This window comes from Pongo pygmaeus, chromosome 12, assembly GCF_028885625.2.
Source record: "Pongo pygmaeus isolate AG05252 chromosome 12, NHGRI_mPonPyg2-v2.0_pri, whole genome shotgun sequence".
In the NCBI taxonomy this organism is placed as follows: Eukaryota; Metazoa; Chordata; class Mammalia; order Primates; family Hominidae; genus Pongo; species Pongo pygmaeus.
In genome coordinates, this window is record NC_072385.2 from 111630515 (window position 1) to 111774693 (window position 144179).

Below are 144179 nucleotides of genomic sequence, written 5' to 3' on the forward strand. Positions count from 1 at the left end.
AAAGAAGTGTGAACTATCCCCACTTCTAGTTAACTTTACACTGGCAATCCTAGCCAGGCTTGTAAAGCATGATAAATGTAGAAATAAATGAATTAATAAATAAGTCAAGTAATCGATAATGATTTAAATGAAATAAGAAAATTATCTATATTTGCAGATGATTCAGTTAGCTATAAAAATAGGAAAGATATACATATGTAATAGAATTAATAAAATAATTTAGTATGATTGCTATAAAGGATCAATATATTTTAAAAGGAATTGGCTTTTTATAGAATGAAAGAAATAATTAGCTAAAATAATTTAAGTGGTATAACTTAATAAACCACCAAAAAATACAAATACCTGGAAACAAATATAGTCCAAGGGTTATAAGTCATCTAATAAAAATATAATTTTTTATTAAATATAAAATATATTTTATAAAAATATAGTTTTTGATATTTTTTGATATTTTGATTTTTTTTGATTTTTTTGATAAAAAATATAAATTTTTATCAAATGATATTCAGGAAAAGCTAACTAAATAGATTATCTATGTTAATGGATACAAAGACTCAATATTCAAAACATATCAATTCTCCCCCGAAGTAATCTATAATCTAGTGTAATTATAATCAAATGTCAAGTAATTACTTCGTAGATTTTGGTAAAATAAATCTAAAATTTATGGAAGAACAGAGGACCGAAATTGGCAGGCGTAGCTAAAATAAGAATGAGATTAGGATACTCACCTTATTAGATAGCAAGAATTATTAATATGCTATTGTAATTCAAAGATTTTTGTATAAGTGGAAGGGTAAATATATTGCTCTATGGAACAGAAAATGTCAAATAGAAAAATCTGATTTATGAGAAAGCTAGCAATACAGATGAATAGAATAAGGAAAGAATTTTAAATTATTTGTGTTGGCAGTTATTTGACCATATTAAAAAAGAAATTGTATTTCAGTTATCATTTTGACTTAAATCTTTGTATAAAAAACTATATTAAAATTATAAGATAAAATAAAAGATGTTTTTGACCTCAAAATATGAAAAAGTATTTTGATTTTGTTTTCGTTTTTAACAAGACAAAAGCACTAACTGTAAGTTTTAACTATTAATATTTTTAAATTTATACTTTTTCTCCATTACTAAACACCATTAAGAGTATTAACAGTAAATTTATGTTAGAAGAATATATTTTTATTGTGTAAAGCCATGATGAATATTTGGAATATGCAAAGTCATGTTACGTTTCAAATAAAATAGAAGCAATAGAAGAATAAGTCAATAGCAGTTCACAGAATAGAAAATATGAATGTCCAATAAAGATATAACAAGGTGCTCAATCTAATCGGTTATCAGAAAAACACACATTATTGCTTTAAGATACTATGTCATACCCACAAAACTAACAATAGAAAAATAATCTGAAAATATAAATTGTTGGAGAAGGTCTTAAACATAGCTACTGGAGGTTTAAATGGGTATAACTATATGGAAATTAGTTTGGCTTCATCTAATAAAGTTAAAGAATCTAGATTAAGCCTAGTGGGATTCTTGCACAGTGGCTCTGAGGATAAATGTAGAAATACATATTGGAGCCTTACGTGCTATTGCAACAAATAGATTAACTACTGATTTTAAAAAGAATAAATACATGACATGTTTATATAATGGGGCACCTGCATATAATGGGGCACCTGCTTCACCACCAAAAGTTTTTACATTAGTAAAAATGAATAAACTGCTGCTATACCAAACATAAATTACTATCAGGAACATAACGCTAAACATGGAAGTTGCAGAATACATATAATGTGATTATATTTGTGTAGGTGAAAACAAGTAGTCTTAGTACACTTGTGCTGCCATAACTATAAATCTGATACTGGGTAATTTTAAAAGAACAGATAGTTATTCCTCACCATTCTGAAGGGTGGGAAGTCCAAGATCAAGGTGCTGGCAGTTTTGGTGTCTGGTGAAGGCTGCTTTCTGCTTTGAAGATGGTGCCTTGTTGCTGCACTCTCTAGAGGAGATGAGTGCTGTGTCTGCACGTGGGAGAAGAGATGGAAGGGGAAAAAGGGAAAGGAAGCAGCTTCCACACACTTCTTTTCTTTCTATTCTTTCTACTTTCAATTTTCAAAATTAACACAAAACATTTGTATGTATTTATAGGGTACCTAGTGATGTTACATATTATGTATTATAGTGATGAAATCAGGATAATTACCTTATCCATATCAGACATTCATCATTTTTTTGTGTTAGGAACATTCGACATCCTCCTGCTAGCGATCTGAAAGTATATAATATATTATTGTTAAGTATAGTTATCCTATAGAGCTATAGAACACTAGAATGTATTCCTCCTATCTAGCTGTAATTTTGTTTTCTTTAACAAATCTCTCCCTTATTCTCCTCTTACTTCTACCCTTCCTATCCTCTAGTATCCTTTGTTCTACTTTTTACTTCTATGTGATAAACTTTTTATCTTCCACATATGAGTGAGAACATTCAGTGTTTAACTTTCTTTCCCGGCTTATTTCACTTGACGTAATGTCCTCCAGTTCTATTCATGTTGCCATGAATGACAAGATTTTATTCTTTTTTATGGCTCGGTATTATTCTATTGTGTATGTAGAGATACCACATTTCATTCATCTGTTGTTGGACACGTAAGTTGATTCCATATCCTGGCTATTGTGAATAGCCTAGCACGTTATTTGTAAGGCCACTAATTCCATTCATGAGAGCTCTGCCCTGGTGACCCAGTTACCTCCTAAAGGTCCCACTTCTTAATACTATCACATTAGTGATTAAGTTTCAACATATAAATGTGGGAAGACATATTCAGACCATAGCACATCTCAACCGCAATATGTATTTAATAATTCAAATATGTTTGGAAAGATTATGAAAGAGAAACAAAGGATGATAAACACAAAATTCAGAACATATCCCATAAATATATATACCTACTATATGCTCATAAAATTAAAAATACAGAATTTTAAAAATAGCACAAAATTCAGAATACTGATTACTGCTGAGGAGGGAGAGAAGGAAATAACACTGAGAAAGTATTACTTGGAGCTTCCAAGATAATGGTAACTTTCAGTCTAAGTTTCAATAAAAGTAGAAGCAAAATAGGTGTTCATTTTAGTTGCTCTATATATTTCACATATATTTATAAACATTTGTTTGTTTTTAGTGCTTAATCAAACAATACAAACCAAATCTTGGGAAAAACTTCAGGAAGATATCAAATATTAATCTACAAAATAAAGTTGGCCCTTTGTTTTATGTTGTTGTTTGCCACTGGTAACTTTTTTTATTTTTTTATTTTAATTTTTTATTTCCATAAGTTTTGGGGGAACAGGTTGCATGAGTAAGTTCTGTAGTGGTGATTTGTGAGATTTTGGTGCACCCATCACCTGAGCAGTATATACTGAACCCAATTTGTAGTTGAGGAAAAGAAGTCATTATACAAAAGAGATACTTGCGTATGCATGTTTACAGCAGCACAATTTGCAATTGCAAAAATATGGAGCCAGCCCAAATGCCCATAATGAGTGAATAAAGTTGGTCCTTTGTATTCACGGGTTCCACATGTGCAAATTCAACTGACCACGGATCAAAAATTAAAAAAAAACAAAAACAATAAAAAAATACAACAATAAAATACTATAAATAAAAATACAGTATAATAACTATGTATCATTAGCATTGTACTTAGTAAGTAAAGATGATTTAAAATATGTGGGATGATATGTGTGGGTTACATGCAAACATAGATTAGCATGCCTTATGAAAAATGCTTGGGACCAGAAGTGTTTTCAATTTGGGATATTTTTGGATTTTGGAATATTTTCATATACTTAATGAGGTATCTTGGGGATGGGACCTAAGTGTAAATATAAAATTCATTTATGTTTTCTACACAGCTTATACACATTGTTTGAAAGTAATTTTATACAATATTTTTAATAATTTTGTGTATCGTGTTAAGTACTTGTGTGTGGAACTTTCCACTTGTGACATCCTGTTGGTACTCAAGTTTCAAATTTTGGAGGATTCTGGGTTTCAGATTTTCAGATTAGGAATACTCAACCTATACTATGCCAGTTTATATAAGGGACTTGAACATACAGAAATTTTGGTATCTGCAGGGGTTCCTGGAACCAGTCTTCTCTGGATGCTGAGGAATGACTGTATATTATTTTTATACAGTGTAGAGACGAAGACATTTAGGACATATTTGAAAATCTTTTTAAAATGGGATAAGCGTCAAGCTAGTATCAACTCAAACTAGCATTATCTGACTTTCAGTCCACGGGTGTTTATTATATAGAAAGACTTTATCATTTGTTTGAATAATTAAATTAAGCTTAGCCATTCTTAGAAAATAAGTGCTATTTTAAGGGAAGACATAGGATTTGTTACACATTCGAAAAAATGAATTACAAAATTGATAAAGTGGGGTTAATTTATTTTACACAGTCTTTAGTATTGGCATAATTGGTTCATTCTTTGAACCTTAGTTTTTTATACATAAAATGAGTAGGGTGATGATGTGTTAGATAATTTTAATATAATTTTCACATAGGAGTTTACAAGTCTATGAAAATAGAAAGTTTGAAGAAATTCTTTTAAGTTTTCTAGAAAAAAAAGAAGGTATTGAAAAAATTGATTTCTGCCTCTACAGTATATTTAAATATGCTATTTTGGACATAAACACAGTTTTGGTATTCAATAAGAAGTGTTAAATTCAGGAAGGCTGATTCCTCCCATTTTCCTTTTATTTCACTTCCTTTCATTCCTCTCATTTTCTTTCCAGAATTGTTTTAGTTCTACTAGTTGTTTTGCCCTTAGATTGATCTTATCTATATCTACAAAGAGTCTTACTGAAATTCTTATAGGGATTGTGTTAAGCCTGAATATCAATTTGAGGAAAATTTGCATCTTTCTGTATTGAGCCTTCCAATCTGTGTACAAGGTAATGCCTCTTTATTTGCATTTTTTGTTATATTTACATTTAAGTATATCATTTTTGAGTGAGTGTAAGCGATGTTGTGTTTTTAGTATCAGTGTCCCTGTGCTCATTGCTATTATATAGAAATGCAATTGACTTTTGTATGGTTGTCTTATATCCTGTGACCTTGCTAAACTCCCTTAGTAGTTGTAGAAGTTTTTATGGTAGATTTCTTGGGGTGTTCTACATAGAAAACTACATCATCTTCAAATAGGGACCGTTTTATTTTATTTTATTTTTTCCTTTCTGATCTGTGTGCCTTTTCTTTTCTTGCCTTATTGCACTGGCTAGAACTTCCAATATTATGCTGAATTGTAGAGGTGATGGCAGACATTCACTTGCCTTGTTCCTAATCTTAGGGGGAAACTGTTCATTAAGTATAACAGTAGCTCAGGGTTTTTTGTAGATGTCTTATCAAATTGAGAAAGTGACTGTATACTCCTATTTTTAGGAGAAGTTTTCCATTAATGAGTGTTGAATTTTGTGAAATGTTTTTTCTGTGTTTATTGATAAAAATGTGATTTTTTCTTTGTTTTTATAGTGAAATACATTGATTGATTTTTGAATATTCCAAGAGTGTTGCATATCTATAATAAATCCCAAATGTTCAAGGGTCATTTTTATTTTTCATGTTTTCCTGAATATTCTACTTGCCAATATTTTGTTAAGGATTTTTGCATCTATATTCATGATATATATTGGTCATGTAGTTTTCTTTCATTGCACCATATGTTTCTGGTTTTAAAATGAGGGTAATAATAGCTTCATAAAATGCATTGGGAAGTGCTCCCTTCTCTTTCATTTTTGTGGAAGAGATTGCATCAAATTGGTTGTACTTCCTTAAACATTTGATAGAATTTTCCTGTGAAACCATCTGGGTGTGGAGATTTCTTTTTTGGAATTCTATTTGAATTGAAAATTCTAGTTCCCTAATATTTATAAGAATATTCAACTTATCTATTTCATATTGAGCAAGTTGTGATAGTTGGTGTTTTTTGAATAATTGGTTCATTTAATCTTAGTTGAATTTATTTGTATAGAGCTGTTCATAGTATTTCCTTATTAACCTCTCGAAGTCTGCAGAGTCTGCAAGGCTGTTTAAAAAACAGACTTAGCAAAGTCCTTATTATGCTAATACTAAGAGTTTAGTGTCCTCCTAATGTATATGCATATACGTATATGTCCTCTTTTTGTATATAAATATAATGGTATATATGAGTTTCTTCAAAAGTAATAGCATATACATCATTTCTTGAAATTAGTTTTTTTTTTTTACTATTGGAATTTATTTTTCTGCAGAATCCATTGTAAAATGCCTTCTAGAAAGAACCCTCTTAAGAGTTTTTTCTGATCTCTTCTTCTATCAAACATCATTGAGATGCCAGCCTAGAATGGTTATGTTGTCATCAATATCTCTAGAACAAAACTCACTATCTTGAGATCTGCCCAGGAGGACAAATTTGCCACTTTACCTTTTTTTAAAAAGTGTCACTTCATTTGTTATAAAATTGGCATAAAGGGTTGTAGGATTCTAATTGATTGGGAATCAGGCTTCCTAAAGGCAGGGAAAAATTTGCTTGTTACTCACATTTACATCCTTAGGGTCTTCAATTACTGTGCCTGGAGATAGCAGATGGTAATCAAATGTCTTTGAATGTACGAAGGATGAAATAAATGAATGAGTTGATCCCATCATTTTTTGTGTTGGAGACAGGTACCTAGAGGATTATCTGTTATCTGAGTTCTCCTTGTTTTCTTCGGCATTGTAGACAATCAGAAGGATATCTCAAATCACTTTTAGAAAATTGTCTCAGGTTGGTGGTATCAATCAGGGGCAATTTTGGCCTCCAGGGGACAGTTGGCAAAGTCTGGTGACATGTTTGTTACAAGTAGGGGTGTGTTACCAGGATCTAGTGGGAATAAGCCAGGCATACTGCTTAACTTCCTACAATGCAAAGAGAAGCTTCCAACAACAAGAAATTATATAGCCCAAATGTCAATAGTGTTGGGATTGAAAAGCCCTAAAAGGGTAAATGGATACAGCACATAGTTCATGATCCTCACCACATCTCTTCATATACCCCTAGTATCAGGTTCATGCTAGCACCTCCCTTTTAGCCCATATATTTTTGTTTTCTTGCCTCATGAATTTATTTTCCGAAGGCTTAGGAACTTTGTTAGTCCAAAATCATATATTCCAGGCAAACTGAAAGTGGGAGGAAATCAGTGGTCTTGGAGGATGACAACCTTAAACAATGTGGGATAGAAGTTGGTTGATACAGAGCTGAGACTCCTAATATTTCAGGAAACAATTATTCACATATTTTCTGCATGGCCATTCAGAGGATTTTCTGTGGGATAAAGCCCCAGTTGTCTGCAGTGGTAACCTGGACACTTTATTATAGTTTTCTCCTTTTCTCTCTTGTTCTTCTTGCTCTATCATTCCCACTTTCAAATAAACTACTGTGCCCAAGTCCCTGTTTCAGGTTTTATTTTAGATGAACCCAAACTTGAGCAATGGCTCTTTCTTAAAAAACAAGTAGCAACTCCAAGATGCAATGAATAGGAAAGGGATAGGATAGTTTAGCTATTCCAAATCTAGTGTGGGACACATTGGAAATATAATAATGAAATTAAATAGCCAAAATGTATAACAGGCTACTGTGAGTCACTTTCACTGATCCCAGTCATTTTTATGAGTATGTTGTGAGAAATGAAGGTTCAGGTGCCGTGAGCACTGAGGCAGAACTGGGACAGTTACTAATTTAGAAGTAGCATCTTCCGTCCTTACTTACTCCTTGTCTTACTTTTCTTTGCCTTAAGTAGACTGTGAGATATGGGGTACAGAAGAAGAACTAGCTATTATAATAATTGGGAAAAGGAGATGAGAAAATCAGTATTCATTTAGGGTATTTCCTCCTGTTCAGATGTCATAGATGTTCTTTAAATCACTGTACAAATTTATAGTGTCTGTCATTCTGTGAAAAGCATTAATGAAACCCTGTTGAAGGCATTATATTATGAAAAATAATGCAGAGCAGTGAGGAAGACATACAAGTTCCCTACATCGAGACAGATTCTACACTTGAAGTCTCATGCTATAAATGTATGCATAATTGTTCTGAGGGTTGATAAGAGTTGCCTTAGCAGGTGAAATTAGCTGGGGACCTGGCAAAATCGTGATCAGGACATTCAAAAGCTTTCAAGGCTCAATGCAATCAGTCATATGAGTGACTACATACAATATTATTCTGCTTAGATTTCTTCATGCATTATATATAGGTTAAAAAAGGTTGCCGTAAATAGCAGGTTCATAGAAAGGACAGACTGAACGTTTGAACTCCGCAAAAGAAAAATTAAGTGTGAGAGAGAAAGACCGTTTTTCACTTCTTTCCCAGACTCCCTATCACCCCTGTGATGCAGGTGACTGCAGAAGCAGCATTAGTTCAACATTAAAATTCGATAAGCCTTTTTCTTGATTTCAATCTGACAGGTCTCCTGCATGGAAGAGAAGCCACAAGGCTGAATGAATGAGTTTCTAAACAAACTGGGTCAGATTTTGCTTTTGCCTGGCTTACTTAAGATTGATTGGTAATTAAGTGGTTTAAAATTGGTCCTTTCCTAGTGAGGAAAACTTGGTGCAGGGCTTTTCAGGTTTTTTCAGATCTTTAGAGAATTGGAAAAAAAGAATGAGAACGAGAAACAGGCATTTTGGAGGGTCTTGGTTTCCAAAAGAAGAATGGGATGTGGTTTCCCCTGTTGAATCTCATTTAATGATGGAGTCACTCAGTGTCAGAATTACAGGGGATAACAAGTGGTCTCTCTTCTGGAGAGCACAGAAGAGTGTATACATCCATCTACCTTCTCAAATCAAAATCAGTGTATGCATATGTAACTAACCTGCACGTGGTGCACATGTACCCTAAAACTTAAAGTATAATAATAAAAAAAAAATCAGTGATTTATGAACTGACCAGCATGCATGGAATTGGATTGACTCTGGTGGACTAGATACTATTTGGTAAATGAGTGCAGAGACCAAAATGGAAGAAATGGAATCTGAGAAGAAGCCGACATGACAGCCCAGGCTGGGTAGGTCAGCTCAGGGTGAGACAAAATAGGACATTGGAGAAGATACTCCAGCAGCACTTACTCAAGACCAAGTAGGGTACAACTAAGCACTACTGAAATCCCAGTTAAATCAAAATCACCACGTCTATGCTCCTGTGGAAATGGAAAAATGTAAAAAATGTATACATTAGCATCTTGTATTAAGTAATAAATTAAATGAATGAATAAAATGAATGAATTCAATATAATGAATGAAAATTATATATATTATAAAATACATGTTTACTTGTTTATCTCAATCCCTAACACATTTACCCTGATATTCTGATGATATGCATTCTAAGGTAAACTATTTCTTCTTGTTTTGTTACAATCAGAGGTAACTTTTAGAGAACTTTGTGCAAGCTTAATGAATACTTCAGAAATTTGCAGGAGCAGGCAGAAGACACAGGACATATTTTGTTGTCGTTGGTTGAGGGGATAAGTAGTATAGGTAATTTTGTATGGTTTTATATTTTGAATTTCCTGTCAAAGGTATGTTAACTCATATATTAATTCAATAAAGGTTTCTGGGGAATAAATAATGGCAAGATGCTGAAGGAAATAAGACAACCAGTGAAACAGAAATTCTATCCTTAAAGGGTTTATATATTCTATAACTAATAAGATAACACAATAAAAAGTTATGGGGCATAAAAGTACAAATGATTATAATAATTGGATTGATTAAGTAGAGACTTTTAAATGGGAGAGGGGTCAGGGAAAGCTCAGGAAAATAAACAAAATTTGAGTTGAAATCGGAGGGTGGGTGGGATTTGAATATGTATAAGTTGGATAAGGCACTCTGTTAAGAAGTTTTTTAAAAAGCACATATGTGGGGAAAAATAGGGATAAGTACACAGAGCACCAAGAGGCTTGGCTGAAATATTGAATGTATGAAGGAAAATTTAAAAAGAAACTGGTAGAGATTATCTAGTATCACATATTCAAGGTCCTTAAGTGACAGTTGGAGGATCTGGGGAAATTTGGCCAGTGATCAGTGAGGACCTACTGAAGGCTGATCAACATGGTTTTGCCCTAAGTAGATAAATTTGGTAATGGAATTCAGGATAGATTTAAATGAGAGAGTAGATTTTAGGAGTCCAAATGAGTATTACAGTGTGCCAGAAGTGAAGTATACTGGGTGAGAGGCACCAACTCGGTAGTGGAGGTGAAAGATGAGAGAGCAATTGATTTCAGACATGCTGAACTCAAGTGCCACAAACATGTAGTCAAATGGAGGAGATAACCTGATTTTCAGAGCCTTTGTTTGCCCATAGTTATGCCAAAGATAGTGTACATATAATGACATTATGTAAAAATGTGTGTCTCCTAATTCACTAAGCTTTTTGTTGACCTTAAAAATGACTTTTATGCTCTAAGCAAGTGTTTTTCCTCTTGGGCTATGCAGGCAAATCTTCTGATGAGTTCTTAAAGCTAGGAAAGCCTTGAGTACCATTCCCAGCTCCCTTGGGCTGGGGTCCAGCAATTTGTATTTATAATATTCCAGAGCTGATTCAGATGTGTAACGTAGCAAGGTTGATAAACAGTGCCCACTTTGTAATTTTACAATCCCAGATGGAAAGCAGTCCTATATGTGGCCTCATGACTGAAAAAAATGAGACAATTGGTAATTAGTGCAATCATAGCTACTTAAGTTGGGTGATTCATAGGACATTTTTGAATTTTATGAGATTCTTACCACACCTTATACTTCTGTATTTTGAGAAGTTTTTTTTTTTCTTTACTACTTGGGACCAAGGATTATTCTTGAAAATTCATTATTGAAAGTTGATTTTTAAAAAGGTCATAATCACTTGATTGGGATTAGAGGTTGCTTCTCAGTGTCCATCTGAAGCCACTTGTTTCACTTCCAGTAATAGTAAGCAGTACTTTAAGAAGGGGAACAGAGATTGCCCTGAATAAGGCTGTCACACTATGGGAATCAATCTCAGTCAATTTTATCTGAAAATATTGTATTTTAAAATACAGTTTAAAAAAACAAAATAATTCATTCCAAAGAAAAATTCCAACAAAGGATTCACATTCAACCATTTTCATATCCCCGGGGTATGTGGGCTATTGCATTTTGCCTGACAGTTCCTGTTCATGTTGTATATTTTTGCGTAGTTCTAAGGTAGATATTTGGAAATTTTCTTTTTTCTTATGAATTAGATTAATTACCATTTTCCTAAGACTCTTCAATATTTCAGTATATGTGATTTCAAAATAGTATTTTAATGAGGATATAATGCTTCATTAGATACACTGTAATTAACAGATTATTCCCCCATTAGTGGACATTACTATTTTGGAATTTTTGTTAAGATAAGGAATGTTGTTGTTAACATGGAGTCTGTTGGGCTTTCACTTAAGAAATATACATTAAACAATGATTTACAATACTTGCTGTGGGTGAGAGATCCAGATGTGAATAAGCCTTTACCTGGTTGCATGAAGCTGACAATCTCATAATAAATTGTATGACTATATAATAGTGCCATAATTGATGACTATACAAATGTGGAAATACAACAAAGGGACACAACCATTATATGTGGATCAAGAACAGTTGAGACAGAGAAATAATGCCTGCATTGAGTCTGAAGGATGCAGAAGGATTTAGTAGGAAGGCAAAGTAGGGAAGGAGCCTATTCTGAAGAAATGAAGTAAGGATTTGCAGAGCCTCAAAGCTTATGAAAAGGCGCAGAGATCAAATCAGAAGGACCAGGTTGTTTGGTGTTAAATAGCTTAAAGTGTTTAAGTTAGAGTGCTGGAAAATGAATTTGGAAAGAGAGGCAATAACTTAATCTTCTTTATTTTTTCTTTATAATAAAATGCAAGTAGTAATATTATGGGGTCAAAAGGAAAGAATATTTTTATAGCTCTGAATATGTATTGCTAAGTACTTTGCAAAAGGGTATGTGCCAATTTACAATCCTAACAGCTATGTATCAGCATACCAGATTCACCAGCTCATTACTGGCTATATAAATATAATGAACAACTTAGGTGTTTAATTATTTGGTTAAAATTTTTATTGTGAAATATATTAAAAATGCTAAAAATTATACAATGTACTCAGTAAAGTAAAATGATGTTTACATAACATGTATCTTACATTGTGCTTAATAAATAACTGATTTCCAGTGACCTAGAAGCCTTCCTAACTTATCTTATCCTCTTTATCCACACCATCATAGGGATAGTTTCTCCCTTAAATGTTGTATTGTTCTTTATTTTTCTGTAGAAATTTAGTATGTATATATCCTAATAATACTTGGTGAAATTTTGCCCACTTTGAACTTTACATAAACAGAAACATTATGTATTCTTTTGACCAACTATTTTTAGTTAATATTTTATTCTTAAGATCCAAGTTGCGACTGATTTGGTAGGTTCAGTTATTTTCACTGCTTTAGTGCTGTATTGTATGAATGGGTTATATAGCACAGTTTATTTATCGACTCATCTTGCCAACTGTGGATGAACTTTTTCATCGTTGCTGTTATGAACAATTTTGTACATGACTCCTAGTGGCAAATTCTTGTAGAATATGTACATTGAACATCAAAGGGCAGGGTGTAGATATGTGCATTTTCAGCCTTCCTAGGTAATACTGAATGCTTTCCAACGTGACTGACAATTTACACTCCCACTAGCAAATATGAAATTCCATTGTCCCGTTACCTCATGTCCTTGCCCCCACTTTTTTAAAATTTCGCTACCCCAGTGCATATGGAATAGAATCATTATCATTTTATTTTGGATTTTCTTTTTTTTTTTTTTTCCGAGATGGAGTCTCACTCTGTTGCCCAGGGGAGTGCAGTAGCACAATCTCGGCTCACTGCAACCTCTGCCTCCCAGGTTCAAGTGATTCTCCTGCCCCAGCCTCCTGAGTAGCTGGGATTACAGGCACCTGCCACCACACCCAGCTAATTTTTTATATTTTTGGTAGAGATGGGAATTCACCATGTTGGCCAGGCTGGTCTCCAACTCCTGACCCGAGGTGATCTGCCCGCCTCAGCCTCCCTAAGTGTTGGGATTACAGGCATGAGCCACCATGCCCAGCCTGTATGCTCATCTCTCTGCTCCCCTTTAGGGCCACACCTTTCAAAACAGTTTCCTCTACACAGTTTCCAGCTCCTCACTTACTAGTCTTGCCTCCAGTGCAGTTTCAGTTCTCATTGCTCCACTGAAAGTGCTCTTGTCTGTGGACACGTTTTTGTCCTTGCCTTACCCAATCTCTGCTGTTTCTCCTTTATGGACGATATATCTCTGTTGGCCTATTTGACACCATACCTTCCTCCTCACTTTCAATTGGCTCTTTTCATTTCTCACCTTGACTAATTTCTCCTCATCTTATTTGCATGAATCAGAGATGGCTCCACAGTACAATAGAAGACCCTCTTGTCTCTACTTTTAGCCCTAAGGTGGTCCATTCCTCACCGTGGCTTTGCCCAGCATCTGTGTGATAACAACTGCAAAATTTGTCCAGCTGAGGCTTCTCCACTAGGCTAAAATCATATACTTCAAACTTGTTGACTATATTTGTGTATTTGGGTGCCTCAAAGCCGTTTCAAATTAAACATGGATGAAACTTATTTTAATATTTCCAAAAACTCTTTCTACCTTATTCTTCTTCATCTCTTTAAGAGTACAATTATCACTCACTTGTTCAAATCAGAAACCTTAAATGTATGCTTAATTATTCTCTTTATCTCAATCACAAAATCTAACATTTATTGACAACTCATTACTGTTTCTACAGAATATGCCTTGAACCCATGCTTTCCCTTTGATAATGACTTCCATGACCATATTCTCAAAAACAATCATATCTCACTGAGACTATTCCTACGGCTTCCTAATGGGTCTTTCACATTTACTCCACCATCATCCAGATTTTTCATAACAACCAGACTGATGTTTTTTCCAATGTGAGTAAAATCATGTCATTTCCCCAGCTTAAAACCCATAAGTGGCTTTCCACTCATCTTAGAAGAAATCTTAAACTCTCTTCTTTGGCCGCCTACTTGACCTGGTGTAACTTGCTCTCTTTTCTCTCCAATCTCATGTTATGAATGTCCTTTTGCCATGTCCTCTCTCACTTCAGAAGCTTTGCATTTTCTAGCTGTTTTGTCTGAATGGTGGTACACTACTCTGTGCTTCTAGATTCTTATAGGGCTACTCCTTCTCATTCTTCAGGTCTCACTTGAACCCACCATCACCTTATCTTAGTTCACTCCAACGTGTGACTTTTTCTATCACCTTATTTTCTCATCTTACTTGTAGCACTTTCCACAAATCTGGAATTATTCATATGCTTCCCTATTTGTTTTCTGTTTCCTAGCACATTGTAGACACACGATAAATATTTGTTGAATGAATAAATGGTAATGATTTCTAAGGACTGAAAAAAAGATCTATGGTAGTTATCAATCTCACATTAACATGAATTGTTTCACAAAACTGTGACTTCTCTTCCCTGAAACTGTTTACTTAGTCAATACATAATAACATGGCAGGGGTGCTGTGAAGTTCTCTCCTCTATTTTCTAGAAGGTTGGACTAGTTTGCCAATAAGGTTAAAGTTTGGATGAACTAAGGTGCATAATTAAAATGCTAACAGAAAAGTTTAAACGACAAATCATGTTGCTCAACAAATAAATCAACAAAAAATAAATAAGCAAAGTTTTATTTGTCAATATTTTCGCACCTGCTATGAACCTCTGAATTCTCATTCGGCTCTCTGGAAACTAACTGGTACTGGTATGCCAGTGTTTACAAGCTAGGGTAACCAGTTGTTACTCTTCAGTCAAGAGGCTAACTAGTATTTACAGAGGTTAAGGTGTGTCTTCCGAAATTTTTCTTATTTCTTCAAATTTTGCCTCCAGAAAATTTTGCTAATATACCTTAGAATCTGATTACTATGGCTGCAATTTTCCTGACATCTGGCTGTTATTTAAGCCTTTTACATTTGTGTGTATTTTTTTCTTTTAATTTGCTCCCATTCCTCAAACAAGAAAGTGAAATTCAAAATTATATAACATTATGCTCTGATAAGAGTAAATGGAAGTGTTTATGAGCTGTTGAGGTTATTTTGATTCTACATCTGGTGTAAGTCTGGAAATGTGTATAGTTAAAAGCTAATTTGGAGAATGTTGGAAAGTAGTAAAAAATGATCCATGGATCCCCAAACTTGAATTAGCATTTTATAAATCACAGTGCTTCTCACCTGGACAAAGTGCTGAATGGACCAAGAATTCATTTTTATGAGTCAACACAAACTTGGAGAAGCCCCGTATAGGAATCATGGGACTACATTATAAGGAAACAAACTAAGGACATCATAGGCAACAATTATATTGATGTAAAATAAGGATTGGGGCAAATTAGGTAAATACAATACCTGAGAAAGATAAATATTCAAAGTTATTTATTGTACCAGGAAGTTCCAAGTTCAAAATTTAAGTTATTTCCTCTGGTTCTTTAAGCCCCACTAGATTTTGAGCTGCATAAAGAATATAAACATAAAAAATATAAATACACCATAAAGAATACGCTGTATTTATATTTATATCACCATTATATGACAAAGATTTTTTGGCACCTAATTGCCATTTCTGAAATTAATGAAACAACATTATTTGTCCAACCTTTATTTTTTGTTAAATAATAGAATGTTATTGTCACCTCTTTGGGCTTGAATAAGAAGGGTTGTTATTTGGACTCTTTATTTGGTTTTGAATTTTTGTCCTTTTAGAAAGAAGGTGTGTGTATTACTGTAAAAAAACTGAGGACTTATTTGACAGCCACCTTTCTTGCCCTAAATATACTTTTATTTATATGGCACATATGCTGGTCTTTATCTCTATTTGTTTTTATGGAATCGATAAAGTGCTAAAAGTACACTGTATGCATATTTAAACATAGTTTTGTTTTAGTAAGTATTTTTATAACTTTCAGACAAAGAAAAAGTACATATCTCAAGAAATTTCAAATGAAAAAGCTTTTAAGCAGGTTTTAAACTCTTAACTAATTAGCCAAATTTAGAAGTTTTTCACTCTTATTGACTTCTCAGATAATGTTGGAAATGAGAATAAGAGGATAGAACAATAGTATCTCAAATTGTGATTTACTTCCTATGAGTGTACATAAATTAGATGGGAAGAAGAAATAAACAACAGCCACAAGAAAGCTATTTTTTTTTTTTTTTTTTTGAGACAGAGTCTCGCTCTGTTGCCCAGGCTGGAGTGCAGTGGCGTGATCTCAGCTGATTGCCACCTCCGCCTCCCAGGTTCAAGCAATTCTCCTGCCTCAGCCTCCTGAGTAGCTGGGATTACAGGTACCCACCACCATGCCTGGGTAATTTTTGTATTTTTAGTAGAGACAGGTTTTCACCATGTTGGACCAGGCTGGTCTCAAACTCCTGACCTCAGGTGATCTGCCCCCCCCTTGGCCTCCCAAAGTGCTGTGATGATAGGCATGAGCCACCACGCATGGCCAAAGAAAGCTATTTTTTAAAAAGATTTACCTCTGGAAGCAAAAGAACAATATGGCGATTGTAAGAATGCAAATCCTCATTGAAAAGTTAAGCTGCCATTGAAAGACAGCATCTGGTCCACTTATAGTATTTTTTGTTATTTTGTTTTTTACTTTTTCTACAATAGAACAATATTTTCTCTGTCCATGCTTATCACTGAAATGAAGGAAGATTAGAAGGCTTCTAAACTCAAAAAGAGCTGGGGGAAATTTGTTATTTAAATCAGGGAGATATAATCAGATTTACATTATTGAGTAATAGATAACAGCTGAAATTGACTGCACCATTGCAAATTATAGCCAGGTGTTTCTACTTTAAAAGTTATTTTAGATTTTATCTTAAATGTGGTATGCAAATATTGGTAGGGATTTGTTATTACTACTATGATCATAACAGAGATATTGGTGTGGACTAATTTATGTAACTGTGATGCGTGCTATTCAGTGACCCCACAGATATTTTTGCTCATTGGAAACCTAACTGCTTTCAACCAGCACTAACACTTTGTGTCTCTCTTCACCCACTGGCAGTGAGTGGAACAATTTCCACAGTTCAGAAAAATGACATAGGTTTTAGGAAGCTCATGTTATTCAAGAAAGCATAATAAATATTTGCCATTTTAAACAATGCTTTAAGATTTTTTTTTGTTTTTCAGTGTGTAGAAAACAATTTAATCAATGCAATTTTAAAAGATATTATAAGTGGTATCCTATAGGGAGGAGATGGTGGTATCTTCATAAGAAACCATTGTTAGCTCTTAGTGATATGTCACTGACCTCCTGGGCATCTGATACTGCTCACAAGTTCGACCTAGGTACAGGTTAAGCATGTGGTTTGGTCCCATCCTTAAGGATTCTGATTCAGTAGTTCTAGGTGGAATCCAGAAATCTATACAAGTACTTGAGTAGTTTTTGATTTTGGTTCTTGAAGGAAAACAAATTGAGAAACACAGATCTAAATACCCTTCCACCAGCAAAGGCCTGGGAACTGCCTCCATATGCACTTCCCCTTCTCTACTGAATGCTTTCCTTTTTCCCACTGGTTCATTTTGACTCATTGTGAAATCTTCGCAGAACACCCTCAGCAGAATACATGGTCCTTCCCAATGCTCACTACCCATCCCACAGAGCAACATTGCTTTAGTACATTGAACTATACTTATTTCATTTTACATTTTCCCCAACTAGCTTCTCAGCCCTTTGAGGGCAGGGACTGGGGCTCTTTTTTCATTTTACTCTGTGTTTTTATTTTTAAATTCCTAGTGCAAGGGGTAGTGCCTCATACACAGGAATCACTCAATACATATTTAAATAAATGAATATATTAAAATAAATTGATGGAAATAAAACATCAACCAAGGCTGTTTCTGTATAAACATGGCTCGGGCTTGGAGGGAATTTGAAATACATGCAAAATATAATTTGGTGGGATTTGTGTACTTCCTTTGTCTATGCCCTGCTTTGTGATCATTTTGCATTCTCTGCATAATTTTAAAGAAGTTCGTGGAAGATATCTTGGTTTCTGACTTAAGTAACAGGTGTCTGGAGAGTCCAGAGTCATTAGTATCTATAGTATAAATCTATATTTATATCATAAAATCTAATAGAATCCCAAATTACTGATCATAAGAAATAGTGATTTTTAAATACTGAAAGTAAAGCATCATGCTAAGTGCTTTAATTATTTTTTCCTGGGAACTGATAATTTTATTATACCTGACACAGTTAAGAAAAATGAATTCTTTGGGGAACTAGAATCTGACAAGGCTTCACATTTTAAGTGTTTTCTCTTCGGGTGAAGATTTATTTTATTTTAATAGGGGACCACTTAGTGAGTGAGAAGGTTGTAAAAGACTTTTGTGTGCACATTAAAATTTTACACGCTCTGTGTTCTTAGTATTTTACAATGTATATTATACATTTCCTGAAAAAGCAGATGATTCCTCAGAATGAAAATCATATTCTTAAGATAGCCATTTGTTTGTACCTACTTATGTGACCCACACTTAGCTGCCTACTTTAGGTATATAAATAGGAAATTTGGATCAGTTCAATGAGATATGGATACTTCTTGGGGAGTGGTTTTCATGTTGACCAAGAAACTCAAAAGTTTGGATAGACATTCTAAATAACATCTACTCAGTTCTTTAATTAATATTCTTTAAGGGGATACACTTAGGTTCATTTAATTTTTAAGGAAGTCCTGATCCTGAGGAACATGTTGTATTACACATATAATATGACAATGGGGCATAAGCTGTGAAATTGGAACTGTTTTGAACAATCTGGGGAAAGTGGCCATCACAGCTAATAGCCTGAACTTTCTGCTTGATGTTCTGAAGCTATGTGCATATTTAATCCCGTGTGCATTCTTGGATCTAAAGATATTGCCCTATCAACTAGGACATGCTTAGGCAACACTAAAAATGCTGCTGATTAGTAGAAACATAATGCCAACATGACTTATGAAAAACTTTTTTGAGGGAGACCTTGCTATGAAAAAAATGATACATTTTGAATCAGACTTTATATTTAATAGATGACTATGCTATTTCCACTTTTTCTAGTGGGCTCAAGGCAGATGATACATTTTAATAAATCAAATATAGTCTAGTTTGCAATAATTTCTTTTGTATTCAGAATATAATTGGTCTTTTCTTGTATCACTTGAACTAAGATAATAATTCAAAGATGCAGCTTCTCTCAAAATTTCACCTACACATTTCTTTCTCACTTTAAAAACAAAGGAGTTTCTCCTCCATGATTTTGTTTTTTGTTATCAAAATGAGTAACTCTTGCAAGTAGCCATTGGAAAAAATTAAAAGATTTGGATAAAAGATTTTACTTGCAAAAAAGTTGATTAAATTAAGAAAATGTACGTTGGGAGATGCATATTATTATTAAAAGCACATTCTAACAGAGCATTCAATTCTGAAACAAAAATTATCTGTACAAAGTATGTATTTTGGAGTAAAAGCTTAGGTTCAAATATTAATTTGCACTGGTAGCTGGATGACTTGATCACAAATATTGCTCTGAGACTCAATTTCGTGATTTGTAATATTTGTAAAATAAAATATATACCTCAAAGGGTTGCTATAAATATAAAATGAGTGAAGAATTTTAAGCATATATTCTGGTATCTGTCACACATTATCAACCCTCAATGTGTTAGTTTGCATCCCCACACAGCTTAGGCTGAGAGACTTACTGGCACTTGCACTGAGAAAAGACCACAAAGTCAACATTGGGTCAAATACAAACAGACCTCCTGCTATTTAAAGCTTTAATATGTGTGTATAATCAGTTAAATAGAGCAGCTCAGTAACCAGTCACACAAAAGATGCATTTCATACAGTACATTATCATCATAAATACGCTGCAAATTTCCTCCACATACAATTGCTAGGGTTTTGTTTGTTTATTTGTTTTCACTGCAGCAGCAAAACTGAAGGGTGTGGAAGGAACATCTTCATTAGAATTATGGAATTCAGCAGGATATCCTCAAGAACCAGATACATGTGTTTTAAATGTATATACACATTTTAAAGAGACTTTGTTGCTTGAGAATGTTTGAGAAAGTGATTGGAGAAATATATACTATTTAACAATATTATATAGATAATATAAATTATATATTCAGGCATCTATTCTTAATTTTTATCAGATATTCTACTGAGATTCAAATTTTAGGTCTTGTGTTCCCCAAACATGATATCTATGTCTTGTAGGAAACTTGGAGAAGAAATTATCCAGACAAAAAGCCACATAGAATGGCTGAAACCTATGAAGCCTTGGGAAGCAAAGTGCAACTCTGCCTTGCAGTGATTCCTCCACTGTCCACAGCACACAAGGAGGGTTGGATGGGGGCCAATACTAAAAATGAGCTCTCAGCCAAAAATGACAAATGTGCATTTATTTAACTTAGTAATTAAGTATATCTTTCAATTCTAGAAACTTTATTTAGTTATTGCCTTTTCATCCTTTCTCTTTTATCTCTTTGAGCATTATAATTATACCCATTTTAAAGTTTGTTTCAGGTTTTTAATTTTTAATTTATATTCTGTCTGGAGGAAATAAGTCACCATAGTGAAGAGTCAGCAACCTGAACAAAGAAAAGTTTTGGGCATGGTTATGGACTTAATTGTGTCTCCCCCAAATTCATATACTGAAGGCCTAATCCCCAATGTGACTGTATTTGGAGACAGGGCCTTTAAGGACATAATCAAAATTAACATTTTTCATAAGGGTGGGCCCTACTCCAATAGGACTGGTGTCCTTTTAAGAAGAGGAAGAAACATGGATTGGTTTTCTCTCCCTCCCTCCCTCTCTCTGTCCCTCTCTACCCCCTTTTCCTTCCTCCCTCCCTTCTTTTTCTCATTCTCTCTCCTTTTTCTCTCCCTCTCCCTCTGTCTCCATATGCACAGTAGAAATGCTATGTGAAGACACAGCAAGAAGGCAGCTGTCTGTAAGCCAGGAAGAAAGGTTTCACCAGAGACCATTTTGCTAGCACCTTGAACTCTGTGATTCTAGCTTGCAGCCTGTGAGAAAATAAATGTATCTTGATTAAATCACCCAGTTTATGGTATCTTGTTATGGAAGCCCAAGGTGATTAATAGAAACACCAAGGATTATAAATTACAAATGATCTGAAATAAACTTTAAAAATAGTTATGAATACTATTGAATTATGAATGGTTAAATAAATATATAATAAATATAAATATATATAATATATATTAAATATAATAAATATAAAAAAACACCAAAAGGCAATAACCAATTAGAAATGCAAGAAATAGAAAGTATATAGTTATTAATTTACATAAATGCTCATTAATTATCAGAGTAAAAGTAGATCTGATAGCAGGGCAGAAAACATTGCAAACCTGACCCCCACCTGGCAGAGTCTCAATATGAACACATACAAGTGCTGGACAGTATATAACAAAAATGTCCTTTAAAAATTAATAGAATCATTCACATGGAAGAGTGAACTCACTAGTTGGCAAAAATAAAGGGGGGTTTTAAAGTCATGTTCTTATGTTACATATGATGCCTACCTAGGAATGTGGTATAAAGAATCTGCTAAGCCCTTCCGCAAACGAGGTAGTTGTGTGTCCAGGGAATGGGATAAGGGGCCAGAAGGCTTTGTTTAAACTTCGAATTGACAGTGTCCTACTAAAGCATGGAGTTTTAAGTGTTGGTTTATGAAAGCAGAACTTCTACAAATGGTACCAAAGTGGTGGGAGAGACAGAGTAGTTATTACTGGTTGCTTGAGTTTCCAAGGAGGGTTATTAGAGGCTTTAGAACAGTTTTCCGCAAGCTAGGTTGGCATTATGTTACTACTGATCAGCAGCCTTTTAGTGTTGCCTACTCATGTTCCAGTTGATGAGGCAACATCTTTAGAGCCAAGCATGCACATGGGATTAAGTGGGTGCATAGCTTCAGGACATCAAGAGGAAAGCTCAGGCTGCTAGTTGTGATAGCCACTATCCCCAGATTGTTCAAAACAGTTCCTATTTCACAACTTATGTCCCACTGTCATGTGTTTAATCAAACATGTTCCTCAGGATCAGGCTTTTCTTAAAAATTTGATGAACACTGACTTAAATCAGACACTGACCTCAATTCTTTTCTAATACTCAGCTACTCCCCAGAAAAGAGTTCAGAGTTTCTGAGCTCACTAAATATCGTAAACTACATGTACATTTGTAAACTCAGGTGTTACAATGTTCAGTTGAAAAACTCTGGACATACATGCTGCTCTATTTGAAAGAAAGAAGAAAGAGGGGCTGTGCTTTATTTCCTTCTTTCTGTCTGTGTCATCATGAAGGAAATAGCAGCAGCTGAACCATATCTGCCCCAGGCCACTGGGAAGTGATTCTCTCTTCCTAGGGCTTGTCTTCCTACAGAGGGCCAGCTTCCTCTCACTGTGTCCTGAGGTTTGGTGCAACTTAGAAAGCAAGGTTTTTCTCCTTTAGTCTTTCAAGAATATTGGTAATAAAAATTTATTTCCAGAAGAGCAAAATGAGACTAAGTAAAGTTTTCTCTGTTAGGGCCCCTGCTTTATCTGTGGTTATAGATATTAGCTTTCCTGAATTCCATTTCTTCAAAGAAAATTTGACAGCAATCCTGGGTTATGAATATTCTATGTGATAGCCATTTGAGATGAACTCTTTGCATCAGTTTCTAAAATAAAAATAATAATAATTGCTTTTGCTTGTTGCCATAAATTTAAATAATGTTTGAGCATCATTTTTCTACTCAAGGTGACATTAGTGATAAACCTGTGTTGGGTGCTCTGTAAATATTAATAACATACCAAAACGTGTGATTTGTCAGTCAATATTGCTACAAAATTGGCCTGAATAATGGAATATGAGGCATCAGTGACCATCAGAACAAACTCAAAACGTGCCCAGATTGATTAAAGAAACTGGAGAAAAAAAATAGAAGAAAATTTTTAATATACAATTGCTCTTTAAATGTCTTTGCATTATTTGGTTGGATGATCATTGCTGGCATCATAGCATCCCATTTTAATGTCATTAAAAGTCCTTTATTTTCTAGGAAACATTTTAAGAAAATCTAATTCAGTAATGTTTTAATTTTTATAAATAGCATTCAGTACATTTATAAGTAAGGAATAATACACATTAAAATAATAATGGTTCAGGGATGTTGCTTTTTAAAATTAAAAAAATGAAAATTACAAAACGGAATTGTAAATATATGTAAAATATAATCATCCGTCTATAACACAGAGACATGATAAAATACATTTTAAAAATTTAAAGTATCTGTGTCTATAGATATAATTTATATCCAAAATCATGAGTGAAAATTTATGAGCAGTAGAGAGAGAATCTGGAGCCAAAGTAACTATGGGAAGTCAGGACCATATATAGATGATCTGGTCCAATTTTTAATGCCAACCAAGAAACAGATGCCAAATGCTTGTTACGCTTGGTATAGAATAAAAACCCTGTTCTTCATGTGTAAATAAGAACTAAACCATGCATCTTTTTGGTATATGGTGAATAAAAGAGTACCATCCATCTAGGGCATTGACCGTAACCAGATTGTCATTCCTATAAGGAAAAGACGCTCAGAATGACAGGCGATTTCTCACCATCAATACCATCTGTTAGAAGCTAAGGGCACAATAACTTCAAAGGGTTGAGGGAAATAACTGTTTATATTCCTTAAATTAGTACTTGAGACTGAGGCTTATATAAAGACATTACCAAGGTTATCAAGACTACACAGAGACTGAAGAAATAAAGAGAGCACAAAGGGAGCACTGAGTGCTGAACTCTGGGGAGCATTCACAGTCAGGAGAGAGGGGAGTTAGAGGAAAGCTCAGGAACGATTCGATAATTGACCTGGTGAGGCAGACAGACAGACTTGCCAAAGAAATAATTACCAATTATTTTGAAGACGCTCACAGGAGAAACCGAGCAGATGAGGGAGATAGATGTGTGATTAAGAGCAGCAGAAGTCAGGTTTGTCTTTGTAGGGTTGACACGGGTCATACAGGTCTTGAAACCAGGCGAAAACTTCAGATCAGGAGCCACAGACCTCTGAGCATGGGAGTGAGGACAGTTGCACCTTGGTTGGAGGGGTCAAATCCATAACTTTCAGTGACTGGAGACTGATCATTTTCAAGGGTGTGTCCCAGGTAGAACTGCCAATTTGTGGCTCAAGAATAAGTTTAAGAATTGCAACTGACAGCCACAGTAGTCAGGTGAGCTACGATTCTTCAATAAAAGATGGTGTCCAAAAAACAGAGATTCAAGAAAGTCCCTTCCCTGACTGAATGTGAATTCAGCAACTTTTTTTATTTTTCCTGGCTATGGGCCTGGTTAAGGAAGAAAAGTTGTGTATGGAAAGCTTCCACTATCTGCCAAACAAGAGTACACACCATTTGAGTGACTCCTCACAACTCCACAAGTGAGCATTGCGATTGCCACGTAACACCAGATGCTGCTGGGGTGCAGAGAAGGTAGGCCACACGGTGGATACGTGTTCAAGCCTGAATTCAAACTCCAGTTTGAGGGCCTTTGAACTCACTGTTCTTTCCACTGCCACTGCCTGCCGGGGAGCCAAGTGCTACTGTTCTCAGTAGCTGTAAATACAGTCTCATAACAATAGTTATGCAGCTAAAATAGGATTCTAGCCACAAGTTCCGGTGTCTAGTTCCTTGTCACTTGAGAGATGAGAGTCTGCTCTACTCTTTTTGTAAAGGAAGCATAAAGACAGTGATTTGGAAGATGAAATGGGCAGGATTTCGGGAAAGAAAAAAAAGGAAAGAAAGCACAATTTGACTAAAGACAAGCATGGCTGTATCTGGAAATGGAGGCTGTGCGTCAGTGCCTCCTGACTCTCTGCAGAGAGTCCCCTGGGAACACACAGGGGACCATTACATACAGTACTTAGATTATCAGTAAGTGCTGGGTACAGCTCTGTGGTGGGCGTCTCTCTGAGTTGCTGAGGCAAGAGATAAGCTTGAGGCTCATTCAATTGTGAAATTGGTTAAAGGGGAGAAAACAAATACCACCCCTCATCCCATACACACGTGCGTACTCAATGGCAGCAATGTCAGCAGGAAAAAGCGATTCTCCCGATATTGAAATTAACTCTTTTGTTACTGCTGTCTGCTTCTCCCTGTATTTGAGATATGCTTAAATAACTTTTGGAGAGATCAAGGTATTTCTAAAAGCAAATGCTTAATGGAGAGCCAAAGTACACAAAAGAGAATTTTAAAAATTATAATTAATACAAAGTCTGTAATTTAGTGAGCAATAGTAATACACCAATGTTTACTTCATAGTTTTGGCAAATGTGCTGTGGCTATGTAAGATGTTTACATTTACAAAAAATAACAGACCATTTGGAGTATACCTTTGAAGTACACCTTTCATGAAGTAGCCCTACTATGGATTTCAGAATCTTAGAACTCAGGTTTAGAAAAGTGCTCTTAATACCTAATGAGCTAAGGTCTAAACTGGATGCACTACTTAATCAGAAAGTTACCACAAAATTCAACTTACTTCCTAACATAGAATTTTATGCAACAGGAAACTGTTGTGGTAGCAAAGCACAGAGCATCCAAATCAATGCACTGATGCAACAGCTTCTCTAATCTACCTAGGACTTTGGCATTGTACTAATGACCTTAATTCTCAGGGATGGGCCACTATATATTCATACACACACATACACACAGACACACACACACTTTCTATTTAAAAGTACTCTGAAACCCTCTTGAATAAGATGGCTATTCATAGCTTTATACATTTCCTGCAATTCTTCTGATTATTATTTTTTAGATAGTCGACTTTTTCCTCTGTTGCAGTTAGTTATTATTTTTAGCCTGGCACTATGCATTAAGGAAGGAACTAGTTAAAGGGTTCTAAAAGAAGATAAGGATGGTAATGAGAGTGAAGTTAGTCTGTGTTGAATAGGACTTTAAAACCATATCTAAACATCATAGTTTCCTTAAATACTTGGCATTAGAAAGAGGGCCATATATTTCAGTTTGCCTGAAATACTCCTGATATAGCCCTGCTATCCCAGTGTCCACTTACCCCCTCAAAACTGTTTCTCTTCGGATGATTAACTATATTAGCACCTAATTAAGGACTCAGTAATGACAATTCTTTATTTTACACTAAGGAAAAAGTGATCCAATAGGATTAAAAGATTTACCTGAGGCTACCCAGATATCTTAATGTTCAAGTCAGGTCCTAGAATCATCTCTGTAGAGGGTTAGGAAGCACTCTTAATAGTGGATGAGGAGAGATGATAGACATCAACTTTTAGGTGAGCACTTTGCGAAGATGCAAGCATGAGCTGCTCATCTTGGCTTGAAGGACACTCAACCAAGAAATTCAAACGGCTCCTCAATCAAGCCTAGAGGTGCTCTTAATACAATTGATGTCATCTTAAAAGTATCTGAATTGGAAGTACTTGCCAAATGCTACCTTAACTTGGCACTTATAAACAATTTTTAAAATATCAATTATGTAAAACTTAAAAGGGGTTTATTTCATGAGAGTAGGGGGAAGTAGTTACTCCTAATAGTGAATTAATTAGAAATTGCTTCCTCAAAAGCAGCTGTGTTTGCAGCTACAGAACCCCGCTCCCCACTCTGTTCTCCTCCTCTGCTGCAAGTGATGTGAGTTGAGGAACATATGCCCAGTAAACGCACACAGACACAGAGCAATCTAGTCCTAGGGCTGGCTGAGTTCCAGTTCTTAGGAACTATCCACAGCAAGGCTGCCGTGTTAAATACGACTAAGCTCCTCCATATACAGCAGCCGTGATTGCAGAGAGCCCTTTGCAGCTGACCTTTAGATGAACTTAGCTACAATCAGCAAGAGAAAAATGCTAGGCCTTTCATACAACAGAATGAAGTTTCTCTAATTTGTTTACTAGCAGTGCCCAGCAAGTACCTTCTCCCTACAGAAGGCTTTGGTGTGCAGAAATGAATCCAGGCAACTGCGTATACTAGATTAGGATGCAAGATGTGCATATTGCAATGGGAGCAAGAGTCCTGGAAGACAAATCCCTCTTGTACTCTGCTGTCACTTTTGGGGTTATTGTCTAACTGGAAGTTATTAATTCATTCTGCACTATGTATTAAACCACTAACACTGATAGCAATAGGAAACAAAAGTTTATGACTACTGGGCTTTTGGAGGGAGTTTGAGTGACTGCTAAGTAATTTTTAGGCTCACAGAATCAACATTTCTTATCTTGCAAATTGTTAAGATTGTTTTTTAAACTTAAAGAGAAGAGTAGCACCTTTTTCTGTTTAATATCCACTGGTCTAAAATCAAGTTCCAGCATGAAATCAATGCATATTAATAAAGAGGCCAATGACCGGAAATTCTATGAGTCATAGGCTCTTATTTCTCCATTGATACCCTCTAAGGTTAAGTCACACACACACACACACACACACACACACACACTAAACTACAGAACTCAGGTGCAAGTGCAAGATGAATTACAGTAGATTCCATGTGTTTTTTAAGTTTAGTTGTCTTTTTGTTGTTGTTGTTGTTTTTCAAATTTCCCCTTTGGAACTTACCTAAATAAAACAGCATACATGGTCACTGTGAGGTTTACTGATGTTATGACGAAGGGTTAAGATGACTGAATGCTGAGATAAATGCTTTCTCAGGTACTAAAAGACAGAAGTATTGACGTATTCCAGATTACATTTTTTTTTCAGGAAAATGCCACACCATGGGCCTTTTGCACTGGTAAATTCTGGCCCAGTTGATGGATGACTTTGGCTGCCTATGCTCCAGGGTGGTGTTTCTCAAACTATTTCTTGTGAAAAATATATTTTTTTAAATTTTCATTTCTTAATGCATTGGTGCAAAAAAAACAAATGGCAAAGGAAGGATTACTAAAACATGAAAAATGGTACAATGAAATGCAAAATACGAGCCAAATATCTTAATTATTATAGATTCAACAGACATTAAAATACTTTGTCACATTGCTACAGACGTTTTTAAATTTTTACTCTTAATTTCTGTGTTTATTGCATCACATGAGGACACCTTTCCACAGACCACACTTTGAGTAGCACTGCCCCTTAACTAACAATGTTAAGTTTAAAAGCCACCTATTTTTCCACTTTTTAGACCAGTGATTAGCATGCTTTTTCTGACAGGGTCTAGATAGCAAATATTTCTGGCTTTGCAGGCCATATGGTCTGTTACAACTGTAGCATGAAAGCATCCATAGACAATATGTAAATGCATGAGCATGGCTGTGTTCCAATAGAACTTTATTTACAAAAGCAAGCTGTGAGTCAGATTTGATCTATGGACTGTGAGTTTGCTGACCCCTACTTTAGCCTTAGGTGGTCTGAGCTATATTTCCCTATGTTCTAAATATTTGTGTTTTGTGCTTTTAAAAAACGATGTTTAGAATAGATTAAAACTGCTGCTGTGTATTTTAAACACATGTGATGCTTTGATTTTCTCACCTTTTGGAGTTACTGTCAATAAAAATAAGTCCTACCATTTTAAAGATTAAAATATTTTGAAGGGAAGTCCACCACAATCAAGTGGCAGAGAGAAAACCCCAAACTAGAATCTCTGTACATGTAGACTTTCTTTCCTAAGGCAGCTGGGAATTTTAAGTGTTAGCTAAGGGTCTTTGATTTTTCCTTGGAGATTCAACTCAAATATCACAACCTCTTTTATTCTGGCAACATTCTTCAGAATGTTTCTAAGTGGAACATTTTATGTGGGAGGTCCACTGCAAGGCCTATTAGACCCAGCAATCCCACTACCAGGTATCTACCCAAAGGAAAAGAAACCTTTATATAAATAGGACAACCACACTTGTATGTTTATCACAGCTCTGTTCACAATAGCAAAGTCATGGAATCAATCTAAGTGTCCATCAGCAGCTGATTGGATAAAGAAAATCTAGTACATATACACCATGGAATACTATGCAGCCATACAAGAATCATGTCCTTTGTAGCAACTTGGATGCAGCTGGAGGCCATTATCCTAAGTGAAATAATTCAGAAACAGAAATCAATTACTGCATGTTCTCATTTATAAGTGGGAGCTAAGCAATGGGTACACATGGACAAAGATGGAAATAATAGACGCTGAGGCTTCAAAAGAGGGGAGGATTGAAGGGGGGTTGAGGGTTGAAAAATTACCTATTGGGTACAATGTTCACTCTTTGGGTGATAGGTTCACTAGAAGCCCAAACCCCATCATTATTCAACATAGTCACGTAACAAACCTGCAAATGTATTCCCTGAATCTAAAATAATAATAATAATATAGTGTCAACTTTTACCTCCCCAAGAACCCCTACCACTTATCAAATCAGAGTTGTCTGTTCAGATGTCCCCCAATCCTCACAGATCATGAGATCTTCAGGATAGATTTAAATCTCTTAAAAGGCTCTTTGTTATTCCTAATGTCTAATGTAGAACTGATAGAACTGGAAATACATGGAAGAAGATTTTACATATATAACTAATATGTGTGTGTGTGTGTGTGTGTGTGCGTGTATGTGTGCCTTTATGGCTCAGACTAAAATGTGAAGACAGACATGAACTGAATCACCTCCAGGATAATTGCAAAACACCACTGACATTACATGCACAAAAATGTTTATCATTTATAACAAATTATGCAGATGTGCTATTATTATGTCCTATTATGTACTTGTGGGAAGAAGATGGATTCAGATAAAATTAAAAGCAAAAATGAAAAGATGTGCACTATATGAATTATGGTATGAACTATATAACTGCTGTGGAGGCCAGAGTACAGGACTCAGGACAGTTGAGAGGCACCATGGTAAGTATTGCCAGATAAGTCAGAGAAATTCAACATGGAATGTTGTGATCTGTGATAGAAACCAACCAGCCTTGTAAATATCCAAAAGGACAGGCTCTGGTGTTATACAGAATTATATCAGGATCGAGGCTTAATCCATTGCCTGTTTTATGACCTTAGGTAAGTCACTTAACCTTCCTGAGTCAGTCAGAATTACTAGAATTAAATAAAATAACAGGAATCAGTATACACTTAACAAATATTAATTTCATTATTAATGGAATATTATGATTAATAGAATGAATTATCACTAACAATGATGGTTACACTGTTATTAGAAGTATTAATAATAGTAAAAGGGGATGCACATGATGGTTGGTGTCCTAGTTCCTTCTCTAAATCACAGAAGTCCATACTTGCTGGTCTGCATGGTCATGTGTCCTTATTTTCTAGCCTGTTTGTCATGAGTGGGTTTCTGTCATTAACGAGATTCATAAGTGCCTCATCCATGAACTTACGTGCTTGTGTCAGGAGACACAGGAGAGTCTACAAGCAGCATTTACATCTCTGTGATTCAGACAGTAACATTGACGAGGAAAGGAAGGCCTGATACCCAAGGCCGAGCAGAATCAGTGCTTGCTCTAAGGAGAGGCTCTGTGAGGGCCAAGGTGTTTGTTTGCTGGTTCACAGCTCTATACACAGCACTAGAATAGAAACTGACTCTCAGGAAATACTTTTGAATGGATCAATCAATGAACAAAACTTGAACACCTGTTCCACGTGCCCTGCAAATGTTCAGTATTTATTGATCGCATGAATATGCACATGTACCATTGAGAAAGCCTTCCATTTGTTAGTTCAGTTCTAAAATCTTCTCCCTTTCATCCCTCAACTTTTATATTACCTTCCAAGGAAGAGTTTGGTAGGCTCTTTCCTTACCTATTTTTGATGTCCCCTTAGTAAATATTCCATCAACTTTAGGCCATATTTTAATAGTCAAGGTCGTCCCAATTTTCTCTTCAAGTTATATACCCCATTTCTCCCTTAGATTCTCTAGCTTAATAGCACTTTTAACATTTGCCCCAAATCAACCCAATGTTTTCCTACAATTTTTAACCTCTTCTTAGGTGATTTCCTCCATCAGCCCTCATTTTGGTTACCTCTGTGGCTAAAGGTGTCAGCCAAGCCTCGAGCCTCAGCTCAGAATCACTTCCTCCTCAAGTCTTCCCTGACACTTACAAATGAGGTTTCCTCCTCAGGGTCTTCCATAATTTGTCTGTTTCCTTCCATACATTGAAGAATGTATCACTTCCCTATTTGTTACTGTTGGGTGTGTACGTACTGTGCCCTGTATCTGCCTGTGAGTAAGGTAAACCCAGCATCCTTGCCTTAGCCTGCATCTTCATTAGTGCTGATCACTCAGTATATGTTACCTAAATGAAGAAATAGAAGAATTTCAAATTTGAAAAGAAAGGCATTGAATTTCATATTTAAAAAATTCTCTTTCCTTTTCTACTCACCCTCTAACAACTCAACACCCAGGCAAATCGGCTTCACCTCCTACTACAAATGTCCTGTGGTCTGAATGAACTAGTCCCCTTGCATGAGTGACAGCTCCACAGCATCCTCCTTTGAATCCACCAGAGACTCTGGCCTGTTACCCGTTAGGAAGATTAGAAGATTTGGGAAAGTTCTCTGCATGTGTTTGTGTGAGCAAAAGCCAGCCCAATCTCATATGAATATGTTCCCGCCTCTGCTTCTGCCTCACAGTTACCTGACTCCATTCCTGGTACAGGAAATGCAACCGGTTGAGGTTTTTAAAAAATGACTTTTGAGACTTTTCTCTATGCAGCATTATCCATTTCCAGGATATGCCTAGGTGATTTTTAACCTTTTTAAAAGAGGTGGATTGAAATATACAGGTATCCCAACAAATTCCAGAAAGAACAAGGCCTGATAACCTACTCCTGTTTTCTAGGATTCAGGGTGAGATGACCTGAATCATGGGGACATGGCTGGCTTTGAACAAATTCCAGGTGTAAGAAATGAGACTAATGAGAATAAAATTACTGATTCATCCTTAGTAATTTGATTCCATTCAAAATTTTGTGTTAGACACTTTTGCTGACAACAACACAAAGCACGTAGATAGCCATTCTGTTGGACATAGAAAGCCAAAATTACCTTGTCTTGTTTGAAATATCCAATATGCAGAGGTAATATCTTTCTGGATTAAAAAGAGAAATGAAATTTCACTTTAATCTATGGATTTAAAAGAGGTGGATTGAAATATACAGGTATTCCAACAAATTCCAGAAAGAACAAGGCCTGGTAACCTACTCCTGTTTCCTAAGATTCAGGGTGAGATGACCTGAATCGTGGGGACATGGCTGGCTTTGAACAAATTCCAGGTGTAAGAAATGAGACTAATGAGAATAAAATTACTGATTCATCCTTAGTAATTTGATTCCATTCAAAATTTTGTGTTAGACACTTTTGCTGACAACAACACAAAGCACGTAGATAGCCATTCTGTTGGACATAGAAAGCCAAAATTACCTTGTCTTGTTTGAAATATCCAATATGCAGAGGTAATATCTTTCTGGATTAAAAAGAGAAATGGAATTTCACTTTAATCTCTGAATTTAAAAGAGGTGGATTGAAATATACAGGTATTCCAACAAATTCCAGAAAGAACAAGGCCTAATAACCTACTCCTGTTTCCTAAGATTCAGGGTGAGATGACCTGAATCATGGGGACATGGCTGGCTTTGAACAAATTCCAGGTGTAAGAAATGAGACTAATGAGAATAAAATTACTGATTCATCCTAGTCTGTGATTCACCCTTCTTATTGGAGTTACCCTCTCTCACACCACAAATGGCTGGACAGGGACTCGGTATGGCAATGCTGCCACAGACATCACTAATGAACACAGCAATCACCTTTTATTGGGAGGTAGAGCTTATACAGCCCTTTTGGGACTGTGGTTCTTCTTTCTTGAACCCCCAAGCTATCTGAACACTAGCACCTGTGCACAAGTATAGGGAACTTCTATTGACTCTCTCTCACACTACAGACCCTGGGAACTGCATCTAGGCCTGCTCACTTCTCACAAAGTGTCTGTACTTCAGCTTTCTGGGAGGTTATCTAAATCCAGAGTGGTAAAATAGGATGGTGAGGAAACACATTTTAGGAAATGGTTCCTCAGATTCATCAGGTAATATTTCTTCTTGGAAATCTTGGTATTTCTTGATGGCAAGTGACTCTGAAACATGACGTGAGGCACAAAAGTATTAATTCCTCTCATGGTACATGTTAGACTGGTTTGAATACAGAAACAATTGAATTACTTACATATTTATTTATTATTATTCATTTACTACTTTAAAACTAGGTGTATCAGTAAGAAGGGTTCATTGTACGTATGGATAAATCAGTGATTTTGTTGCCAGCCCCTGGGGACTTGTACTTTTGGAAACTGTTTGCAATGTCGAGGGAGGAAGCATTTCAGACAGTCTGAGAAGTTGATAGCTGAGGAGGAGTACCTGCTAATAATTCTGTCCTTCTGGGAAGTGTGAAGTCTAGAAGAAAAAGAAAGATCAAGGGTGGGCTGAATCTGAGAAGAGAACAGATGGGCCATGGTTATGCTGCCAGAGGCATGGGCAGAAAGAAATGAAAAACTGTTCCTGCTCTCTTTCCCCTCCAAACAAGGAACACGTACACCAGAGCTCAATGTGGGTTGGGGCAGATGGGATGCTTAGAGAAAAAGGTTGGCAGTGCCTTCTCCAGAAGAAGAGGAGGCAGTCCCATGGACCTTATTTCCTCTGAAACTGGAGCTAGCCTCTGCTCTGCATCTTGGCGATCAGAAACGAAAACTTCTCATGAAAGCAGCTATTAAGTATCTGAAAACATTACTCACAGCATGTCCCATCCCCTAGGAATTATTTCCGATCTGGAAAGAGTTCTTTGTTTCAATGCTTTATTATAGGTAGTGCCTTTTAGTTTTTCACTAATGGAAGTTGCTGTGATATAGGACAGCCCTGTATCTAAAGTTTGGTCTCAAGACCAGAAGCATCAGCATCGCCTGTGAACCTGTTTGAAATGCAAATCCAAGGAATCAGAAACACTGGGAGGAGAGTGCCCTATCTGTGCTTTAAAGTACCCTCCAGGTGATTCTGATGCAGGCCGAAGATTGAGAACTACTGTAAGGAGAGTGTAGAGGAGGGGGCTCTCAGTTAAAGTTTAGTATCACCCCTTTAGTGGTGCTGTGATTTTGCGCAGATTACTCACACTCATCAAAGCCCATTGCTCCTGGCTGTTGAGAAGATTAAATGAGGTAATGAGTGTGCAAATGCTGGAACAATAGAAAGTGCAAAAACTTTCTAAGCAAACATCTGTTTGTAAGAAATGGGTGTAGGGAGAGAGAAAGAGAAACTGACTATAGTAGCCACACAAGTCTGTTTGGCTGAGAAAAGTAATACTCTTTGTTCCTTCTATTTCCTAGCCTCCTTTGCAGTGAGGCTGAGGCATGGTGACTGGCCAGTGGCTGTGAGTGGAAGTAATATATGTCTGTCCCAGCCAGAGGCAGTTAGAACCAGGGTAATTCTTCCATTCTTTCGTTTCTCTTCCATGAGGCATATATCCTGTCCTATCAGACTCTCTATGAGCCAGGAATAAACTTTTATGGTGTTTAGCTACTGAGAGATTTCAGGAGTGAAACATTGTAGCAGCTAGCATAGATTATTTGGGTCAGCAATGTAGAAGAAAATGCACTGAGAAAGAGATTAAGACTGACAATGAGGTATAGCTGATTTGTAGAAAGAGAATGATACTGCCTGACTATTGATAAAAGGAAGCAGACAATCAGCCATGTCTTCATCTCCGTAAGTCCTGGGAAGAAGACAGAGATCCCTGAAAGACTTAATACCAAAAGAAGGATAGATGATTTTCTAGTGCATTATTATCTGATTAATGCCTGTGAACATGACCAATTTAGACAGATATTCTACATTCTTTGGTTGTAGAGTGGGAAAAGCATGGAGTAGCTTGAGCTTGCTTCCCACAATAATCCTAGGATTCTGTTAAAAAACAACTCTATCTCAAGACTCCTAACAAATTGTCTACCTTTCTTTGTGTAACATTAACCCAGTATCTGTAATGCAGTCCTTCTCCTTGCACTCACAAACACACACAAAAGAATTCGGCTGGGCGCAATGGCTCACCCCTGTAATCCCAGCATTTTGGGAGGCTGAGGTGGGCAGATCACCTAAGATCAGGAGTTCAAGACCAACCTGGCCAACATGGTGAAACCCCATCTCTACTAAGAAAAATACAAGAATTAGCTGGGCGTGATGGCAGGTGCCTATAATCCCAGCTACTCCGGAGGCTGAGGCAGGAGAATTGCTTGAACCCAAGAGGCAGAGTTTGCAGTGAGCCAAGATCGCACTACCACACTCCAGCCTGGGTGACAGAACGAGACTCTGTCTCAAAAGAGAAAAAAAAAAAAAAAGTAAGAATTCTACCAATGATGATCTGGCTCTCCTCCCTTTTTTCCTTCAAGTTAAATGTCTTACTAATACTCTGAATGCTCTACTATTCTAACTTTCAATTGTGCAGAACCACTGATGTGTTACTGAATGTAACTGGCCCTTTCTAACATTAGTGTATCCACCTGTACTGTTTGACTCCATCCTTAGCCAAAGCTGACTCATTCTTATCTTTCAGAGGCCAGGTTCTGAAATCACTTGTTTCAGGAAATCTTCTCTGGCTCTCTAATCCTGGATAAGTTGGTCGTCTTATGTGATCCCTGAAGAAAAATATTTACTCTTCCATTGAGGAGAGTAAAAAGAATGGCAGCTTCTACTGAATAGAGGAATGGAGTCAGTTAGAAGAGATCTTTCCATTCAAAATTTCATGTTGGACACTTTTGGTGACAACAACACAGGCATGTAGATAGCCATTCTGTTGGACATAGAAAGCCAAAATTACCTTGTCTTGTTTGAAATATCCAATATGCAGAGGTGATATCTTTCTGGATTAAAAAGAGAAATGGAATTTCACTTTAATCTCTGGATTTAAAAGAGGTGGATTGAAATATACAGGTATTCCAACAAATTCCAGAAAGAACAAGGCCTGATAACCTACTCCTGTTTCCTAAAATTCAGGGTGAGATGACCTGAATCATGGGGACATGGCTGGCTTTGAACAAATTCCAGGTGTAAGAAATGAGACTAATGAGAATAAAATTACCTTGAGTCAAGGAAGAGTTAAGGTTGGTTTCCCAAGCTCGATATAAAGGCCAGTTTGGTATTAAGGCATGGTGCTATGGCATGGAAATAATGAAAAGGCTTTTCATTCTTAGAACTCCTGGAATAATAAATATAAGCTAAATAGCTTTAATCTTGGGAATTTATATTTGTAGCACCTTTGAAAGTAAAAGATAGAATATGTGAGTTCACGTCCTATCATTAAAAGACAACTGCATCCTAGACTGAGAACCCTCCCAGAAACACGGTATAGACTTCCTATGAGCTTTGTTGGCTTGGTAGTCAACAACTTGCAATGTTCATAATAGATTGATCAAGATAGTCATTGTTGCTCTTCACTAAAGGAGTGGCAGTAATTTGGAAAGAATAAAACACTCAAAGGGAGACACTAGACATGTTCAAACAAGGCATTGGGTTATAACAAATAATTGAATAACTGAATTCATAAATAAATGAATACATACTTACATTCATGTATACATATATATTTAGATGGAATGTACATATATATTTAGATGGAATGTACATATATTTGTACCAGAACTTGTGGAGCAGCCCAAAGAAGGAGACTTCTATTAAAGTAGCTTTACACTCAATTGTAGCTTTTACTTATTTATTTATTTTAAATTGAAGTTTCAGGTACAGAAAGTTAATTATCTTTTCAATTCATACTACGAAATATTTTACCCCTCCTCTAATTCTACCCCCACATTAGTATCCTTTCTAATTTTGAATATTTGTTCTTGGTTTTATCCTAGATGAATATATAGTGTTCTGTGTATATGTGTGTTTTATAGAATTCATAATGTAATATTCAACACTATGTCTTGAAGCATTATCTATGTTTTTCTTATAAATGTAAATGAATGTTTTCATTTCTCCTGATCCTTATGAACACTTGGAATTGTTCAACTTAAAAAATATAATGGGAGTAAATTTGATATTTTCTTCTATGTTTTTTCTTGCCTTTTTATATCTTAATCACATATTTTAATATTATTATTGTACTTTTCCCCTTTAATAAATTGGGTTAGTTTTTATTATTATTTTCTTAGTTACCCTAAAGATCAAACATGCATTTTTGATTTATTACAGTCTAATATACCTTATTACTTTTGCCACTTTCTCAACAGTGCTAAAACTTCAAATATGTTAACTTCATTTATCTACTCCGGTGTTTTATGTTACTATTATTACAAATTTAATTCCACATGTGTTTAAAGACATAAAATATGGTTTTTGGATAAATTTCATTTATATTTACCTATGTAGTTTTCTGTCTTCCAAAATTTTTCTTGAGATATATACAAACCTTACTGCTGTTATACTTTTGAAGGCAATCCCCTCTGCAAATGTCACTGTTTTGAGATTGCTCTTTTTTTTTTTTTCAGTAGATTGCAAGAGATTTACTTTATTTGTGTATTGGTGTGATTTTCTCTGCATTTATTTTGCTGGGGATTTGCAGAGCTTCATGAAACTTCATGAAATTGTAGATTGATTTCTTTTCTAATTGTCCATCCAGTATTTCCTCAAAGATTGCTTCTTCTCATTTCATATTCTCTTTCTGTGACTCTAATCTTGTGATTCCAATTACATGAAATTTTTAAATGTACTGTATTTTATATTTTTGTCACAAGTTCTTATGTATTTTCCCTTTTGTCCCCAATTATTTCTAGTGACTTAATTTCCAAGTCACAAATCCTCTCTCCTGCTGTGTCTAATGGGGCTAAACCCATTTAATAGTTCTTGATTTTGTTTACTGTGGTTTTTTTTCAGTTTTATAATACTCATTAGATTATTTTTACAGATTTAGTCTGTGATAAAATTCTCTATTTTCCAACTATTTTATTTTACCATATATAGAACATATTAATCTTAGTTACTTTAAATTTCATTATCTATTAACCCCACTGTCTGGGTAAACTGTGGGTCTATTTCTAGTATTTTCTTTATCATACTGGGTTTTGGTAATTTAGTTCTGTCTTGCAGTATGCCCAGTAATTATAATTGAATAATCAATATTGTAATGAAAGCATTATTGTTGGTATGGATGACATTATCTTTTTCAAGAGAAAGGTTACCCTTTTTCTGTTAGGCAGATATACTGAGATCCTATTCATATAAATTCTTAGGAAATAAGTTTGGTTGAGGCTAACTTGAATTTTAGGTAAGTCTCTTCTACTTGTGATTTATTGTCTCTCTCAGGGCATAACCTGTGGTGTTGACCGGCCATTTCCTCTATGGGTTCTTTGTTTCCTCAACACCAAAGGCTGCCAATCCTCAGCTTTGTTTCTCAGAAGTTTTTTCTTAATGCCTTGTAACACGCAACTTAAGAATTTGGCGAATATGTATTTGTAAGTCACAGTGATATTCTCCTACTTTCTCAACAAAATTTTAGCTCCTCAAGTATGTGGGTTTTTAATTTTTATTAGTTTGTTTGTTAACTTTGGCTTTTCTCACTGATTTCTTTAAAGTTCCAGTTATATACTGGTTTCTCTGCCTTTAGTAACAGATGCTCTTTCTGGGCCCTTTGTAGATTCTTAGCTTCTTGCCTAGTATCCAGGATTCACAAAGGCCCCAACTTTAAAATATGCGGTTACTGAATGTTGTTTACCTTTCTGAAGTGTTCTCTTCAGTTAGATCCTACCTTCCTCAATTCCTGCCTAGAAACTTTTTAATATCTTAAATCTGATTGTCTTTTCTATCGTATCTATTTTTCCTAGTTGATCTTGGTGACAGCACTATTCAGCCACAAACTACCTTTATACTTCTCAGCTGGAAAAGACAGCTTTCTCTTTGTTAATTTGTAGTCCTCTGTTTTCTAGTGAAGTTATGCATCAAGTTATATACTGGATGGCCAATTAAATATTACAATTTATATATTATCCATTCTTATTATTTCTGTTTTATATAGTATTTAAGTCCTTCCCTATGCTAAGGGGCCCCTTTGGTATTCTCCAGTGTTTTCCATGGTTAACTTCATTATTATGCCTTTACCATTTAGAAGGATTTAGGCAACAAAGAGTAGCTGTGAAAACTATAAAACTTAGATCTTGGTCTCTAGTACCATTCTCTAATAAAGGAAACTAGGTTTTTTTTTGGATAAATCATTGGTTTTATGAAAATATTCAAAATGAGCTTGAAGCATCTTATAATGCCAGAAAGTAAAAAAAGTGCTTGAAAAAAAAAATAATGAAGGTATGTTGAAGGAAAACAGGCATTAATGGAAATAGCTTCAAAATGGCCAAAGCTTGAAAACTGTAAACAACAAAATAGAGTAGTATTAAATTATAACCCAACGTATAAAAGAATTTTCCCTGAGTCTGTTGCTGATAAAAATAAATTATTGAATAAATAAGTAAATGTGATTAATTGACAAGTCCCTCATGCAGAATTCCATGTAATCAATGTAGCTATTCTTCCAGTAAGGAGGTGGACCATAGCACCCCACAGATGGCACACAGTGACTTCCTTACAAAGAGTACAATACAAAAAGTAGGAGTGGGGAGAGTAACTTTACCATGGGGAAAAATGACAAATACTACCTCAGCCATATAATGAGATTAATGTAAACAACAATGTCATGTCTACAGTAGGCACTCATGATATGATGAGAACAACACTTTACATCTATGCGCTTCCTCCAAAAACACAGATTGCCCCAATCTAATCATGAGAAAAATACCAGATAAAACCAAATTGAAAGACATTGCATAAAATATGTGGCCAGTACTCCTAAAAGCTGTGAAAGTCCTCAAAATTGAGGAAAATCTGAGATTCTAGGAGACTGTCTCATTCAAGAAATACCAAAAGAGATACAGCAGGTAAATATAATATGATTTCTTATGGTATCCAGTGATTTTGAAACATAAAAAAATACAGAAAAACTAAGGGATTCTGAATAAAATACGGATGTTACTTGTAATTCATTGATGTAGGTTCATTAATTGTGATAAAAGTTCCATACTAATATAAGATGTTAATAAGAAGGGAAACTAGGCATGTCATAAAGCAATTCTCTGTACTATATTACAACTTCTCTGTAAAATTACAGCTTCTAAAATAAAAGTGAATTAAAAAACAGCAAACAACAACAACAACAACAAAAATGGGCCCTGGAGTCAGACTGCCTGGATTTGAATCTTCATTTCTTTATTGGCTATATATGTGATTTATTTTCTTGGTTACAAAACTTCAATTTATTAGGTTATAAAATAGTGATAACACTAAGTATGTATTAATTTCAGGAATATTAGTTCCTTAAATAGAAATAGTTTCAAATTTTGGCTATACACACATACACACACACGCGCACACACACACACACACACACACACACACTTCTCACTTACTTGGTTAAATACAACCACTTCTGTTAGTAACATCCATAAAGTCATGACTCAGTAAACCAGTTTTTTTTTTTCGTCTTGTGGCTCCACTATCTTCAACTTGTTAATTTCAAGTGAAGAATGAATAACACATAGTAGTTACTAAAATCTCTATGTGCATTGAAAAAAGACCTCTATAATAGGTATGGGGGTTTTTAGAAGATTAGATCTTGATTCTGGTATCTGAGCAGAATAGCTTTGTCCAATGCTATGGAAAAGATCATACGAGAGAACGAGAACAAACAGGTGCCTGGCATTCTCACAGGGATGAGAACCTGTTTTCATCAGCCATACCAGAAAAATGAATGGGATTGTGTAGAATACTCAGGAAGATCTTGCCTAGGTAGTGTAGAGAAAATAGACCTAGACTAATTAGCAAATCTGAAAAGCAAGACCCAAAAGAACTAATTTTTATATATAAATTTATTTTTATCATACTTTAAGTTCTAGGGTACATGTGCACAACGTGCAGGTTTGTTACATATGTATACATGTGCCATGTTGGTGTGCTGCACCTATTAACTCGTTCATTTACATTAGGTATATCTCCTAATGCTATCCCTCCCCCATCCCGCCACCCCATGACAGGCCCCGGTGTGTGATATTCCCCTTCCTGTGTCACACATGCACACGTATGTTTATTCCAGCACTACTCACAATAGCAAAGACTTGGAACCAACCCAAATGTCCAACAATGATAGGCTGGATTAAGAAAATGTGGCACATATACACCACGGAATACTATGCAGCCATAAAAAATGATGAGTTCATGTCCTTTGTAGGGACATGGATGAAGCTGGAAACCATCATTCTCAGCAAACTATCTCAAGAACTAAATTGTTTTGAAGTAACTACATCCAAAAAAAAAAACTCAGTGATATTTATAGAAATAAAAAAAATCAAGTACCAAATAATGTAAAAGCACAACGTGTGATGCTCAATCAAACATTACCAAATATGCAGAGGAGAAAAACACAACTCCTAATGTGGAGAAAATCAATTGAAACTGGAGCAGAAGTGAAATGGATGTTATAAGAAGTGAATACAGATGTTAGAAAAGTCATTAGAACTATATTTTAGAGGTTCAGAAAGTTACATAGAGACAGGAAAGTTATATAAAACCAAACTTCTAAAGTGGAAAGTACAATATTTGAGATTAAAAGTACGGATGGGATTAATGACACATTAGGTGTTACAAATGAAAGAGTAATAAACTTAAACACATAGTAATGTAAACTATCCAAAGTAAAATAAAGAGAAGAAAAATAATCTTTAAATGTACAGGACATTAATAAGCTGTGTAATAGCTTTAAGTGGCTATATAAATGTACATAATTTTAATATATTCTATATACAAATAATTATATAATCTATATTACAACATAGATAGTATGTAATATTATTACATAAATATAATATAATAACATTGTATATATATACACACACATATGTATGTGACTAAATAATTGTAATCTCTTAAAAGAGCCAGGGCAGAAACACTATTTGTAGAAATACTGGCTGAAATTTTATAAAGTTGGAGGAAATTGTAAATCCACAGGCCAAAGAAGTTCAATGAATTGTTTATAATACAAGAGTAATAAAGACAGCTGTACAAACACAACATAATAAAATGACTAAACAGTGATACAGACTACATTATAAAGATAGCCAGGAAGTGGAGGAAGGCAGCATGTTACATACGGAGCAGTAAAGATGGGGATTACAGTATATTTCTCATCAGAAACAATGCAAGTGACAAGGAAGTAGAGAAAAAAACTTTAAAGTGGTAAAATAAAATATGTTCACCCTATGCATCCAGTGAAAATATTTTTCAAAAGTAAACATGAAATACTTTTTCATAAATAGAAATGGTAAAAAAAAGTATCATCAGAAGATGTACATAACAAGAAATATTAAAGGTAGCTCCTAAGGCAAAGGAAAATAACACCAGATGAAAATAGGGATCTTCACCAACAGACAAGAAACATTGAATATGGTAAAGATATAGGCAACTATGTATATATGTGTGTATGTGCATACATATGTATGTGTGTCATCTATAATTCTTTAGAATATTTATATCTGTGTTTTTAAACTTCTTTGAAAGATCATTGTTTAAACAAAAATAATAGCAAAGTCATGGGGATTTGTTAAAGGTGACAACACTGCATAAAATTCAGAAGGGACAAAAATAGAAGTATAGCGTTTTAATATTCTTTTATATAAAGTGGCATAACATCAATTAAAACTAAATTGTCATAAATTAATGGTATGTAACATAAATTCTAAATCAACTACTGAAACAACAAAACAAAGGGTTGTAGCTGAGAAGCAGCAAAATATATTAAATTGAATTATTAAACATCTGTTAATACAAAAGAAAGCAGAAAATAGAGAAAAATGGAATAAAAAAATGGGAAAAGTTGAAAACAAGTGGCAAGATGAGTGACTCAAACCTCACTACATCCTAGCTGTTGTATTACAAGTAGGTGGTCTAAACTTCCGTATTAAAGGCAAAGTTTGTCATTTTAATTGGAAACATTAAATTCAACTGTATAACTTACATGCTGTATGCAAATAAAGTATTTTAAACACAGAGTCACAAATAGGCCAAAAAGTAAAAGGATAGGAAATATATACTTTACTGACATTAGTTTTAAAAAGAAACTAGAGTGGCTATGTTAATATCAGACAAAGTAGAATTCAGGGAAAAGAATATTTCTTAGGATAAAGAAGGTCATTTTATACTGATAAAGGAGTCAATTCATCCAAAGGACATAACGTTCATAAATGTTTATGTACCTAATAACAGATCTTCAAAATTCATGAAGCAAAAACTGATGTAAGTGCAAGGAGAAAGAAACAAAACTAAATTATAGCTCAAGAACCCAATAACCCTATCTTCATAATTGGTAGAACAAGTAAATACAAAATCATCAAGGATATACAAGACTTAACAATATCAACCAACTTACATCAGAACACTTATGTCAACAACAGAACATGCATTCTTTTCAAAAGCACATGAATATTTGCTGAAATAGACTGTATTCTAGGACACAAAAAAATGGCTCAATAAATTTAGGAGAATTCAAATCACACAAAGTATGTTCTCACACCACAATCACATTAAATTAAAATTAATAATAGAAGTTTCTCTGGAAGATCCTCAGGCATTTTAGAACTATATAACACACTTCTAAATAATCTAGGGATCAAAGAAGAAGAGGGAAATTAGAACATATTTTAAACTGAATGACAGAGTCTATTTTACCCCCCTGCCACCTCCACCAGAACAGGTGCTGGTATCCACAGCTGAGAAACCCACAGATGGTTCAAATAACAGGACTCTGTGCAGACAACCCCCAGTACCAGCCCAGAGCCTGGTAGACTTGCTGAGTGGCTAGATACAGAAGAGAGATAGCAATCACTACAGCTCTGGTCTCAGGAAGCCACATCCCTGGGAAAAGTGGGAGAGTTCTATATCAAGGGAACACCCTGTGGGACAAAAGAATCTGAACAACAGCCTTCAGCCCTAGATCTTCCCTTTGACAGAGCCCACCCAAATGGGAAGGAACCAGAAAACCAACTCTGGTAATATGACAAAACAAGGTTCTTTTACACCCCACAAAATCACACTAGCTCACCAGCAATGGATCCAAACCAAGAAGAAATCCCTGATTTATCTGAAAAAGAATTCAGGAGGTTAGTTATTAAGCTGATCAGGTAGGCAGCAGAGAAAGGTGAAGCTCAATGTAAGGAAATCAAAAAAAGGATACAAGAAGTGAAGGGAGAAATATTCCATGAAATACCATAAATAAAAAACAATCAAAACTTCAGGAAACAATGGACACACTTATAGAAATGCAAAATCCTCTGGAATGTCTCAGGAATACAATCGAACAAGTAGAAGAAAGAAATTCAGAGCTTGAAGACAAGGTCTTCAAATTAACTCTATCCAACAAAGACAAAGAAAAGAAAATAAGAAAATATGAACAAAGTCTCCAAGAAATCTGGGATTATGTTAAATGACCAAACCTAAGAATAATCGGTGTTCCCAAGGAAGAAGAGGAGTCTAAAAGTTTGGAAAATATATTGGGGGAATAATTGAGGAAAACTTCCCCAACCTTGCCAGAGACTTAGACATCCGAATACAAGAAGCACAAAGAATACCTGGGAAATTCATCACAGAAAGATCATCATCTAGGGACATCGTCATCAGGTTATCTAAAGTTAAGACAAAGGAAACAATCTTAAGAGCTGTGAGACAAAAGCACAAGGTAACCTATAAAGAAAACCTAACAGATTAATAGCAGATTTCTCATTAGAAATCCTTCAAGCTAGAAAGGATTGGGATGTTATCTTTGGTCTCCTCAAACAAAACAATTATCAGCCAAGAATTTTGTATCCAGAGAAACTAAGCTTCATATATGAAGGAAAAATACAATCTTTTTCAGACAAACAAATGCTGAGAGAATTCACCACTACCATGCCACTACTACAAGAACTGCTAAAAGGAGCTCTAAATCTTGAAACAAAGCCTGGAAACACATCAAAAGAGAACCTCTATAAAGCATAAATCACACAGGACCTATAAAACAAAAATACAATTTAAAAGACAAAAAAACAAAAAACAAAAAACAAGAAACCAAGGTATACAAGCAACAAATAGCAGTATAAACAGAATAGTACCTCACATCTCAATACTAACATTGAATGTAAATGGCCTAAATGTACCACTTAAAATACACAGAATTGCAGAATGGATAAGAATTCACCGATCAACTATCTGCTGCCTTTAAGAGACTTACCTAACACATAAGGACTCACATAAACTTAAGGTAAAAGGGTGGAAAAATACATTTCATGCAAATGGACACCAAAAGTGAGCAGGAGTAGCTATTGTTATATCAGACAAAACAAACTTTAAAGCAACAGCATTAAAAAGACAAAGAGGGACATTGTATAATGATAAAAGGCCAACAGGAAAATATCACAATCCTCAACATGTATGCTCCTAACACCGGAGGTCCCAAATTTATAAAACAATTACTAATAGACCTAAGAAATGAGATAAACAACAACACAATAATAGTGGGGGACTTCAGTACTCCACTAACAGCAGAAAGTCAGAAAGTCAACTCAAGACAGAAAGTCAAAAAAGAAACAATGGATTTAAACTATACTCTGGAACAAATGGACTTAACAGACATATACAGAGCATTCCATCTAACGACTGCAGAATATACATTCCATTCAACGGCGCAGGGAACTTTCTCCAAGATAGCTCATATGATAGGCCACAAAATGAGCCTCAATAAATTTAAGAAAATTGAAATTTTTCAAGTACTCTCTCAGACCACAGTGTAATAAAACTGGAAATCAACTCTAAAAGGAACCTTCAAAACCATGCCAACACATTAAAATTAAATAACCTGCTCCTAAATGATCATTGGGTCAACAATCAAATCAAGATGGAAATTAAAAAATTCTTTGAACTGAACAACAATAGTGACACAATCTATCAAAACCTCTGGGATATAGCAAAGGTGGTGCTAAAAGCAAAGTTCATAGCCCTAAATGGCTACACCAAAAAGTCTGAAAGAGCACAAACAGATAATCTAAGGTCACACCTCAAGAAACTAGAGAAACAAGAAGAAACCAAACCCAAACCCAGCAAAAGAAAGGAAATAGCCAAGATCAGAGCAGAACTAAATGAAATTGAAACAAACAAACAAAATAAAAATACAAAAGATAAGTGAAACAAAAAGCTGGTTCTTTGAGAAGATAAATAAAAGTTATAGGCCATTAGCAAGATTAACCAAGATAAGAATAGAGAAAATCCAAATGACTTCAATAAGAAATGAAACAGGAGATATTACAACTGACACCACAGAAATACAAAAGATCATTCAAGGCTACTATGATCACCTTTATGCACATAAACCAGAAAACCTAGAAGAGATGGATAAATTCCTGGAAAGATACAAGCCTCCTAGCTTAAATCAGAAAGAATTAGCAACTTTGAACAGGCCAAATACAAGCAACGAGATTGAAATGGTAATGAAAAGATTACCAACAAAAAAAGTCCAGGACTAGGTGGATTCACAGCAGAATTCTACCAGACATTCAAAGAAGACTTTGTACCAATTCTATTGACACTATTCCACAACATAGAGAAAGAGAAAACCCTCCCTAAATCATTCTATGAAGCTAGTATCACTCTAATACCAAAATCAGGAGAGGACATAACCAAAACAGAAAATTACATAACAATGTCCCTGATGAACGTAGATGCTAAAATCCTTAACAAAATACTAGCTACTGAATCCAACAACATGTCAAAAAGATAATCCACCATGATGAAGTGGGTTTCATACCAGAGATTCAGGGATGGTTTAACATATGCAAGTCAATAAATGTGATACACCACATAAACAGAATTAAAAACAAAAATCACGTGATCATCTCAATAGCTGCAGAAAAAGCACTCAACAAAATCCATCATCCATTTATGATTAAAACTTGCAGCAAAATTGGCATAAAAGGGACATACCTCAATCTATGACAAGACCATAGTCAACATAATACTGAATGGGGAAAAGTTGAAACTGTTCCCTCTGAGAACTATAACAAAACAAGGTTGTCCTCTCTCACCACTCCGCTTTAACATAGTACTGGAAGTCCTAGCCAGAGCAATCAAACAAGAGAAAGAAATAAAGGGCATCCAAATTAGTAAAGAGGAAGCCAAACTGTTTCTGTTTGCTGAAAATATGATCGTCTACCTAAAAAACCCTAAATACTCCTCCAAAAAGTTCCTAGAACTGATAAAAGAATCCAGCAAAGTTTCTGGATACAAAATTAATGTACACAAATCAGTAACTCTTCTATACACCAACAGTGACCAAGATGAGAATCAAATCAAGAACTCAACCCATTTTACAATAGCTGCAAAAAAATAAAAATACTTAGGATTATAACTAAACAAGGAAGTGAAAGACCTTTAGAAGGAAAACTAAGAGACACTGCTGAAAGAAATCATGGACAACACAAACAAATGGAAATACATCCCATGCTCATGGATGGGTAGAAGCAATATTGTGAAAATGACCACCCTGAAAAAAGCAATCTACAAATTCAATGCAATTATCATCAAAATACCACCATCATCCCTCACAGAATTAGATGAAAACAATTCTAAAATTCATATGGAACCAAAAAGAGCCCGCATAGCCAAAGCAAGACTAAGCAAAAAGAACAAATCTGGAGGCATCACATTACTTAATTTCAAACTATACTATAGAGCCATAGTCACCAAAACACTAAAACAGCATGGCACTGGTATGAAAATAGGCATAAAGACCAATGGAACAGAATAGAGAACCCAGAAATAAACCCAAACACTTACAGCCAACTGATCTTAGACAAAGCAAACAAAAACATAAAGTGGGGAAAGGATACCCTATTCAACAAATGGTGCTGGGATAATTGGCTAGCCACATGTAGAAGAATGAAACTGGATCCTTATCTCTCACCTTATACAAAAATCAACTCAAGATGGATTAAAGACTTCAATCTAAGACTTGAAAATATAGAAATTCTATCAATTAACATTGGAATAACCCTTCTAGACACTGGTTTAGGCAAGGATTTTATGACCAAGAACCCAAGAGCAAATGCAATAAAAACAAATATAAGTAGTTGGGACTTAATTAAACTAAAGAGCTTTCGCACAGCAAAAGTAGTAGCAGAGTAAACAGACAACCCATAGAGTGGGAACAATATCTTCACAGTCTATACATCTGACAGAGGGCTAATATCCAGAATCTACAACAAACTCAAACAAATCAACAAGAAAAAAATCCTATCAAAATTGGGCTAGGGACATAAATAGACAATTCTCAAAAAAAGATACACAAATGGCCGACAAACATATGAAAAAATGTTCAACATCACTAATGATCAGGGAAATGCAAATCAAAACCACAATGAAATACCACGTTACTCCTGCAAGAATGGCCATAATCAAAAAAATTTTTTAAAAAGTAGAGTTGGCATGGATGCAGTGAACAGGGAAGACTTTTACACTGCTGGAGGGAATGTAAACTAGTACAACCACTACGAAAGACAATATGGAGATTCCTCAAAGAACTAAAGGTAGAACTACCATTTGATCCAGCAATCCCACTACTAGGTATCTACCCAGAGGAAAAGAAGAAGTCATTATGAAAAAGATATGTGAACACACATGTTTATAGCAGCACAATTCACAACTGCAAAAACGTGGAACCAGGACAAATGCCCATCAATCAATGAGTGGATAAACTGTGATATATATATATATATCTCACATATATATATTACATATGTGATATATATTATATATATCACATATAATATAAATATAATATATATTATATATATATATATATATAAATACTACTCAGCCATAAGAAGGAATGAATTAATGACATTCACAGCAACCTGGATGAGACTGGAGACTATTATTCTAAGTGAAGTAACTCAGGAGTGGAAAACCAAACATCGTATGTTCTCACTCATAAGTGGGAGCTAAGCTATGAGGATGCAAAGGCATATAATAATGACACAATGAACTTTGGGGACTCGGGGAAAGGGTCAGAAGGGGGTGAGGGATAAAAAACAACAAACAGGGTGCAGTGTATACTTCTTGGGTGATGGGCGCGCCAAAATCTCACAATTCACCACTAAAGAACTTACTTATATAACCAAACACCACTCGTTCCTCAACAATCAAACATCACTTGTTCCTTTTATTTTTTATGGAAATAAAAAAATAAAAAATAAAAATAAATTAAAAAATAAAAATATAAAAATAAAAATAAATAATAAATAATAAAAATAAATAAAAATTAAATTAAAATAAGAACAAATTATAATGATAAATGAGTTTATTTCACATTTTAATTATAATGCCTTTTATTTGTATAGAACTTTAAAATGTCTAAAGTAGGGCTATGTAAAAAAAAACGTATTTTAAGTTGAATGACTAATAAAAACACAACACGTTAAAATTTGTGGAATGTTCCTAAAGCAGTAACTTAGTGGAAAACCTTCTAGCACAGAAGATTTACATTTAAAAAAAAAATGGTCTTAAATCAATGACCTCAGCTTTTATCAATAACCTTGCTAAAGAAAAGCAAATTGAACCCAAAGTAAGAATGAAAAAGAAATAATAAAGACCAGAATTTAATTCACTGAAAAAAGAGAAAAAATGGAGAAAAATCCATTAAATAAAAGGCTGATTTTCTGAGAAGGAAAATAACTTAGATTATATCATGACCAGCTAGATCATACCCATTTCTGAGGTCTACCCCAAAATGCAAAATTGGTTGAACACTCAAAGATCCATCAATAATTCAACATATTGACAAAATTAAAAAGAAAACATAGATGATCCCAAATAAATGCAGAAAAGCATTTGATAAAATTCAACATCCATTCCTGATAAAAGCTCTTAGCAAACTAGGAACAACAGAAAACTTCCTCGATCCAAGGAAGGGAATTGGTGAATAACCTACAGCTAACATAACACTTAATGGTAAAGACAGATTGTCTTCCATGAAAAATCAAGAACAGAGGTTTTTCTCTCACCACTTCTATTCTCTCTTTATTGCACTAGCCACTGAAATAGTGAGAGAGGATGAAGTAAAAGTCATACAGCTGGAAAGAAAAAAATAAAACTTTTGCATGAACAAAATCATTGTCTATGTGAAAAAAATTTTAAAATCTGCAAAAAACTACTAGAACATGTGAGTTTAGCAAGTTTGTAAGATACGTGATCAATAGGCAAAATATGTTTCTATAAAATAGCATCAAATGATTAGAAATTAAAATAAAAATGTATGACTTAAATAGCATAAAAATGAATATACAGTGACAAATCTCACAAAATATGTATACAACTTTGACATTGAAAACTATGAAACACTGCTAAGAGTATTTTTGAAATATCTAAAAAAAATGAAAGGATATGCTATGTTCAAGGGTAGAAAGACTCAGTATTCCTAAAATGTTAACTCTCCCCAATTTGACCTTTAGATTCAATCCTAGCACATTTTTTATAGATTTGATAAGCTGATTATAAAGTTCATATAAAAACACAAAAGGCTTAGAATATACAAAGTGAGAGTTCAAGATTTCTTATGAAAGTTATCAAAGTAGTGTGAAATTGACATAAAGACAGACAAGTAAATCAACAAAACATAGTAGTGCACACAGAAATAAACCCACACATATGAAGAATTTATGTTTTTACAATAGTACAAAAACATTTCAGTGGAGAAAGTAATCTTTTCAATGGATGGTACCAGAACAAATGAAATTAAATTTTAGCATCAAACTTAAAAATCAAAACTTAAAACTTTGTCTTTTGAAGAATATCCTTAGGAGAATGAATTTAACCATGTCAATGCAGTCTTTTTTACACTACTATTAACTAAAGAAAAATGGATGCTCTTTAAAGATTTTTTTAAGATTAGGAAAGAAAAAAGTCAGAAGGGCAAAATCAGCAATAAAAGGTGGATATCTAATGACTTCCCAGCAGAACTCCCACAAAGTTGCCCTTGTTTGATGAGAGGTGAGCAGGATCATTGTTGTAGTGGAGAAAGACTCACTGGAAAAGCTTTCCTGTGTGTTCTTCTGCTACAGCTTTGGCTAACTTTTTAAAAGCACTTTCATAACAAGCAGATGTTAGTCTTCTCTACCCCTCCACAGAATCAACAAGTAAATGCCTTGAGCATCCCAAAATCTTTTGCCAAAACCTTTGCTCTTGCTTGTTTTTTGCTTTGACTGGACCACTTCCACTTTTTGGTAATCACTGCTTTGATTGTACTTTGCATTCCAGATCATACTGATAAAGCCATGTTTCTATCTTGATCCCGTTTGTTTAAAATTTATATTGGAAGTTGTGCTGTCATCTGCAGCTGATTTAGGCACCCACTGAGTGCAAAGTTTCTTGAACTTTGTTTTTTCAGCTGGAATTTTGTAATCTGAACCAATTAACATGTGTATGGTGTTGGGTATTGTTTGCACTGTTAATTGTCAGAACTCATGTTCACTGCTGAAGGGAATGTAAATTAGTACAGCCACTATGGAGAACAGTTTGGAGGTTCCTCAAAAAATTAAAAATAGAGCTACCATATGATCCAGCAATCCCACTTCTAGGTATATACCCAAAAGAAAGAAAATCAGTGTATCAAAGAGATATCTGCAACACCCATATTTGTTGAAGTGCTATTCATAATACCCAAGATTTGGAAGCAATGTAAGTGTCTGTCAACAGATGAATGGATAAAGAAAATTTACATATATGTGACGGAGTACTATTCAGCCATAAAAAGCATGTGATCCTATCACTTCTAACAACATGGATGGAACTGGAGGTCATTATGTTAAGTGAAAAAAGTCAGCCACAGAAAGACAAACTTGCATATTCTCACTTATTTGTGGGAGATAAAATAATTACAACAGTTAAACTCATGGACCTAGAGAGTAGAATGATGGTTACCAGAGGCTGGGAAAGGTAGTGCCAGGAGTTAAGGGACAGTGGGGTTAGTTAATGGGTATAAAAACCTAGTTAGCACAAATAAGATGTAGTATTTGATAGCACAACAGGGTGATGACAGTCAACAATGATTTGTTGTACTTTTAAAAATAACTACAAGTGGGGGTGGGTGGGGGGGAGCAAGGAGAGGGAGTGCATTAGGACAAATACCTAATGCATGCAGGGCTTAAAACCTAGAAGACGGGTTGATGGGTGCAGCAAACCATCATGGCACATGTATACCTATGTAACAAACCTGAACATTCTGCACATGTATCCCATAACTTAAAGTAAAATAAAAAAAAGAATAGGAATTTTAGTGTTAATAAAATAAAAGTTCAACACTAAAATAAATAAATACATAAATAAATAAATAACAAGTACAAGGTCAGGTGCAGTGACTCACGCCTGTAATCCCAGCACTTTGGGAGGCTGAGGTGGGAGGATCACTTGTGTCCAGGAGTTCAAGACAAGCCTGGACAACATAGTGAGACCTCATTTTACAAAAAATACAAAAGTTAGCTGGACCTGGTGGCACATACCTGTAGTCCCAGCTACTTGGTAGGCTGAAGTGGGAGGATCGTTTGAGGTCAGGAGGTTGAGGCTGCAGTGAGTTGTGTTTGTGCCACTGCCCTCCATCCCCGGAAACAGAGTGAGACCTGTTTCAAGAAACATAAAAATAATGAAAATGTAAAAATAAAATAATTTAAAGAGTATAATTGGGGTGTTTGTAACACAAAGAAAGGATAATATGCTCCATTCACCCTGATGTGATTATTAGGCCAACACATGCCAGTGTCAAATTATCTCATGTATCACATAAATATATGCACCTACTATGTATCCACAAACAAATTTAAAAAGAGTTTAAGTAAAACTAACTTAATTTTCCAAAGGTTATTTTTGTTACCTTGGGGGCTAGATATATCTCTTAAGCTTCTAGAATAAACAGATGGAATTTGAGGAGGACGAAGAACATCTAAGACATTTAGGGCAAGAAAATGGTGTCTAAAATCAAATATAGATGCCCCATCCTATCCTATGCTCTCTCTCCCCACATACACATTTGTTTCATTTTATCAGACAAATGCTTTGTAGGACAAACCTTAGGGCAATCATAAGAGTATGAATTCAGGTCTATAAATTGTTTTTCTGAAAGTCTGTGAAGTGTCTTGAAGCTGAATAATCCTGAGAATCATTCAGAAGATGGAAAATCTTAAATAAGGGCATGGATACTTATTCTTTAAAATGAATGTTACAAAATAACAGTGGGCAATAAAAATAATGTAGTGATATGTAAAGAAGACATGCAGCCTAACTTAGTCACCAAACCACCCTCCTCAGCCAAGATTCATTAGTCTCCACATCAGTTTTGCTATTGAGTACCTTTATAGAAATGCATGCAATGTAATGGAAATGTACCTGTACCTTATTATACAAGTCGTCTGAATATAAATAATGCAGGAGGCCTGCTCTCTGCAAAAAGATGTTGTGTTAGAAAAAGAAAACTGTAAACAGATTTCTAGTGATAGGTATTGTATATGCTCCAGACAGCATCAAGCTTTCATATGTGTGTGAGTGCAAATGTGAATACGTCCTCTTCGACACACACACACACACGCGCACACACACACACACACACACACACACTCCTTTAATGGCACTGGATTTGTGCTTGCTTGTGTTTTTGTTTTTTGTTTTACTTTTTCTTTTGTATTCCTCAGCGAATCTTTACAGAATCTGTAATGTGAGTGTTCTTTGTTCATGATATTGTATACAAGGTTCTCCTGAAAATTAATAAGGCTGCCTCCAACTCAATGCCCTATTTGCATACTGCTCCCCTACCAGTTAGCTTTTGATTTTCCTCTGTATCTCTTTATCTTCAGGCTGTAGCTGAATGGTTCCTCTGCCAAATCCCAGATCACACTTTCATACAGATTTCACATGATATTCTTCTTCAATTCTGGACCTTGTATTTTGGGCATTTACTGCTGTAAGGCTCTTATGATTATTTTATATTTCCTTTTTCCAAAAGATAAAATATGTGTCAAATTAACTTAATAAGGCAGTGCTAAAGGGTTAATGAAAACAGAATTCTATAATAATAATTAGGATTATAACCAAGAGCTTTCCAGTAAAGTTACAGTGCAATTAACCCTTTAAGAGTATAATATTAAGTAAATCTAATTTAATAGAACGTTAAATTGGTGGGTATTCTGTTTTTGTTTTTGTTTTTGTTTTTGTTTTTGTTTTTGTTTTTGTTTCTTACTACCGGGATTCCCTCTGAGAAGAATTCAGCAAAGGGAAGACTTAGCTGCTCCTTTATGGCCTAATATAATTGAAGTCTTTGATGCATGGACAAAAAGAGTTAGACTTGCTGAGGGTGAGCTTCCAATATTCATTCTCTCTTTCTCTCTCCCTCTCTCTCTCTCTCTCTCTCTCTCTCTGTCTCTCTTCTCAAACCATCTCTTGCTTCCCAGAAGGCTCTACTGTACATCATTAGTTCATGATGTTTACAAGGCCATTACTTAGTAACTCTTGATTTTGAGGTTGAGATTAGCCGTATCTTTTAATCAATCAAAGGCACGTCATTTCCGCTGGAGAGCACATATTCAGCTCTTAGGAATCTCATGGCCCTTGGCCTGTCCCAAGATTCTGAACATTCCCCCTTCCCTTGAAAACTCATTTTCTCTTTATAATTTCAAATATCTCCTGGAATGGGCAATATTTACATACTTTTCAGCCAGAAGAATATGACAGTTTGCATAATTTTACCCTCTTAAATTAAATCCAAATCACCTTGGATGCCAACATAATGGCAAGAGAACCTTTCAGAAAGCCATGACCAAAATGTTGAATAGTTTTAAAAGTTATATGGGGGAAAAAACAAAACGTTTGATTTTAAAGCCTTTACTGAATATTTATTAGAGGAAGAGAACAGAGCAGGAAACATGCATTTCTTTGTAACAAGTCACATCTCAGGTGTCAAAGGCACAGAAGTGCCATGTGCAAGCAGTGGAAAACAAAGTAGAGCCGCCCTGCTCAGCACGGGCTGACATATGTGTAAAATGTTACTCCTGCAGGAGGCTCAGCAGCAGAACAGATGAGCTAGCAGTTAAAGAAGTGTTCAACCTCTTGTATGTGGATTTTGTCTTGACTGTCTCAGAAGATGCATGGTGTTCCTTTAGAAGTGTTGTCTTTGTTTGACTCAATAGTTACCTTTTGGATAATCAAGCAGAGTGAAAAAGCATATCTGTACCTAATGCTGATGAGGAGGTATCACAGGATCTGAACTGGCACTGGGTGACACATATATCTTAGCTTGTTCGCTAGCCATTCTCCCCCTTCACATGTATGTTGTGATATTATTCTAGACCGAATTACTTATGCTTTACGACATGTACAGAAGCAAATTTGCATGTCGATTTTCTTGGTGAAGGGAGAGATGGATGTATTCTAACGTCAGATAAACTCACTCAGATAAGTAACTGAAGTCGCTCTACAAGGAGACAGGATTTGCCTTGTTAAAGTGTGAACAAGAAGGCACTCTCCAGCAAGGCAATGGATCTCAGGAGAGGGGAGCAAGTTGGGAATTGGGGTATATCACAAGACAAAATCACGTAAGAGGTGTCCATTTTTGTGCCCCACCCGTCACACTTGGGCCTAGAAGGTTAGTCATATGCAGCATGCAGCTTTTATTTTTGAACATTCCTCAATACACTTAAATTTCCTTTTGTTACCAAAACTCCTCAGTAAAATCAACATTTCCATTAAAATGTGTAAACATCTTGTAGAAAATTAAGCAATGGACCTTTAATGGAAATACAGTCTACCCCATATTCTCCTTTCCTGTTTTGAAAAGTCTGTGAGGAAGAAGTGATATCTTATTGAGGAGAACTGTGGAATAGAAGTTCTAGGTGTTTGCCAGTATTAGTAACCCCTCAAAAGCTGAATTCAGATATTCATAAGATAGAGAAATAACAGCCCAGGGACACAGTTCAAAGGCTAAAGGGAGACAACTCCCTCTTCTCAAAACCTTATAGGAAATTTATCCTTACAGGGAATGAAACTACCAACAAGATAAGACTTCCTATATACTTAACAAGAAGTGACAGCAATGTTTAGCCTTTCGTTAAATGTCTTTTGTAGGCATGTTGAACTCTCATTACTACCTTGGAAAAATATTGAGATACGCAAGATGGTTTTTCTTTTTTAAAATGTCCCAAGATTGTGGTAATTTCAGGATCCATTTTGATTTATCTTATTGGCTTTATTATTTGGTGCCAGCTCTTATATTCACTTCTTTTCAAAGAGTAGACCTGCCTCTAGATATTTCTTCCTTTTTATCTAATCTATTGACTCTAGTTAGTGATGAATGAGAAAACAAGTAACAGTAAACTAGAATAATAGAAAATGATTTTGTAAGTTGAGCCTGAACAGATTGCTTATAAGTTAAGAGCAGACCCGGTGTTAGTTTAGATCAGGTATTAGCTCCTCCAGGCAGGCAGCTCTGATTCTCTGGAGCTTCCCTAGTGCACCCTACTTGGTTCCTCCGAATCATATTGCCCTGTGTCCATCTATTTCTTGTCGATTTCTATTGATGGACTGTATGTTCCTTGAATTTCAGGACTCAGCATATCTTGATGACTATATATTCCCATCATCTATCAAAAAGGCTGGCAGAGGGTACGTTTTCGATGATATTCTTAGCTCAAACAAATAAATGAGACATTAACTATTATCTCTTATTTTTATCAGAGGAGAAATATAGCATTTTAAAAATTATTCCCTCCAGCTCTCTCCTTTCTTTATCTCCCATGTCAATAAGCCCATATTCCCCAAAATTACTTAAACTAGGGTTCATAACCCTGTATGTACATTGGAGTCACAGAGGACTCTCTACAAAGCCCCCATTTCTGGGCCCCTACCGAAGAGGAATTCAATCACTTCTCTGTGAATGTGAACCATGAAATACTTCTTGTATTTGTTATTTTATGAATGTATATTTATTTGTATTTATTTTTACTGTTAATTCTTCCAGGTAATCAAAATGTGAAGCCAAGGTAAAGAATCACTGAGTTTATCTACTCTGTTTTACTGATTTCTTTGCTCATTGCCAAGTATTTTGTATGTACCATTTTGATTCATTTTGTTATTTTGTTTTTTTCTCCATGAATTTGAATAATGTCTGCTGTTTTAAAATGTACATGATATACTTTAAATTTTTTTTCATCTTCAAAAAAATTTGGGGGTTGCCATTAAGTACAAATGAAAATTTGGCTAGATATATAATATTGGAAATGAACATTTTCCTCTCAGCAACTGATATGGTTAGGCTTCTGGTCTCCACCCAAATCTTATCTTGAATTGTAATCCCCATAATCCTCACACGTCAAGGGAGAGACCAGGTGGAAGTAACTGAATCATGAGGGACAGTTTTCCCATCTGTTCTCGTGAGAGTGAGTGAGTTCTCAGGAGATCTGATGGTTTTATAAGCGGCTCTTCCCCCTTCACTGAGCACTTCTTCTTGCCGCCTTGTGAAGAAGATACCTTGTGTCGCCTTCGCCTTCCATCGTGATTGTAAGTTTCCTGCGGCCTCCCCAGCCATGCTGAACTGTGAGTCAATTAAACCTCTTTCCTTTATAAATTATCCAGTCTCGGGCAGTGCTTTATAGCAGTATGAAAACACACTAAAGAAGCAACTTATGACAATTTCAGTTCTTTGGCGTTTACTGATACTGAGAAAAAATAAGATTTATTAGTCACTACGCTTTCATTAGTAATTCCCCTAGCTTCATAAATATATCCCCTTAAATGTCTTTGCAGGTAAGAATTAGATAATTTCTCAACTTTGATAGAATAATTGCTTTTATTTGGTTTTGTTTTCAGAGAGCAGAATTTGAATTCTTTTTTCATTTTGGTTGCCTTCCTTTGAAGTATAAGGTGTTTTAATGTATCTTGCAATTTTTCTCAGAGGGCACTGTGTGTCCAATATTGAGATTTAGGATTGGTTCTGTCAGAGTGGTGTGAGTTCCTATCAAATCTTTTAAGCCCCAAAGAAGGGGCAGATGTTGAAGCCAATTACAGCCTTTAGTTATAAATATGGGTTTCAGGTGCTCATTGAGAGGAATAAACAAAATACAGCTGGAGGCAACCTGACCAGAGAATCACTGCTGGGCCAGAGATTGTTGCCTTGTGTACCAGGGTGACTAAGTTGCTGTTTTAGAAGCTGCCTGCAGTTTACACCTGAGGCTTAAGAAGAAGTTGGGATTCATAGGGGACATACTGTTCTTTGGAAAACACCGCAGTGGGTATTTTTCTAGGTGGTTCAATCTAGGTGGGAGAGACTATAACAAAAGAAGGTGAGTAGCTCTGTATAGTAGAGTAACAGGAATTAGACCTGCTTCTTGGAGGATACAAAAAAAAAAAAAAAAAACAGACATGCAAAAAAAAAAAAAAATCCTGGGTGACGAGGTTAAGGCAGGTGGGAGGGAATGGGCTTTGGAGGATGAAGGAGCTCTTGTTTTTTTTATGTAATCAAAGAAGTTTGGCCAGTGGGAAAATTTCTCTGGATGACCTAGGAAATTCAGTATCATTATGCCTAACATTTAATTTTAAATTGTTCAATATTCTTTGCTGTGCTTTAGACCTTTTGAGTTATACTCAAATCTTCAGAAGTAGTACATTACAAACACTAGAATTTTATTAATGGCACATTAGGAAATGAAGGAGGAAGGACAGTACCTGAAGTGGGAGTGGCCTTCAGAAGACCTGAGATAATAAAGGCTGACCAAGGAAACAAAATGTACCCCACCTCCAGGTAGCTTCAGAAATGCTGGGAAGACTACTGGAATTTCCACAGTACAATATAAGTAGACTGGAATCATTTTCATTTCCTTTAAAGGAAAAGCTCTAGAGGAATTGGAAACAGAAGATTATACTTGCTTTTACAAGTGTAAATGACTCAACTTTAAGTTCTAAGTTCCCTCACTGAAGAACTACTACGATGCTTCTATTTTGCCTGGAATGCTGTTAGGGCCGGGGGTAAGCCAAGGAAAAGTCCTCAGCCACTAAGGCCTAGGACCCAGGACTCAAGACTGTTCTTGAAGGGACAATTCCCAGATTCCATAGTTGCCTCCCTCCTCTGCCATCCTGATTTAGGCTGTATAAGTAGATTCCTGTAGGGACTCCATTCACTCTCCCCCAATAGATTTCTTTATTCATATGTCTTATATTCTGCAATGTTTATGATAAACTTCTCTCTGTCGTAAACTGTAATATGTCTTATAGGAATTTCTCATCATTTCTATGGATGGAACCCTTCCATACCAATAGTTTTGTTTTATTTTGGGCTTTGATTTATATTCTTGTGAATCTGGGAGGCCAGCTGGATAGCCCAATTTGTCTCTTGCACATTTAGATTACTTCATGTTTTCGTAAGGGTAGTTTCAAAACTCTTTATTTGTTAATTTGCTTAAACAAACTACTTTCTCTTAAATGTGAATAGGAAATATCACAACTGTTGTGCTATTTAATTAGCTCATGATCCCTATGCCTCGGAATAGAAATGTGAAATGGGCAGGTATTGGTAAATTTATTCTAGGGAGATGTGATGAATGGATTTGCTTCCTCTTGCTGCTGCAACAATTACCATAAATGTAATGGCTTAAAATGTAAATGTGACACAAATGTATTAACTTAGAGTCCCGGAAGTCAGAAGCCTAAAATGGGTCAGGACTGCATTCCTTTTGGGGGCTTAGGTGAAAATCTGCTATTGTGCCTTTTCTAGCTTCTAGAGGCCCCTTGTATTCCTTGGCTTGTCATCTCTCCTTTCGTTTTTGAAGACAAACAGCACCACAGCATCTTCAAATCCGTCTCCGAATCTCTCTCTGATCTCTGCTTATCACATCTCCACTGGCTGACCTTCCTCCCTCCGGCTCATAAAGACCCTCATAATTACAATATGCTCACTTGGATAAGACAGGCTAACTACTCCATCTCAACATTCTTAACCCATCACGTGTGCAGTGTACCTTTTGCCATGTAGGGGAACAAATTCACAGGTCCCAGAGATTAGGATGTCAGTGTCTTTGGGGGATCATTATTCCATCTACACAGTGAATAAACACTTCACTACCTGCATGCAGATATTAGGACATCCATTGAGGCTTGCAGTAAATGGAGAATCTTACTTCAGTGTTAAATGATTGAACTCAAAACATTCTCCAGGGAACATCTCCCGACCCAGGGAGCCAACTGGACTCATGGAATAAAGATATGATTTCCCCAAATGAAATAACTTCAGAAGACAAGTAATCATTTAGTAGAAAACACTGTGCTTTCTCTTACCTCCAGCCATCAAAGACATGGCTTTTTCTAAAAGAATATTTCACCATATCCCCCTTTTTCTACTCATCCTTCAGATCTTACAGCTAATTAATGTTGAAGCAGCATTGTCAGATGGAGTTTTTCAGGCCTGATGATTTTGGACAACACTTTGTATGTTAGTACCCCATAGACTCTGGAGCTGCTTGCTGAGTAATCTTAGATGACTAATAACCTCATAATTAGATAAATAATTGATATGGTTTAATTATATGCTCCTTTACAACTTTATTAATATTCGTGTTTGAGCTGTAGTTTCCTTTCTGCCCTTTACCTGCCTCAGAGAAAACAGAATCCTCCCCGGGTTTGGCAGAACGTGCTGGAGAACCCTTGCCAGCGCTCAGGATATGTAAATTAGCCATCTTGTTCCAAGGCATTAGCAGCTGTTGTTTTTAATTATTAATGAGATGGCCAGTATTTGCTGTAGGAGAGTGGAACCACGTGAATGGGTTTGGTATTTGTCTTGTTTAAACTCTATTTTTTATTCAAGGACCCTTAGCAAAAGTAGTTGAGTTGCTCAGAAGGTGGCCAGAGGTCTGCTGGCATTCCCAGATGGTGTGTGTCTCTAGGCTATGCGCTGTTGTATTCTTCTTAGGCATTGGCCTGTGTTGGGCTAGACTATAGTTAGTAAAGTATGATTAATAAATCATTGATCTGTTATCGGTTGAAATAATAAAAGTACTTCCCAAATGCAAGAGATGTTTCTATTATTACCTATCATAACATCAATAAGACAATAAGTATAAAGTTACTTTATTAACTGGAAAAGCTAGAAATCATAGAAATGTTATAGGACATTTTATATGTGTCACCTGGATTAAATAGTAGAACACAGTAGATGATTATAATATCTGCCAATTTCTTTCAAAGGCACTATCTTAGAACTGCATTTAAACTGAAGTGTATAACTGCTTTCCTTTCTTTCAACTCCATTAATTTAAAATCTGCAACACATTTGAACTTCTATGACAAATATTGTCAATTGCTTGGTCACAGGTTTTGAAACTAGAGGCTTTGTTGTTTTTATTCTTTGCCTCCTACCATCACAAATTTTAAAATCTAGAATATGGGATAGATACATCTTTCCCCTTCTATTACCTTCCTATTATCATGGTCTAGGGTATTAAGGTGTCACACTTATGCTACTATAGTAGCTTCTGAGCTAAACAATTTACATCCAGTCTCTCAGTTTTCCAGATATTGGCTCCCATTGCTGGAAAACAAACAAAACAACCTCAATACTCTTAAAAAAAACAAAAAAAGAAAACCTGCTTTCTGCTTTTTTGTTGTTCACTTTTTTATTTTTAAAAATTGTTTGTGGGTACATAGTAGGTGTATATATTTATGGAGCACATGAAATGTTTGGATACAGGTATGCAATGTGAAATAGGCACATCACGGATAATGGGGTATCTATCCCCTCAAGCATTTATCCTTTGAGTTACAAACAATCCAGTTACATTCTTTATCTGAAAATATACAATTATATTATCATTGACTATAGTCACCTTATTGTGTGATCAGACAGTAGGTCTTATTCATTCTTTCTAACTTTTTTTTTTTAACTCATTAACCATCCCACCTCCCCCAACCCCCTACTACCCTTCCCAGCCTCTGGTCATTATCCTTCTATTCTCTGCATCCATGAGTTTAACTGATTTGATTTCTAGAACCCATAAATAAGTGAGAACATGCAATGTTTGTCTTTCTGTGGCTTATTTCACTTAACATAATGATCTCTAGTTCCATCCATGTTGTTGCAAATGACTGGATCACATTCATTTTTATGGCTGAATAGTACTCAATAGTCTTTTCATTATACTAACTTACTTAAAAGGGTCCTACATCGTAGCCAATAGGTTAAGGCAGGAAAATGGGAAAACAAAATATTATTTAAAGGTAATCTAAATCTCTGGAAAGATAAAACTGCTTTGACTTAAAATAACAGTTGATTTTTAAATTATATCAATTAAATTTTAATAAATCTGAGACTCTAAGCTTGAGCAGGACGTGCTGAGTATAGTTGTACCAGGGCCACAACTGACATGTGACTCACCTCCTCTGGATGCCTTTCACCAGTGATTCCATGTTCCCACATCAAGCCCCATGGCCTGAGGGTGGAAGTAGGGGTTGCCCTGTGATGAGGAACAGGAAGGAATTACAGTATCTTTGGTTTCTCTGTTAGAAACTTTCAAAGTAAATTACTCTTACATTCTTACTTGGTAAGATTAAAGTCATGATCATGTGTCTATTTTATTAAATTTCTGGCATCATTTCCCCCTAATAGTGAGTTTATGCTACATCAGGCGAAGCAGTTTGTGTGCTATAGTATTTCCTGCCTACATTAGTGATTTGGCAGTTACAAATTCAAGAAGGACTAAACTGTTTTAATTCTTTCTTTCTTTAAAAAGCAACCTTTAAAGCCCTTGCTTTGTGTTCTTTTTGTGTGTGTGTTTTCTTCATTGAATGAGAACAAAGGAATATACCATAATGGTCTTTGCAATGATTGAAGCCTTCTAATGAGAACTAGATGGCTTTCTGGAAGTTTCCTTGCCTGGTACTCTGGTAAACTCATTTCTTACCAACTGCTTAAATATCTACAGTTGTACTTGTTAGTCATAGCAACACAAAACTCAATTTATGATTTATTCTATTACAAAAATATTACTAATGATTAACTACTTAAATCATTTTTATTAAAAATAACAATTCAAGATGTTTGGTCTGAATTACCTGAAAAAAAACACTTAAACAAAAAATTGAGTAGACTATTCAATTCAAATAAGGAAAATGCAAGAAAAATTTAAAGAATGAAGTTATTCCTTTCCTAATTGTATTTGAAAGCACTAAGAATGAGTACTACATATGTGGATATAATCCTCAAAGTACTCTTTGTCTGGAAAAAAAAATGAAACAATTTAGGAGGAAAAGATAGTGATAAGAGTACCTTCTACATCTGGGCAGTTGTGCAAAGATACTGAGGAGTGATTTCACTCACAGGCATACATTTAAGCACTAGCCAGGATAGAGTATGAGAGACCCTACAATGTAATATAAGGAATCTGACCATTTCATCAATTATTATTTTTGTGTCTTTAAAATTTTCATTTATATAATATATCACAATCCCATTTTAAAGGAGAAAGTATAATTTCTATTTTTCTGGTTCACTCGAACAGAGATTTCTTGGAAGATTCTATAGGTTCAATAGCCACAACAAATTATCTTATACTATAATTTTATATATTTACACTATAACACATAAGAAAAACAGGCACTGCACTGCAGAGGATTGAGAAAGCAGCATTTGCTTCATAGCCTTCACAGAGAATCATGTAAGAAATAAAGTATTTCTCTACTCTATTGATTCAGATTATATTAGTCTAGAGAGATCCCTTTAGATAATTACTGATTATAGAGCTCAAAGTCATAAATAGAGCTTATGCTATTTCTCCAGAACTTTAAGTTGTTCTTAGGCAGATGTTTTCCAGTGATTGAGATACATACTGTGGTTCCACCTACACTAATATAAGGTTTTTTTTTTTAATTTCAATTTTAACGGAGTCAAGGGCTTCTCTGTGCTTTACATGAACTAGTAACTATGTTAGCTTGAGCAGGGTTTGCAACTAAACAATAAAATAAAGAGGTCAGAGAAAATGGTATAAACAATTTTCAGGAAACAGGAGAGAGTAACGGGGAGAAAATTTCCATGATACGTTATTGTGGGGCCTTTTATTTACAGCCGAAAATGGCATTCCTTGAATTTGACATTTAATTAAGATGATATAGCAAAATGGTGGATATCATTTTTGATGTCTGATGTTTGTTGTAGATATCGGTTTAACAAACAAATCTGTAGAGAAGATCAATACTCGCTGATTAGAAACAAGTTGGTCTGTACAGGGAGACGTGGACATGCTCAAGGCATGCTTGTTAACAAAGGCCACTGATCGGATGGCTGTGATGCCCCATTGGTTGGAGACATTTAAGACCATTTGGAACAAAGATTCTCCCTGAGTACTCATTCTGGAACCATTTTAACTTCTAGTTAATCTGATGATTTCTGATTGGTCAGAAATGTGAGAATTTCTGTGGCCGTGAGAGTAAAGATAAGTAATCAGGGTCAGAGATACAGACTTTGTGCATGTTGTATTATTGCTACCTTAGGCACATAAGGTGAGGCAGAGACCAGCTGAATGTGGCCGTGATTGCTGGTTGCTCAGTGAAGACATGTAATCATAGAGCTCATGTTACTGTTAGAGGTAGAGGGTGGGTTAAAGCTGATTCTACCAATGATGCCTGAAAGTTCAAACATGGCAAGTCCTACCTCTCTGCTCTCTATCTTCACGGCACTTGAAAATTCCCCACATTCTAACTTGTAGGAAGACCTAACAGTTTGAAAGCCTTCACCTTTTTAAGTGGATTAAGAATCCAGTTATCAGTATATCTAAATGGGATTGTATGTACATCACCTTCTGAGATGGAAATATGGTGGTAATATTGAATGTCAAGTTCTACCCAGATGATTGGGTTTTATAGATGTGGACATTCATAGTTATCACCAGTAATCTCAAGGAAGAGGAATGGGGAAAAGCACACGTGAGAGGTGCTGTGCTGGACACAGGGTGGCTGCTCTCACTCAGCCTCATTGCCTCCATCCTTCTTGTGCAGTGACCTTTCATGTTGTCTGTGAATTTGCTACTTGGGAAAGCCTTTAATCTCCCCAGTGCATCTGTCAATAGGAACAACAATCTTTCTTTTATTTTTAAAGGAATTGTAAGGAATTGTTGTGATGTTTAAATAAGCTGATGCCCTAAAACACTTTGTGGTCTGAGTTGGTCTGCGGATACATTATGTTTTTTTAAGCTGATTTTATGTAATGCTATCATACTTGCAATAAGAACCATAGTGCTGCTTTGCCAACTAGGAAGTAATTTTTAAAATTCTCTAGACTCAGTACAGCCTGCATATCCAATGAGCAAAAACAATTAGAAATATGGGGCTAATCCTGTAATAGAAATATGTCAATCTTGCTAGTAAAACTAGAAGTGTGAATCTCTCGCACCCACAAGCAGAAACTGGGAAGAGAACTGCATTCTGTGAAGTCATAAACTGTAATTTCAAAGTTTAAATCTTTTCCAATAAAAAAGTAGGTCTTGAATGATGTTTGTTAGAGCTTCTATGGAGAACTGAACCGAATAGTTTTGCTTAAGAAATCAAAAATATTTTTGTTTTGGTCTTTCCTTTGTTGTCTCTTTCTAGGGAGGATGATGGAAAAGGGAGAGCCAATGGGGAAAGGAGGGAAAAGAGAGAAGGGGACACTAGGAAAGTCACTTGGCCATGCAAAAAAGCTAATGTGTATAGGAGAAATGTTCGTTGTGCCATGTGGAAGTGTTTTGAACTGGTGAAATATGAGCCTGTTCTGTTCTTCCTGAGGTAAACAAATTTCCTGTGCCATGGAATTAAAATCTAATATGTGCTTGCATATGAGCAAGAGCATGAGGGGATGATTGGGATAGACAGGAAATGACGAGTAGATGGATGGATGGTTAGATAAGTAGATAGGAGAGAGAAAGGGAGGAAGAGAGAAAATAGTTACTTATTGCAGTAAGTGCTATGAAGATTTACTTATGGAGTTTCAATAGATAATATCAGAGGGTACTTTTCTTAGGGTAGGCCTACCTGAGAATAAAAAAAGGAGGCCTACAAAAAACCAAGGCAATGAAGATAAGGAACAAGAAAATAGCAAGCCCAAAGGCTCTAAGGCAAATCAGAGAGATCTTGTGTTTTAGGAATGGCAGGGCCAGCTTAAAGGGAAAAAATTGACAAGGAAAAGTATCATAAGATGAAGTCGACTTGATCCACTTACGTGTTTTTAAAAGCAAAATAAATCACTCTGGCTACTATGTGACAAATGGATTGCAAGGGGGCAGAATCACTCTGCTGACATCAGGATTAATCTTGAATTAGAATATGATTCAAAGTCAACATTCAAGTGTCTAGCAGCATACATCTGTATTAATCAGAGTGAGCATTTAATCAATTTCTTGAATGATCAAATGAAGGGATGAATGAAAAAATAAACACTATATAAACAGTTATTTAACTTGACAGTGGTTTTCAAACCAAAACAAATTTACAGTGTGCTTTTTCATAAAAGCCTAAAATAGGTTCATGGCAGATGAAAATTATGAGGAGGAGATCTTATCAACAGAAGCAACCCTATGATGAACTGTCAGAATTAATGAAGAGAGTTAGTCATCTCTGATTTTGTTAAATAGGACAGTCTCTGTTAAGTAATACAGATTTTCTCACTTGAATAGAATTGTAGTTTTATGAATACCTTAGTCCTAAATTTGGAGGTTTCTCAGTGTTAATCTCAAATGCAAAATATATCTAACTCACAGTCTCAGAGAGGTTAAGGATCCAGTGTGGGAGCATGCAATTTTGTCATTGTGTCATGTGAAATTGTCTTATGTGTCTCAGTGCAAAGTAAAAATACAAAGAAATCATCATTCAGGTGATAAATTATTGGCTTCCAGACTAACATTTTAACTGATTTACCCCTCTTTTTCCTCTAGGATAGCTATAGTTGTTTGATATATCTCTTTTCCAGCTGATCAGTGGTATTTAGGGGAACATTTCTTTAACTGTATGCAAATTGGTCATGAAACACAGAAAGCCAAGCAATATGCCACAGAGTGAGATTTGTTAGGAATATAAGCTCTAGAAATATTGAGCCGTTAATCAGACAAGGAACACATCAAAGGTGTTAAGAGTAATGGATTGGCCAAATCACACTGTGCTGTCAGGACATACAATACAAGAGTTCTGTGCACTCCTGGGATGTTCAATAATTGATCAAAAGTAGCCTTATCAGAGGTGAATCAGAAATCAATCATTGCTTCATTGCTTGGATACACAGTGACAGCTCCATTTAAAGTACTTGTAGAATTTCTGAGAGAGGAAAAAATGGAATTTAAAATGAGTTCTGTTAGTTACTGATAAAATAAATTGAGATAAAAATCAATAATTTCTTTCCATATTTTCAAGGAAATAGAATTTTAAGTATCCTGATTTTGGGTCCCTACAGAACTATTAGGGTATCACCTCCTTACAATGAAAAAAGGGAGAAATATAAGAATAAATTCCATTTTTCAGTGATCCATATGAAGGTAAGAAAACATATTGTTGCATAGAAATAGAGAATTTGTATCAAAAGCTATGAAAGATTTGAGAAAAACTGAAGAGACTCCATTCCTGCTCTTGTGTCTGTCTAAGGGGTTAAAAAGTCTGAGTTGTGGGTTCCATTATTATTCCTGATTGAGGTTGTAGACCTTTATATCAGTTTCCTTATGTGTAAGGTACACCAATTATCTTCAGAATTATTGAAATGATTAAATGAGGTAAAGTATTTTAAAATGGCAATTAAAATAGTTACAATAATGCTAATAAAAATAATATCATTTACTAGTATATATGAGTGAATAACTAGAAAAAAGGTAAACAGGAAAGTAGAGAAAAACATAAACGTGTCTGAACAATTCCACATGGAAAATGTTGTTTGAAGATATTAGTAGTTAAAATTATGACTTTAGGATATAATTTTGTCAGTGATAACTCAGGAGTCAACTGGCATCTATATTGCTGAAAAGTCCTGGCTCTTGACCAGGAGTAGGTACACTAGGGTACAGGAAATGATTTTGTGGGGCTTGGAACATCCTACTGCTGAAAACCCACTTTATCCTCATCCATCTGAGCCCTCAATACCCCAGTGTTGGGAACTCACACAGCCATGCCATGGAGAAGCAAGTTATGATCAGGTTCAAATAACAAGAATTTCAATGACTACACTTGGGTGAATTTTATGCCAGTGAAGAGAAAGATGGTAGCTGTGATATCTCATTAGAACAAGTTCATCCAGATCAGTAAACAGGAAGGCAGTTACTGAATTAACTGGACTGAATGATGCTGATTATTAAGGAAAAATAGGTTTGCTGCTCTACAGTAGGAGACAGGTGAATACATCTGGACAAGAGCGTCTATGAGGTATCTTAGAGGACATTGGAAACTTCAATACCAGTGCTCACACTCTTCAGGAATGAAGCTTCAGTTGTCCAAGATGCAAAGAACGGTTATCAATCTGATGTGCTGCCTCAAGGTAAAGGAATCATGGCATATATTGTGAAAGGTGGAAATTATAAATACCAGCCATGGTCTCATGATCAGTTGCAAAAACAAGAAAATGCGTATTTCTTTCCTTCTTTGTTATGGCCATATTATTATAGTAAACAAATTCTTTCTCTTTTCTTTTATATAAAGTATGCTGTTGGTTTTGAACTTCATGATTTAATTTTTACGTTGTAGTAATCTCAGGGTGGAATTTTGACTAGATGAAGAATGAACTACACAAAGGAAGAGAAAGTGTGATTGATGAGTCTCCTCTTTAAGGGAGGGAACAAGTGACTTTTCTTTATACAAGGGACTGTTACATTACAGTAGAGAGGACCAAGTGGATCTTTCTATTATCACTGTTGAACATTATGGAGGTACGTCTCTATAGGGTTGTCTATGTGGGATAACTGGATGTTGGGATCAGCCTCTATTTCAGTTTCCTTTTTTGGAAGGTTTGGAAAGGTAAAAAATACATAATTTTTCTAGAAAATTTTGTAGCCAGTATTCTGGATATTAATTAGTTTCTGCCAATTAAATGCACTCACATGTACAATTTCACTTTTCTTTTTGGGGGGAAGGTTTGGAAAGGTAAATATTACATTAATGCAAAAGTAATTGTGGTTTTTGTTGTTAAAAGCAACAACAAAAACCGCAATTACTTTTGCACCAACTGTATATTTTCTAGACAGCTTTGTAGCTAGTATTCTGGATGTTAATTGTTTCTGCCAATTAAATGTACTCATATGAGATTAGAACAACAAACCCATCTCTCTGTCTATGCTAGCTAACAAGCAAGCAAGCATACTAGCAAACATGAGTGTCTGAAGCAGATTCATTTGCTTGTCACCAGCTTCATGGGTTTGAGACAGCTGTGGCAACGACAGCAGTGGTAGTATAAAAGCAGATAGTTCCTGCCAGCGAGTCTGTGTCATGAAGGTGTCACCTTGAAAAGCAAATTTAGTAGTAGCCCCTGACGTCAGCTCTCTAGCTTTTTCAATGATTTCTATATTAATTCCACTGTGCTTGAAAAACCTAGAGTAGTTTGTTTTCCTGCATTTAATCTCTTGTTGTCTAGGAATTTCTTTGGAAGGACTACAGTGTAAGCTCTAGGACCAACAACTTTAGACAGAGGTGTTTTCTGTTCCTCCAAGTGAATCAGAAACCCCTTATTAGAAGCCTAGCATGGAAGTGCAATAAAAAAGGTTCAAAAATAGTTATTTGATGAATGGATGTATGAAGTATGATAGGGAAATAAATGAGAGAAGTAATAAGAAAAAGGAAATTGTTTGGGTTGTAAACTGCTTCTGAAAAAGCAACTGACTTTAAGAAATAATTAGCAACTAAATAAATCAAGGTTAATAGATAGTAAATTCCAGAGAGAATGAGAGCTGGTATTTTCCAAGTTCTCTACTGTGTACTAGACATTGTCTAGTATTTAGAGTATTTAGTATACACACACACACATATATATATATATAATATTTAGTATACTTTTCAAACATTATTTCCTTTAAGCCCCATAACATCTATACTAGGTAGGTGGTATTATTATTACCATTTCACAGATGCAGAAACTAAAGATTCTGGGTGTTAAGTTCCTTGGTATTTAACACAAGTAAACTTTGTGCTTGAACCACAAAGCTTTAATTTTGGAAAGTGTGGTGTCGATGACTACCCCATACTACCTCTTACTGGTTTGGAGAACATTTTTTTCTGAACATGCCAGCCAGAAAGACCCCTGAAAATCAGTTTTTCCAGATGATTTTGCCCCTGAGGGACATTTGGAAGTGTCTGGAGACATTTTTTTATTATGACTGGGGATGCTGAGGACATCCCGTGGGCAGGGGCTCTGCATTCTACAGTGCACAGAACACTGCTCACAACATAGAATTATCTGGTTCAAATGTCAATGGTGCCAAGTTTAGGAAACTCTGGGTTAGTCAAACATTTCTCAAACCGTCCCATAGAATTTCTATGTACGGTGAAGAACAGACTTGTGATTAAAAAATACACCTTGGGAAGTGCTATGTGTTGTTCTTTTTGAATACTCTCTAGGAATATTGTATTTAAAACCTTATTTTAACATATAATTTAAAATTCTGAAAAGTCCTACAACAAAGACACGTGCTTACCTTTGTTTATGCCATAGTTAGGGATATTCATAGTTAGGATCACAGATGGAAACGGTCACGGCAGTCATATGTGACTCACCCAAGTTACTGGAATAAAAAAACACAATAAAAAGGCAATTTTCTTGATACCAACTCTAAACGTTGTAAGATGTTTTTCCAGAAAAGTATATATTAATTTTAATTTACAAAGTCAAATATTGAAATCAAAAAACAGCAAATAAAATGTTATGAACCACAGTTTAACAATCCTATTTTCAGTCAATTGGCAGAGATCAAACTTCATAGGTATCTCATGTTTTATAAGGGCACTGACACTCCTTCTGGTTCAAGGTAGAGAGGGGATAGAAATGGAGCTACATGGAAGTTCTATCCTTTAATACCTTACCTTTCACTGCTGAATATGACAGAGTCCATTAGCAGGAGGGGAGATAATGGCAAGTGATGGGTTAACTTCTGCAGGGTTGTTCCTGCTTATAAGGCTAATCCATAATTATTAAGCTACATACCTGCCTTGGCCTTTGCTCTCTTTGGAAAACTGACTATACACACTCTGTTGCTTGCTTCTTTACATACTGCCAACTGTCCAACATTGCAAACCCTATATTCCCTTGAAAGGTCCTTAGAAGAGTGGGAAGTAACACAAACCTATTTAACAATGTTTTTCTTGAATAGAAAGATGGAGATGGGCCATTTTTCAGTGTGGTCTCAAAGGAACCCATCGGGGGGGAAAACAAAAGCCTTGGAACAATGTTTCTCACCATACTTCAGACTGATTTGGAAGAGAAGTCTCTGCATGCCAATTTCTAACCATCTACTTTTCTGCACAGCTTAATGGTTGGCTTGGCACACCTCTGGGTTCCTTCAGACTTGGGCACAAGTGCTTATTCCTCTCTCATAATGAGATTTAATCAAGCAAAGCCAAAACCATTGCTACAAGTTAAACACTCCCCAGGGAGGGGGCACCAATGACTAGGGAAGTAATGAACCTCTATTTAACTTTCAGATTTTGTTAATAACAGTTTGACTTGTACTGGTAGGAGCTAATTAGTTACTGCAGTTTCTCCATTACTGGTTTATAAAATGGGGCTTACCTTGTGCATGTTAAACAATTTTCTCAGTGTGGGTCATTTTAGAGAAAACAGATGGAAACTCAGGGTCTTAAGCATGCATGATCATTTTGCTTTGTTGTGATTTACTTTCATATGGAGTTTCAAGAATGTCTACAGGTCAAGTTCTGACCAGTTCAGAAGCATATACTAAGACAACATGGTTTAACTTTATTTGGGGATTAGCTCAATTATTTGTGAAGCATTAAAGAGTGGAGTTCATATTTATCTCATAGAAGATACTCCAGACATGGTATACATTCTCAGGATTGATAGTTTAAAAAGTAGGGTACTGTTGGTGTTGGGTAATGAGTTGAGGCTTCTCCCTAGACTGAGAGGTATTCACTATGTCCTTAGGCTTGCAATGCTTGGTATTGTTCCCAAAGCAGACTGTGTCCACTGCTCTTATTCTTTCCCAGGGCGGTATTCTCAAATAAAATTATGAAAGGATCTTGATTACAACATAGCATTTGAAAAATCACGACAAGATGGATCAAGTAATATGAGGACAAAGAGTTGGAAAGTAATAATCATAATTCCAGGCTCTAGTGGTCTTAGATGTTTATGAGCATTATGAAACATGGCTTTGAGACTAGAATATTCTGGTACTAATGTCATATTCCATGTCCCCATGTCACTAGACTCCAAACTAGATTTGGAGGTGGCTGTCATCCCAACTAAGAGTGATGGACAAAAGGGCATCCTGCTGTATGCTCTGGACCACTGGACTAGAGATATATTGTCCCTCAGCCCAAGACCTCCCTTTTAGACTAGGCTGATTTTGAAACCTATTCAGATCTCTGGGCCAATTGTTTCTGTTCCATGTAGTCCTTTCCACACCTCTTTAATTTCTGTGTCTCATCTTCTCAATGTCTAAAACAAAGATTTGGCATCTGATCTTTTTAGTATTTATAAGTATATAATAAAATTAATATGCTTTTGGATATATTAGCTAGATGGTTTGATTTACTAATAGGATGGACTCTAGATTATTTCAGGTCCTGAGCATCTGATGGAGCAGGAATGATTAATAAATGAAAGATGAGAAGGGATTTGAGTTAGTCTTGACTGAGAAGGAGCAAAATCACATTGATAATTTCATTTACTAAACTCAGTAGTATTTCTGCATTGTGTTTTAAACCACTTACACTGCATAAGTGGGCAAAGTTGAATAAACTAGGTTATAGTATTGAACACTCACTCAAGGTACCCATTTCCTGAAGTCTATAAAACCTTTATTTTTACACAAGTCACATTTTAAAATGTAAAATGTAATACATTTAACTCTATTCCAAATTTGCAGTTAAGCAAGGAGTATGCAGTGGTTATAATCTCCTTTTCTCTGGTGCCAGGCTGGAGATGATTTTAAGAAACAATGCACACTAATTTGGTGACAATGAGATGCACTTTTATTTTTGTTGTTCAAGCAGCATCAATGAAACAGGCCAAATGACACTGGAATCCCCATGTGTAACTATCAGTGTATCTGATAGTTCCACACTTATCCATCCAATGACAGTATCTCCTACGAAGTGGTCCTTTTGAAAGGCTGGGGCCTTGCAGCAGATTCAGTCTGAGAACGTCCTTTGGTGTATGAAACTTGTTCAAATCAGCCCAGCATACACTATTTAAAGGTGCTGAGATATAAAAACTATATCCGCAAGAAATATTTGAATGACTTTTTGTTAGCATAAAAGGATAAGTATTGCATGTATAAATGCTACAGTGACTTAACATTAATTATACTGAAGTCTACTGTTTTAAGTAGAAAATTTTGGAACCATGAAAAATAGAAGTGTCTTGATTTACATTGTTCTTCTTTCTATTGTCTCAATATAGGTACCAGAGTTGGATTATTTCTTCTATAAGGCTAAATGCCTTTCAATTTTTATACAGATTGTGTTTTTGCTCTGTTGGTTTATTTAACATAGCCTTCTATTTGCTGCATAAGATGATGTAGCAAAGGGAAATACAGAATGTGGCAACTTTATGACACATAAAAGGAAGCGATGGAGGATTTGGTGAAGATAATTATCAAAACCTCACTTATGAATCCATGGTTGCTTTAGTTTTCTTGGGATTAGTTGAAGGCATATTTGGAAGAAGAATGGAAATGAAAGATGACACTGCAATATGGAAACAAGCATTCTCCATAAAGGTCTCATTAGAGTTGGTTGAAAATGTGCGCTCCCTTTAGGTGTCACTGACACTATGAGTGCATAGCCTAAGATTTTGTAGTCTCATTCTACCTTACCCCTAGGATCTTGAAAGGCTAAGATCCTAAGCCTGATATTCACAACATTTTAATATTCTATAATGCTGAATTTTTATTCTATGAGAGCAAATTTGTTTATTAGAACCACTGCCAATTCATTCAGGTTCAATAATGATAAATATATTGAGAGATTAGCCCAGGATACATAATTATAAAATATCATCTTTTTAACCTGGAATTATATTAGAGAACTAACATACACACCTGGGTAAAAATATAACCTGCCCAACAAAAATAGAAATGAAAACTAAAAGCCTCTTCCCCCTACCTAACACCAATGTAACTCCCTATAGACAAATAGTGTTAACAGCTTTTTGTTTTGATTTTATGTGGATATTGTTTGTCTTTAAAAAGTGAACTCAGATCTGTTTCATAATATATTACCAGTAGAGAGAAGTTTAAAAATAACAATGAAAATTAGGAGGCATTGTATTGTACCATTAAACACCTATTCTTCCCAATTTTACTGCCCAGTTGTTAGTACTTGGTGTTGATAGGAGGCATTGTATTGTACCATTAAACACCTATTCTTCCCCATTTTACTGCCCAGTTGTTAGTACTTGTGTTGATAAGCACTTCACTTGTTGTTTAGTTGACATCATTAATTAAAATAAGTTTAAATCATTATTTCTGCACACATAAGAACTTCTGTCAACTTTAGACAGAATCTGTTGCACTTCCTGTATGAAAGATGTGAAATTGGGGCACCTAATGTTCTTTTACTAATATTCTTATTAATTTTTTCCCATTTTCTTAGCCATTTTATTTTGCATCAAGAGTTATGACATTACATTTTCCTCTATATCTATAATTGGGTTTTTTATTGTGTCTATAGTTTGATTCTAAAACCACATATTCTAAAACTAATATCAATTTAAAACTTCAATGCCAATTCATTACAGAACTAAATAGAATGAAGAAAATGTAACCTAATATTGTTAAAAGTTACTGCTGAAAGAAGACTCTACTGAGTGCCAGTAACTGATAGATTGTCTTGTTTCTGGACCAGGTTTAGTTGCCAAGCTTTCTTCTACTCATGTGACCAGACTCATTTTACATTTGTTCCCAGATGATATGCCTATTGGAAGTTTGACTGGATATAGAAATCTATGAAAATGTGTTTGATGATGTAATTATTCTGTAGATCCAGCATTCCTGATAAGAAGTCTAATAGTCTGGATAAAGTATAGTGTTTTCCTTTTAAAAGATATGGTTATAATATTCTGTTTTTCCTGTGGTTGTGAAAAATCATAAATGAATGCCTAGGTTTGAGGGAGTTGTTTCAAATAACATAGACATTTCAAATCTGGCAATATTTTCCCTCATATCCATTGTTTCTTTGATTCTGTCCTCCTTTCTGTTTCTGCTTTTTCATCCTGGAACTCTTAACTAGGATTAGGCTAAGAACCTGTATGTATAATACCTTCTCAATAAGCTTGCTTTTCGATCTTTTTCTGTTGTTTTGTCCTTTCATTTTTCTATATTATGGAGATTTATTTCAATTCCATTTTTGCAAATATTCTTATTTTTGTTCGTGTCCTTTTTGTAATTCAGATTATCTACTTAAAAGTGTAAGCAATTTGTCAAGTATATATTTTAGAGTTAACATATAACACATTGTATAATTATGTTATATGCATTTATATGTACACATATATAGCATTTTTTATTCTCAGATTGCTTCATTTAAAACATTCTTGTTCTGTTCACAAGTACATTGTTTTGTTTTTTGTGGGTTTTTGTATTTGTTTTTTGTTTTTTGTTTTTTTTGAGACAAGGTCTTGCCCTATTGCCCAGGCTGGAGTGCAGTGGCTCTGTCATGGCTCATTGCAGCCTTGACCTACTGGGCTCAAGTGGTCCTCACACCTCAGGCTTCTGATGAGCTAGGACTACAGATGTGCTCCACCATGCCTGGCTAATTTTTCTTTTGTAGCGATGGAGTCTCACTACGATGCCCCAGCTAGTCTAGAACTCCTAGGCTCCAGCAATACCTCATGAATATGTTTTTAAGCATTTGCTTTTGTTTACTGATTTGTCTGTTTTCCTCAGGGGTCATTTGTTTAATTCCTTTATTGTTGGCATTCTCTTTCAAATCTTTTTTTCTCTTCTCAAATGCTTAATGATTTCTACTTATTTGTGAATATCTGTGAATGAAGAAACATAGAAGGGATTACAAAGAGAAGATATAATCATGGTGGGATCCTAGCCTCAATCTGAGCTGGAAGAATTTCTAATTTTGGACTGAAATCCAGTATGAAATGAGATAATATGACTATTCTTTTTGTCTTGCAAATTTGCTTTGGTATTAACAAAAATAAGAATTACCAATTAGACAATTATACCATCACTGGAAGCACAATATACAGAAATGATGCTTCTTTCAAGGAAAGAAAATCTCATTCGAACGCAGAATGCAATTCTGTCAATGTTGTTTTTTAAATTTCTGAGTAGTCACAACACATAAAACAGAAAAAGTACAAAAATTTACTTTTAGTTAATACTATTTTCATCTGTTTCATTTTCAACAAAATTCTGTCAATATATTTAGGTATACAGTCTTATTGATTCTAAACATTCTATAAAAAGCATGTTCCATGTTTGTGTAGGTTTGGGTATACAAGTAGATTAATTTATCTCATTAAGCAATATTTGGTCCATATGTGCTTGGCATGCCACAAACATGCGTATGTAATCGTGAACAAAACAGAATGGATCTGTTTCCATGGTGGATAAGATATGAAATAAACACATAACAAATAAATTACAGATGTAATATATGAAAGAAAAATATGGGGTCCAGAGAGAAAAGAAACAAATATAAGTAATCAAATATTGTCCTTTAATGGATTAATATTTAAGCTTAATAAAATTAGTAAGAGAAGGAGAACATGACTCCTGAAAAGAGGGTGTAGGTGAACATTCCAGAAAGAGAAAATAGCAGATGTGAAAGCTTGATGTGGGAACAAGATGGGTTCAACCAAAGAGCCATGCTATTAGGAAGAAGGAGAGGTGAGAAAAGGACAAGGATGGTGAAGAAGATAGACGCTAGATGATGTAGGACTTTGTCCTAATAAAATGGGAAGTTACGGAATTATTTTAAATGTGTGATTAGAGTGATGGAAGTTTCTGTTAAAGATCAATTTAGCTTTCGTGTGAATGATGAATAAAATAAAAGAAAGAGGAGCTTGCAGTGAGCCGAGATTGTGCCACTGCACTCCAGCCTGGGCGACAGAGCAAGACTCCATCTCAAAAAAAAAAAAAAAAAAAGAAAGAGTAGAATTTGATCATTGTGAAAATGTTTAAATTGAGATGTTGTTTTTACTTAGACTTGGGAATCTTTGTAAATCTACATTTATGTCATATAGTGGATATATGTACTGTTCTTTCTCACCCAAAACCCATTATTTTTTCTTTTGGTGTCTCAACCTTAAATTATTAGTCCCCAGTGTTCTTATTTCCATAGTAGGGAAATTGAATGTTTTATTTTAGAACTTTAAGTCTTATTTTGAGGATAAAAAAGATTATAAATTGTTGGAGTCAGTATACCCAGACACAGAATGCTGGGAAAAATTTCAGTTAGTTCCTGTTACATGGATAGTGGTTGGCTTCCAGAGGATTGTTTGGGGTATTTGGATCCTTTCAAATCTCCATCAGCCTTTCGTTTTCGTTTATTTAGATGATGTATATATTTTCTTTCAATATTTTGAAAGTGCAATTGAAATGCAGCTTTCAGAAAAATTTCCCTAGGCCAGTCCCCTCCTTACTAGTGTTTGTGAGAATTTCTTCTGGTTACATTGTGTAACCATCAGTATTTGTGTCTTTGCAAGATATGGTGCTTCAGCTATCCTTTTTACTCTGTAAAATCCTCCAAATCCCTCTTAAACATTGTCTTACTTCTTAAGCCAGGTTGAATTTCTGTTAATTGCAACCACAAAATTTTAACAGATACACAACAGCCTCAAATACAAAATAACTATCCATTGGCAGCAATGGAATGAGAAAAGGACCTCCAAAAACTCCTTCATAAAAACAATAAGAACAATGGCAAAAAGTCAAAATCAACTTTTTCAGTACTCAGAATTAACAGGCCACGCAGCAATCCAAGGATGGTTTATTTTAAAAAGGGACCAAATCTCTGTAAGAACAGTGAGGTGTTCCAACATTTTAACATACTCACACCCTCTTTCCATTCTGTAGAAGCCTTGAAAGTCAATAACCACACAATCACTGTAGCCTTGAAAATCAGTAGACATCCGGGCGTGGTGGCTTACACCTGTAATCCCAGCACTTTGGGAGGCCGAGGTGGGCGGATTGCCTGAAGTCAGGAGTTCAAGACCAGCCTGGCCAACATGGTGAAACCCCGTCTCTACTAAAAATAAAAAATTAGCTGGGCACGGTGGCAGGTGCCTGTAATTCCAACTACTCGAGAGGCTGAGGCAAGAGAATGGCTTGAACCAGGGAGGCAGAGGTTGTAGTGAGCCGAGATTGCACCACCGCACTCCAGCCTGGGTGCCGGAGCAGGACTCTGTCTCAAGAAATAAATAAAATACAATAAAAAATAAAAATCGGTAAACAAGCAGCCACTGAAGGAAGAGAACAAGTTTGGAGATAACAAAGAGTGCCATTCCCAAACAGTGGAACTTAACAAACCCACCCTGTGGTTTCCTGGAAACTGACACTGACAGGGATTTTCTTTCGTTGTCCTGATTCAAAACTTGCTCCTTGTGGGCAGTTAATCAACAACTATTTAACATCCCAGCTTCCTGAAGCAGTTAAAACAAATGGGACAATTAAAAACTAAACAAAAAACAAATTAATGAAAATTTTGGAATATGAAATGTCCATAGGAAGCTTTGTTCTGCTCCTGGGAATCCAGAAGACCACCTGCATCTGCAGGAATGTGTGTACCCAGAAAAAAACTTAAAAGACCCTAATTGCTCAGCTGTGGCTGATCTTGAGATTCTCTACAAACCAGAAATAAATGCTAAGACAGAGCTGTAAACACTCTGAATGCATAAAAACACAGTCCAGTACACAAATAGAACCCACTAGCAAAAGCTAGAGGACTTTAAGTTCAAGGTATTTATGAAAATCTTTGTCCAGTCTGTTCTTGACTACTAAACTGAGCAGAAACTTAATTGGTCACACATAATAAAGATTAGTGATTTTACAGAATTAGTTTTGAAAACTCAATAAACAAACCAAAAACTACAAACAAAAAAAATTTTTTTTTCTTTTTTTTTTTTTTAAGATGGAGTCTTGGACAGGCTGGAGTGCAGTGGCACGATCTTGGCTCACTGCAGCCTCTGCCCCCTGGGTTCCAGCGATTCTCCTGCCTCAGCCTAATGGGGAGCTGGGATTACAGGCACACGCCACCATGCCCAGCTAATTTTTGTATTTTTAGTAGAGACAAGGTTTTGCTACGTCTACTCTGTTTTTGTTCAACTTTTTTAGATTTCATATAAATAAGTGAGACACTATTTGTCTTTATTTCACTGACATAATGACCTCCCGCTTCATCTGTGTTGTTGAAATGGTAAGATTTCCTTTTTTATGGTTAAACAAAACTAACAATAGCAACAACAATAAACAGCAACAATAACAAGCCTTGGTGAGGAGAGGGATCCAATTTGCAAAGTTGCAAAAGTTTATTACTTAAAACACCGAATTGTCTTTTTTTTCTTTTTTTTTTTTTTTTTTTTTTTTTTTTTGAGATAGAGTCTTGCTGTGTCGCCCAGGCTGGAGTGCAGTGGCATGGTCTCCGCTCACTGCAAGCTCTGCCTCCCGGGTTCATGCCATACTCCTGCCTATAGTCCCAGCTACTCGGGAAGCTAAAATGCCCAATTTTCAACATAAAATAACAAAAATAAAAAGAAATAAGAAAGTATGGCCCATGCACAGGAAGAAAAATCGTGAATAGAAACTGTCCCTGAGAAAACCCATGTCATAGAGTTAACAGAAATTTTAAATCAATTATTTTTTTAAATATAATTTAAAAAATTTGAAAATTGTCTCACCAAATAGAGGATAACAATCAAGCAATAAAATTGATCTTTTTTAAAACCACATAAAAATTCTGGAGCAGAATTATCTAATAACCTTAAACAAAAATTTCACTGGAGTGGCTCAATAGCAGATTTGAGATGGCAGAATAAAAAAAGAATGATCTTGAATGTATGTTAATTGATGTATCTCATTTGAGAAAGAAAAAAAGTGAATAAAAATAAACACAGCCTCAGAATCCTATGAGTCACCTTCAAGTATACCAACATACTTAGAATGGCAGATCCAGAAGTAGAGGAGAATAAAAATCCAAAAGGATATTTGAAGAAATGGTTGAAAACTCCATAGAATTAATTTAAAAACATTAATCTACAGATCCAAGAAGCACAAAAAGCCCTAAGCAGAATACAAAATGTAATCAGCATGCAGACACATCGTACTATAATGTCAAAAGACAAGGACAGGCCGGGCGCGGTGGCTCACGCCTGTAATCCCAGCACTTTGGGAGGCCGAGGCAGGCAGATCACGAGGTCAGGAGATCGAGATCATCCTAACACGATGAAACCCCGTCTCTACTAAAAATACAAAAAATTAGCTGGGCGTAGTGGTGGGCGCCTGTAGTCCCAGCTACTCGGGAGGCTGAGGCAGGAGAATGGCGTGAACCCAGGAGGTGGAGCTTGCAGTGAGCCGAGATCGTGCCACTGCACTCCAGCCTGGGCGACAGAGTGAGACTCTGTCCCCTGCCCTCCCCCACCTCCCAAAAAAAAAAAGACGATGACAAATTCAAATCTTCAAATCGGCAAGAGTTAGGCAATCTATTATATATGGGTCATTTTCAGTAAGATTACTAGCTTATTTCTCAACAGAAACCCTGGAGACAGGCACTGGGATGGCATATTCAAGGTGCTAAAATAAAGAATATTGTCAGCCAAGAATTTAATGTTCAGCGAATCTATTCAACAATGAAGGAAAAATTTAGACATTCCCAGAAAATCAAAACTCAAAGAACTATTCGTTAGCATACCTTCCCCAAAAGAAATGATAAAGGGAATGTTCAGGCTGAAAGAAAAAGACATGAGACAATAACTTGCATGCACATGAATGAATAGCACCAAACAGGTAACAACATCTGTAAATTTAAAGAAAGTATAAGTGCTTTTTTGTTTGCAACACTGTGTGCGTATTTCTATCTTATTTAAAAGGCGACTGAAAAAAGCAATAACTTAAAAAATTTGTTTCTAAGATTAAAAGACAAAGATTTAAATTGTGTGATGATAAAAGGAAAATGGAATTAAGTAATGATGTTATATAAGAGCAAAGTTTTTGTATACTGTTGGAATTAATTTGGTATAAACTTAAACTAGATTGTTATAATAAAAGATGTTATTTTAATCCCTAGGTTATTTCTAAGAAAATAACATACTAAGATAAGCAATAACAAAATTAAAATACTACACTGGAAAAAAAAAAAAAAACCTTTGAAAGAAGGTGATAACGAAAAAACAGGATAACAAGGTATAAGATAAACATATAGAAAAACAGCAAAACAGTATCTGTAAATCATACCTTATCAGTAATTATATTAGATCAAAATGGATTAAATGCTCCAAAAAGCAAAGTAGGCGGAATTGATATTTTTAAAAGTATAATTTAATTATGTGGTTTACACAAAACACACTTTAGACTCAAAGACACGGAAGACTGAATGTAAAAGGATAGAAAAACACACAGTACACAATTGTAAGTAAAATATAGTTACTATATAAGACAAAAATTGCTGATAGAAACAAAGACAAATATTCAGATAAAAGGGTCAACAAAATATATAACCCATGTAAAATGGACAAATTTCTAGAAAGATACAAACTGCTCAACCAACCCAAGAAGTAAACAATCTGAATAGACCTATATAAAAATAGATTGAATTAATAGTCAAACACTTTCCACAAAGGGAAACCAAGAATCAGATGATATCATCTGTGAATTCTATCCAATGTTTAAAAAGCAATTAATATCAATCCTTAACAAAATTTTTCAAAAAATGGAAAATTATGGGGCATTTTCCAACTCATCTTATGTAGCCATTATTATGCTAATACTGAAACTAGACAAAGACATCACAAGAATAGAAGAAAAAAACTATGGGCCAATATCTCTTATGATATATACACAAAATTCTCAAGAAAGTAATAAGCTGAATTTAGGAATATATAAAAGTGATTTTGTACTTTGGCCAAGTAGAATTTATCCCAGGAATGGAAGGTTTAACACATAAAAAACTATCAATGAAATGTACTGTACTTATAAAGGAAAAAATGACCAATAGATGCAGAAAAAAAATTGATAAAACTTATCCTTTTATGATAAAAGCACTCAAAAAGCTAGAAAAAAAAAGGAAAATGTCTAAAGCTAAGCGAGGGCATCCACACGAATCTCATATCTAACCTTGTAGCTAATGGTGAAAGATTGAAAGCTTTGCCTTGAAATAAAGAACAAGATAATGACACCCATATTTGGAAAGAAGAACCAAAACTCTCTCTGTTTGCAGACTGTGAACTTACTTAAAGAAAATCCAAAGAAAACAACAAAAGTCTATTAGAGGTTAAAAAGTTTAGAGAGGTTGTAAGATACAAAAATATATTTCATATCTATACACTAGCAAAAAACCTGCCAAAAATGAAATTAAGAAAACAATACCATTTGAAATAGCAACTTTTATAATAGTAAAATAAATACAATAGGTCGGGCATGGTGGCCCACACCTGTAATCCCAGCACTTAGGGAGACCAAAGTGGGGAGATCATTTGAGGTCAGGAGATTGAGACCAGACTGGCCAACATGGTGAATCCCCATCTCTACTAAAGATACAAAAATTAGCTGGGCATGGTGGCATGTGACTGTAATCCCAGCCACTAGGGAGGCTGAGTGGGGAGAATCACTTGAACCCAGGAGGCACAGGTTGCAGTGAGCCAAAATTGTGCCACAGCACTCCAGCCTGGATGACAAGAGTGAAACTCAGTTTCAAAATAAATAAATACAATAATTAGAAATTAATTTTTAAATGAAATCCAAAACTGTTAAACTGAAAGGCACAAAATGTCATTAAAGGAAATTAATAACTAAATGAAAAAAAAAAAGGAAGCCCATCCTCATTAATTAAAAGATTTAATATTGTTCAAATAACAATGCTCCCCAAATTAATCTGCAGACTCAATTTAAACTGCATCAAAATATCAAATACCTTCTTTTTGCAAAAACTGACAAACTGTTCCTAATATTCGCATGGAAATTCAAGGAACACAGAATTGTGAAAATAAATTTAAGAAGAGCAAAGGTAGAATACTTGTGTGTGTGTGTGTGTGTGTGTGTTGATGGGAGGTGTGATGAAGACATTTTGGAATTAGTGCACATGTTTGTGCATGAATATACCAAAACCATCTGAATTGTACACTTCAAAAGGGTAAATATTTTGGAATATGTATTTGTTTCCTAGAGGTGCCATAACTAATTGTATTAGTCTGTTTTCACACTGCTGATAGAGACATACCTTAGACTGGGCAATTTATAAGAGAAAGAGTACACTTACAGTTCTATGTGGCTAGGGAAGCCTCACAATCATGGCAGAAGGCAAGAAGGAGTAAGTCACATCTTACATGGATGGCAGCAGGCCAAAAGAGAGCTTGTGCAGGGAAACACCCATTTTTAAAACCATCAGATCTCATGAGACTCATTCACTATCACAAGAACAACACAGGAAAGACCCGCCCCCATAATTCAATCACCAGGGTCGTCCCATGACATGTGGGGATTGTGGGAGTTACAATTCAAGGTGAGATTTGGGGGGGGACACAGCCAAACCATATCATTCTGCCTCAGCCCCTCCCAAATCTCATGTTCTTGCATTTCAAAACAAATCACACCTTCCCAATAGTCCCCAAAAGTCTTAACTCATTTCAGCATTAACTCAACAGTCCACAGTGCAATGTCTCATCTGAGACAAGGCAAGTCCCTTTCTCCTATGAGCCTGTAAAATCAAAAGTAAGTTAGTTACTTCCTAGATACACTGGGGGTATGGGCATTGAGTAAATACAGCCATTCCAAATGGGAGAAATTGGCCAAAACAAAGGGGCTATAGGCCCCACAAATGTCCAAAATCCAGCAGGCAGTCAAATCTTAAAGCTCCAAAATGATCTCCTTTGACTCTATGTCTCACATCCAGGTCATGCTTTTGCAAGAGGTGAGTTCCCATGATCTTGGACAGTTCTGCCCCTGTGGCTTTGCAGGGTGCAGCCTCCCACCCAGCTGCTTTCGTGGGCTGGTGTTGAGTATCTGCAGCTTTTCCAGATAAATGGTGCAAGCTGTCAGTGGATCTACAATTCTGGGGTCTGGAGGACACTGGCCCTCTTCTCACAGTTCCACTAGGTGGTGCCCCAGTAGGGACTCTCTGTGGTGGCTCCAACCCCACATTTCCCTCCTAGCAGAGGTTCTCCATGAGGGCCCCACCCTTGAAGCAAACTTCTTCCTGGGCATCCAGGTGTTTCCATACATCTTCTGAAATCTAGGCAGAGGTTCCCAAACCCCAATTCTTCTGTGGACTCACAGGCTCAACACAATGTGGAAGCTGCCAAGGCTTGGGGCTTATACCCTCTGAAGCCATGGCCTGAGCTCTATGTTCACCCCTTTCAGCCACAAATGGAGCAGCTGGGACATAGGGCACCAAGTCTCTAGGCTGCACACAGCATGGGGACTCTGGGCCTGGCCTACAAAACTATTTTTTCCTCCTGTGCCCTTGGGCCTGTGATGGGAGGGGCTGCTGTGAGACCTCTGACATGCCCTGGGGACATTTTCCCCATTGTCTTGGAGATTAACATTTGGCTCCTCATTACTTATGCAAATTTCTGCAGCTGGCTTGAATTTCTCCTTAGAAAATGAGATTTTCTTTTTTATCCCATTTTTGGGCTGCACATTTTTCAAATTTTTATGCTCTGCTTCCCTTATAAAACTGAATGTCTTTAACAACGCCCAAGTCACTTCTTGAATGCTTTGCTACTTATAAATTTCTTCACCAGATACCCTAAATTATCTCTCACAAGTTCAAAGTTCCACAAATGTCTAAGGCAGGGACAAATGCCACCAGTCTCTTTGCTAAAACGTAAGAGTCACCTTTGTTCTACTTCCCAACAAGTTCCAGATCTCCATCTAGGACCTCCTCAGTCTGGGCTTTATAGTTCATATCACTCTCATCATTTTTGTCAAAGCCATTCAACGAGTCTCTAGGAAGTTCCAAACTTTTCTATATTTTCCTGTCTTCTGAGCCCTCCAAACCATTCCAACCTTTTCCTGTTATCCAGTTCCAAAATTGCTTCCACATTTTTGGATATCTTTCCAACAGCACCCAACTCTCAGTACCAATTTATTGTATTAGTACATTTTCACACTGCTGATAAAGATATATCTGAGACTGGTAATTTGCAAGAGAAAAAGGTTTCATGGACTTACAGTTTCACGTGGCTGGGGAAGCCTCACAATCACGGTGGAAGGCAAGGAGGAGCAAGTCACATCTTATATGAATGGCAACAGGCAAAAAGAGAGCTTGTGCAGGGAAACTCCCATTTTTAAAACCATCAGATCTTGTGAGACTCATTCATCATCATGAGAACAGCATAGGAAAGACCTGCCCCCATAATTCAATCACCTCCCACTGGGTTTCTCCCTTAACATGTGGGAATTGTGGGAGTTAGAATTCAAGATGATTTTTGGGTGAGGACACAGCCAAACCATATCATGACTTAATACAACTTGGTGGCTTAAAACAACAGAAATTTATTTTCTCACAGTTCTTAAATCCAGAAATTCAAAACCAGAAGTTAGAGTGCACCATAATCTAGAATAGTTAATCATGAGATTCTTACCTAAATCTGTAAATATCCGATTTCCGAATAAAGTTACATCCTGAGATTCTGGATGAACACGAATTTTGGGGAGACGTTATTCAACTCACTCTAAGTTACCCTCTGTCTTCCTCAAATTCCTTACTTTTCTATATGCAAGCCACATTCACCCTGTCTCAATATCCTGAATAGTCTTAACTAATTCCAGCATCAACTCTAACTGCTAAATCTGATATAACATCATCTGCTAACTAATTTCCAAATCTCATCGCCTAATTCATCTAAATCAGGTATGGGTTCTACTTTGTGTATGATCCATCTTGGGATAAAATCCCTCTCTATCTCCAATTCTTGAAATTAGAAAACAACTTTTCTGCTTCCAAAATACAACGGTTGGATGGTTATATGATAGACATTTCCACTCCAAAAGGGAGATATTGGAAGTAGTAAGGGTCACTGGTTCCAAGCAAGACTGAAACCTAACAGAGCAAATTTTATTACGTTTCAGAGCCTGAAAATAATCCTCTATGGCTTAATGCTCTCTCCTCTAAATCTGTGGTGGTGGCAGCCTCATTCTCTGAGCCCTTTTTCTTGAAAAAGGAGACCTGATTCCAAAGATATGTGGCAGCTGAGTAGTTTTATCAGCCTGCTTTCTACCTATAGAATTTTGAAAGTCGAATTACCTTCATTTGTTATTTTATCTCTGTCAGTCCAGGTGTACCTTGTGTTCCTGCTTCCCCCAGGATAATGTTCTCAATAACTGATCCTCTTGTATATGTTAAAAGGATAAACACCATTCAACAAAATGGTTTTCCAGTGATCCTTTCTGAATAATCCCATCTGTATTTCTGCTTTCTGCTAAAATAGTTGATCAGATCCATGAGTGATACAACTAATCTTTCAACAAAAAGCTGTTGCTATGGTTTGGGTCTGTCTTCCAAAAGTTCATGTGTTGAAAAGATAATTGTCTTTATAGTAGTATTAAGAGAGATGGTTCCTTTAAGAGGTGATTAGGCCATGGGGGTTCTACTCTCAGGAAAGGATTGATGCCTTTGTCTCAGAAGGGGGTTAATTATTGCAGGGGGTAGACTCTCTACAAAAAGAATATTTCAGGTCCCATTTTGTTTTTCTCTGTTTAGCATGCAAGCTTCTGCCTTTTTCCTTCTGCCATAGGATGACCCTCACCAGATGCTGGTACCGTGCTCCCGAGCTTCCCAGCCTTCAGAATTATAAGCCAAATAAAGTTCTGTTCTTTATAATTTACCCAGTCTGTGGTATTCTGTTATAGCAGCAGAAAACAGACTAAGACAGCTGTCCAGCCACATTCTTGGCATTCTCCCCAGAGTATGCTTTCTCAACAGTACATTTCCTAATTTAGCATCCTTTGAAATCTGGATAGACCAAGGAACTCACGAGTCTCAAATTGATGGTTCCTTTTTGCTTAACAGTTCCTTCCTCAATTTATCTCTTCCTTTTCACATTTTACTCTAAACAGAAAGGAGAAATCAGACCACACCTTGCTTGGAAATCTCCTCAGCTATATATACAATTTTATCACTTACAAGTTCTGCTTTCCACCCAACTGTAAAATGTAATTAAGCCAAGTTTTCTCTCTCTTTATAATAAGAATCTCCTTTCCTCCAGTGTCCAATAACATGTTTCTCATTTCTATCTGACCTCACTAGAAATACCTTTAACCTTTATATTTCTATGATTTTGTTTACAATGATATGTGTTTTCTCTAAGACAACAGCTTTCCCTACCATAATCCTCATTCCCATCTGAGCCTTCACCAGTATTGCCTATATTATCTATGTTTCTGTCAACATTCTCTTCAGTGCAATCTAGGCTATTTTCATCATGCATCCAAAAATGCTCCCAGTTTCTATCTATTTCCCAATCCCAAAGCCACTTACATATTTGTGGGTATTTGTTATAGCAGCAACCCATTTCCCAGTACTAAAATAGGTATTAGTTTTTTAGGGTTGCCATAACTTTTTACCACAACTTGGTGGCTTAAGATAACAAATTCATTTTCCTACAGTTCTGAAGTCCAGAAGGTCAAAATCATAGTGTTGTCAGGGCCTTACTTGCTCTGAAAGTATAGGAGAATCCTTCTTTGCCTCTTTCATCTTATGGTGACTCCTGATTTTCCATATCTTGTGGCAGCATGACACCAGTCTCTGCTTCCATTTTCATACGGTATCACCACTGTGTGTCGCTGTGTTCATCAAACAAACATCCTTCTCCTTTCTGTTAAAAAGATACCAGTCACTGGACTTAGGACCCACTCTAAATACAGGATAATTTTATCTTCACGTACTTATTTAAATACGCAAATGATTATTTCCAAATAAGGTCACATTCTGAGATTCAAGTGGACATGAATTTTGGAGATACACTGTTCAACCCACTATCTTATATGAATTGTATCTCAATTTTAAAAACTGATATTAAGAACAAAAAAATAAGATGCTTAGTTCAGATACTATAATTACATTGAAACCTTTAATTATCCCACATTAGGAGGCAAATTTTATTAAATTTTATACTTTCGATGTCTGACACAAACACATAAAAGTAAGTGCATTGGGGAAATAATTATCCATTTAATGACTTTATTGGCTAGAGGAAGGAAAAAAAGTGCACTGAATCACAACAATCATGGAGCTAATTGTTTTAACCATGCTTCAAACCAATAAGCAATTTAATCATGTTTGAAGGTTTAATATATTTTCTTTTCAGTGAAGTATTTTAAATTATATGATCTCCTTCCTGTGGCCAAATTGGCATTATTTCAAATTATTATTTGAGTACTATGTGTCAGGCACTGTGTCAAGCATGTGTTAGTTCACTGCCTTGGTCTGTTCAGGCTGCTACAAAAAAGTACCTCAGAGTGGATAATTTATAAACAATAGGAATTTATTGCTCTGGAAGCTAGTTCTGGAAGCTAGGAAGTCGGAGATCAAGGCACTAACAGATTTAGTGTTTGATGAGAGCCCATTGCTCACAGATGGCAACTTCTATGTGCCCTCACATGGCAGAAGGGGTGAACAAGCTCCTTGGGACCTCTTTTATAAGGGCACTAATCTAACTGATGAAGACTCCACTATCATGACCTAATCACCTTCCAAAGACCCCACCTTCTAATATCACCATGGGGATTAGCTTTCAATATATGAATTTGGTGGGGGAGGCCACAAACATTCATTCTATAAAATTCACTTAGTTCTCACAATTTTATAAAGTACATACTCAAGTAATCTTAATTTTATGAAAAAAAAAAAACTCAGACTTTGAGAAGCCAAACCACTCTCTCCTGTTCATATAACTATTAAATGAGTTTTGAATTTATTTACCACTGCCATGGATTTCAATTCAATGCATCTTTCTTGCTCATCCACAATGTGTAAGTCTCTATCTGATTGAAGAGTAATTAACTTTTCTAAAGGAAAGCTGCTCTTTCTGGTGATACATATTCCTCTTTTAACATGACAAATTTCAGGATCTAATAGTATTATTGAATTGCCATTTGGTTATGCTTTTCACATTTCAATTCACATTTTAATGCATTTTCTTTTTTTTTTTTTTTTTTTTTTTTTTTTTAAAGGATAAATTAAGTAAAAATTTTCATTCAGCAGTAGGTATCACAATGGTTCCTATAGTTTTCATTTAAAACAGATTTATACCAGTTATGTAAATTTTTTTTTTTTTTTTTTCTTTTTTTTTTTTTTTTTTTTTTTCTTTTATTATTATTATTATTATTATCATTATTATACTTTAGGTTTTATGGTACATGTGCGCAATGTGCAGGTAAGTTACATATGTATACATGTGCCATGCTGGTGCGCTGCACCCACCAACTTGTCATCTAGCATTAGGTATATCTCCCAATGCTATCCCTCCCCCCTCCCCCCACCCCACAACAGTCCCCAAAGTGTGATGTTCCCCTTCCTGTGTCCATGTGTTCTCATTGTTCAATTCCCACCTATGAGTGAGAATATGCGGTGTTTGGTTTTTTGTTCTTGCGATAGTTTACTGAGAATGATGATTTCCAGTTTCATCCATGTCCCTACAAAGGACGTGAACTCATCATTTTTTATGGCTGCATAGTATTCCATGGTGTATATGTGCCACATTTTCTTAATCCAGTCTATCATTGCTGGACATTTGGGTTGGTTCCAAGTCTTTGCTATTGTGAATAATGCGGCAATAAACATACGTGTGCATGTGTCTTTATAGCAGCATGATTTATAGTCCTTTGGGTATATACCCAGTAATGGGATGGCTGGGTCGAATGGAATTTCTAGTTCTAGATCCCTGAGGAATCGCCACACTGACTTCCACAAGGGTTGAACTAGTTTACAGTCCCACCAACAGTGTAAAAGTGTTCCTATTTCTCCACATCCTCTCCAGCACCTGTTGTTTCCTGACTTTTTAATGATTGCCATTCTAACTGGTGTGAGATGGTATCTCATTGTGGTTTTGATTTGCATTTCTCTGATGGCCAGTGATGGTGAGCATTTTTTCATGTGTTTTTTGGCTGCATAAATGTCTTCTTTTGAGAAGTGTCTGTTCATGTCCTTCGCCCACTTTTTGATGGGGTTGTTTGTTTTTTTCTTGTAAATTTGTTGGAGTTCATTGTAGATTCTGGATATTAGCCCTTTGTCAGATGAGTAGGTTGCGAAAATTTTCTCCCATTTTGTAGGTTGCCTGTTCACTCTGATGGTAGTTTCCTTTGCTGTGCAGAAGCTCTTTAGTTTAATTAGATCCCATTTGTCAATTTTGGCTTTTGTTGCCATTGCTTTTGGTGTTTTAGACATGAAGTCCTTGCCCATGCCTATGTCCTGAATGGTAATGCCTAGGTTTTCTTCTAGGGTTTTTATGGTTTTAGGTCTAACATTTAAGTCTTTAATCCATCTTGAATTGATTTTTGTATAAGGTGTAAGGAAGGGATCCAGTTTCAGCTTTCTACATATGGCTAGCCAGTTTTCCCAGCACCATTTATTAAATAGGGAATCCTTTCCCCATTTCTTGTTTTTGTCAGGTTTGTCAAAGATCAGATACTTGTAGATATGTGGCATTATTTCTGACGGCTCTGTTCTGTTCCATTGATCTATATCTCTGTTTTGGTACCAGTACCATGCTGTTTTGGTTACTGTAGCCTTGTAGTATAGTTTGAAGTCAGGTAGTGTGATGCCTCCAGCTTTGTTCTTTTGGCTTAGGATTGACTTGGCGATGCGGGCTCTTTTTTGGTTCCATATGAACTTTAAAGTAGTTTTTTCCAATTCTGTGAAGAAAGTCATTGGTAGCTTGATGGGGATGGCATTGAATCTGTAAATTACCTTGGGAAGGATGGCCATTTTCATGATATTGATTCTTCCTACCCATGAGCATGGAATGCTCTTCCATTTGTTTGTGTCCTCTTTTATTTCCTTGAGCAGTGGTTTGTAGTTCTCCTTGAAGAGGTCTTTCACATCCCTTGTAAGTTGGATTCCTAGGTATTTTATTCTCTTTGAAGCAATTGTGAATGGGAGTTCACTCATGATTTGGCTCTCTGTTTGTCTGTTATTGATGTATAAGAATGCTTGTGATTTTTGCACATTGATTTTGTATCCTGAGACTTTGCTGAAGTTGCTTATCAGCTTAAGGAGATTTTGGGCTGAGACAATGGGGTTGTCTAGATATACTATCATGTCATCTGCAAACAAGGACAATTTGACTTCCTCTTTTCCTAATTGAATACCCTTGATTTCCTTCTCCTGCCTAATTGCCCTGGCCAGAACTTCCAACACTATGTTGAATAGAAGTGGCGAGAGAGGGCATCCCTGTCTTGTGCCAGTTTTCAAAGGGAATGCTTCCAGTTTTTGCCCATTCAGTATGATATTGGCTGTGGGTTTGTCATAAATAGCTCTTATTATTTTGTGATACGTCCCATCAATTCCTAATTTATTGAGAGTTTTTAGCATGAAGGGTTGTTGAATTTTGTCAAAGGCCTTTTCTGCATCTATTGAGACAATCATGTGGTTTTTGTCTTTGGTTCTGTTTATATGCTGGATTACATTTATTGATTTGCGTATATTGAACCAGCCTTGCATCCCAGGGATGAAGCCCACTTGATCATGGTGGATAAGCTTTTTGATGTGCTGCTGGATTCTGTTTGCCAGTATCTTATTGAGGATTTTTGCATCAATGTTCATCAAGGATATTGGTCTAAAATTCTCTTTTTTTGTTGTGTCTCTGCCAGGCTTTGGTATCAGGATGATGCTGGCCTCATAAAATGAGTTAGGGAGGATTCCCTCTTTTTCTATTGATTGGAATAGTTTCAGAAGGAATGGTACCAGCTCCTCCTTGTACCTCTGGTAGAATTCGGCTGTGAACCCATCTGGTCCTGGACTTTTTTTGGTTGGTAAGCTATTGATTATTGCCACAATTTCAGCTCCTGTTATTGGTCTATTCAGAGATTCAACTTCTTCCTGGTTTAGTCTTGGGAGGGTGTATGTGTTGAGGAATTTATCCATTTCTTCTAGATTTTCTAGTTTATTTGCATAGAGGTGTTTGTAATATTCCCTGATGGTAGTTTGTATTTCTGTGGGATCGGTGGTGATATCCCCTTTATCATTTTTTATTGCATCTATTTGATTCTTCTCTCTTTTTTTCTTTATTAATCTTGCTAGCGGTCTATCAATTTTGTTGATCCTTTCAAAAAACCAGCTCCTGGATTCATTGATTTTTTGAAGGGTTTTTTGTGTCTCTATTTCCTTCAGTTCTGCTCTGATTTTAGTTATTTCTTGCCTTCTGCTAGCTTTTGAATGTGTTTGCTCTTGCTTTTCTAGTTCTTTTAATTGTGATGTTAGGGTGTCAATTTTGGATCTTTCCTGCTTTCTCTTGTGGGCATTTAGTGCTATAAATTTCCCTCTACACACTGCTTTGAATGCATCCCAGAGATTCTGGTATGTTGTGTCTTTGTTCTCGTTGGTTTCAAAGAACATCTTTATTTCTGCCTTCATTTCGTTATGTACCCAGTAGTCATTCAGGAGCAGGTTGTTCAGTTTCCACGTAGTTGAGCGGTTTTGAGTGAGATTCTTAATCCTGAGTTCTAGCTTGATTGCACTGTGATCTGAGAGACAGTTTGTTACAATTTCTGTTCTTTTACATTTATTGAGGAGATCTTTACTTCCAAGTATATGGTCAATTTTGGAATAGGTGTGGTGTGGTGCTGAAAAAAATGTATATTCTGTTGATTTGGGGTGGAGAGTTCTGTAGATGTCTATTAGGTCCGCTTGGTGCAGAGCTGAGTTCAATTCCTGGGTATCCTTGTTGACTTTCTGTCTCGTTGATCTGTCTAATGTTGACAGTGGGGTGTTAAAGTCTCCCATTATTAATGTGTGGGAGTCTAAGTCTCTTTGTAGGTCACTCAGGACTTGCTTTATGAATCTGGGTGCTCCTGTATTGGGTGCATATATATTTAGGATAGTTAGCTCTTCTTGTTGAATTAATCCCTTTACCATTATGTAATGGCCTTCTTTGTCTCTTTTGATCTTTGTTGGTTTAAAGTCTGTTTTATCAGAGACTAGGATTGCAACCCCTGCCTTTTTTTGTTTTCCATTTGCTTGGTAGATCTTCCTCCATCCTTTTATTTTGAGCCTATGTGTGTCTCTGCACGTGAGATGGGTTTCCTGAATACAGCACACTGATGGGTCTTGAGTCTTTATCCAATTTGCCAGTCTGTGTCTTTTAATTGGAGCATTTAGTCCATTTACATTTAAAGTTAATATTGTTATGTGTGAATCTGATCCTGTCATTATGATGTTAGCTGGATATTTTTCTCGTTAGTTGATGCAGTCTCTTCCTAGTCTCGATGGTCTTTACATTTCGGTATGATTTTGCAGTGGCTGGTACCGGTTGTGCCTTTCCATGTTTAGCGCTTCCTTCAGGAGCTCTTTTAGGGCAGGCCTGGTGGTGACAAAATCTCTCAGCATTTGCTTGTCTGTAAAGTATTTTATTTCTCCTTCACTTATGAAGCTTAGTTTGGCAGGATATGAAATTCTAGGTTGAAAATTCTTTTCTTTAAGAACGTTGAATATTGGCCCCCACTCTCTTCTGGCTTGTAGGGTTTCTGCCGAGAGATCCGCTGTTAGTCTGATGGGCTTCCCTTTGATGGTAACCCGACCTTTCTCTCTGGCTGCCCTTAACATTTTTTCCTTCATTTCAACTTTGGCGAATCTGACAATTATGTGTCTTGGAGTTGCTCTTCTCGAGGAGTATCTTTGTGGCGTTCTCTGTATTTCCTGAATCTGAATGTTGGCCTGCCTTGCTAGATTGGGGAAGTTCTCCTGGATAATATCCTGCAGAGTGTTTTCCAACTTGTTTCCATTCTCCCCGTCACTTTCAGGTACACCAATCAGACGTAGATTTGGTCTCTTCACATAGTCCCACATTTCTTGGAGGCTTTGCTCGTTTCTTTTTATTCTTTTTTCTCTAAACTTCCCTTCTCGCTTCATTTCATTCATTTCATCTTCCAGGGCTGATACCCTTTCTTCCATTTGATCGCATCGGCTCCTGAGGCTTCTGCATTCTTCACGTAGTTCTCGAGCCTTGGTTTTCAGCTCCATCAGCTCCTTTAAGCACTTCTCTGTATTGGTTATTCTAGTTATACATTCTTCTAAATTTTTTTCAAAGTTTTCAACTTCTTTGCCTTTGGTTTGAATATCCTCCCGTAGCTCGGAGTAATTTGATCGTCTGAAGCCTTCTTCTCTCAGCTCGTCAAAGTCATTCTCCGTCCAGCTTTGTTCCGTTGCTGGTGAGGAACTGCGTTCCTTTGGAGGAGGAGAGGTACTCTGGTTTTTAGAGTTTCCAGTTTTTCTGCTCTGTTTTTTCCCCATCTTTGTGGTTTTATCTACTTTTGGTCTTTGATGATGGTGATATACAGATGGGTTTTTGGTGTGGATGTCCTTTCTGTTAGTTTTCCTTCTAACAGACAGAACCCTCAGCTGCAGGTCTGTTGGAGTACCTGGCCGGCCGTGTGAGGTGTCAGTCTGCCCCTGCTGGGGGATGCCTCCCAGTTAGGCTGCTCGGGGGTCAGGGGTCAGGAACCCACTTGAGGAGGCAGTCAGCCGGTTCTCAGATCTCCAGCTGCGTGCTGGGAGAACCACTGCTCTCCTCACAGCTGTCAGACAGGGACATTTAAGTCTGCAGAGGTTACTGCTGTCTTTTTGTTTGTCTGTGCCCTGCCCTCAGAGGTGGAGCCTACAGAGGCAGGCAGGCCTCCTTGAGCTGTGGTGGGCTCCACCCAGTTCAAGCTTCCAGGCTGCTTTGTTTACCTAAGCGAGCCTGGGCAATGGCGGGCGCCCCTCCCCCAGCCTTGCTGCCGACTTGCTGTTTGATCTCAGACTGCTGTGCTAGCAATCAGCGAGACTCCGTGGGCGTAGGACCCTCTGAGCCAGGTGCGGGCTATACTCTCCTGGGGCACCGTTTCCTAAGCCCGTCGGAAAAGCACAGTATTCGGGTGGGAGTGGCCCGATTTTCCAGGTGCCGTCTGTCACCCCTGGAAGGGGAACTCCCTGACCCCTTGCGCTTCCCGAGTGAGGCAATGCCTCGCCCCTGCTTCGGCTGGCGCACGGTGCGCTCACCCACTGACCTGCGCCCACTGTCTGGCACTCCCTAGTGAGATGAACACGGTACCTCAGATGGAAATGCAGAAATCACCCGTCTTCTGCGTCGCTCGCGCTGGGAGCTGTAGACCGGAGCTGTTCCTATTCGGCCATCTTCCAGTTTCATTTGATTCCCACAGCAACACTGAAACAAGGTTTAATAGGAATTATTATCCCCATATTATAAATGAAGAAAAAAGAGGTTTATATAGAGGTTATTCAGCTAGCACATGGGCTTACATTTACTATAAAGCTTACTCAATTGGCTCCAAGGCCAGCTGTATAATCCACAGTATTATGTCTCTCTAAGTTTCTAATGTTTCATTAAAGCCTTGAATAATTAATACAAGTAAACTTTATTAATAATGATTGCTCCTCTCTGTCAGATAAAGAAACACTACAAAGTTCTCTATTTTTATCTCACATAAATTGTTCAACTCTGGGCTGTCCTCACAAATTTCATTGTCCATCATTACAATGCTGCCCCAGATCTCAGGGGAGAGAAAGTTTCCATTCCTTCAATAACCTAAGGGTAGAAGGCAGTAGAGGATACATTGCCCAAACAATTAGAAATGGAGACCTAAGAGATTCTGATTGAACACACACTAAAATGGGGTGACAGACTTAATGTGTTAGGAAAACTGAGACAAGAATTGAATTTATTCCATGCCATTATCTTCCACCTCTAAATAGAGTCAAAGCTAAGACATCAGTGTTGGCAGTAAGAAAGAAGAGGTGAGCTAGCATGTACAATTAGGGAGGAGAAGGAAATTCTTGTAAGCATAAAATTTACAACTCTAAAGGGTTCAATGGAGCTCCCTTGGGCAATTAATACAGGTTCCACACAAACATGCACTGGCAGATAAGTGGTTCTGTACCCAACCTTTCCTGAGAGAGACGGATAATTTTAGAAACTTTGGCTGATCTGGGAGTAGGGGCCCCTCGGACAGATTGACTGAATGGGAAATATGAATTGCAAAGACGTAATGTCAGAGCAGAATGCGTAGTTAAAAATACATAGTTTAAAAGACTCTTAGAGAAGATGGCCTTTTACTAATGGGAGATTGTAACTAGAGCTGAGGGTTCTGAAATGTTTATCTTGAAAGTAAGACTGGCAAAGTTCCTGTGATGTCAAGGAATTTAGAGCTAAGCCTTAAAACTTTCTGGCTGTGAGGCTGCAGCAGCCTACCATTTTATTGTGAAATATCCCTTTGGTTTTACTAATAAAAATTAATGAGTTTCCAAAGTTTCCATTTCAGTCTGTAAGTGCCTAATTGCCTGGAGCTGAGCTGTTCCTCAGGGCTCCACCCACTGGAGGGTAGAGTCATTTTTTCATCCAATCATAGAAAACCTGTCTAAATTCCCTTTATGCTCATAGAATATTTCAGCAAATTTTAATTCTTAATATATTCTCTTTAAAGTATTAAAATTATCTCAAAATATGTGAATTTGGCTTAAAAATGATCAGACTCAAAATTCTATAAGCTATATCCATGATTGTAATTTTTACTAAAAGAGAACCTTTATGTTGGTTTTTTCAGCTTCTCAAAAATCTTGCCATACATTTTTGAAATACTTGAAGTAATGTATAGATTGAGCGGATTGATCATCCGCTAAACAGTTCTCAGCTAGATGCTGAAAACCTGGGAGCAATCAAGTTTATATTAAGTAAATAAATGATAAATGAATTAAGCAAGAACACATTTAGTATATCAAGATTTGCAAAGATCTGGCTTTCAGGAAGGCTTTGGATTTTGTTAATGCATTCAGGACACCAAGCACTACATCATCAGGAGAACAGTGATGTAGTTCTCCTACATCAAACAGTGTAGGATTTTCATAAGACATATTATTAAGATTTGTTTGATTTTCATAAGACATATTATTAAGAAATGTTTGGTGCTTAAGGTCATAGTTAGGTACACATAGTATATACTTAATGGATTTCTCAATAGTCATGAAGGTCAGGTGGAATTAGCCACATGTTGCTGCTAAGGAAACTTAAGCTCAGAGAGAGTGAAATAAGTCCCCAAGTTTCTACAGCTAGAAAGTAGCTGAGCCTGTATTGATCTCCAGTTCTCCACTCCATGGTAATCTAAAGCCTAGTCTCTTTCCAGCAGGTCAGGGTATTTCTCCCTGAATTACCATTTTATGAGGCTTGGAGAAAAATCTTGTTATTTGAGTTTCTACATTTTGGATTTCAGGATAAATGTTTTACCGTATCAGGGCTGAATTCCCACTGGTGTTATCATCCCTGTAGCCTTTTCACAAAACAACGAACTGGACATGCTATCCCACACCCTTTTGCTCACATTCGTATTCTAGTAGCAGAATGAATCCATGTTCAGTCTCCTTGTAAACATAACAAAACTGCCCTTTCACTTGGACAGCTTCAGAATGAGTGATTTTTTTTTTTTTTTTTTTTTTTTTTTTTTTTTTTTTGGTGACAGAGTTTATGATTTTGGTCTGGTGAATGAATAAAATTGAAAACTTAGAAGATTTGGCTGTTCTTATGTCCTAAATGTAAAATGTTTCTAAAGCCAGCGTTCCTGCCTCACAAATGATAGGCGAAGTGTGCAGCACTGTGATACCAAAGCTTAATGTGGCCAGGCCTTGAACTTTCTGTCTCCATCTGACTTTCTAACATTTAGCGGCTAGAATACAAAATGGTCTGCTGCGGCTCTGCCTTCCAGGTGTCGGAAAGAGCAAATGCTGAAGGACTTTCAACTCAGTGGGCTTCACACAAACTGTACCCCAGAGAGAAAAATCTAAGCAGTGCTTCAGGCAGGTGCATGATGTGGTTCAGAGGCAGAAAACATTTGACTCGTGAGCAGGAGGCACTAAAATAGAGCTTTGGGAAGAAAGAAGGGATCAAGCAATGATGGGAGCAATATTGCCTCTGAGTTCCAACATTTGCACTGCTTCAGTGGCCATCTCTTTCCCGGGGCTTAAGGTTCAGCGAATAGCGGAGGGATCAGGTGAGGCAGAGGGTGCAATATAAGCACACCAACTCCAAACAACCTGAAGATGGGAGGGGCATTACGCCTTCTAAGAAGAAAAGGAAAGATACTTGCATCCCCAAAAAAGAAGAAATTTCCAGGAACCTGTGATTAGCTCAAAGGGCAAAAAGGCATTGTATCCACAAGGGTTTTCTAATTTCCTTGCAGAGCAGAAAAATAAGTTGTAGCTTGTGTTCCTCCCGTTCTCCCTTTTCCCCCTCTCCTGCTCCTCATCTTCTCCCCCTCTCCTGCTCCTCATCTTCTCCCCCTCTCCTGCTCCTCATCTTCTCCCCCTCTCCTGCTCCTGATCTTCTCCCTTCTTTTTTTATTTTTATTTTTTGCTTTATAACAGGCTTGGTAGAATTTGTAACAGTTTTTTAAACACATCCTGCAGGTAAAATTTAATTTGTATGTTATTCTCTAACAAGATGATTTGGTTTTACAGTGATTGATGAGACTAGGACTGTCTTCATGGTTTTGGGGAGAATGCTCTGGATTCAGGAACAGCCTGATGGTTTGTATTTGCTCACCAGAGGGCCCTAGCCCTCTTTTTAAGGGCAAAACTCTTTAATGTGAATACTCTGTAGTCAGAAATCTTTTATTCTCTGTCCTTCCCATCATTTCATAATGAAGACTCTGACTTGAACCTATGGATTTAAAAGGCAGTCAGTAGGGGACCTATAACAATGAAATCAGAACTCCATTAACATCAACAGAAATTTAGGTGTACCAAGCACTTCGCTTAGCTTGCAGGTAGTAGCTGCCTATCCAAAAGTGGATTTTACATGGGATGACCTTTGTGTGTTTGTGTGTGTGTGTGTGTGTGTGTGTGTGTGTGTGTGTGTGTGTGTGTTTGAGATGGAGTCTTGCTCGCCGCCTCCTGGGTTCAAGCAATTCTCCTGCCTCAGCCTCCCAAGTACCTGGGATTACAGGCATGTGCCACCACACCTGGCTAATTTTTTTTTGTATTTTTTTAGTAGAGATGGGGTTTCACCATGTTGGCCAGGCTGTTCTAGAACTCCTGACCGCAGGTGATCCACCCACCTCAGCCTCCCAAAGTGCTAGGAGCCACCATGCCTGGCCGGGGATGACCTTTGTGGAATATTTCTTCTATATGTATTTATTTTATTCGATTTGGAAATATTGGTCACATTAGTCTCTAAAACACAACTCCTTTAACAAATAGTCTGATTTGGCAGAATAAGCTGTGAGACCACTGTGATCTTTGTTCATTATTGATCTTTGTTAATATAGATCTTGCCAAAGATTGGGCATCCAATGGGTTAACATTGCTTGTGGTATTGATTCTTTCATCCCCTGTGGAGGCTAGAACAGGCCTAGAGGCAGCCAAAGCCCATGGGCTAGTCACCTCTAACCTCAAACAGCCTCATCAAATTACCACAGTGTACTGTGCAAATATTATCATATTTGGTATGTACCAATACTGTTAAGCTCTGTGATACCTTGTAAATTCTAGACTAGTCATTTTGAAGTCAATAGACCTGCCAAAAAATAACAAAGAAAACAGTGATGAGAACATTTCTTCTATACCTAATTTGTATGCATTTTTATCATAAAGGGTGATGAATTTTGTCAATTGCTTTTTCTGCATCTATTGAGATGATCATATGATTTTTGTCCTTTATTCTGTTAATACAGTGTTTCCCATTTATAGATTTGTTTATGTTGAGCCATCTTTACATCGTGGAATAAATCTTAGTTGATCATGGTGAATGATCCTTTTAATGCACTCCTGAATTCAGTTTGCTAGTATCTTGTTGAGGATTTTTGCATCTATGTTCATCAGTGCTTGTGGTTTTCTTTTTGTATAGTGTTCTTGTCTGGCTCTGGAATCAGGGTACAACTCTGGCCATGTAAAATGGATTTGGAAGTATTCCATCATCTTCAATTTTTTTGAAGGACTTTAAGTATTAGCATTTTAAAACATATTTGGTAGAATTCAACAGTGGAGCCATCTGGTCCTGGGCTTTTTTTTTTTTTTTTTTTTTGATGGGAGACTTTTAGTTACTGATTCAACCTCCTTACTCATCATTAGTCTGTTTAGATTTTCTAAAAGTCTTCATAGTTTGTATGTGTCTAGGGATTAACATATTTTTTACAGGATATTTCACGTTTTGCATATAATTGTGGATACTTGTCTCATAATCTTTTGCATTCCTGTGGTATGACTTGTTCTCTCTTTCATTTATTATTTTATTTGAGTCTTTTTTTTCCTTTTCTCTGTTAGTCTACATAAAGCTTTTCAATTTTATTTATCTTTGCAAAAAGCCAAATGATTAGTTTCCTGGATCTTTTCTGCTTTTTCTAGTCTCTATATCATTTATTTCTGCTCTGATCCCTGTTGTTTCTCTACTTCCTCTGGGTTTAGTTTGTTCTTCTTTTTCTAGTTTGTTGAAGTGTAACATTATCTTGTCTATTTGAAATCTTTCTTTTTAATTGATAGATAATATTTGTACATATTTATCAGGTACATGCATTTTTGATACATGCAATGTGTAATAATTAAATCAGGGTAATTGGGATACCATCACCTCAAATATTTATTATTTTTTTATGATGGGAGTATTCTAAATCTTCTATCTGTTTCGAACTATACTCTAAATTTAGTTAACTATAGTCACCCTACTGTGTTATCAAATGGTAGAACTTATTCCTTCAATTTAACTGTATTTTGTACTCATTAACCAACTTTGTCCCCTCTGCCCCCTATACTTCTTAGCTGCTGGTGACCACCATTCTTATCTCTGCTCCATGCTTCTCATTACCTATATGAGATCAAGTTTTTTTTTTTTTTAGCTCCTACATATGAGTGAGAACATATGCTATTTATCTTTCTGTGCCTGACTTACTTCACTTAACATAATAGTCACAGATATCATTATACTAAATGGTGAAAAGTTGAAAGCTTTCCCTCTAAGAGCAAGACAAGATAAGGATACTTAATCTCGTCATTTCTATTCAACACAGTACTGAAAGTCCTAGCTACAGCAATTGGCCAAGAGGAAGAAATAAAGACATCAAAATCGGGAAGAAAGGAGTTCAATTGTCTCTGATGCAGACAACATGATCTTATATATTGAAAACCTTAAAGACTACTGAAAAAAAAACTGTTACAAGTAAGAAATGTCCTGAGTAAAGCTGCAAAAAATAAAATCAACAAAGAAAAATCAGGATCATTTCTATACACTAACAATGACTGTCTGAAAAAAAAATCAAGAAAGCAAGCCATTTACAGTGGCTACAAAATAAAATAAAATACTTAGGAGTACATTTACCCAAGGAAATAAAAGACTTGTACACACAAAAAAATAAAACACTGATGAAAGACATTAAAGAACACAGAAAATAAGTGAAAAAATGTATCCTGTGTCCATGGATTGGAAGGGTTAATATTATTAAAATGCCCATTTGAGCATTATTAAATTGACCAAAGTAATCTACAAATTTAATGCAAACCTATCAGAATTCCAAAGTCATTTTACACAGAAATAGAAAAAGCAATCATAAAATATCAAACCACAAATGACCCCAAATAATAAAACAATCTTGAGCGAAAAGAACAAAGTTGGAGGCATCGCAGTCTCTGATTTCAAAATATCATACGAATCTATAGCAATCAATACAGCATGGCACTGCCATAAAAACAGAAACATACACCAACAACATAATTGATAGCACAGAAACAAGTTCATGCATTTATGGTCAATAGATTTTTCACAAAGATGCAAAGAATACACAATGGGAAAGGACAATCTCTTCGATAAATTGTGTTGGGAAAATGGATATTCACATGCAGAAGAATATGAAACACTTATTCCACACCATATACAAAAATCTGCTCAAAATGGATTGAAGACTTACATGTAAGACTTGAATCTGTAAAATAATGAGAAGAAAACATAGGGAGAAAGCTCCATGATTTTGGTCTGGGCAATAATTTTTTTTTAATATCCCCAAAGCATAAGCAACAAGAGCAAAAATTGACAAATGGGATTGAATCACACTAAAAAACTTCTGCATGGTAAATTACACAACTGATAGAATGAAGCAACAACCTATAGAACAGATGAAAATGTTTGAAAACCATTTTTCTTCCTTTTTAAAAAAATTTGAGACACGATCTGCTCTGTCATCCAATCTAGAGTACAGTGATACAATCATGGCTCACTGCAGCCTTGAACTCTTAGGCTCAAGTGATCCTCCCATCTTGACCTCCCAAAGTGCTGGGATTACAGGCATGAGCTACCACACCTGGCCCAAACCACACACTTGATAAGGGGTTAATACCTAGAATATGTAAAGAATTTACACCATTCATTACCAAAAAAATCCTGATTTTAAAAATAGGCAAAGGGCCTGAATAGACATTTCTCAAAAGAAGACCAACAAGCAGCCAACAGATATATTTTTTAAATGGTCAACACCGCTAATCATCAGGAAAATGCAAATTAAAATTATAAGGAGATGTTACCTCACACCTGTTAGGATGGCTGATATAAACAGGATGAAAAGTGTTGAGGATGATGTTCAGAAAAGGAAACATTTGCACACTGTTGGTGAGAATGTAAGTTATTGAAAACAGCCATTATGGAAAATAGTATGGAGATTCCTCAAAAAATTCAACATAGAACTACCATATAATCCATTATCTCACTTTTGGGTATATGTCCAAAAGGAAATAAAATAAGTATCATGAAGAGATAGCTGTATTTCCATGTCGTTGCCGCATGATATGCATAGCTAAGATACAGAATCAACCTCTGTCCCACAACAAAGGAATGGATAAAGAAAATATGACATATATGCAGTGGAATACTATTCAGCCTTTAAAAAGAAGAAAATATTGTCATTTGTATCAACATGGATGAACCTGGAGGGCATTATGTTATATGAAATAAGCTATGCATGAGGATTAATACCACATTATCCTACTTATATGTGGAATCTAGAAGAGGTGAACTCATAAAAGCAGAGAATAGAATATTGGTTTCCCAGGGTAGTGGTGGGTCATTGAGGAAATGTTGATCAAATGATAAAAAAATTTCAGTTAGATAGGAGGAATAAGTTCAAAAGATTTATTGTACAACATGATGACTGTGGTTAATAACAATAAACTATTTTTTTAATTGTTGAGAGAAGATTATAAATGTTCTTACTACCAAAAATAAGTACCTGAGGTAATGCATACATTAATTAGCTCAATTTAGCCATTCCACAATATTTCAAAACATTATATACAAAAAATATAAACAGTTTGTATTTTTTTGGTTACAAAAAAATATAGTGACAGGCCTTTCTATTCTTCAGACAGGACCCATACTGGCTTAAAAAGCTAATTTTGTCAAAGTATCTTGAAGCTGTATTTACTTCAGTGTTGATCCACAAGCACTCTCTCAGCCTCCAGATAGTGATGCTGGCTATGGCTTTGTGAGTAAAAGTAAGTCCATACCCAAAAACAAGCGTTACTTTTAATGGCAGAAAATACAATTGCTTTTGTGCCAATCTAATAGGAACTGTTTCACAACCTTGTTTTTTTTCCCACAAAATATTATCTGTTCAAGGATTATTGTTATGGATACATACAGATAGCTTATTCATTTTAATTGCTTAAAGTTATACAGCTGAATGTATCTATTTTATTCCATTATTGATGGACAATTAGTCTCTCTAATTTTTCACTGTAATTGATGATGCTGCTATGAATCTCCATGGGTAAATATGATGGAAATCCTTAATGGAAAAAGTTCACACCTGGTGTATGCAACTGTCTTTCTCAGGGGCGTTTGAAAATGTGTATGTTCAGTTTGTTCATCATGATGGCTGAGGGATGCTGCTGGAAATTTTTACTAGGAGGCAAGGGATCCTTAACATCCTGCAATAAATATCTAAAACATGAAAGAATTAGCCATCCAAAACAACACAACTTTCCTTGTGCATAAACAGCTCTCTAGGTTGTGTGCTCAGAAGTGAAATTGTTGAATGAGGTGGATTTAGTTAGTTTGGTGCTTACCTTCCATTTTAAACTTCTCTTGTTTACTTGACCATCTCACAATACCTGGGAAGTTGTATACTCACTTCTGTCTGTAGTTGCAGATGTGTTTTAGATTTCCCATTTGGATGGTCATGTGGAGATTTGGAAGGAAAAAAAAAAGAGGCAAAGGCTGGGCTGCTCTGCTAACAAGTAGGCACAGACAAGGTCCCACTTTCCACTGTCCCACCCATGGGCAGGGTGCAGAGTACATTATTTTGCCTATGAACTAGCTGATGTGTTGCGGCCCTGGGGCTGACCTTGTGGTGACAGCATCGTGCCCCTGGGATAACAGCTATCTAGTAGTATATTTCATTGGACCACATCCTGATTCCCCACTGAACTCATTGTGGCAGGGACAGCAGCATCCCTGGTAAGCCAGGTAACAGACATTGCCTAAGAGTGATTCTTAAAAGCCCTGCCTAGGGTCTCTTCCTTCATACTCTCTGAAAATATTATATGCCTCTACATTCATGTTTTGAATTGCTTTCTCTTTCAGATGTCTAGATGTGTTTTCACAGTATTCAACTGAACCTTGGCTGAAGCACTAGGCTTTAGGAAGTAGATACCTTTGCGCTAGGTTTTGTCATATTGCTCTTCCAAATAATTGCATCACCTTATACCACCACATATGTGAATTTCTATTTCCTCACACCCTAACCAACATTTGAAATTGTGATATTACTACTACTTCTTCTCCTCCTCTTCATCCTCATTATAATTATTATAACTATTATCTGTCAATTCAATTATTGTTAAATGACACAGTGTTGTATCTATTTGAGAACCCTGATTATTAATGATTGAGCAGTTTTACATGCTATTTATTTCCATTTTTTGATAAGTGCCTGATTATCTCCCTAATGTATTGTTCTATTGATTTTTTAAAATATTGATATGTAGAAGTTATCAGTACTCTTGTGCCACTGTCCGTCATTGGCTGGAATCAGCCCAAGAGAGGTGTGATCTCAGGACATCTTAGCAATGGATTTCAGCATTCAGCAGCAGAGGTCCTCAGTCAGTTTTCCTCTCTGTGGTCAGAGGACTGCACATTCTTATGGCTGCCACACTCCTCGTCTTGCACTGTTCAGATCTACATTTTTACATGGGTGTAGGGAGGAGCTCCTCCATGTGTCTTTTGTGGCCCTCTTATCTGAGTAAAAACTCAGAAAGACAAAGTGAATCTGATTAACTAGAGGCTTCATTGCTGCAGATGATCACAGGTCATCACTGACTCTCATTCCCTCCCTTCTCCACTCTATATTTCCCTCACCCTCAGCCATCACTTCAGCAGGTCTATGTGGCTCGTCTGGTGTCGCAACTCACACTTTTATCTCTGAGGGCTCTGAAGCTTTGATAGCCATTCTACTTCCAGGTCTACATTGCTGGACTTATCCATGCAGTTATAATGGAGCAAGGAAGTGCCAGGAAGGTGCCCAGTGTATCACCTCGGTTCCACAGGTGTTTCTCCTTGCTCCCATCTTGTGTATAAGGAGCATTATCTCCTGCTGCTTCTGGTTAATTACCCCTGCCAATATAGTGACGCTTTTTATTGCCTGCTGTTCTCTGGGTGGAAGAAGTCCAAAGTGCCCAGGTAGCAAATGTAACTTTTAATTCAGTAAGATACTCAGCTGTGTCCCCTGGCAAGAGTGTACCTGTTTGGAGACAACAACCTTCAACCCTGCAGAGCCTAGAGTTATAGGGACATAAATCATAAATTCCTCCCATGAATCATAAGGAGCATTGGTAAGTGGAGCTATCCATGCTTCCATCTTTTGGTTTCTGAACACATGTATCCTTCCTATAGGGGACAGGGCAGCATATAGAGAGATCTTTGTTTTAATAAGTACACTGTATTCTGAAGCATGGCACCCAGTCATGGACCACTCCAGCATTTCCTTCACCACCTTCATTTCATGTCAGTCCCCTGATCTGCTGACATGTATATAGGAGGCTTACAGAGTGTTGATCCACAAGTATTCTCTAAGCCTTCAGATAGTGATGCTGGCTATGGCTTTGTGGGTAGAAGTAAGCCCATACCCAAAACAAGCACTTATCATACCTTTGAGGATGAGTAGCACTGTTTTCGGGATAGAAGGTACCCAATGTAATTTCTCACCAAGTAGTCAATTTCCTTGAGGAATAGTGCCATAACGGGTGTTTAACATTGGTCTCTGTTACTGAAAAGGAGAAATTCAGAGGTGTCAATAGATCTGCCTTGGTTAGTGGGAGTTCATCTTGTTGGGCTCATTTATAGCCTGTGACTTTGTCAACATGATCACCCCATTCATGTATTCATCATGCCCATTGTGGGGTGGCTGATGACGAAGGCTAAGTCACAATGTCTATTTAATGGTTCAGTGTCTTTTCCATGATCTATACTTTCATGATGGGGTTAATGTGTAACGAAAATATCATTTTGTTCCCACCTCCATATGACCATACACGTGCTTCTGTCTGGAAGATATCTCCAAACTTCTAGTTCTTTTCCTCCTATAACCTTGACATGACACCATTTCTCATTCCACAAAAATAGATGACTGGGTTCACTGTTCATAGCTCAGCCCATTTGGAAAATTATCACTCTTGGCCATTTTTAAGGGTCACCACTGAATGAGGATCTATAGTCACTGACCATTTTCAATTTGTGCTCTCCCACTAAAGCTGAACTATCCATAAACCAAGTACAGCTGCTTCCTCTTCCTTCAGCTGGTTGCATAGAAACCCCCATATGGCTTTAAGTGCAAGAAGATGGAGAGACACTGGTGCGACTCCAGCAGATGAGATAGGATCTGGAAGTATGTACTCATGAGCAGAACTCAGGCCTTTTGATCTTGCTCAGATTCATTCCTTGATGTGACATTTTCATTTATGATGGGAAGCTATTGCCAGGCCTATCTGACTTTATGACTTGGTGGATCTCATAGACTCCAACTCATAATGGGAAATTTCAAAGGCATTGCCACTTTGTGTCCCATGTTCAAGTGTTCTATCTCTAATAGGGCCCAGGGACATGTCAAACTATGTTTATTTCTTAAAGTGCTTTAATTCTCTGTGGTGGATACCACAGCCCTCTATCCCAGGAGATGGCATTGTGATTCTCCCACTTGAGCTTGCTATGAGCTCCATACCACATTACTTCTGAACACCATAATGTCAGCAGAATCACATGGCCCAAGAGGCGGCACTGATGTCACTGCAACCTGGATTTACTGCGGTGTTCTTCTCTACTCCAGGAAATCTGAGAGGTTTTCATCTTCTCTAGTAATTATTCTTACGTGTGGGTATACTACCTGTGGACCCAAAGTGGTCTACCAGATACTTTGTTTCCTTGTTTTTGGTGCCAGATGCAAGATGCAGCAATTTGTCTCTTACTTTGAAAGGAATATCATGGCAATCTCCTGAGAAACAAATCTCTCTAAATTTTACTAAAGTGTCAAGTCCCTGAATCTTTGTAGGATTTGTTTTTCTCCTTTGAAATGCACATATCCTACAAAGGCCTCCAGAGTTCTAGCCATTTCTTTCTTATCTTGCCAACTCAGCTGGATGTCATTGGTGTAATGCAGCAGGATGATACTCTTTGATATGTCCAGGTGGTCTAGATCTCTTAGGACTATATTGTAACAGAAGGCAAGAGACTTAACATAGTCCTGAGACATAATTGTAAATAAATATTGTTCTGTACCACATGAATGCAAACTTTCTTATCCTCTTAACTAATTTAAATGGAAAAGAACACATTTGCCAAATCAATGGCTATATACCACATACCTGAGGTCTTATTAATCTGTTTCAGCAATGATACCACATCCAGTGCTGCAGCTGCAACTGGGGCTACTGCTTAATTAAGTCTATCATAGAACGCAGTCATTCTCCATGATTCATCCAGTTTCTACAGAGGCCAGATTATTGAATTAAATGAAGACATAAATGGAATCAGCACAGCTGTATATTTTGGGTCTTTAAAGGTTGAACTAATCTCTGCCATCTCCTCCAGAATATATTAATACAGTATTATTTAAAAATTTTATAAATGCAAAATTCACGAAACATAAGTTAATCATTTAAAAACAAATAATTAAATAGCATTCAGTATATTCACAATAATGTGCAAGCAACACATCTAGTTTAATACATTCCTAAGACTCCAAGTTAAAATATATTAAGCAGTTTCTCCTCATTTTACCTTCTCCCTCAACTCCTGGTAAGCAAAAATGTGTGTTGTGTCTCTGGATTTATCTATAATGTATATTTCATATAAATAGAATCATATAATATGTGACCTTAAGTGTTGGAGGTTTACTCCTGTTGCAGTGTGTACTTCATTCCTTTATCATGGCTGAATAATATTCCATTGTTTGTATATGACACAACTTATTTATCCATAGTTGGACATGTGGGTTGGTTTTACCCTTTGACTATTGCGAATAGTGTTCCTATAAACATGAATATATATGTGTTTGTATGAGTGTCTATTTTCAATTTGGGGGTATATACCTAGGGGTAGAATTTCAGAGTCATATGGCAATACCATTTTTAATTTTTGAGGAACAACCTAACCCTTTTCCACAGCAGATTAATCATTTTGCATTCCCACTGTCGATGTACAAGGGGTTCCAATTCCTCTACACCCTTGCCAATACATATTTTTCATTTTATTTATGACCACCCTAGTGGATGTGAAGTGGTATCTCTCTGTAGCTTTGATTTGCATTTCTTTAATGACTAATAATGTTGAACATCTTTTTATGTGCTTATTGGACCTTTGAATATCTTCTTTGGAGATATGTCAAGTCAGTCCTTTAGCTCATTTCTAAATTAGGTTGTTTATTTGTTGTTGAGTTGAAAGAGTTCTTTATATATTTTAGATACTAGTGCTTATTAGATATAAGATTTGCTAATTTTTTCTTGCATTCTATAAATCGTCTTCTCTTGATATTTTTTGATGCACAATGTTTTAAATTTCAATGAGGTCCAACTTGTCTGTTTTTGTTTGTTTGTTTGTTTTTGGTGTCATGAGTTCATTACCTAATCCAAAGTCATGAAGAATCGCCTTTACATTTGCTTTGAATAATTTTATAGTTTTAGCTTTAATAAGTAAGCTGCTGATCCATTTTAAGTTAATTTTTGCATACAATAAGATAGGATATCTAGTTTTTCTAGCACCATTTGTTGAAGAAACTATTTTTTCCTAATTGAATTCTGATACCTAGTCAAAAATCAGTTAGCCATAGATATGTGGTGTGTTAGTTTTCAAGGACTGCAGTAACAAAATACCATGAATTTGGTGGCTTTATAACATGAGATATTTACTGTCTCATAGTTCTGGAGCTAGACGTCTTAAATCAAGGTGTTGGCAGGACCATAGTTCCTCTAAAAGCTATATAGGAATCCGACCTTGACTTTCTCCAGCTTCTGGTGGTTTGCTGGCCATCATTGGCATTCCTTGGTTGCAGCTGCATAACTCCAATCTCTGTCTTCATCACTACTTGGTGTTCAGACACGGTGTACAGACACACATGGTTCTCTATGTGTCTGTGTTTTCATATGGTTGTCTTATAGGAATACTAGTTGTATTGGATTAGGGTCCTACCCTACTCGAGTATGACCTCATCTTAACTATATCTGCAGTAACACTATGATATGATTTAGCTGTTTCTCCACGGAAATCTCATCTTGAACTATAATCCCCATGATCCCCAGGTGTCTAGGGAGAGACTGGTGGGAGGTGATTGGATCATGGGGGTGGTTTCCCCCTTACTGTTCTTATGATAGTAAGTTCTCACAAGATCTGATGGTTTTATAAGAGGCACTTTCCTCTTCACTCTACAATCTTCTCTGTCTTGCCTGCTACCATGTAAGATGTGCCTCTTCCCCTTCCGTCATGATTGTAAGTTTCCTGAGGACTCCTAATCTCTGCCTAACTGTGAATCAATTAAACCTCTTTTCTTTATAAATTACCCCATCTCAGGTATGTTTTTATAGCAGTGAATGGATTAATACACCCTATTTCCAAAAAAATGACATCCTGAGGAATTGGGGACTAGTACTTCAACATATTTTTCTTTATTATGGGAGGACACAACACAACTCATAACATATAGGCTTATTTCTGGACGTTCTTTCTTATTATATTGGTCTATATGACTATCCTTATGCTAGTATCATGGTGTTTTGGTGAATTTACTGTGAATCCTCTATCTTTTATTTTATTTTTTTAAGATTATTTGGCTGTTCAGGGGCTCTCACAATTACACGAGTTTGATGTTTGGCTTTTTTATTTCTGCAAAGTGACTGCTGGAATTTTGATAGGGATTTTATTGATCTTGTAGATTACTTTGAGTAATGTTATCTTAACAATATTAAGTCATCCAATCTATGAAAATAAGATGTCTTATCATTTATTTAGTTATTCTTTAACTTCTTTCAAAAATGTTTTTAGTGTACAAGTCTTTCACATCCTTGCATATTCCTGGGCATTTTATTCTTTTGGATGATATAGTAAATGGCATTATTTTCTAAATTTCCTTTATAGAGTGTCTATTACTATTGTGTAGAACACAAATGAGTTTTGTGTGTGTGTGTGTGTGTTGACCTTATATCTTGCAACATTGCTGAATTTATTGACTAGCTCTAATAGCTATTCTACGGATTCTTTGGACTCTTTTTTTCTATATAGAATGATGTCATCTCTGAATACACATAAAAATTTTACTTCTTCCTCCCCAATTTAGAGGCATCTATTTAATTTTGTTGTCTAATTTTTGTTTTTACTAGAATGGGGTACAGTGTTGGATATCAGTGGTGAAAGTAGACATTCTTGTCTTGTTCCTCATATTAAGGGGAAATATTTTAATCTTTTACCATTGAGTATGATGTCAACTGTGAGTACAGTATTGCTTTTGTTACACTATCTTAGGTGTAGAAGAGCTTTTTCATAGCTTTTCATTTGACCCTTACCTCTATGACAGTTATTAATCCACAGACCAGGGACCCAATGTATAAGTCACTCTACCATGTTTCTAAATCTCAGTTAAACATTGGAGTCTGGGAAAATGATTGTTGGGTGGGCCTGAAGGTAGACAAGTGAGCCCACTGTGAGACAGACTTGAGTCAGAACCTCAGTTGTTATCTTAAAGCTCTCACTTTAACTGAAGAGTAATGATGACACTTTACATCTCAAAGTAGTAGGGATACAAGATTATTTACGGGATACATTTAAATGTGTATTTTAGATAAATAACTTTTAAGTATATGTATGTCCCATGCAAATTTGGGGACATAGGTATACTAAATAAATTATATGTTGTTCTTTTGAAGTGCAATTTTAACTAAGCAGTTTATATATTAAGTCTGAGGGAATCAACACAGCAATTACTTGTCATGGAACTGTGGAGTCCTTCATCATAGGGATGGGGCTACCTTTCAGCCAATGGGTTCCGAATCTGAAAATCACTGGGGTAACAATCCTCAGCCACTTATTTCTCCTTCTTGCTTTATTTTTTTTTCAATTAGGTATTATGTATGTTAAGCAGCATCCCTGTTGACTGTCCATTTATTTTGCCTTTGGAAGCACCATGTTGTATTAACCATATTTCTAACTCCCTGTGAAAAATCCCCATAGCTGTTCATGTGATCTTGCCAGTCATCATGAGAATTGCAACCTTCTGGATTCTGGTGATCAAGGGACAGCATCTATTACTTCAGAGCTTCATAATCATCATAGATGTTAATGAACATAGCTATGTAATCACTTCTCTGACCATCACCTTTGGGTCTGCAGAGAGCCACACCTTAACTTTTTAGTAATTCTGGTGATCCTCAAAAGCATCCTTTTGGCCTCGTGAATGATATGTCTTCCAGCCCTCTTTGGAAACACTGGTGAGTGTTTTGGCTTTCCATAATATATCCATTCTAATATTATGCTTCCCTCAGCCAGTTTATTCTTGTCTCTAATATCTTGAGTATCTACTTGAGCAACTTAAGCTTTTCTACCTCCAGGTTCATCTCTCTATGCTTTTCGTCCAGTCTCCATTTTAGATAAATATCTCCTTGAGAAGAACCAGGTTATTTTTGTGTTAACTTCAGCATTTGACATGGTGACTTTCACAGAAACTTTCTTTATATCTCTCCAAACTTAGTTAAAAACTATGCCTAGTTTTGTCATAACGTAATATGGACTGACTCAAGATCATTACCACTTTTGAAGGTTCTTAAAATCACCTTTTTATTCTTTAATATTAAAAATAATAAGAGTCTGGCCCATTCACATTTATTTCTAACTATAAAAGTTTTTCAAAGGGATGATTGCAAATTTCTAAGGTGTCTGATTTATTAGGATTTTAACATCTCAGGTCTAGAAATAGATCTAGAATCTCACTTTCCTACTTCTACCAGTGCAGGATTCCTTTTGGCACTGCTCCTCACAGCGGACAGTTGTACTTGCATTTTCCCAGTGACAAGAAAAACAGTTCTTCAAAAGGCTCATGTTGTGTGGTTAGATATTATTAATTGTTACAACATTTTTTCTTAAAATGAGACAAACTTTAACATATTGCAACTTCACGCTATTCAACCTAGTTTTGCTCTTTAAAGTTATAGTGCATGAGGATATTCGTTTTCTTTATGGTAGTGCTTCAAATGTAGAAAAACTGTCACAATGGCTTTCCTATGTACCCAAATTAACTCATTATCTTACCAATAGCTCTTCCTCATTTCTAGTTGGGATTTAAATATTTCACCCTCCAGATTACCCTTCTCTAACACAACTTTAGTTGTCAATATTCTTAAAAGGTAGAACTGCAAATAAGACACAATAAATACTCAGCTATAACAAAAACAAAGAATAGTCAATATTTGTACATCCTGACTTTATTAACAAAGCCCTAGTTGCTATCTTATTTTTAGCAAGCCTCCCTTAAATCAAGTCCCATCAAGAAACTGTCATTTATTTCTACAGAATTGACATTACCATCCCCTATGGAGAGCTCCAAGTCTCTGCATGCAAATTAAGGCGATAGTTCCCATTCTGAAGTATATTATTGGGGTTTCCAAGTCCACACAAGAAATCTTGCAATACCTTACAAGGAAAATGTATCACCTTAACATCTGTTTGCATAAATCACATTATATCTTGTCTTGAAATGGACCCTAATCTTACGTCAACTTCTAATTTGTTCTTTTAGAATATCATATTGGCTTATCTTCACTCTGTATCTAACCAAGATAGTAGATTGTCATTACTAATGTCCTCATACTTTTCTCCAACCAGAATTTCTTTGTAGTTCATACAGTGTGTGTGTGTGTGTGTGTGTGTGTGTGTGTGTGTGTGTGTGTGAAGAGAGATAATGTGTTAGCCTATAGAGACAAATATAATTTCTATATGTAGTTACAAACACCTGTAAAATGAGACTACATGGAGCTTCTTCAAAATACACATGAAAATTTTTATATTTTGTTTCCTATCTGGTTGTAGGTCCTTAAAAAGCAAAATGATTATTTTTTTATGCTTATTTTGGATGAGGCTTGAGGCCTAACAGTTGTGCTGTCTCTCAAAGACATAAATGATAGTTTTAGGAGAATATGAACTCATACATAGTAAATAAACAGCAGTGAGTGGAATTAGATATTGGACAGCTTTGGAGGATTAATTTCTCAGAAATTCTCAGATGCTTCTTGTTGTCTCTTCTTATCTACAGAAGACTTGAACAGAATTACTCCAATCTTTTGCAAGAATACTGAGAGTGAATCAGCATTTGAGTAATGTATGTCATCATCAATATAAAATAATAAAGAATACACAGAAAATCAGCTTAGGACAGTGTAAAGCTTATTTTCCGTAAGGATGTGATAAGAAGCAGAGGGAGTCCTTCCTGTATGATATATCAAGGTGATAATGTGCCCCATTAGGACAATTTGTTTTATATTTCTTAAAATAGATATGACTAAGGAAATGACAGATGGAGGTCAGGAAAAAATTCATGAAGTCCTTCACCTTATATTCATAAATCAATGACTTGGTCCCAGAGAGTTGGCTAAAAATACATTTCTCTTTCAAATGAAGGAGATTAGGTTATGAAAAGAAGAATGTGTTGACTGAAATAACTGAGAACATCATCTCTGTCATTAACATTATAAGACAGCATTACATGAAACACAGAGTAAGTGAATTTTCTTCTTTTACTCATACTTTTCCAGAAACACAAACACTCTCTCTCTCTCTTTCTCTCTCTCCCCCTCCCTCTCTCTCTCTCTCTTTCTCTCTCCCCCCCCCCCTCTCACACACACACACACACACACAGAGAGAGAAACATGGACACATACAGATGTTGACTTTATAGTTGAAGCCACATAAGTTACAGTTAAAAAAAAAAAATGGATTCAGTTAAATGTTTGACCCCAGTATGGGAGACAGTTAAAGAAAAAAATAATTTAAATGAAAATGTACCAAGTATTTTCATAGAGGAAGAATTAGAAAAAGTATTCAGAAGGGATTATGTTGAAACAATACTAATGCCTGAAAAAAATATGCTTTAGGTATTTTTCATTCTAAGAAGTCAAGACCAGCATCAATTCCCAAAATATATCAGTATATAAAATGACAATCTTGGGTTGAGAATGCAATCTTTGAAGTTCAATGTGAAATACTGATTTTTAAAAATAATTACTTTTGAGATATAACTGTAACCTTTTAAACTTATAATCAGGTACAACCTAAACTATAATGAAGGCACTTAACATGTCAGGAAACAAGGAGAAAGAGTTCAAATGGCAAGGCAGCATTGTGAATTTCTAGTGAGATTTGCACTCTTGCTTCTATTTTTCACTGCATTCCATAAGCGTCACAGAAAAAAATTACTTTAAAGAAATGCATTCTACAGCTTATCATGCATGTTAGAGAAAACTCGTTTAATGCTTTTGTTGGCCATGATACTGAAAATAAGTCTTGATTGAAGCAAGCACAGTCATATATTGAAGTACACAAATAGACACGTTTGCTCGGTTTATTCTCCGGCCTTGCTGCAGGAATGCAAATGAGCTTTTCCAGACCCAGTTTCAAGCTGTCAAGTGACAAAAGAGGGAGGGGGCAGGAAAAAAATCGATTCGGTTAACCTAGCACAGAAGTCTACAGATTAATTACATTAAAGAAACTGAAAACAATGTGTTTTGGGGTTGGCAACTTGAAAGATTGGTGCCTGCAATACTCCTTAATATTATATAAACAAATGGAGCCTAATCAGTTGCAGAAACAGCAGTCACCATACCTGTAAAAGGTGTTTAGTGAGGTTTTTCGCTTTGTTTTCAAATAAATGAAGTGGGTACTGAAGACAGGAGCCCTTTTGCAGTTGCAGGCAGGATTTATATATTGCTTACTGAATGGTGACAGATTGGCATTGTGACTTCAAATGCCAAGTACGCATCACTATGCCTATTTTTTCTACTGTGATTCCAGAATCCTAGGAACAGAAAAGTAACTAGGTAGGCCTACATTTTGCTATGCCTACATTTTGCAAGAGAGACACGATCTCTGAGCCTTCTAAGTATGTGGGATGTCGTCTTTATTGTCTTTGGTTCACTTGAATAGATTAAACCCAATTTAATACCCAGTTGTTAACAGTGACTAATTCAGTATACTGAAAAAATTCTTAAGGATTATTTTGATTCTTTACCCAACTTTGACTCAAATATTGGGCAATTTACTTGTCTGTCAGCCACTGGATGCTGACTGAAGATCCAAGAAAGATTAGCTCTGTGAGCTAGAATTAAAAAGAAAGATAAAGTAGAGTTGTTTGAAATTCAATGGAAAAGACCTTAAAGTAGGGAACTTTAGAGAAAGGCAGCCCAGCTTCAGGCAAAGTAGCAAAGCCTGTCCTATGGAAGACAGAGAATCTCTGAAAATAACTGATGCCTTTGAATTTAGCTACAGTATACAAACATTCAATACATTTTTAGTAATTTAAAATATGTATAATATATATTCAAATATATATTCAATATATATATACTTGAATCTGAATGTAAGGAAGACCCAGAGGAAAGCAAAAATGATATGAAATGGATTGAAATGGCAGATACTCACCAATTGGCAGCAAGGAGCTATGATAAATGAAAGGAGCGGAGAATAGGAGAGGATAGGTTAATTTGCTTGACATGAAATGTACGGAAGAGAAATTTGTTTTTTTGTAATTTTAGCTGAGATCACTGATTTTGCACAGAAAAGATTGAGGTTTTGTTGAGAAACACTAAAGAGAAGATAGCTTTATGAGATTATTTTGATTATTGTGAAATTAGAAACTAGAAGGTAGAATATAGCAATGCATTGGAAGTATAAATACTTTGAGGACTTTTCCCTGCTTTTAGCTAAAAGTTAAATAGATATCTTTATGCTACAGCTAAATATAAAATGTTGGCTAAACTCTGCAGCCATATATAACAAAGAACAGATAATCAGAATTCGTATTTTTGCCCAATGATGATATTCTTTTATTATATTAAAAATATATTAAGTTTATTACTGACCAAGAATAAGCAAAATTATATGTTTTGTGGTGCAGACATAATTACTTAACATGTCTGTGTTGTGTAATCTCAGGTTCATTTTATTAGTAAATTTGCTTCAAAACCCTGCAGTCCACAAAGTTCCTATGAAAAGGTTTGAATATGTTTTCCCTAATGCATAGTAATATCTTTGTTTTGATTAATAGCCATGTTGCATTTGTCAAATATGGGTCTAAGACAGATTTTTTTTTTATCAGACTCATCTTCTCACCACTATTTTGTAACGCGTATCTAGGAAATAAACAAACATGTTATAAACAAACTTTACTGTAAAGTATTTGCCCATTAAGTTGCATTGATGAATATGCAAAATATACTGAGTAACTAAACAAAATGCAGATGTAAAAATTTCTATATAGATTTGTACATACATTTATATATATATATACACACACATACATATATACATTTAGATGTGAAGACTGACTTATTCTTAAAAAATAATTTTTTTCTCAAAGCCAAGTTACAGTACTTTGTTAGACGAAAGCATTAAATTATTCTTATCTTATGCATTGCCATCTGGCATACTTGTACTTTTCTGTGAATTACAGAAAAAGCAATTCAAAGCCAGACATTAAATAGACCCATAAGTAATTATCCACATATTAAGTAGCTTCTGAAGACAGGTTTGAACACATACACTCCAAAAGGATTTTCTTAGGTTTATAGCCATAACTTTTTTCATTGAGAAAAATATTTTATAATATTATCGTATAATAATTTGGCAAACTGTTTCCATGTACACCTGCTTGAGTAGTCTTATAACATGCCGCATTACAAAAGTAATTATGTTCTCTGATTCATACTCATCCCCTTTTCTTTGATATTTTTCCAAGTTTTATTAATGGGAAAAGAATCCTTATAATAAAGAAAGTGTCCAAATCTTGAAAACACCCAGATGATTTTGCCATACAGACCTCAGGAGTCTGCAGATTTGGAGGGATGGTGGGTGGAGCTAATATGCTTTATTTGTGGATCAGGACTCATGTCAAGGGGGCCATGCAGATGCTGTTCTGTTAGCTTTCTGAAAAAAGATAATAGAAAAACTGGTTCCGTTTTTTTATAGTTCTAATCTTGAGAAATATGACTTTGTATTTAAACAATAGAAATACCTGCATCAGCTCCACTGCCCTAGAGAACTTTGTAATTCTGTTTTCTACATGGCAGTCATATGTAATTTTGGTCACATTCACTTATAAATCGTTGATCTTTAACACATGGTCTCAGAATGAAACACTATCCTCCAAATATGGCCAGACCAAGTCAGAGTACAGAGGACTAGTACTTACTGTTTTCTTAATAGAAATATTAAAATAATTCACAGACTGCATTTATCTTGTCAGGAGACATTGCCTACTGTTGTCTAAAATTTGACTTATTAAGATCAAGTTGACATTAAGGTTAAGATAAATATGACTTTGACTTACTAAGATCATGCATAGTTATTAAATTTTTTGTCTCCTCACATACTTATACCTAAACATAGACGTTTACATCCAGTCTTATTCTATTAGGTGTTTCTGATTTTAACTACTAATGAGTCTTCCTTTAAAAACAACTTAATTTTTCTGGTTATAAAAGCAAAATGCTTTTACTGAAGAAAAATTTTAAAAAGCTAGGATAAAATAAAAACAAAATACCTAAGATATCATCATTTTGATTATGGGCATAACAGTTCTATATGCTTCTTTTTGCACATAAAATTACATTATTGAATGATTTAGTATTTTTTATTCTGATTTTCAGGCAGGACTGAATTGTATTAAACAATAGGGTATATGATAATTAAATTAATTAAATAGTATGTAGTTATTAAGTTGGTATTTATCTGATTTTTTGTATTATAAACAATAAAATATAAACATCCTAATGGATAAATATTCTTAAGACAAAGAATTCTTGGATAAAAATGTGTATATATTTGGGGGAAATTTTGATGAATGTTGCCATATTAAAGTTCATTTCCAAAGTGGTTTATTGCATCCCCATCAGTGTCCTGTGTGTGTGTGTGCATATAATATATATACACACACATACATATATAATATATATATACACACATATATGTGTATGCACAGTGTGTCCCAGGGCACAGTGGTTCATGCCTGTAATCTTTTTTTTTTTTTTTTTTTGAGACAGAGTGTTGCTCTGGGCCCAGGTTGGAGTGCAGTGGTGCAATCTTGGCTCACTGCAAGCTCCGCCTCCCAGGTTCACGTCATTCTCCTGCCTCAGCCTCCCGAGTAGCTGGGACTACAGGTGCCTGCCACCACGCCCAGCTAATTTTTTGTATTTTTTTTTTTTTAGTAGAGATGGGGTTTCACCATGTTAGCCAGGATGGTCTCGATCTCCTGACCTCGTGATCCACCCGCCTCGGCCTCCCAACATGCCTGTAACATGTATGACTTTGGTGACTGAGAAGGGAAAATCACTTAAGCCCAGGAGCTTGAGACTGCGGTGAGCTATGGTCATGCCACTGCACTTCAGCTGCACAACAAAGCAAGACCCTAACTCAGAAAAACAACCAAAGAACACCAAACAAAAGCCAATGACAAAAAGTAGGTCCTCACTGGAAAGTAACTACTGATCTGTGCAGTAATATAGATACTACACAGAGGTCTATGTGAAAATCTCTGGGACATTACATTTATTTTAGTTTTTATCTGTACTTTCCTCTTCCACTTTCACTAAATATGCTATTTCTTCCTTATTCTATCTTAAGTCTATAGTAACTAAAATAGTACAATAGGGAAATGAAAGGACAATGGGTGGGCAGAAAATGAAAATCAACATCAAATTAAACAGATGTGCACTCTAACCTAGACCTTTTCTTCCTTCAATGAATAAATTGCCTTACCTCAAGACCAATCCAAGAACATGGCAGCAAATTGTGCTTATGATATATCCAACACTTGTTTACTACAGTACATACTGGTTTCCTGCTAGCCACTAAAAGGAGAGGGACATGCATGCTGGTTTTGAAACCAGGTCTGCTTACTAGGTAAACTAAGGTAACTCTGTGATTTAACACTATTCATTGCTGACTTACCACAGAGAGTATCTTTGTTGCAGAGCCCTTGATTTTTGCAAATTCAAATTGGAGAAAAGCCAGGAATGCAAGCAAGAGATTAGAGTTCCCAGCTCTACCAGTTGCAGGATCCACAGACCTCGGTCTTCAATCAGGAAATTTCTAAGATTGCTATTTACAACTCTTGTTTCATAGATTCTATAAAATTGAGAACTGTCCATTCTTCCATTTAACTCACAAATTGGAAGAAATTTTCAGATAGCTCAAGCTAGTATCTGGACATCTACAACATCAAATGCAGAAAACATCTGCAGAAAACAATAGTTTCAACTTTAGACCAGTAACAATGAGGGAGATGATGAAGAGGTAAAATGGACCAGAGTGAAAATCTGTTTATCAGTCTGCATCACAAGTGGGGATGGGAAAGCCCAGCACATTGAGGATCCAACGGGCTTACACATTTTACAGTTAGGACTGTGGCAACCAACATTCTTCCTCAGTTACAGGGCCACTTACTAACTCAAAAGTTTGCAGCACACCGCACCTATGGGCTGTTAAGAAAAGAATAGCTATGTGTGCAGGTGAGAGTGAGAGGTGAGGGTGGTGAATGAAAGCTTGAACAAATCCTCCTGAGCACTTCTGGGAAGTATCAGCAAATAGGTCATGATCAAGGTCATCGCAATAGATGAAGTGATCAAGGACCAAATCCTATTGAGAATCAAGAACCATTTAAGGAAATAGGAGAACATCACGAAAGAAACCGAGAAGGAGTAGCCAAAGAGGTAGAAGGAAAGAAAAAGTACGTGGGGCCACGGAACTCAGTGAAAGAGCATTTTTATGACAATGAGTGATTAAAAACATCAAGAAGAAGTGTTATTGACAACAAGGAGCTCACAGACAAGCAGAGCACAATCAAGGTGTCAGGGAAACAGAGCAGGGTAAAGCTAGATTGTTGGGACATGTGAAATACAGAGACAATTATTCCCAGATCATTTTGTGGTATTTTATTTAGGAGGAGAAATACCTGAAGCTGTTTAAATGATTATGTGATTCAATCAATATGTGATAGCAAATCTTTTCTCTATCTACGGATGACTCATTTTAATCTTTATTCTAGCTCTTACATTTTCAAGCAGAGCAGGACTTTGGGCATTTCTCAGTTGGGGACATTTCTAAGACAAATCTCAGTTTCTTCATCTGTAAATGTGTGTCAATATACCCTTAACCAATGTTAGCTAGTGGTTTTTTCTTTGAAGACATTGCAGAAAAAGGAAAAAAATTAATGTAGCAAGGTCTCTTGGGAGATGGAAAGCTATAAACTCTAGAACTCTGGAAAATGAATTAATCTTTTGAAGAAAGGAGGACCGTCTTACACTGTGGTGAATGCAAGAGACAGAACAGGCACATTTACCTTTGTGTGTTTAGTGCTGACAAATATCATATTTTAATAGCATATATTTTTTCAGAAATAAGTTGAATGATCAGTTCCAAATCGGCTACAGAGTTGATGAGTAGAAGGCTTGAGGAAGATGGCCAAGACTCAAAATAGCCACTGTACTCATAGTGAGAAACGGTGTACTGAGGAAACAGGATTGTTGGTCTTGAGTGCCAGTTTGATGCTAGAGAACATACATATGAAAAACCAGTACTTTTTGAGGCTCTATTTTTTCTCTAAACAATGCACCTCACTTGATTAGGGAAGGATGACAATGAACTTGATCCAGAATTAATGTTCTGTGAGATGGATTCTTGAGAATGATGATAGAACAAGTGAAAAAAACATGTAAGAGAGTGGCTAAATTGAAATGTATTCAAGATTAAGAAGGATGTGGGGTGAGAGTAGATTATGATTTAGATAAATAAAGAAAACATATAACGAACAGAAGGGGGAGGTCTTGGTCAGAAGAAAGGCAGGTTGAGATAAAACTTACAGGAGAACTGGGAGTGTAGAAAGCTGTAGTAAAAGACTGGAGTGTTTATGTTTTATAAGTAGAGCTTTTCCAGATTATAAGAACTGAGGGTGTACCACTGTGAATGAGCATGTCAAAAAGTTAGAGTCAAAAGTAGGGTGGCCCATTAATGCTTGTTATCCTTATATAATCATTAATAGTTTCCTTTTCATTTATTTCTTAATCACTTTATAAAACTATGTATAAGTCTGTTCTTACACTGCTGTAAATAACTTCCTGAGACTGGGTAATTTATGAAGAAAAGAGGTTTAGTTGACTCACAGTTCCACATGGCTGGGGAGTCCTTGGGAGACTTATAATCATGGTAGAAGGCATCTCTTCACAGGGCGTCAGGAGAGAGAATGAGTGACAGCAGGGAAAATGCCAGATGCTTATAAAACCATCAGATCTCGTGAGAACTCTCACTATCACGAGAACCGCATGGGGAGACTGCCTCCATGATTCAATTACCTCCCACCAGGCCTCTCTCACAACATGTGGGGATTATGGGAATTACAATTCAAGATGAGATTTGGATGGGGACACAGCCAAACCATATCAAACTGCTTATGTGTAAATCAATAAATAATATATGTATATTAAACCTAAAAATTTAGACAAGAGTACTTTAGTAATCCATAGGCATGTGTAATGACACTACATTTGCACCCACATTTGAATGTTTTGTAAATGGCATAATCACTGCTACATATAGTCAGGATATACATCGTTTATAATCTCATTTACACTACCCACTCTCCTCAGGATAAATTTACTTCGTTCTAGTAGAAATATTATAAATTTCAAATTAATAAAGCTTTTCTGTAGTTGAGGACCACTCTTTGGCTAAAGTTCTGTTCAACCATTCATCTTCTACATAAATATGTATACATACGTAAGGCATTTATTTGTGTGGCTTCCATTTTTAAAGTTTGTAATAACAATGTATTGTTAGTAACTGGCACACAAATTTGGTGTGAGAAATTATCCTTCAGTTCGATTCTAAACTTACAGCTCAGTTTGTTATTGTCCATCCCCAAATATGTACAATGATAATATGTGGAGGAAAAATAATGTGACCCTAAATCACACTGGTTATTTGCACTACTTTGCTGAAGATTCACATATCAATATGTAAATAAGTTAATCTACACAATTTGAGAGACATTTTAGAATTCTGTGTTCTGAACCTATGATTCTTAAAGGAAAGCAGTGAGTACTTTGTAATTCACTTAGAAGTTATAACCTTTCTGGGTAATTTTAAAATGAACAAATTTTCTGTTTATCAAATTTCTGAGTTTATCTTTCTGAATTCACTGGTTTCTAAACTTGCCTTAAGTAAGGGTCAGAAACCTAGGCAACTACCAGGAATTATGGAACCTAGCCCAATAAATTTCAAGTGTCTTAGAACTGTTTTTTCACTTAGGAGAAACAATAGATTTCATTAAATCCTGAGATCAGGTGTGACAAAGGGCCTGGATACCAGGATGGACCCCCCCTGGACAACTCCATATTCTGTTAGAGGGCCTTAAAAAGTTTGATCTTATGGGTAAATGATGGATATTCTCAAAGATACCTTGATTGACACCATCATTACCGCGTATCCTTTCCAAACTGAAAAGACTGGAAAATAAGTACATTTTTACTTACATAGCACCAAATATAACTACCAATTTATTTTTTATCTCAAAAGAGTGTTTTAAGAGCCTCTGAAAGAGCAGAGAAACTAAAGATCAGAAGATTTAAGATCTAAAATTTAAATATTAAATTTTTCACAGAAACTTTTCCTTCTTAGATGAAAAGTATTAAATAAGTTACATTTAAATGATCCCCCCAAACACATACATATTTCAAAAATCAGATACTTCTCATTTAAAAGAAAGTAGACATGATTTAAAATATAGGGGCTTAGGTGTAAAGGATGAGCTGTATATCCAATTCCAGTTACATTGAACCCCAAATATAAAATATAAACAGAAATAAAATTTTTCCTAAAAGGAAGAAAATATTTGTTTCCACCGTCTGCCCCCCACCCAGAAAAGTAGGGAAACTGAACAAAAGAAATGCACATGGGCGAAGACACTTTTTTGCTTTGATACATGTAAAAAAATTAATAATACCTTTTATGTTGTCTAATATTTAGAGTTATATAGATAGAAATTCTACTTTTATGAACAGGCCAACTAGAGGATGTAAGCAGAATCATTTGAACTGGATGGCTTTATACTGACTCATCTCTTTTTTAGTTTTTTTGCACATGTAAAACATTCCATTAGATGCCCTTTATTGCCATGGCTGATGCAACCATTTTTAGGTTGTGTGCTTTAAAGCACACAAAGTTCAATGGCATTAAGGAGAAAACTAGTTTCACACTTTCTTCTTTCTTGTTTGTTTCCTTCAAGGTCTTTGACATTTTCTTCGTGGCTCTAAATGATGCTATTAGAAGTTGCCGGCTGACAACAGTGCTTGGTCTCTTGGGAATGGGAGGCTGATGTGAGTTCTCTCATCATTTTCCTCCACACATGAACATATTACTCTTTGGAGTAATTCACTATAGATTTTTTGTTCGGTTTTATAATCAGGAGCATCAAAGCCCCTTCTACTCAGGTTGGGCTTATTTTCCCTCTATCACTTTATCTTCAGGAAGTCAGTTCTCACAAAGGGCCCAACATCTGTTGAAATGGCCTAGAAAAGGAGGATTAATTTCATTTAATAAAGTACATTTCCAAGTCAGCTAAGGCAATTTTAGGACCTTCAAATGAATCTGTACTACTCTCCCCATGTCTAATAATCAGTAACTGGACACACCTCATCATCTTCATCTGAGAATTCTTGTTGTTCTTCATTAAGGCTGTAAACTCTGAGAGACTCAAATTCAAATTCTACAATTAATTGATCTGAAACTGAATCCTGATCCCACCAGTCACCTGAATGCTCACTGAAACCAGTATTAAGATCCAGATTTGATGCATCTCTGTCAATTCACTGTTACTGCTGCTTTCACAACATATTTCTCTTACAGGTTGTACATCCCTAACCCAAAAATCTGAAATGCTCCCAAATCCAAAATTTTTTGAGCACCACCATGACACTCAGGGAAATGCTCATTGGAGAAATGGGCTAGAAGGGAAGGATACATTTCTTTTTTTTCCTTTTTGAGACAGTGTCTCACCCTGTTGCCCAGGCTAGAGTGCAATGATGCACCATCTCGGCTCACTGCAACCTCCACCTCCTGGGTTCAAGTCATTCTCCTGCGTCAGCCTCCCAAGTACCTGAGATTACAGGCGTGTGCCACCATGCACAGCTATTTTTGTTTTTAAGTAGAGATGAGGTTTCACCATATTGTCCAAACTGGTCTCGAACTCCTGACCTCAAGTGATCTGCCTGCCTTGGCCTGGCAGGATTCCTTTCTTGTCCAAACACTTCTGGTCCCAAGCATTTAGAATAAGAAATACTCAACCTGTATTACCCATAAAGCAAAATTTTCATTAAAGGAAAGAGAAGTACCATCAGAATTGTGGCACTTTGTCATTTGCTGGATAATTAATCTGAATTTTCATCTAGTCAGAAGTCATCTCTTTTTCTCTGAATTTCCAAAATACTTCTATGACCTATACTATAAGTATTTCCGTGTTCATGTCACAAGTTCTTGGATCTAAGTTCTTAATCATGTTGGTATTCCTTGCCTCACTGATTAATTGCTCTCATTCTAGATGAGTTACATGGTCTAAAAATCCAATTCGAAGACGAAGGTTTCTCTTCCTTTAGCTCTTACTCAGGGTCCCTTTGATCACTCTATCGTCAAGCTGTGCCTGAATCCAATGATTCCTGTGGAATGACTAACACCAAGTTTCTATAGATCATTGTATATCTTGTGCTCTTTCAGAGAAAGCTGGCATGCCAAACCAACCCCCTGGAAGATTATTGGAACACTATACAATATGCTGGTGCTTCTCATTCACATAACAGTTTAGCCATAAGACACTGACCAAAGTAAAATACAGCTTCTGTCCCAGAAAGATCTGTGTACTGTATTCTGTACTGTACTCTATATATCTCTAGTGCAGAAGTTCTTAACTTATGATCCATAAATGCCCAAGAAATCCTCATTCATAGTATAAATCCCTTTTGTGTACAAAATTGTAAAATTTTAAACAATTTTAAAAGCAGTGGCTTTGGTCTCACCAAAGTCTTTTCTTCCCAAACTGAAACTTGCAAGGTGCTTGAAACACTTTGAGTTGACACAAACCTGTTGGTAATCCATATTTCCCAAAGTTGGGGGTGAGGGGGCAGATTTTGTGCCTATAGGAAGTCCTTCGAGACTCCCGCGTTTACTTTCACCTTTTAACCAAGCACGTGGGACCCCCTACTCTTTGGCCATTAGTGTCAACCATTCCAGACTGGAAACCGTTCCATGCCGGCCACTGGGGCTCTTACAGTAGGCCCAGAGAAGAAAAAGGCTCCTGGGGGCCAAAGCAGTAGGTCGTAGGTCAGAGGGATTAAGGTTACCCCTTGAGCTTGACTTCTTGCTCCATCCTGTTGTCAGTCACCCATGTCGGCACAGGCCAGAGATGGAGATCATCTCGCTGAGGTTCCTTCACGTGTGTGCTTTTCCTCCTGACAGGAGAGAGATGGAAGGTAAGGCCCAGCAGGGGCTAGCACTTACACCTGCGCATGTGCATCCATGGCCTGCCCTGCCCCACCCCACCCCACCCCACCCCACCCCACCCCACCCCACCCCACCCCACCCCCTACCTCCCGCTAATTCTGCCTTCCATTTGCAAAATTTCCCAGGACTGGACATCTAAGTGGGTACAAAATTCATAGCCCAGTCATAAGAGGTGTTAAGAAAGGGGCAGGGGTGGATCAAATAAGAACATAGTACACACTAGTAGAACATAACATAATTATTGAAAGCTTAAAATTCAAACTTGAGTCTTCATACACAAAAGGCAGCAAGCCAGTAGAACATCCAGGTAGGGAACTTGTAACGTGTCAAAATTCACAATGGTGAATGATTATATGTGATGCTGTGTCCGGAAATGGTGGGTTCTTGGTCTCACTGACTTCAAGAATGAAGCCAGGGACCCTGGTGGTGAGTGTTACAGCTCTTAAGGTGGCGTGTCTGGAGTTTGTTCCTTCTGATGTTCCCATGTGTTCGGAGTTTCTTCCTTCTGGTGGGTTCCTGGTCTTGCTGGCTCAGGAGCGAAGCTGCGGACCTTTGCTGTGAGTGTTACAGCTCTTAAGGCAGCGCATCTCTTAAGGTGGCGCATCTGGAGTTGTTCCTTCCTCCCCGTGGGTTCATGGTCTGGCTGGCTTCAGGAGTGAAGCTGCAGACCTTATCGGTGAGTGTTACAGCTCATAAAGGCAGTGTGGACCCAAAGAGTGAGCAGCAGCAAGATTCATTGCAAAGAGTGAAAGAACAAAGCTTCCACAGCGTGGAAGGGGACCCCAGCGGGTTGCCACTGCTGGCTCGGGCAGCCTGCTTTTATTCTTATCTGGCCCCACCCACATCCTGCTGATTGGTAGAGTCTAGTGGTCTGTTTTGACAGGGGGCTGATTGGTGCCTTTACAATCCCTGAGCTAGACACAAAGGTTCTCCACGTCCCCACCAGAGTAGCTAGATACAGAGTGTCCATTGGTGCAATCACAAACCCTGAGCTAGACACAGGGTGGCAATTGGTGTGTTTACAAACCTTGAGCTAGATACAGAGTGTCGATTGGCATATTTACAATCCCTTAGCTAGACATAAAGGTTCTCCAGGTCCCCACCAGACTCAGGAGCCCAGCTGGCTTCACGCAGTGGATCCCGCACCGGGGCCGCAAGTGGAGCTGCCTGCCAGTCCCGCGCCGTGGGCCCGTACTCCTCAGCCCTTGGGTGGTCGATGGGACTGGGCACTGTGGAGCAGGGGGCGGCGTTCGTCGGGGAGGCTCGGGTGGCACAGGAGCCCACGGAGGGGGTTGCGGCTCAGGCATGGCGGGGTGCAGGTCCCGAGCCCTGCCCTGCAGGGAGGCAGCTAAGGCCTCGGCGAGAAATTGAGCACAGCAGCTGCTGGCCCAGGTGCTAAGCCCCTCACTGCCCGGGGCCGGCGGGGCCGGCTGGCCGCTCCCAGTGCGGGGCCTGCCGAGCCCACGCCCACCCGGAACTCGCGCTGGCCCGCAAGCACCGCGCGCAGCCCCGGTTCCCGCCCGCGCCTCTCCCTCCACACCTCCCGGCAAGCTGAGGGAGCCGGCTCCGGCCTTGGCCAGCCCAGAAAGGGGCTCCCACAGTCCAGCGGCGGGCTGAAGGGCTCCTCAAGTGCCGCCAAAGTGGGAGCCCAGGCAGAGGAGGCTCCAAGAGCGAGCGAGGGGCTGTGAGGACTGCCAACACGCTGTCACCTCTCAATGCTGTTCTGATTTAATTGCCTTCAAAAGTCCAAATTTGATAAATCATTCTATAAAGACAAATGCACATGTATGTTTATTGCGGCACTGTTCACAATAGCAAACACTTGGAACCAACCCAAATGCCCATCAGTGATAGACTGGATAAAGAAAATGTGGCACATATACACCATGGAATGCAGCCGTAAAAAATGATGAGTTCATGTCCTTTGCAGGGACATGGATGAAGCTGGAAACTATCATTCTCAGCGAACTACCACAAAAACAGAAAACCAGAACCACGTATTCTCACTCATAAGTGGGAGATGAACAATGAGAACACATGGACACAGGGAGGGGAACATCACACACCGGGGCCTGTCAGGGGGTGGGGGGCTAGGAGAGGGTTAGCATTAGGAGAAATACCTAATGCAGATCATGGGTTGATGGGTGCAGCAAACCACCATGGCACGTGTATACCTATGTGACAAACTTGTATGTTCTGCACATGTACCCCAGAACTTAAAGTATAATAATTTGTAAAAGAAAGTCCACATTTGACTCCTTCCAACATTTAGCTTCTATTACAAGCCTAAAGTGTTAAAAGTTTGAGCTGGAGAATAGAGCCATTACAAAATAAAAGTAATCAACAAACTTACACATCTCCTAAACCAATGATTCACACAGGATTTCACACAGAATTCCCATTAATGCTAATAAAATTGGGTAAGTTACAAGCTGAAACTCTCCCATACATTAATAGGTGAATGGTTCCCTGAGGTACTTACTTAGATGAGCAAACTTAATTTTCTCTCCACCAATTCTCTCTGGATAAAAAAAATAAGAAATCATGCCTCACAAGTTAAGTTTCTTTTTAAAGTAGATGGCACAAATTCAGAATCATTGGTGTAGGTTAATCAAAAGCCACACTGTTATATTGACCAGGTCATTTTTGATACCTGTTGGCCTACATCTTAAAAATGTCCGTCTGTCTTGTGGCTCTGAGAGCAACCCATTTAAGTCCTTTAGATCTTGTTTCTTTCAGATTCTAGGGGAAAAAAAGGAAATATGCAATTATGTGCAGGAACTAGTTGAGAAGAAATAGAAATTCTTGATTGCCTTATTATGAATAGAAGAGTTCAGTCACTGATTTAATTAGCTGCCTGGGGAAGGAAAGATCATGAAATGTTGAGTTAGAAACAATAAAGGTTATTCAAAGGCTTATACAATGTGATAGCACAAGTATGATAAGTTTCTGGTGCAAATGTGCTTTTTGTAGTTCAGAGGAAAGAGCAGCTTTCAGTCGCTTGTCAGTGTTTTAATTTGGTAATCATAACAATACCAACTTGGTTGTGTACAATTCTTTATTATCATCAAATACATTTTCTATTCATTTTCCCATTTATTACAATAACCTAGTATATAGGTAGGGCTATGGTTACTGTACCATTTTACAATTGACAAAGTGAGGCTGAATTTATCAGCTTACCCATAGGGGAAAAAGTAGGAGCAGTACCTCTAAAAAACATGTTAAACAAATTGTGAATAAAATAAGCATGCTGATTTTGCCCCAAAATGATAATGAGAATGAGGTCACAGAAGGATTCTTAAATCTGATTTAGGCTAACATTTCCCCTTTTATAGCCAATGCAATTGAGCTTTAGAATGGGAATTTTCTAAAAATCATTACCTGGAACCTTAATGCCAAAATAATTGTAGTTTCTTGCCTTTTGATTAGTGATACTTAGAAAGTATCTTAAATAGTGATAGCTCCCCAAATATCAAAATATATCTTTGATTATATTATGCATGAACAGGTACATAGTTGCTATTATGCACTGCTCAATGACAACTATCTGATATGTTTTATTTTGACTACAGCCAAAATTACATTTAAGCCTCAGCAGACACATTTTGGTTAATTATCTAGCTTCAAACTAATAAAAAAAATTCTAATTTATTAGACATTAAGTATCTGTGCCATTACACATGGTATTTTCAAAACAACTAGTCTAAAATCCTCAACTATAGTCAGAGATGTCTCAGTAATTGATAGAATGAGTACAGTGAAAATTAGATAGTAGAAGGCCTGAACAACAGTACCAACTAATTTGACCTAATTGGCATTTATAGGTCAGAGGGCAAAAACCCAACGACAGAAAAATACACATTTTCTAGTGCCCATATACTATTCACCAAGATAGATAATATTATATGACACAAAAATTATCAAAAAAAATTATAAGAATGAAATTGCTTAACATATGCATTCAGACCACAATGGAATGAAAATAGAAATTAACAGAAAATAGTTTTAAAGAATCCTCAAATATTTAGAAATTTCAAAACATACTTCTGAATAAGTTCTATGTCAATGAAGAAACAAAGGAAATCAGGAAACATTTTGAATTAAAATGAAAACACAACATACAAATATTTATGTGATACAGATAATGTCATGGTTATAAAAAATATACAGCATATAAAAAAAGTGTTTCAAATGAATCTTTGGGGGGTCAGCCTAAGAAACTAGAAAAAGAAGAGCAAATTAAACTCAAAGCTGATAAGTGAGGATATAATAAAGATAGCAGAAATCAGGGAAATTAAAAATATTAAAGAAATCAAGAAAATCAATAACACCAAAACTGGTCCTCTAAAAAGATCAATGAAAAATGGACAAATCTCTGGACTGATTGATTAACACAGAAAAAGATAAGACACAAATTGTCAATATCAAGAATAAAAGAGAGAATATAATTGTAGCTCTTACTGACATTAAAATTATAAATGGACATTATGAGCAATATTCTATAAATTTGACAATTAGGTAAAATGGATAAATACTTTAACAGTTACACCTAAAAAAGGTAAATTTTACTATATATAATAAACTACGTTTGAATAAACCTGACTTTATAAAAAGACATTCGTCTACTCGGAAAAGTAAACAAAATTCAGCCTGAGTATAATGAACACCATAGTGTATTTTTGTGTGTGTGCTGTTTTTATTTAGTTTTTATATTGCAACTCCAAACTTTTGTACAACATTCAGATTATACAATACTGCTTAGAGTTCAGTTCCTCTGTATTTGGAAAGTACACATTCATTTTCACTTTTTTTCTCCATTATTCTGCTTTAACACATCTTGTAGTTAAGATACTAATACACTTTCACTTTTGGATGGGTTCTACTACATTCAAGAGAAGCTTCTGAGTACAAGAAGTAGAGCTAAGAGTCATTTTCCCTGCCTGGGATTGAATGAGTCCATTGGGTTACCTTATTTATTTATTTTCTTAATTTGAACCATAAGAATTTGACTAAGTGTATTAAAAACTATATTGTCTACGTGGACTGATTTTTTTGAGAGAGGTAGAACTATCACATTACTTTTTGCCCCGTCATAGCTGTAGGCTTTGTGTGCTGGTGGTCAATCACTAGTATAAAACAAAAATGCTTTCTAACATGAGCATTAAGTATTCATTAAGTGATTAATAGATCCAGGAAGATAGAAAAAAATAGATCATAATAGTCTTTATTAGTAGGAGAGAGAATAACACGATAGCTATAATTTATTGAACGCTTATACGTGCCAGTGTGCTAAGCAATTTTCATTCATTACTTAAATTAATCCTCATAACATCGTTAAGACATAAGTATAATTCTCAATGTACCACAGAATATGATACTAAAGACTAAGAAATATTCTGCTGAATAAATTAGCAAAACTTAAGGGAGAAAAAAGTCACCTAGTGTTGGCAGTGAGTGTTGGAAACTATATGCATTCAAACTTTCATTGTAGGTAGGGGGTTAAATTAATAAAAAATTTTATTAAGTAATTTCTACTATATATCAAGAGTCATAAAGCTGCTTTATATTTTGATAGACTATATGCAAGTCTAGGAACATACTCTAAAGGAATAATCTAAGCTTGCTATGGCCTGAGTATCCCCTCTAAAACTCATCTTGTAACCTGGTCCCCAGTGGTGCAGTGTTGAGAAATGGGGTTTTAGGAGGTAATTAGATCACAAGGGCTGTGACCTTATGAATGAATTAATCCATTCATGAATAAATAAATTGATCCATACGTGGTTAAAGAAATTAGTGGGCTAATTAATGGGTTATCATAGGAGGGGAACTGCTGGCCCACCTCAGGACTCTGAGGAGTCCCCACTGGCAAGAAGGCTTTTACTAGAGGCATCCCCTTCATGTCGGACTAGTCGGCCTCTGTAATTGTAAAAAATGCATTCATTTTCTTTGTAAATTACCCAGCTTCAGGTATTCTATCATAAACAACAGAAAAGAGACTAAGACAAAGCTACAGAAAAAAACAAAAACAAAAATGTGTGATTAATGATATTAATTTAAGAAGTAGCCATAAGAATAATTTAGAATCGTTAAATAAAATGTAACCATATGACGTAATATTAAATTTAATATAGAAATGTGTGCATATATGTGTTTATAAAAATGAATAAATCTCTATAGATAGCCCTTGATTAAAATTGATCAAATAATGATGCACATACTAGAATACAATTAACGAAAAATTTAATTTCTTACATATCTCACCACTTTAGTTATATTCTTGTAACAGTGAATTACAAATAATGCCTCAAATGAAGGTCTGGCATATACCTTCATTTATGCTACGTTTTTCTCTGGAATGACATCCTTCTTTGTTCAACCCACTTATCTTTTTTTTTTTTTTTTTTTTTTTTTTGAGACGGAGTCTCGCTCGTCTCCCAGGCTGGAGTGCAGTGGCGTGATCTCGGCTCACTTCAAGCTCTGCCTCCCAGGTTCACGCCATTCTCCTGCCTCAGCCTCCCAAGTAGCTGGGACCACAGGCGCCCGCCACCAAGCCCGGCTAATTTGTTGTATTTTTAGTAGAGACGGGGTTCCACCGTGTTAGCCACGATGGTCTCGATTTCCTGACTTCGTGATCCGCCTGCCTCCGCCTCCCAAAGTGCTGGGATTACAGGCGTAAGCCACCACACCCGGCCCAACCTAACTTATCCTTTAAGATAAAGTACAGGATTTACCTTTCCTGAGAATTTTTTTCTGCCCTTTTTCCATGTACATGTATGGGTCCCCCTAGATATCTTGCAATACTGAAGTGTGACAAGTTATTTCAAAAATGGTCTTTTCTTAGGTTGCTGCCTACTCTGGGGCTGCTTGTGAGCTCAGAGGCTATTGTTCTATTTCTTCTAAATATTCTCAGGAGCTAGCAAACTAGCAAGTGCTGGCCATGTAGGAAGTATCTAAGTTTCTAGGAACTAAACCTGTATGTTCTGAAGTGCAGCCACTGTTTCTATTAAGATATTATGATTAAGATACCATGTTTCCATTTTTCTCACTTTCCCATAATTTTATGCTGTGGTTGTACCGTTTGTATACTGGTCAAAATATATGCATTTAAACAAAATGAAATATGAAGCCAATATATAATATCTATAATTGTGTCAGTATTACTCTTCAACCAGCAAATTTTAGAACTACTTACAGAATAATGACATATTTTATTAAAATGTTTAAATATTTATTTGAAATCTGGGGTCAAAATGGAAGGAAACACATAAAAAAGAAATGGTTCTTGTCTATAGACGCCAACTTTAATGTCATTGTAGAGTATATTAAAGCATAAAAATTTCAAATAACTTAGCCAAATCAATACTCCACATATTGTTTCAAAAAAGTGTGTATAACTGAGGTTCAATTCACTCCTCTAATAATGAAAGCTAACTGTTCTAAAAAAAAAAAAACACCAAACAAGTAAATTATAAAGGATGACGTTAAACTAATATAGATATTTCAGATATCTAGCCAGGAAGATGTCCTTTCACAATCACGCAGTTTGTGTGCATCCTGCCCCTACCATAGACGTAAAACATAATTTCAAATCACTGTGGTGGTTGTGATTTCTGGGAAGTAAGGGAGCAACCACAGTTAAGAAACAATGTTAAATTTATTGAAGACACTTATTTGAGTAAGCATCTTAGATTTAGTGCACACTGACAGATGGATGATTAGCTCTCTTTTGGCTTGGGTGGAGACTTGCTTTAGGGAGTGTTTACCAACTAATTGATTGTTAGGTATTTGAAAAGGGTAAAGCACAGAACCCATGCAGGAATGTTGAGCTTCTCTGAGGTTGTGTTTCTCTTTCCAAATACCAACCATAGGATACCATCTGATACATTAAAAGTTCTGGCGGCCAGTAAGTTTATTAAAAAAATACTGTGACACTCTAAAGAAATTTCTAAGAAAGAGCTGAAAAAATAAGCCAAAAAATCACAGTACAAAAGGAAAATAACTAAGTTAATGCCCAGACATGATAACTAAGCATGCAACAGAACATCTTTGATCCTCTACACATATCCAGAAGACGTCAAAGACAAATGTTACAGGTAAAAGCAATAAAAAGGATTACCTCTAGGGAGAGAAAACAAGAACACATATTTAGATGCTCTGTTAGAATAGAAAACAAAGCCAGGCAAGCAGTAAAAGATCTGAAAATTGAAAGAGAAAATCAAATCAGTGGCTTTTCTGCCTCATCCATCTGCCTGAATCCAGACAGTACACTTTAGAGTCCAATAGAGTGAAAACTAGATTGGGCAACTTCAGCAGAAACACATCCTCTCCATTTTTAAAATAATGAAAACAGTAACAGAGGCATGACTAGGAACCAATGGAAGAAACATCCAGGGAAATTGCACAAGGGACAGTCAGAGAGGAAATGAAAGGGAGTTTATTCATTGGAATGACAATTCAGCATGGCTGGACCAGACTACATGGATCAATGGCCTGGAAGAAATTGGTTGAAAAAAAATGTGAATCTGCTAATGATCACATTTGGTCAGGCAAGAAAAAGGGTACTGAGATGCTTAGGAAGAGTGTGTCTGGTTTTTGAAGTGACATGAGACTGTTTAAATTCATAAAAAGGGCCCTCGGAGTCCTCACCAACTACCCACAGGATTCCTCTCTCACCATCTTCTCCTTGGCTGTTTGGCTTGGAGAAGGAGCCTTGAGACTAACCCAGACCCTTCACTGAGGTTTAAAAGGACATTTATAATCTGCGTCATCATCTTCTTACCAGCCTTTATTCTATATTTCCCTGTTGTTTGCATAGCTCTGGCCACTGGTTCATCTCACCAAAACTTGAAGCTCACCCATCTAATCAATGTGTTTTTACATGTTACTGTTGCTGGAAGTTTTTTTCTCCAGTTCCCTTCACTCATATGTCACCTTATCTGTGAAATTTCCCTGGCTATACTCTCCTACCACTTTTTTATTGTACTTTTAACAATCTCATAAATCTTACCTATATCTGAAATCATATATAATTACTCAAATTAGAATATGAACTCCTGAAATATGGTTTGTTCATTACTCAATCCCAAGCAACTGGAAGAGTAGGAATCAGTAAATATGTTTTAATTAAAAATTGATTGGCAGAAGAACAATGATAATTCCTGTCTTGAAGAAAGGATGAGGAAGAACAAATAGACACTGAAGCCTACATTATGCCAAGACAGATGCTAAGTATTTTATATGCATTATTTTTCATTAAATCCTCATACCGAACCAAAGAAATAGTTATCATCCTGACTTTATAGGAATCTCCTGTGGCTAAAAACAATGGAAGAACTTAACCAAAGTCACACAGTCACATAACTACTGAGAAGAAGAACTTGGCTTCAAATCTGATTTGGAACTCCATATTCTACCTACTTTACCATACTAACCCTTCTTTGTCCTGTTTATTTTCTTTCCTAATTGGCTCATTTTCCAACATGTTCTGTGAAGCAGACTACAGTGGCCTTCTTCTTTGAGTGGCATCCTATTCTGATCATCAATTGGACTTTTACGAGAAAATATATAGGCTTGAGATACTGGCTATTGGTTTTATGTATCTATTTTATTTCTTTAAATAATAAGAACTTTTGGGACCCTAACCTCATCTATTTCTTCTTTGCCTGTCCTGATTACCTCCCTCCTCCATTGATAGGGTTTGGCTGTGTCCCCACCCAAATCTCATCTTGAATTATAATTCCCATAATACCCACGTGTCATGGGAGGGACAGTTGGGTGGTAATTGAATCATGGGGGCGGTTACCCCCATGCTGCTGTTCTCATGATAGTGAGTTCTCATGAGAGCTGATGGTTTTATAAAGGGCTTTTCCCCCTTTTGCTCAGCACTTCTTGCTGCTGCTGCCATGTGAAGAAGGACCTGTTTGCCTCCCCTTGTGCCATGATTGTAAGTTTCCTGGGGTCTCCTTATCCCTACAGAACTGTGAATCAATTAAAACTCTTTCCTTTATAAATTACCCAGTCTTGAGGGTTTTTTCTTTGTTTTTGTTTTTGTTTTTTTCTTTTTGAGACGGAGTCTCACTCTATTCCCCAGGCTGGAGTGCAGTGTTGCAACCTCGGATCGTTGCAACCTCCGCCTCCCGGGTTTAAGGGATGCTCATGCCTCAGCCTTCCAAATAGGTGTGATTACAGGAGTGTGCCACCATGCCTGGCTAATTTTCATATTTTTAGTAGAGACGGGGTTTTACCATGTTGGCCAGGCTGGTCTCAAACTCCTGACATCAAGTAATCTGCCCACCTCGGCCTCCCAAAGTGCTGTAATTACAGACGTGAGCCACTGCACCCAGCCGAGTATGTCTTTATAACACTGTGAGAACAGACTAATACACCCATCCTGCCATGTCCCCTACCCTCTTCTTCCACCCTCCTGTGTGCCATTCCTTCCCATGCTCCTAACCCCCATTCCACCTGCCCTTCTCTGTCTCCTGCCTTACTGTGCCTACTGCCCTCCTACACCCTTGCCTGCCTATGCCTCCTACATCCTTCTGTCCCCTGCCCTAACTTGGACCACAGTTCTCTACAGATAGAGATAAGCTCGATAATAGATCAGCATAAAAATAGAAGAAATTATAGTATTATAAATAGGCTTTTCTTATATCCAGATACATCTTCATCACTTTTATGACAATGGCTGGAAAAATGAATAACACGAAAAAATAGAGTTGAGTGATCGTCTCGATTGCTTTGTTTGTCCATGCTTAGTGAACACAGCCTCATTCAAGTATCTGTGGTCATTTTCCTTTGAGAAATGATTGGTCTAGTACTTATGAGCAAGTTTTTCAGAGCAAGATAAACCTGGATTCACATTCTTACTGTGACTCTTCCTAGCTGGTGACCTAGTTAATTTACCTAGTCTGTATCTCTAAAATGGGGCGATAGAATATTTCAAAAGATTCTTACAAGGAATAAAAAAAAAACCTAATATATGTACATTTCTTACCAAAGCATTAGGATCATGGAAAACATTGAATAGCTATCTATACTGTTCACAACTGGTAGAAGTATCACCTCAGCCCGTTGGTGGGTTTACACCAGCAGACTGTGGAAAAATTCCCTTTTCCCTTAGAAGATTGTATGGAATTTCTCCAAAGGCTCCCAGGGACATTGAAATGTTTGGTGTTTTTATTCCTATGTGATACATCTCTACTTAGGGGAAAGTACGCTACTCCTTTTCAAAAGATTTGATGCTGAAATTAGTAAAAATAATAACAAATCTTTTCTATTTCAAGAGATTCCTTTTGTTATCATTCGCTTTCTTGGTTTGCCACTTATACTTCTAAATATCTTTTAAGTTACATTTTGCTAATTATAAACTATTGTATTCTATGCCATTCAAAGAGTAACAACCACAATGTAGATAATTTATGAATATGGTAAAACATCAGTAGTACTCACTAATAGCTATATCTTTGTTCCTTCTCACACATACATGAGTCTAAAATTCTCACCCCTTAATAATTAAGTGGGGCCATGTGATAACCAATGAAATGTAAATAAAAATAATATGTGTTTTTGGCTGACACAATCAAGAGCCCTGCAGGATTGGACAGTTTGTTCTTCTTCTGCAACAACTATGACCAACAAGGCCTGTGCCAATAAGGCAGAACCAAAGGATCAAAGTGGCATTGAGTTATTCAGTAGAGATCAAGTGTCCTGGAGACTGTCCCAGATTTGCAGTAAACTTTACATAAATGAGGAAGGAGATTTTGTTGTAATAAGTCAATATTACCATGAGGTTTGTTATAGTGTAGCAGGCGTGTGCAGGAAAGAGTTAATTGATTGGATATGAGTTGCATAAAACTTGCACATTCCCAGAAGGGCCTAGTTTTTTTGACTGGCCCTTGGTGGGCTGCTGAGAATTGAGTGCTTGGAATGTTCAAACTGATAAGACTGTTTTGCGTGCCTGGAGCCTTGAAGGAAGCTATATCAGTTTGTCTAGAGAGTTTGTATAAATGATGTGATTGCAGTTACTCCAATTGCAGACCTCCAAAAGAAAAGGAGATGTGGTGAGGTCCGCAGTTGGAGTAAGTGCAGTCAGTCTAAAAGACATCTAGTGCTTATGTGATTGGCCTCTCATAAAAACCCCAGACTTAGGCTCAAGCAAGCTTCACACTGTACTTATGTTGCTATAGTTTATAGCAGGAAGAAGTAACTGTACTTTGAGTGACTGTTCTGGGAGAAATCTCTTAAAACTTACTTCTGGTTTTCTCCAGGCTTTGCCTGATGCTTCATTTGCTGATTTTACTTTGTAAATTTTGACTATAATAAACTCTAACCATAAGTGAATCCCAAGTTCCTTGAGTCCTTTTAGTGAATCAACAAACATAGGGTGATCTTTGGGACTATTGAGACACTTCCCTAACCTGTACAGAAAATTAATATTGGAAGTAGGACCTATCACAATAAAAACCTGAAATATTTGTCGTTGCTGTTTTGGAGGTCTAAAGTACGGTGATTTGCAGAAGTTTTGTCATATGTGATAGAATGGCAAAACGCTTGTTTAGGCTAATTTGAGAATTAGATCATATAGCTAATGAACTTGTCCTCCAGATCTGGGAGTCTAGAGAAAAAGTTTGGAAAACAAATTTTAGGGCTGTGTTTTGAATGGAATTGACCACATTTTGTAGGGCATTTTGAGAAAGTGATGAGCTCAGCAAAGAATTGGCCATGGAACACAATTTAAGCATTCCAGGTCTTGCAACAATAGAGAATGTAACTGCTTTTGAATTCCAAAATATAAGTGATAATAAATTAAGGACTTTGAAAGTCAAAACGCCTGTAAAAACTCAGCCATGAAACAATGATTAAATTAAGGGACATTTCACCTTTTGTTGAAACTTCTCAAAAGACATAAATATCTTAAAACAAAAAATCAGATTAAGTATCGGTGCCCAATAAATTAATATTAACGCTTAAAATATCTTGAGGTAAATATAAGATTTAGAGTGTGTTTCATCTACAATTCAAAATAGACTCAGTAAGTCAATAAATAAATGTAAGAGAATAAAAAATAAATAAAATCAAAGAAACATACTGGACCTGAGAACATGTAAAAAATGTCTTTGAAGCATCTGCAGGTATGGTTCCTAGTACATGGATCTGAATTGATTCAAGCATATAAAGGTCCTACGGTGTTTTTTGTTGTTGTTGTTTTTAAATAGTACTGTATTGCTACAGAAACTTGGAGAACACACTGAAAAAGCCCGTGATTCTTTGAGACTAACAAATGATCTTTGCATTTGTCGAAAATATTGATTATGTTCACCCACTCCAGGAATCACTTCCAACAATTCTTGAAACAATTCCTTTAACTGAGGACTATAAAGGACTATGCAGGAAACTTTGCAGATTGGTATCAGACAGAGCAGAATTTGGATCCAAGTTCCATTATGGACTAGCTATGGAACATTGGGCAATTTAAATGGGAATAATTATAATGCCATTTCAAAAGGCCATTGTGAAGATTAAATGCATGTAATTGCTTAGTATAATTTCTGCCACATAGAAAGAATCCAATAAATGTTAACATTTACTGGCAAAATTATTTTTGGGCTTCCATGCTTCTACAGGCAGGTAGTGGGTTGAGAAACTGTTATAGCCCCAAGAAGGACATATTCCCCAAACACTTCAAATATGAGCACAGAGAATAATGTAAGAGGGAAAAAGAGAAACAACTTTCTGAAAATGGAATAAGGAGGTTTCTGAGGACAATGCAAAAGGGAACTTCCTCCCAGAGAGCAGAATAAGGGCCCCATTAAAGAATATTCTCTACCCTCAGCTGAGGCTGCTCACATAATGTCTGCCCAGTGGGATTTAAAAATTTCTAAAGACCAGTGACCTCTTTCTATTCCTTATTCTTCTCTGTTCAGAATCGGGATGTTTATTGTAATTATCCTACCTTTATTTTACTATTATACCCTACATATGTGAGTGGGGGCAAATGGTTGTCTTTAGAGTTCATAGGTTCCAGTTTAAGAGGAGCCACATCCAGACCTGATAGACTATTGCACAACATCTAAACTTTCGAGCTGTTATAGGATAAGATTTGGGTGGTCTTCCTTGGCAAGAGGATGTGTGCTTTGCAAAAAAATTAAACTTAACATATTAGAACTGGAAGAACAAATTGGCAAACTTTACCAATGCTCATAGTATCCAATTCTCCTCTCATTCCTTGGCTTATAGAAGCTGTGCTTCCTGGCCGGGTGTGGTGGCTAATGCCTGCAATCCCAGCACTTTGGGAGGCCAAGGCGGACAGAGCTCATGAGGCCGGGAAGGAGTTCAAGAACAGCCTGGTCAACATGGTGAAACCCAGGACTCTACAAAAAAAATGAGGTGGGCGTGGTGGTGCGTGCCTGTGATCTCAGCTACTCAGGAGGCCTAGGGAGGAGAATTGTTTGAACCTGGGAAGCAGAGGTTGCAGTGAGCCGAGATGGTGCCACTGCACTCCAGCCGGGGTGTGAGTGTGAATCCATCTCAAAAAAAAAAAGAAACTGTACTTCCCAACATTCTTAAACTAGATAAAAGACTATGTGGCTAGTTCTGGCTAATAAAATGCATCATTTCAAGTGGAGGCAGTGAAAAGACCCAGATAATTTTTTATCTCATTATCTCACTTCTGCAACTATTATGAAGGAGTCCTCCTGTTGAGATGGCCAGGTCTTAAGTGCTACAGGCTGGATAGAGGAGAGATGCCAATGAGACTTTTCTAGACCCAGAGTCTAATTTTACCAGATCAGCATTACACGGACAGAAAAACCAGACAATTACCCTACCAGAAAAGAAAACTACCGGCCAATATACCTGATGAACATAGAAACAAAAGTCTTCCACAAATTACTAGCAAGCCAAATTAAACAGCACATGAAAAGGATCACACACCATAATCAGGTGGGATTTATATCATGAATGCAAAATGGTTCAACATATGCAAATTCATAAATGTGATACACCACATTAACAGGCTAAAGCACAAAAACCATATGGTCATCTCAATAGATGCAGAAAAATAATTTGACAAAATTCAACATCCTTCCACAATAAAAATTGAACAAACTAGATATGGAAAGAATGTACCTCAACATGATAAAGGCTATATATAGCAAGTCCACAGCTAACATCATACTCAATAGTGAAAAGTTGAAAGCTCTTCCTCTGAGATCAGAAATAAGACAAGGATGTCAATTCTCACCACTTCTATTCAGCATAGTACTGGAATTTATAGCCAGAGCAATTTGGCAGGAGAAATAAATAAAAGGCATTCAAACCTTAAATCTTAAAGTCTCTTCCAAAAAACTGTTTGAACTAATAAACAAATTCAGTAAAGTTGCAGGATAAAAAATCAACGTACAAAAATCAGTTGGGTTTCTATGCATTAACAAGGAACTACCACCCCCCAAAAAATCAAGAAAACAATTTCATTTTGGATAGCTACAAAAAATAAAATAAAATACAGTTGGCCCTCTGTATCCGTGGGTTCCATGTGCACAGATTCAAACAAACCTGAATCGAAAATACTTAGAAAAAAATTTCTGTTCTGAAAATGTACAAAGAAATTTTTTTTTTGTTTTAAGATGGAGTCTCACTCTGTTGCCCAGGCTGTAGTACAGTGGCGTGATCTCGGCTCACTGCAAGCTCTGCCTCCCGGGTTCGTGCCATTCTCTTACCTCAGCCTCCTGAGTAGCTGGGACTACAGGCACCTGCCACCACACCTGGTTATTTTTTTGTATTTTTACACTGTGTTAAATAGACGGGGTTTCACTGTGTTAGCCAGGATGTCCTCAATCTCCTGACCTCATGATCCGCCTGCCTCGGCCTCCCAAAGTGCCAGGATTACAGGCGTCAGCCACCACGCCCAACCAAACAGAATTCTTTTGGTCATGATTTCATAGGCAATACATAATAGTAACTATTGATATACCATTTATATTATGTTTTATAAGTAATCTAGAGATGATTTAAAATATGTGGAAGAATGTGCATAGGTAATATGCAAACAATATGCAATATTTTTCTTATTTTTATACATGAATAAGTTATTTAATGATGATTTCTAAGATTTTGGTGCATCCATCACCTGAGCAGTGCACACTGTACCCAGTAGGTAGTCTTTTATCCCTCACCCCCCTCCCATCCTTTTCCCTGATTCTCCAACGTCCATTGAATCATTCTTATGCCTTTGCATCCTCATAACTTAGCTCCCATTTGTGAGGGAGAACTTTGATGTTTGGCTTTCCACTCCTTAGTTACTTCACTTAGGATAATTGTCTCCAATTCCATCCAGGTTGCTGCCATTATTTTGTTTCTTTTTATGGCTGAGTAGTATTCCATGGTATATGTATGTACCATATATTCTTTTTCCACTCACTGATGGGCATTTGGGCTGGTTCCATATTTTTTCAATTGCTGAATTGTGCAGCTATAAGCATGCATGTGCAGGTATCTTTTTCGTATAATGACTTCTATTCCTCTGGGTGGATACCCAGGAGTAGGAATATTGGATCAAATGATAGATCTACTTTTAGTTCTTTAAGGAATCTCTACACTCTTTTGCATCGTGGTTGTAGTACTTTACATTTCCACTAACAGTGTAAAAGTGCTCCCTTTTCACCACATACATGCCAACATCTATCACTTTTTGGTTTTTGGTTATGGCCATTCTTGCAGGAGTAAGGTGGTATTGCATTTTGGTTTTGATTTGCATTTCCCTGATAATTAGTGATGTTGAGGATTTTTGTCATATGTTTGTTGGCCGTTTGTGTATCTTCTTTTGAGAATTGTCTATTCATGTGCTTAGCCCAGTTTTTGATGGAATTGTATGTTTTTTTCTTGCTGATTTGTTTGAGTTCCTTGTAGATTCGAATATTAGTCTTTTGTTGGAAGTAGAGATTGGGAGGATTTTCTCCCACTCTGTGGTTTGTCTCTTTGCTCTGCTGATTATTTCTTTTGCTGTGAAGAAGGCTTTTCGTTTAATTAAGTCTCATCTATGTATCTTTGTT

General features: G+C 36.4%; 1 long non-coding RNA gene across 4 annotated transcripts; it reads right to left on the bottom strand.

Annotated features, from left to right (window-relative positions):
* Window positions 1-1913: 1913 nt before the first annotated feature.
* LOC129030695 (uncharacterized) lies at window positions 1914-116302 on the bottom strand. Of its 4 annotated transcripts, XR_008500730.1 has the most exons (9): window positions 116189-116302; window positions 108696-108816; window positions 106987-107104; window positions 88314-88476; window positions 70949-71035; window positions 62698-62776; window positions 52799-52915; window positions 2219-2284; window positions 1914-2036 (listed from the first exon to the last, which is right to left on the bottom strand). It is a non-coding gene; the product is annotated as an uncharacterized LOC129030695 (long non-coding RNA). The 4 variants fall into 4 exon arrangements; XR_008500729.1 differs by lacking the exons at window positions 108696-108816; window positions 116189-116302 and having other exon boundaries at window positions 106987-107170; XR_008500728.1 differs by lacking the exons at window positions 1914-2036; window positions 2219-2284; window positions 108696-108816; window positions 116189-116302 and adding an exon at window positions 9727-10739 and having other exon boundaries at window positions 106987-107170.
* Between the last annotated feature and the right edge of the window lie 27877 nt (window positions 116303-144179).